The sequence below is a fragment of the Schistocerca nitens genome, chromosome 5 (genome assembly GCF_023898315.1).
Source record: "Schistocerca nitens isolate TAMUIC-IGC-003100 chromosome 5, iqSchNite1.1, whole genome shotgun sequence".
In the NCBI taxonomy this organism is placed as follows: domain Eukaryota; kingdom Metazoa; phylum Arthropoda; class Insecta; order Orthoptera; family Acrididae; genus Schistocerca; species Schistocerca nitens.
The window spans coordinates 563,669,474-563,813,652 of record NC_064618.1 but is presented as its reverse complement, the minus strand read 5'-3'; the positions used below and the strand labels follow the sequence as shown (position 1 = coordinate 563,813,652).

Here is a 144,179-nt window from a genome sequence, read left to right as displayed (position 1 = left end):
TTCAGTTACAGAACTAGAAACATTATGTGTTGTATGGGCTTTTAGGAGATTTCGGCATTTTCTTTATGGGAGACACCACCGTTTACACAGACCATAGAGCTATACAATTCTTACTTTCGGCTAAATTCACACACGATAGATTAAGCAGATGGAAACTGTATTTGCAGGAATTTAATTTTACGATTGTTCACATTCCCGGCACACAAAATGTTATAGCAGACGCACTATCGCGTTCTCTCAACAACAATCAGCAAGACGTAGCAACCAACTTCTGCAAAGCAAATTTCAGCGTTATGTACATTCAGCAAGTAGCATTTGAAAATTTCATTTCATCGTCATTACAGGACATAGCACGAGAGCAAAGCAAAGACAACGTGTGGAAAGAAATTAAACACCTTTGGCAAGATAAGAATAATGTTACGATTAGGAACCACTACACTGTACGCAATGACATTCTGTTTCGCCGCTCTCATCCAGACAGCAACAATTGGTTATTATGCATTCCTGACGAACTGGTTAATAAATTAATTTGGTATACTCATTTAAGCTACGCACATTATGGAGCCAGAAAATGTTTTCTTATATTGAGACAGAACTGTTATTTTACAAACATGGAAAAACGTATACGACGAGTTTTAGCGTCATGTAAAATTTGCCAGAAAGCTAAGTCTGACACCACTTCACATATTCCTCCATTATACCCCATTGTACCTGTTAAATTAAGACATGTGGCCGCAGTAGACATTTTTGGTCCAATTCCGAGAACTAACAGAGGTTTTTGCCACATCTTTGTCGCTGTTGAACTCACTTCAAAATTTGTTACTGTCACTCCGTTACGCAAAGCTACTGCTAAAACTGTTTCGAAAGCATTTGTAAAACATTTTCTATTTCATGTAGGGCATGTGATGAAATTAATTTCAGATAATGGATCACAATTTCGTTCTGCAATATGGACACGCATGTTACGAGCAAGAAACATTTCTCCGATTTATATATCCAAGTACCACGCTTCTTCGAACCCTTGTGAACGTTTAATGAAAGAAATTGGTAAACTGTGTAGAATATACTGCCACAAAAGACATGTTAATTGGGACACACACATACACTCATTCCAAGATGTAATTAATTCCATTCCAAATGAATCCACTATGCTATCTCCGTCTGTTATACTGAAAAATGTTGAACCACCAAACAAAATTAAAGAATTAGTACACTTTCCTACATCTCGTCGATTACGACACCACGAAATAATTGACATTGCGCTGAACAACATCAAACGTGCCGCAGAGCGCCGGAGAAGACAGCAAAAACAGGTTTGTAGGCGCCGAGACTTTCACGTTGGACAGAAGATATTAGTACGTACACACTATTTATCCAGCAAATTAAAAGGTAAGTGCAGTAAATATGAACTTCTATACGCAGGTCCATATCGGATTCGCAGCATTCCTCACCCCAATGTTGTACACGTCGAAACTCTGAGAACCAGAAAATCGAAAGGAAACCACCACTTATCCAACATAAAACCCTTTATTGAGTGAACATACTTTACGATTTATCACGCTGTAATGCTATTTGGTAATTTTTATGATCATTTCTGCAATTATGTTCACATGACTAATTATTGATGATTATCGTATTTTTTCGTGGCAAGTGCCCGGCAAGGTAAGGTTAGCAGGTCGCTCTTCTTGTCGTTACACATCAGACCGTGCATATTTTCCAGATGAACTTACACATTTTTATGACCACTTATGCAATTATATTTATGTGAGTACTTATTGATGATTATCGTATTTTTTCTTGGCAAGTGCCCGGCAAGGTAAGGTTAGCAGGTCGCTCTTCTTGTCGTTACACACTAGACCGTGCATATTTTCCAGATGAACTTACGCATTTTATGAATAATTATGCAATTCTCTGTAGTGAAGCATTAATTTTATCAAATTCTGTCTCCATTAAAGTCTTTAATTATCGCCTCTATTAACTACACTACATACAAGTTGAACACAACGAACGTCACATTTTGACTTTTTTATATATGTACGACTGTTTTCCTGTTTTGTTTGTATGCACTGTGAACTAGTTAAGGTATAGCACACACCAGTTGACTTTGACATTTTTTGCCCTATGATATCTCAACATCGTGACTGTTTTACATTTTCCTTTTTTTTTTTTTTTGCTGCTGCATTGTAATATTTTCTGTACATTTTTGCCTTTGAACACTGTCTATGCTTTTGACATATTACGTTTGCTGTCATGTTATGCTGTATGCTTAATTGTGTCACCATTAACCAATCATTATCTAATGGGTATATGATTTAAATGCAAGACATTAATCTTTGTTCATCAATTTCAGAAAGAAATAACGTGTTAAGGAAATAAATTAAACAGAAATGGAATTTTAACTAGGGAATAAACGAAAGAAGATACAAAACCTTATGAGGACGAGTAGATGGATCAGAATTAACAAGCATTAACAAGAATATACTATACACATCGCAGAATAGCAGTCTTAACTAATTTTTTCTTTCAGAATACAAGGCGATTGATGCAAGCTGTCAGACAGAACTACACATCTTAGTTTTAAGTGATGAAATATGCTAGAGATAAGGAATAGTTGTGTGATGAATAATGAAGTGATTTTTGCAGATGATAATGAATGCTGATGAAGAATAATGATGAAGAATATGCTACTATGAATAATGAAGTTTTTGTTTACAGGTGATGATAATAATGAAGTTATGATAATATGAATAATGAAGTTTTTTCTTTACAGATGAGGATAATGTTGAAGTTATGAATTTATGCTATGTAGTTATTAAAGTATTTGTTGCAGTTTGCTTTGACAGCAGGTGTTATATTGCGTAGTAGGATGACTGAAGGTTTTGGAAAGGACAGCTATGGAACACATTTTTATACACATTTCACTACCTGTTAATTCGAAGTTCACTACTTTTCAGCATAGTCTACGTTTCTTCTTTCAGCTCAACAATCCATTTTGTATTTTTTCAGGGAGAAGCTTTTCATGATACTTACTAAACTTGTTACTTATTATACCTGTTCTAATACTTGCAATTTTTTACCCATTTGTGTCTAACCTTGCTACAGCTGACTCATGACGAATGACGTTACACATTTTTCATTTATAGGAACAACCTAGAAGCAATTTTTTCTCTTATTTCTTCTTGCTTTCCCTTATAATTACCCAAAGCAATGCATTGCTAGCACACAAAAACAAAATGTATTACCAGTCCCACATAATGTCACTAGTTTATGATAATTCTGAATAATACTGATCAGCTCTGAATAGTATGTCACTTGAATAATGACTTCTTCATGATACAATATATATATATATATATATATATATATATATATATATATATATATATATATATATATATATATATAAAACTGCCACTGTTTATTGTAATGAGACTACTTATTATGCCCATGATTATTAATGCTATGATTGTAATTTTGTAACTGGCTAATAACTGCCACTGTTTATTGTAATGAGACTACTTATTATGCCCATGATTATTAATGCTATGATTGTAATTTTGTAACCGGCTAATAACTGCCACTGTTTATTGTAATGAGACTACTTATTATGCCCATGATTATTAATGCTATGATTGTAATTAACTGATTTTTTAATAATGACTTCTTAATTATCTGAATAATAATACTTTGTAACCAGCTAATAACTGCCACTGTTTATTGTAATGAGACTACTTATAATGCCCATGATTATTAATGCTATGATTGTAATTAACTGATTTTTTAATAATGACTTCTTAATGATCTGAATAATACTGAATGATGAACAATGTTTTATACTATTCGATACTTGACGGCCACTGAGTGCCCATAATTAATGTAACTATATAAATTATGTTATTAATTATGCCATTAATTAGCTCTTGTTTTCAATAATGATTTTAGTAAATGGCCACTGAGTGCCAATAATTAATGTAATTAAGACTTCTGATGAACATTATTCTGTCATACTAAACATGGTTTGTAACTGGACAAAGACTGCCGCTGTTTATTGTAATACGACTACTCATGATGGCAATAATTTAATTTTATGAACATTATTCTGTAATACTAAAATACATGGTACAGAAATGTTCAATAACTAGGCTATGGATGCCGCAAACTACTTATGTAATCACTAATCAAGACTTGTGTGTTAGTTAATGTCCTTCACCTTCTGACCTAACTACCTGAAATTATTGTAACATCCATTTGTCTTGTCCATCCTCATTATCATGGAGCACTATATTTGGTTTTTGCACTAATTCTACGTTGGTGTGCCTCTTAAGAGCGTGGTGTTGACACGACATGCTGTCCACCACCGTAAGCGATGAAGACGTTATTATGGTCCCACTGTTTGGTGTACCTGATGTACTGCCAAATGATAGCATGGAATATTACTACGACGTTTCAGTGTCTTGATACGCTGATAAATACTTCTGGGAATGGAACTGCAGTTTGTATCACTTAGTGTTGTGATTCTGTGGAAAGATATGGACTTTCAGTGCAGCTGTGTGCAAAGAAGTGCTACAACCATGATGCAATCCTTTCCTTTCCTATCCTAATAGTGAAAATCATTTTAGCTAACATCATTTATGTTCATGGCCTATACATTTCTTTTCGATTTGTTGAACTCCAGTGCAAGTACACTTATGTCACCTGTCGACATGATTTTCTTGCCATTATGTTTATTTATTGTGAAAATGCTAAAGACATTTTTTCGATATGTTCTGAAGTGCAGTATATGTGCACTCTTGTCATCTATATTGTATATACTTTTTGTGATTTGATGATTTTTTTACCCTTGCGTTTATTTGTTATGAAAATGTTCAAAAGTTTCCAGTGCATATGCACTTATGTGTTAATATGTTTCCTACTGAACTTCAGTGCCTGTGCACTTTTCTCATTTTTCAATATGATTTGTGCTCATTCTGTATACCTTTTATGATTTCGTGATATGTTTTACTCATTGTATATACATTTCGCCATATGCTGATATGTTCTGAACTGCAGTGCATGTACAATCATGTCACTTGTCAACATGCTATTTTGCCATTCTATTTATTTGTTCAGAAAATGCTACAGAATCTTACAGTGCGTGTGCACTTTGTTATCTGTCAAATAATTTGTATATACATTTTTCTGATTTACTAATATGTTTTGTACTTATATTTTGTGTTGTCTGAAATGTTTTGTACTCGATGCATGTGCACAACATTTAATTCATGTACTATATCTCAATATTTTGTAAATTGTAAAAGTTAATTAATTAAAGAAAAAATTTGCCGCGATTGGCAAGTCCAAATGACTCACCATCGCTGCCAAATTTTTGCCCCCCCAGTGGAGGGTTATGAAACACGTATGTTGTGCGGCAGCGATGGCGAGGCATTGTAGAATCTTTGACCAGAGCAGTTGCGCTCCACTCGCAGTTGCGAGCAGCAGTCTGTCGGCAGTAGTAGTCGAGTGTAGTTGCGAAGAGGAGTCTGTCAGTAGTGGTAGCCCAGAGCAGTCGGCGAGCGTCGGCACCGCAATGGTCGAGATTCAGGACAAGGTATATTATTAAGCAGCATTGCGCTCAACTAATGATGTAAATTAACTGTAACTATTTTGTGTAAGAATCGCCCCCAATAATAATTTTGATTTCAAAGCAATTTTTAACAAAAGAATCATTCTATTTGCTTCCATTTCCTTTAAACAAAATTCTCAGTTAACTTCAAAAAAAAATATAATTATTGCGATGCATTTCCTCCAAGCTTTGGCGCAGAATAAGAGCAGATATTTTACATGCAGTTATACTAAGGTAAGAAATTAATTCTGATTTTTGCACAGGGCCAAAGACCGACAGTTCGGTTTAATTGAGTTTTGATTATCACTGTACTTTCATTGTCATGGGATTATCTTACATTTTTTGTGGAGAACTTATACTTGGGTCAGATAGCTAATTTTATTTAATTGTCATTGTCTTTAAATTTAATTGCTGGGAGCTTACACTTCGCTCCATTTCTGTTAAATATTGTCATTTAAAATTTCCGTGGGGAGGTTACAATGCAAATTTAATATATGTTGACTTTTCTGATTTCACTAGCACTAGTATCCTATTCTTCAGCTGACCTATGTAGGTCAACTGAAGAATAGGATACAAGTGCTAGCGAAGGCGAAAAATAGCGAGATACATAAGATTTGTATCCCGTACTGCAGTTGACCTGTATGTGTCAAATGAAGAACAGGATACTACCTTAGTAGTTCACTTGTGTTACAGGATGCCAGTGTTAATTTATGTCGCCTTTTTCGTCTTTGCTAATGCTAATATCTTACTCTTCTGATGACCGATAGTGGTCAATGGGAGTACAGGATACAAATTTTTCTTATTTCGATCTTTTCGCTTTCCACAATACTAGTATTGACAGAAAAATTTCGTAGTAATACTAGTGCTAGCGAAGGTGACAAAAAGTGGCAGATGTAAAATTTGTATTCATACTGCAGTTGACGAACATTGCTGTTTCATATTCATAGGAATAGATAAATCAGCTCAATTGAAGAATAGGATACTAGGACTCAAAGAAGTGATATGCTTAACATCATGTTCGAAATATGGATGTATATGCTATATGTCTGCCACGTGTTTTCTCTGTCCTACATTCCTTTGTTTCCCAATACGCATCTTCGCTGTTAACTTGGTGTAATGCATCATTTTTGGTAAGTGTGAGATCGCTGGGTATGAGGTCCTGAGTTCGATTCCACATGACATCGAACATTTTAATTCTCCATAAGTGTTCCAAATTTCGTTTTCTTTCACACTTCTACTACGAAAGGGCGTTTTTTTCTAGAAGGTAATATATTTTTAAAGCTTTATTCAACATACCATATACATTTATCAAGGGCTGTCCCTATAGCTTTCTGTAAAAAACTGTCAAGCTGACGTCTACACAGTGTCCCATCTTCATATAAATTTGCCACTTGTTTTGTGAAATCAATTTGAAGTTGGGGAACACAGACGCAGAAGGAGTTCTCTATGAAGAAAGTCGAACTCTACATCACAACATTAAAACTTAAACTATCACTTTCCAAGCTAGTTTGCACCTACTGTTATGTTGCTGATTAATCTGTCCACAGCAGTGATTCCAGAAACTGTATATAAGCGGGAAAAAAGGGAGTGTTGTTAGTGTTCTGTTTCCTCATCGTTTCTTGTCGCTCTGCTTGTACTAAAATTCGCGTCATGTAAGAAGGCGGCCCAATTTTCAGCCGTTCTGCGCATCCCCCTCCACTAGCCACTGGCAGCCAATAATATTCATTCTCTTTCCGGGCAGCTAGCAGTGAGTTATAGCTACATGCTACATGCTGCACTCTTGCTGTACTTTGTGACAAACGAATTTTTCATTCAATTTTAAATTTTTTTCGTTTCCTTTTTTTCTTGAAGCAGTACAGCTGTGAATGTGTATCTGTCAATGTTTAAGTACAATTAAAAAAAGTCAGGTGATGGCAATAAATGTGAAGTGCTTCACAAGCAGATGAGGCAGAAAATTTTACCCCATGTATGACTTTTTCAAAAGTGAATTTGAAAGCAGGTCTCCTACTGTTGACATCTGGAAACACAAGAACAGACTACAGAACCATGTGGTGTCGGCAAGAGAACTGCAAAAAGAATTGTAAACCAAAGTGTTAGAGCTGTAGGAACTGTGGAAACAGTTGGTTTCGTATCGCCTAGAAAGCATCGAAATTGCGAGGAAACTGTCACACAAATGGATGGTTTTAACAACGGTCTCTTAAAGTGCTTCATGTGAAAGATGAGTGCCCGACATCATAAAAGCGTGTTACAGTTATGCAGCTTCGTCAATGTAAAGAATTTTAAAAGCGTTGGGTCCAGATACGCTAAGAAGAGAGTTTTCAGCTCAGAGAAGTGACATAATTACAAACGAACTATATCCCATACAAAGATTCACGACACGAGAGAAGGAGGTAGTTCATCAGTGTATTATCTTGATGAAACATGGGTCAATTAGAATCATTCAAAGAAGATCTGCTGGAAAATGAGTGATGGTAATGGCACTTTTAAAGTCCTCATAGGAATAGGTCCTCAGATAATTATCCTGCATGCTGACTCTTCTTCTGGTTTTATTTCCATTTGGAAATGAACGCTGTCGTTTTCATGATGTAATTCACAATTCTTGTCATACCTTGCTTTGAAGTCGGTCATTGCCAATTATAATTCAACTGTTATAGAGAAAACATCAAGTACAAACACAAGAATAGCGGATTTTTTCCCCAGCTTAAAAATAAAAGTATTAAGCGGCGTATAAACCAGACTCGTGCCAAACTCCTGTAACTCGTTAATTTATAGAAGTCACGTGGCAGAACTTGACACAGTTTTGCGTTGACTCCCATGTCACTGTCAGTGTCGCCCCATAGAATTAATTTGGGCAAAGGATTTTAAGGATATGTGGGAGAAAAAAACAAAACATTCAAGATAACATACAGTGAATCACTTGTGCGTGAGACAATAGAGAATGAGGCAATAGACAGCATTCCATCTGCAGTGTGAGCACTATCTGTGTGGCATGCTGAAATGCTTCAGAAAGAAGAATCTGACAGGGGAGTGATGATGGATATAAGCCTTGAACCTATCATCGTAAGTTTACTATCAGATTGTTGAGAAACAGACTCAAATAGAAGTGACGATCGTATTACGATATAGACTTTGGAACAAAGTAATAAATTTTTTTAGTTTTAAAGACTTGTGGTTTAAAAATGTGTTTGTCAGCTTGTCAGTTACATACATAATAATGAGAACTTCCTAGCGTAGATTAGGGCTTTGTATTCTTTTAGTTAAGCAGACTATAACGTTCAAACTATTGCGCAAGAAGAAGTTGCGCTTCTTCCACCATGTCATTTTGTATGCTTTAATAACACGCAAGAATGCAGCGGAATAAATTCGTCAGAAGTCCGATATTTCCACATGTACACCTCTATCATTTTCAAGGCATGAACTGGTAAGGCCCTAATATAACAGTAACTGTTACTTGCGATATATCGGTGGTTTTCGATGTTATCAGTGAGCAATCCCTGGAGTTATTCCAGATGATGATTAATTGTTTGCTTGTTCAACGGATTATAAATGCAGTCTCCCATTGTAATATCAAATGTGTTAGTTTACACGCATAATGCTTGTTAACAGCGAAAAGTCTGACAGCTTACTGACAGTTTTTACGGTAGTCTTTTCTACCACTAATTCATTTCTACAAGGAGCGATTACACTTACCTATCATCAAACACAACCACACACACACACACACACACACACACACACACACACACACAGACACACACATCCATATTTTTAAAAATTCTATTAAGTAGAAGCAGTTGTCAAGCAGATATAATGATTTCGGTTTGTGCTTGAAATAATTTTGTTGTGAATTAAATTTTTACTTATAATGCAGTTCAAATGGTAATTATTGTAAGCAGTTTCAATGACCTTACCGTTTGACTACTGTCATTTTGAGAAAAATTTTACTTCATGTCTTCACAAAGCTGTGTCAGCTGTTCTCGCCTCCCGATGTCACTCAGTGTAAATTCGTGCAGCAGTGGATGCAGCATCATCAAGATGTGAATTAATATTTCTCTCATGACAACTGATCGAAATTAGCTTGAATATTTATTATTCCCCACATAGATTTGAACGTTTAATACGATGTACTGTAAGCAAACGACCCTGGTTGTTGTCCGCAGCAATGCAGTTCGGCAACATGGACATTGTTTGGTCACTCTTTGCTGCGGCGCATGCAGAGTTCTCATTCCACCAAGCTTCCTTTCCACTCTGCCTCTATGCACGGAAGCGCCGTTCTAGGTGACGTGATCTATAGTTACATCGAACAGTTTCTAAAGAAACCATTGCAGCCACCCCTACATGTAATTTTTGTCTTTTCCTCTATCCAGACTTATCTATCATTATCAAGAAGTGAAGAGTAGAGTGATGGGAGACAGCAAGGGAAATTGAGAACAAAGAAGAAAGGCCAATATATTTTGTGCATAACAAGAAAAAATAATTTTATTATATATAGCAGTAACATTCAACATTCCATTAGAGCTACTGACGGCCTTGGGAGAGCCAGTCCTGACAAAACTCTACCATCTGGTGTGCAAGATGTACGAGACAGGCGAAATACCCTCAGACTTCAAGAAGAATGTAATTATTCCAATCCCAAAGAAAGCAGGTATTGACAGATGTGAAAATTACCGAACTATCAGTTTAATAAGTCACAGCTGCAAAATACTAACACGAATTCTTTACAGACGAATGGAAAAACTGGTAGCAGCCGACCTCGGGGAAGATCAGTTTATTTTCCATATGAATGTTGGAACACGTGATACAATACTGACCCTACGACTTATCTTAGAAAATAGATTAAGGAAAGGCAAACCTAAGTTTCTAGCATTTGTAGACTTAGAGAAAGCATTTGACAATGTTGACTGGAATACTCTCTTTCAAATTCTGAAGGCGGCAGGGGTAAAATACAGGGAGCGAAAGGCTATTTACAATTTGTACAGAAACCAGATGGCAGTTATAAGAGTCAAGGGACATGAAAGGGAAGCAGTGGTTGGGAAGGGAGTGAGACAGGGTTGTAGCCTCTCCCCGATGTTATTCAATCTGTATATTGAGCATGCAGTAAAGGAAACAAAAGAAAAATTCCGAGTAGGAATTAAAAACCAGTGAGAAGAAATAAAAACTTTGAGGTTCGCCGATGACATTGTAATTCTGTCAGAGACAGGAAAGGACTTGGAAGAGCAGTTGAACGGAATGGACAGTGCCTTGAAAGGAGGATATATGATGAACATCAACAAAAGCAAAATGAGGAAAATGGAATGTAGTTGAATTAATAGTTGAATTAAGTTTGGTGATGCTGGGGGAATTAGATTAGGAAATGAGACACTTACAGTAGTAAAGGAGTTTTGCTATTTGGGGAGCAAAATAACTGATGATGGTCGAAGTAGAGAGGATATAAAATGTAGACTGACTATGGCAAGGAAAGCGTTTCTGAAGAAGAGAAATTTGTTAAAATCGAGTATAGATTTAAGTGTCGGGAAGTCGTTTCTGAAAGTATTTGTATGGAGTGTAGCCATGTACAGAAATGAAACATGGAAGATAAATAGTTTGGACAAGAAGAGAATAGAAGCTTTCGAAATATGGTGCTACGGAAGAATGCTGGCGATTAGATGGGTAGATCACGTAACTAATGAGGAGGTATTGAACAGGATTGGGGAGAAGAGAAGTTTGTGGCACAACTTGACTAGAAGAAGGGATCGGTTGGTAGGACATGTCTTGAGGCATAAAGGGATCACAAATTTAGCATTGGAGGGCAGTGTGGAGGGTAAAAATCGTAAAGGGAGACCAAGAGATGAATACACTAACCAGATTCAGAAGGATGTAGGTTGCAGTAGGTACTGGGAGATGAAGGAGCTTGCACAGGATAGATTAGCATGGAGAGCTGCGTCAAACCAGTCTCAGGACTGAAGACCACAACAACAACAGCAGTAACTACATTAAATAATAATGTTTAATTGATTAAACTCTAAATAAGTTATAAATACTCCTTTTTCCACTCAGAGAAATAAATTTTCTGGCTGTTTCTGGGTGAAATGAATTGTCAGAAATAATTTATCCAGCTTTTGAAAATATTCTTTCGGCTGGCACAGATGTTGCTGGAATGCTCAAGTAGCACTTGACAACATCACTTAACCCTGTCTTAAGATTTTCCGGGCACCAGTATTCCACAGGTTTTGTCATCTGAGGCATACATGAATTCTCAACATACTGATGCACACATATTGTGGCATCGACTGCAGCTGATGATGGCCACTGGGTCTTTACTTTCTCTGCCATAAATCTAGTAATCCTGCACTCCAGGAACTACAACTAGCAACTGGTTGCACTGTTTGCAGAACTTTTATCTTCCTGCTTCTTCAGGAAGCACTGTATTTCTGACGCCATAGTTCTCGCTTCTTCAGCACGCAGGGAAGATTAAAACGCTAACTTCTTAAAGTGTGGAGCAAAGAAAGTGGCTAACTTTGTGACAGTGCGTGTTTCGTAGGGGAACAGGCGTTTTTCACTAGACGTAATCGTTGTTTCCCTGAGATATCTTGCACATTTGATGATTCTGCGTTAGCAATATTGTTTTGCCTGAAACGAATTTTAAAAGTTAATGTTACCCAGACATCTTACATGTGTTAGTGACTGAAATAAAAGATCTGACTTACCTGAAATAATGTCAGCACAATGATCTAACAGCACAGCCAGTGTGGGAGGGTTTTTTATACCGTCCGACAAAACTAAATTTATTGTGTGTGCCACACATGAATATGGCAGATGGACAGGTGTTTTACGGCTGCAACCATATTTTTGCCATTATCTGTGACAATAGCAGTTACTCTGCCCGAAGTACACCACGTCTCCATTATTTCTTTAAGTTTATCAGCGATCTGACATGTGGTCTTGTTTAAAAACGCAGCAATCAAGACATGCCAAAGTCAGTGTTGCATCTTTTATTAAATGAGCCATCACTGCTATGTAGCTATCTTGCCTATTGGAAGTCCATGAGTCAGTGGTCAGCGCCACTGTTTTAACCTGGGATAAATCTATGAGTACTGCATGTTTTATGGTCATATATTTTTCTTATAAAATATCCTGTGGATGTAATTAGTAATTGCAAGTTAATGTCACGAACGGTACTATGCTTCTTACATAAATAGTTACATTACAAAGGGAATTATGTTTTAGAATTGTATGTTAGCTGATATAATTAGCGCCTCTTAAGTTTCTCGCAGTACAGCTACAGAAGTCCATTATTTATCATAAACTTACATTCGAAAGTGCATGCCTTCCAGGTAGTGCATAGCGAGTGTTCAGAGCCTCCACATATTTTTGAAATCCACTGTCGTCCACAATTATGAATGGCTGCATTATGGAAATAATGAAATGTGTCAAGGCACTGTCTATTTTCTTTTTTTCGACACATTCATTTCGATAGTTTACGGTTTCATTTTGTTTTGCACTTCATTATTATATCTTTTTAAATGGTCGGAAAGATTAGGCGTTCCTCCCCTGTGGCATATAGTCGTCCACACAATCTACACGTAACCTTTTGGCATCGTTCATCCCCTGTCTCAAAGAACTGCAACACAACCGATCTACGGTTTGACATAACTAGAAACGAATTATTTTACGATTAAAAATATAATGGTTACTCAGATAAAGTCTAGTCATACAAGAAATTTTGCGAACGTCAGTTAACTTCAAAATACCAACTACTATGTGGGATACAAATATACGACAAATACACGTTTCCATCGGTTCAAAACAACCGCCTCATTTGTTTCGCCGCCTGCGCAAGTTCCAGAAAGGCCCGGGTGGAGCGCACTCGTCGGAAACTCCATCCGCTCCCTCCGGCCAGCCTTCAATTAGCTTGGCGTAGGATGTGGCGCACTAGTCGCACCTTCGAGTTACCCGCCATTAACCGCATCCACAGACCACCACTAGTTGTATCCCATTCTTCAAAAATTGGTTTGCATCTTGCAGGGATAGCTTGTATATTACAGAGGGGTGTAACGGTACCGTACTGTGGAAATTTGGGAGTAGCCAGTAACGCGTGCTTTATTTACTCTATGCAAGTGCAGCGAACGTTAGATTTAAGTCTTTACTCTTTGACGGTTAGTTCAGTTAGATTTTCTTTTCCAAGTCGGAAAAATAAAGTATTTTTGATCAAAGTTGTTTGTGGGTTTAATTTGTTGCCTACATAATTGGTGACTCCAGGAAAAATAAGAATATCTCTCGCAATTTAATATTGTGCGGCAGCTGCGCCAAAGATGGAAGAAGATAACAAAATTCTGCAAGCAACAAAGTGGCTAAAGCAAGAGATTGGACCTTTGTAGCTTGCAACGCCGAAGAATGATAGCAAAACGGAATCCATGAATTTGCAGACTCCAGTAGTAGCAGCCACACCATGAGCATACTCACATGCCGAAGATTTTTCAAGCGCGAATGCGCCGTTATCAACCGCGCCACGGTTGCAGTTCCGAGCGCCTCAATTCACGCCTACGCAACCAGACGTATGGTTTGCGATAGTAGAGAATATCTTCGAGTAACAATGCATAACCGAAGACCGCGAAAAATTCACTCTCGCAATTAGCAACCTGGATCAGAGGACAACAGCGGTAGTCTCTGATATGATCATACATCCGCCGCTCCAAAAATCATACACCACACTTAAAACGGTGTTGATCGCTAGCTGCATGAAATTACGTGAACAGTGTCTTTCCCGGGTTATGTATCAGGAGAAACGCGGGGACAGAAGTCCATCTGAATTTTGGAGACATTTACGCACTATAGTCGACACAACCCAGCTAGCACTCAAGCTTATTTCAAGGTGGATATTGAGTTTAGGTTCAGTTGAAAATTCAAGATTGAAAAATCAACCTGTTACACAGCTTATTTCAAGGTGGATATTGAGTTTAGGTTCAGTTGAAAATTCAAGATTGAAAAATCAACCTGTTATGCAGTTCACATCAAGCTGTAAAAATTTAGCTTGAATTAAAATAATTTTCCCAAGCTTGAAATAACCTGTAATTTCCCTGGAAGGCTGTACAGCAGATGCGCATGCAGCATAGCTTCCATAGACGTCCACAGGAAGCGCCACAAGCGTTTATAAGCCTTGCACTGACTTTGCTAGGTTTACGGCCATTTTACCTTTGTGACGCGCGTTAATGATAGTTGACTGTTGTGGAGTTTGTTTTATACTGGAAAATAGTTCGGTAAGTGTATGGCGTCTCCTGCCTTACTGCTACACCGGGTCTGAAGAGGATATTAGTGTATTAAAGGTACGTTGGTGCATTTTTCTCTAGTGGTACGCTAATATTACAAATGTTAAATATTATTACGTAACGTAAAGGAATATCATATTCTTTTACATAGAAAAATTGAACCTGGATGAAAGTGAAATGGATTACCAGCTAAGAATACATATTACAAGTTGTTCAGCAAAAAATGGTCATTTTAAACTAGCTCTCTAATACATGGCACCAATAAATTAAAACTTAATGTTATTTTACCTTTTTAAAATTTCGCCTTTTTTTGTTCTTTTACATTTCAGTTCCACTGAACTGGTAATTTCTTAAATTCATTTCGATTTCATCTTTTATTTCATTTTGATTCAGGTTTACTCACCAAAAAATAATTGTGCATAGAATAAAACGTCTACATTTTTCTAAACAGTAGTTTCTTTATAATTCAGATTAAATGGCCCTGAAACTGTTAGAAATAGTGATAGGTGGCTTCTTCATGAAGTCATCGCAAAATTACCCAAATGTCATCTTTACTTTAAAAATTTCAAGCAAATATTTATTTCAAATTACTTTTAAACTCTTTGGAATGAAGTCACCAGAAGCAGCTGCTTACTCAGTGACATTTATGCTAGTTAATGAATCTTACTACATCAGTGAGTTTGAAGTTATTTTGCTAATCTGGGGCATAAATTATATTTAGGTTGATCAGTTTCAACTTTTTCATTTTTTATGTTTAGGTATGGCTAACATTTTCTTTTACCTGTTACAGGATCATTATACCGGCAGAAGTCAGCGATATTTGATCCTGCTATGGTCTGTGTGCTGGGGCCGGAGGGGCTTCACAATAATTAAATTTTAAAATAAAACAATTTTAAACACTTTGAAAATAGAAAAATTTAAACATACATGTCTTGATAATTTTTTTCTCACACCATTTCCATTCTGATATTTATTTAATTAATTAGGTTCAATAAAATCAGATTGATAATTATGTAGCTTAAAACAAGCTGTAAATACCAGGCTGTATTCCAAATGTGTAGATACAGCTGGAGCCAAGCTCGATAAGTCAAGCTTGAAATATAGCTTGAACTCTGCCAACTTTGATGTTTGTTTCAAGCTTGAATCCAACTAACAGGCTAAATATTCCAGCTTTGATCAAGCTTATATACTTGAACTTTACATCTGGAAACAAGTTTGAAACCGGCTTACTGTGCTATCTGGGAAGCATGATATTCAATGAATTGTTACTGCACGTCTGGCGACAACAGCTTCCTCATCAAGTTCAACTGACGTTGATAGCATACGAAGGACAGTCTTTCGACAAGCAACTGCAAATAGCTGACAGAGCTTTCGCTACACTACAGTCGACGCTCGTAGCGTCTGTAGCAACGTCATCTGCCACCTCTGCAACGGAAGCCAATGATGACTCATCAGAATGTCATTGTAGTATATTCCTAGTCATCATTTAAGGCCAATTCCTGAAACGTTGTTAATAGGATTTCTCAGAATAGTTTATGTCTATCTTCAACAGTCTTCTAGATCAGTTCCTTCACTATCTCTGTGACACTCTCCCACAGATTAAACCAACTTGTGGCCATACGTGCTGCCCTTCTCTGTATAAGTTCAATATCCCCTGGTACAGATTTCACACACTTCAGCGATGTTCTAAGATGGGTCGCACAAGTGATTTGTAAGCAATATCCTTTGTAGTCTCATAGCACTTCCCCAGTACTTCACCAATGAACTGAAGTCTACCATCTGCTTTACCCATGACTGAACCTATGTAATCATTCCATTTCAGATCCTTACAAAGTGTTACACTCAAGTATTTGTATTCGTTGGGCAATTCCAATAGTGATTCATTTATATTACAGTCATAGGACACTAACTTTTTTCGTTTTGTGAAGTGCACAATTTTACATTTCTGAACATTTAAAGCAGATTGCCAATCTTTGCACCACTTTAAAATCTTATCAACATCTGACTGAATATTTATGCAGCCTTTACTTCACTGCATCATCTGCAAAAATCCTGATGTTATTATTACTATTGTCTGCAAGGTCATTAATATATAGCAAGAACAGCAAGGGTCCCAACACATTTGCCTGGGGTAGATCCGTAGTTACTTCTGCATCTGACAATGACTTTCCATCCCCCTATCAAAAAGTACTCATTCCAGTCACAAATTTTCCTTGATAGCCCATATAATCGTACTTTTGATAATAAGCGTAGGTGTGGTACTGAGTCAAATACTTTTCGGAAATCAAGAAATACAGCAGCTACCTGATTGCCTTGATCCGAAGCTTTGGGTATGTCATGTGGGAAATGTGCGAGTTGGGGGTTTCACATGATCTATGTTATCAGAATCCATGCTGGTTGTCATGGAGGAGGTCATTCTGTTCAAGATACCTCATTATGTTTGAGCTCAGAATATGTAATAAGATTCTACAACAAATTGACATCAAGGGTGTTGGACGGTAGTTTTGTTGATCACTTCTACTAGCCTTCTTGTAGACAAGTGTGATCTATGATTTTTTCCAAGAACTGGGCACATTTTTTGTTCGAGGGGTCTATGATAGAGTATAGAAAAGGGGCTAATTCAGCTGCAAATTCAATATAGAATCTGACAGATATCCTACTAGGCCCTGGAACTTCATTCAGTTTTAACGATCTCAGCTGTTTCACGACACCACTGACACTAATATTTATTTCATTCATGTTTTCAGCGGTAAGGGGATTAAATTACGAGGATTCTCCTGGGTTTTCCTTTGTAACGGAACATTTGCAAACGGAGTTAAGCATTTCAGCTTTTGCTTTACTACACTCTATTTCAGTTCCTGCCTCATTCGCTAGGGACTGGGCACTAACTTTGGTGCCACTAACAGTCTTTACATACGACCAGAATTTCTTTGGGTTCTGTGAAAAATCACTTGACAATATTCTGCTATGGTAGTCATTGAAAGCATTACACATTGCTCTCTTGACAGCCAAACGTGTTTCTATATATTGTCCCATGATTTATTCTTCACCTATTGTGTAGTAATCTCTGTTTCTTTAGAAGTTTCGTTACAGTGACTGTATACCTTGGAGTTTATGGACTGTTATAGTATATTGGGTACATATTTACCCAGTGAATGGGTAACGTTCTTTTAAACTTGAACAATTTTTTTCTTCTTCATGCTCCTGTCCTGTACTTAAAGTTTGAAGTACCTTATTGAGATATGACACTACTGATTTTTTATCTACTGAACTGAACATATATATCTTTAAACTTGTTTTAGTTATCCTTTGCACTTTGGTAATCATTGTTACCACAACTGTGTCATGGTCACTGACACCACTTTCGATTTAAACATCAGCTATATTTGTTGCCATTAGAGCCTACATGAGTGGGATTCCTAGGTGCCTGTTGTATATACAATTAACTTTGTTATAACAAAATCCATCGATATTGCAAAACACTGTACTGAACTGATAAGTAAGATCTGTAATATTGTCAAATATATTAAAGAGAGCGTCAATGCAAGTGACTAGATACTCAAGAGACAGGTAGAGAGAGAGAACTGAAAGAGGCCAACATCGGGGTAAGGATGTAATTTTCTGCTGGGTTCCAGGGCACATAGGAATTCCTGGAAATGAACTTGCAGACGCGGCTGCCAAGGAGGCTTGCTCCATCCCACCTCTTGCTCGCTGTTCCGTCCCCCTGCAGGCAATAACATCATTCGTGACTCGGAAGGTCATGCGGGCTCAGTGGCTGGAAGTGAGGGATAATAAGTTGCGAGCGGTGAAGGATTCTGTCCGACCGTGGCTTACCTCCTTCCGACAACGACGAGCTGAGGAAGTAGCCCTTACATGGCTTCGAATAGAACATTGTCCAATTACACTCGGTTTTCTGTTACGTCGTGAGGAGCCACCAACGTGTCAGACATTTGGGACACAGCTGTCTATACGACATATTTTAACTGAGTGTGTTTTATATGCGGGTTTGAGGGAAGATTTAAGTTTCCCACCAGACCTGCCCTCTATTTTAACTAATAATGAGGCGAGTGTGGCTAGAGTTTTACGTTTTTGTGTGATATCTGGACTTCTTCCCAAAATATTAGGATTGAGAGCTTAATGTGCTGTAAAGTGGTTTGGTCACCCATTATTTGTAAGTGGTCACCCAGCCACAGTTAATTATTTCTACCCGTTTTGTACTGGTATTTTAATTTTAGTTTTATCTGCCTGTTTTGATGTGCTGTGTCCAATCTTGAAATCTGAGCATTTACAATTCTCACAAAGATCGGGTCTGAATTGATCCTTGTTTAACAGATCTTGGCTGCACTCGTCAACATTTATTTTGGGAACGGGCGCTGATAACCTCGTTGTTGTGCGCCCTAAAACATTAATCATCATCATCATCATCATCCAGACGGAAAAAGAGACTAGCGGAGAAACAACATTGCTTCGAATGTCATTTAATTTTTAAGAGAATGAAATAATATTCGGCAAAACTCCAGGATTACCGCACGCTTCTTAGGTGGCCAGACGAAAGGCATAAAATGCTCTCGTTCTCACCTGGCATAGTATCGTAATTATAAACTAGATGATGAAAATTCATAACTTTTTCACGGGGTAATTTTGCTGGGCGAGCTATGTGTGATGCAAAAGCATACTGCCGGGATTTCAACGTGTTGTTGAATACTGGAGCCCACTACAGGTATTAATTACAGTTAGTCGTCTGGTACTCTCTTACATCCTTCCTTATCTGAATCAGATATTTCAGTTCTGGAACTATCAACTGCTACGTTGATAATGAGTCGATCAACAACAGAATCCACCACGAAGCTACCCAGACGCCGCATTTTCTCCTCCTCTTTCATGACATGCCGTTCTATATCCCGCCAGCGTTCGGCACTGACTTGTGACACAGCTTCTTCCGTTAGTTCCAGTACGTCTGGCAGTTTAATAGTCTCGTCATTTCTCGCGACAAATCCCTTAACTTGGCTCCAGTTCAATTCTGTTGGGTTCATATTGTAATGATACAGTGACAAATGTGAAAATGCGGCATTTGTACGGTGTATTAGATGATTGTTTTTCATGTTTCTGTGACATTTATCACTCTGGTTCGTGTGAGACTACGTCAGTGGTATAAAATGATGGACGTAGTCCAAATAAAAGACTATTTACCTTTTCATTTTGGTCCTAAAAATTAAGTAATGTTTTCTTAATTTAAGCAACCTTTATTAACAATCTTTCATAAAATATCGATAGTTAAGAATTTATATTTGATATGAAAACAGAAATTTCGCTGGCAATATGTAAGTAGGAACAAGAAGACGTGTTTTATTCATAAAAAATGACGACGAATTTCGCTATTACGAGATGCAGGTATTTCAAATTGAGCGAAAAAAGAAAAGGGCGACCAAGACGAGACTTGAACGTGCAATCCATGAACTGCACCAGATTATCAATTCACTACGCTGCCGATTCCGCTAAACATGCGGGATGTATTTGTATCTCGACTGTACCAAATACAATCCTTCGGATAACTTCAAGGCCGATTTTTTCTTATATTTATGAAAAACTTTAAGTGCAACATATTTCTCGTCACTTTTTAACCGTGTGTCCACAGGAATGATTCACTACGGAACAGGACGCAGACTCACTGTCAGCCATTTTCATACTGCGTATTAACGGCGCGACGCTCAGAGCACAACAGTACTGTGTCCGTACATGAGTTTTGAAATAAGAACTACATAAGTAAAGCGTGATCTAGAAAAACGTTGATGCCTTTAATATATTAGAATATCTTTCAGTTTCGTCTTACGTAACTTAATCTAATACCTACTTCTGAGAGCGTAACAATGCGTGTGTACGTGTGCTACGGCTTCTGACCAATCATCGCGTTTGTGTTTGTCTACACCAGGTTTATTTCTTTGATTAAGGGAGTATAGCAGAGAATTAGAGTGTGTCAAAGAAATGACTGTATAGCTACGACCATTTGAACAATTAAAAAAAGAAATTTCAAGGGGAGCTTGCATCACTGTAAGCAAAGTGATCCCATTAGTCTGCCATGTTCGGGACGCGATCGAAAACACAAAACCTAGAAATGAAATTCTTATTCAATTAATAAATAATTCAATAGCCAAGATCGCTTAAACACTATTTACTGGATGACCGGTTTCAACACACTAAAGGTGCCATCATCAGATCTGTGAAGATATAACATGACAGGTTTGAGCGAGGGCTTACATGAGTACAGCACCACATTCCTGAATATAGCTTATGTGGTGCTGTACTAATGGGAATTTGGGAGGACACGAAGCTGCTTTTCCAAAAGTTGCAAAATTGTGTCTTCTCGTCATCATATCTGCGCCTGATTACTGCTGTTTTCTTCACAAAATCCATTTTATTTAGTTTCGTAATAAGATTTGTACGAAGATAGATAATCACCGCGTCGCTCAGTAGCATTGTGCCTAATTTAAGTTAATATTAGGGAAGCTAGGTAGATGTAGGTTGGTATAAAAAAAGGTTGGTGACTATTTTCAGTTCCTCAGTTCTTTAAAATATCTCTGACAGCACAGCTTAAATTCTTTTATTATAGGCTACTATTAGTACTTGTAAATAAAATCATTTCGAAGTGCTTTTTCCAATACTTCGAAAATGTTTAGAAACACTGCAAAAACATCGAAGTATTGGTTTTATGAGCGATGTCTTAACTTCGGCGCTTCGCCGTTTCAACATTGATGTCTCAACATCGATGTTTTTAAGAGTGATGTTGCAACCCTAGTCAAGGAGTATTTGTTTACACTAGAGAGCCAATAATAATGAAATTACTTAAGTCTGAATAAGGACCTATGACAATATATCAAAATATTTCACTAGAAAAATGCTATATTTACACGTAACCTAAATATTGATTTAGACATTATTTCAGGTTTTGTTACACTTTTACCATTTGTACTGTGCACTATATAAACACCTTGCTGTGCTTTTTTATTGACAGCTACAAAACAATATTCAGGGTTATTACAAATGACTGAAGCGATTTCACAGCTCTACAATAACTTTATTATTTGAAATATTTTCACAATGCTTTGCACACACATACAAAACCTCAAAAAGTTTTTTAGGCATTCACAAATGTTCGATATGTGCCACTTTAGTGATTCGGCAGACATCAAGCCGATAATAAAGTTCCTCCCACACTCGGCGCAGCATGTCCCCATCAATGAGTTCGAAAGCATCGTTGATGCGAGCTCGCAGTTGTGGCACGTTTCTTGGTAGAGGAGGTTTAAACACTGAATCTTTCACATAACCCCACCGAAAGAAATCACATGGGGTTAAGTCGGGAGAGCGTGGAGGTCATGACATGAATTGCTGATCATGATCTCCACCACGACCGATCCATCGGTTTTCCAATCTCCTGTTTAAGTAATGCCGAACATCATGATGGAAGTGCGGTGGAGCACCATCCTGTTGAAAGCTGAAGTCGGCGCTGTCGGTCTCCAGTTGTGGCATGAGCCAATTTTCCAGCATGTCCAGATACACGTGTCCTGTAACGTTTTTTTCGCAGAAGAAAAAGGGGCCGTAAACTTTAAACCGTGAGATTGCACAAAACACGTTAACTTTTGGTGAATTGCGAATTTGCTGCACGAATGCGTGAGGATTCTCTACTGCCCAGATTCACACATTGTGTCTGTTCACTTCACCATTAAGAAAAAATGTTGCTTCATCACTGAAAACAAGTTTTGCACTGAACGCATCCTCTTCCATGAGCTGTTGCAACCGCGCCGAAAATTCAAAGCGTTTGACTTTGTCATCGGGTGTCAGGGCTTGTAGCAATTGTAAACGGTAAGGTTTCTGCTTTAGCCTTTTCCGTAAGACTTTCCAAACCATCGGCTGTGGTACGTTTAGCTCCCTGCTTGCTTTATTCGTCGACTTCCGCGGGCTACGCGTGAAACGTGCCCGCACGCGTTCAACCGTTTCTTCGCTACTTGCAGGCCGACCCGTTGATTTCCCCTTACAGAGGCATCCAGAAGCTTTAAACTGCGCATACCACCGCCGAATGGAGTTAGCAGTTGGTGGATCTTTGTTGAACTTCGTCCTGAAGTGTCGTTGCACTGTTATGACTGACTGATGTGAGTGCATTTCAAGCACAATGTACGCTTTCTCGGCTCCTGTCGCCATTTTGTCTCACTGCGCTCTCGAGCGCTCTGGCGGCAGAAAACTTTATGAGTTTTTCTACGTATCTGTAGTGTGTCGTGACCATATGTCAATGAATGGAGCTACAGTGAATTTATGAAATCGCTTCAATCCTTTGTAATAGCCCTGTAGTGTACTGATGTATGGTCTCTTGGTAGTATGAAGCCGTAAGACCTCTCATTTAAGGTGCATCCACACGATGCCTTATTTTCTGTTGAACTTTGCACATGAGTATAAATTTCCAAGCTATGCATGCGCATTGGTGTATGCATAATTTCCTGGAAATGGTGGTCGTGCGTAAAGCGCATTGCTTCCCGCCTTTCGGTAGGAATGTTTTCGTCTTTTAGCAGATGACAGGCAGCTGCGGCTCGTGTATTTTATTATGTAGTGTGTCTAGGTTATGCTGTGAAGCGATTTAAGATCAATAATGTCTGTTGGCTTCAAAGACAGTACACTTAAATTCATAGCTCGTCACAGACAAAGAAAAGTCGTGTGGAATGTCGCTTCTAAAGATTATTTGAGATGTGATGTCCTGAGCATCAAGTAAAAGATAAAAAGTCTCCGGTCATATTACTTTATAGAATAAGACACTGTCAGATTCAAAGTAGAAAATGTTGCTCCTCCTCCTTTTTATAGTCTTTCATGGGTACTAAATTTTAGTTGATTAAGTTAGCAGGTGACGATGTCTTCGATCTCCAGGGTTGTGCTTAGTTTACTTTTATTTAAAGCTGCGAGGACGAGTCTCAAACTTCATTAAAATCTCTTGAGAGAGTAATAGCAGACGTAACGCAGCTTGACATCAGTATTGGGGCAAGGGAGACGCCACACCAAAGTACCGTTATCCAAGATGACAGCGATGACATCATCCAATATGGCGGCCGTGACATCATCCAAGATGTCCGATTTTGGCGGGAAGATATGTCAATTGGACTACCTTCATGAACCTAACTCCCCTCCCCTCCCCCAGAAAAATTTCAACAGGATAATGCATCACACCACGGTTATCTGTACCAACCCAAGAAAATTGCGGGAAGATAGGTCACTTGGGTTATCTCCATTAACCTGAGTCACCTGACCACCACCTCACCTAGGGATTGCTGGGAAATTTGAATTTTGGTGGTCAAGAAAGGTCAATTGGACTATCTCTACTAACCTAAGAAAATGGCAGGAAAGAAAGGTCACCTCCATTAACCTAAGTCACCCAACCGCCACAATCACCCAGTAGGGATTCGTCAGACTCGACCAGTGCTGGACATATGTCTTTATTATTTTGCATGCACTATTTTATTTAAACAATTAGAGGCACTACCGCCATCCAGTGTGGTCGCCAAGGGGTCTGGACTCCAACTGACCTAGTACACAGTACCACTGCCAGAGGATGCTCTCATCCCTCCTGTGACATAATTCAAGATGGTGGAGGGGGATGGCGGGAAACAGTGTGGTCGCCATGGGGACCGGACTTCAACTGACTCAGTACAAAGTACCACCACTAGACGTCGCTCCCATCTATTACATAATCCAAGATGGCCGCCATGATGCAAGTACTGTTATCCAAGATGGCGGGAAACAGTGTTTTTGCCACGAGCTCTGGGTCTAGTCCACAGTACCACAAGCAGAGGGCATTATCATCCCTCATGTGATATAATCCAAGACGGTGGTCTGGAGGGGGAAAATGGTGCGAAAATGACTCTGCCTGTGCTGGGCTGCTGAAGAGCAATTTATTTAGGGATGGAGTGTATTTATCACACTGATACAAAACATATGCTCTGACATGCTTGGAGTCACGCCATACAGCCCACAGATCTATAAACTACTCCTAAATTTTGCTCTGCAGACACGCAAACAACTCCTAACTTACCAAAACAATTTTAGTACAGGCATGCAAACTGCCCCTAAATTATGCAGTACACAGATGTGTAAACACGAAAACTATCCAAATAACGCAAAGCGTAGCACACAGAGCCGCTCACAAAATAATGCAACAGATACGCAAACAACGTAAGCAGACAACGCCCGCCACCCCCCTGTCCACTAGCCCGCACAAGAGGCTACCGATAGACCCACGAAGTGACGCAGCCATCAGCTGTCAACCACACGCAGGTGCCCTTTTGGGTCCCGCACACATGAGGCAGCGACATCCCTTTCATACTTGGTACGTGAGAAATTCCACTCAAAATACGTGTTCACCTAGGCACTGTTGCTGACGTGACCGGATGGGAGCGAAGAACTATTTACAGAGCGCAGATGCTCCAAGGTGGGCCACGCGTGCATGTGTTCACTGCTGCTGGCGTGAACCCACCCTCTACTTGCAGTCCGGCGAAGAGCTTATTGCCAAACGACACTGCAGAAATCCGTTCCAGAATAGTACAAGCTGCTTTCTCACTAATTCTAACGGACCATGCATGATGTGTGGCTGATGCCTCGCCGCGCGTAGCTACATACCATCACAAGCACATCTAGCAACGTTCTCAATGTTATACTGAAGCCACATGGCTATATAAAATAATAACCAAGTCGAACTCTAGTAAATTGCATAGTGGCCCAGAAATACTTAATGTGCGCTGTTGTAAGAGTTTGTGTGATGTCTCAGCTTGTATGCACGGGAATTCTTGCCCTAACAGAACCTCTTTACGAAAATAGCGCAGAATAACATCGAATGCACTCTTCCCAGCGGCCCTAATGTGAAACCTCGTCCATCACATGTTACCCTCCCTGCTTTCAACACACTCAAACGTTCTCACCGCTATGTAGAGACTCCTATACCCCAGCACAAAGGATGTCTTGTGAATGAATTGAGCATGATGATTGTCTCCTGTTGAATTTACCCGCTGAATTACTGATGCCGCCGATATCGAAGCACCATCCACCTTTTCTTTCTTCCTGCAGACGAGAATTTCAGTGGTAAAATTATTATGCACAGATCGCTAAATTTCATTGACAAGTAAATCCATAAAGTTGTCTACAGATCATCAGATATATACGAGACTCACAAGAATATTGGAAGCCAGGAACAAATTTACCAGTGAAACTACAATTAAATATTATGATTGCTGCTACTGTTTGACACTGATCTATGCACAGGTAAAGTCTCCTCGTGACAGCTATGCTTTGGGAATGAATCTCATTATCTGTAGCACACATAATTTTCCGCATAAGAAACCTCTCCCATTCCCTAACGGTTATCGATGTGCTGAATCTACACTCCTGGAAATTGAAATAAGAACACCGTGAATTCATTGTCCCAGGAAGGGGAAACTTTATTGACACATTCCTGGGGTCAGATACATCACATGATCACACTGACAGAACCACAGGCACATAGACACAGGCAACAGAGCATGCACAATGTCGGCACTAGTACAGTGTATATCCACCTTTCGCAGCAATGCAGGCTGCTATTCTCCCATGGAGACGATCGTAGAGATGCTGGATGTAGTCCTGTGGAACGGCTTGCCATGCCATTTCCACCTGGCGCCTCAGTTGGACCAGCGTTCATGCTGGACGTGCAGACCGCGTGAGACGACGCTTCATCCAGTCCCAAACATGCTCAATGGGGGACAGATCCGGAGATCTTGCTGGCCAGGGTAGTTGACTTACACCTTCTAGAGCACGTTGGGTGGCACGGGATACATGCGGACGTGCATTGTCCTGTTGGAACAGCAAGTTCCCTTGCTGGTCTAGGAATGGTAGAACGATGGGTTCGATGACGGTTTGGATGTACCGTGCACTATTCAGTATCCCCTCGACGATCACCAGTGGTGTACGGCCAGTGTAGGAGATCGCTCCCCACACCATGATGCCGGGTGTTGGCCCTGTGTGCCTCGGTCGTATGCAGTCCTGATTGTGGCGCTCACCTGCACGGCGCCAAACACGCATACGACCATCATTGGCACCAAGGCAGAAGCGACTCTCATCGCTGAAGACGACACGTCTCCATTCGTCCCTCCATTCACGCCTGTCGCGACACCACTGGAGGCGGGCTGCACGATGTTGGGGCGTGAGCGGAAGACGGCCTAACGGTGTGTGGGACCGTAGCCCAGCTTCATGGAGACGGTTGCGAATGGTCCTCGCCGATACCCCAGGAGCAACAGTGTCCCTAATTTGCTGGGAAGTGGCGGTGCGGTCCCCTACGGCACTGCGTAGGATCCTACGGTCTTGGCGTGCATCCGTGCGTCGCTGCGGTCCGGTCCCAGGTCGACGGGCACGTGCACCTTCCGCCGACCACTGGCGACAACATCGATGTACTGTGGAGACCTCACGCCCCACGTGTTGAGCAATTCGGCGGTACGTCCACCCGGCCTCCCGCATGCCCACTATACGCCCTCGCTCAAAGTCCGTCAACTGCACATACGGTTCACGTCCACGCTGTCGCGGCATGCTACCAGTGTTAAAGACTGCGATGGAGCTCCGTATGCCACGGCAAACTGGCTGACACTGACGGCGGCGGTGCACAAATGCTGCGCAGCTAGCGCCATTCGACGGCCAACACCGCGGTTCCTGGTGTGTCCGCTGTGCCGTGCGTGTGATCATTGCTTGTACAGCCCTCTCGCAGTGTCCGGAGCAAGTATGGTGGGTCTGACACACCGGTGTCAATGTGTTCTTTTTTCCATTTCCAGGAGTGTATATGTCCCTCATGATAGGACACACAGTCATATTCTCTAGTCATGCCACAACATAAACCTCAGTAACTTTACAATGCAATACATACACATTTTACAGAATATAAGCCACTTTAACGTTAAAATGAAATATATACAAATTTTACACAAACAGTACTGTATCTTTTATATCTGTACAGCACCCGAAAAAATTATGGAATGCCTACAATCACACTGGCTATATGGGATGGAAAAGCGAAAGTTTAGGTTGAGGTGTATATCAGCAATGAGGTATATAGTCTGGTGACAGATTTACCATTGGAGTCAGATAGTAAGGTACGACCGGAGCCATTGATGGCATCAGCAATGTGGTTGTAGCATCAAACTTAGTGTCGACATTGCACAACAGATCTGTGAGTGAAACAGCAGTGTCGAATAATAATGATCACAGTGTGGTAGGTGTTGAAGACACAGTTGGCATGCTGTCCACTACAGGAACACGGATTATAATTAAAACTTGATGGAGTGGGTTCAGAGTGCACATTCATCAATAATGGCTGTGTTTGTGGCAGTTGTTGTGTCACACTCATGCAACTCACAGACCAACCTTTGCACTAGCAGTCTGGTTGATTTTGCACACTGTCTGCTGCTAAGGACAATGGGAACACTGAGTGGCAGCAGGTCCTGATGAAATCAGAGCAGTAAGGCCATATGTGACGGCCAATGAAACAGGTTTCATGTCTACTGGCTGCATTGTTAATATATAATAAGGTGACAGGGGACACTATTTCGTGGTTATCATGGTGTCCACAGTCAGCGTCACCAATGTAGGTAGTTACCCTCATATAGGATCGGGGAACTTACTGGCAGCCCACATATAAAGCTTTTATTCACACCAGACATAACACAATGCATACATCTCATAACATATACTAGAGCGAACTGCCTCTCACAATTGCAAACATTCCACTCTTCCAAGCAAGAATACTAGTCTGTGATTATATCTGTGGTGGTGTCTCCAAGCTCCTCAACAATCTACTAGAAATAGAAATGAGCAACGCAAATCATACAAAAAATACAAAACTGAAAAACACAACATGTATTTCAGTGAATTCAGGCAACTGTGAAATTCCCAGTTTTGTTCAGTCCAAGGATGTTACTGTATGTACAATATTTGAAGATTAGAGTTATGTAAACAACTTTTTTTATAAAATAAAATACAAATTACATGTTGAAAGTTAGTTAACCCTCACATAACAACTAAGATTCTCCCTTAAGTATTTTTCAGTTTCAGGAGTAATCACTGTCATGCCTTATTTTGTAATGTGAAATAAATTGTTCAAACTGGTATAAAGTCAATTATTGCCAGGCTTATTGCTGTAGTTTCCCAAGTAGAAAACCTAAAATTTAACTGAAATTTGCAAACAAAACATTGTCATCACTTTGTGTTTCTCATGCATATGTTGTTTAAGTACTTCTTTGTTTACAGTCAATTTTCAGTTTTCTTTTTCTGCCACCATTTCCTAGCAATAAATGTACCACAAGCTCCCAGGCAAAGAAAGGGATCCATACCAGACTGCCTGCACAATGAGGCAACATGTGGACATGAGAACACCCATGTGTACGTGCGTTCTTTCCATAAATCTTTGTGTGTTAGACATTTGATTCTGGTGCATCTGTGACTGCATGTGAGAAAAGAGGCATTGTGTGGACATAGCTTTACAGCACCACTTGATAACAGCCCAGGAGCACTCAGTCAAGACCTCGTGGACATAAATAATCACTAAAAGCTGGAAGCCCAAGAAGATTTTGTTACACAGTATAATGTTGCACAGCATAGCACAAGACATGTGATCTAGTCATCCAGGTGTACTATACTCCAGACTGCAGATTAGTCTGTAACATCAACGTGTTCTTACTTTCACATTGGTAGGCTTTGCTAATTCACAGATTATCCTACACATTGCAGTAAATGATAGGATAGTTACTTCAGTTCCTGTCATCGTAAAATTTTTGTGTTTTTGTATGTTTTGAGATACACATTTTTCATTGCTTTATATATGACAAAGCCTATGTCATTATAAGGTGATACCTGGATGGATAAATAAATACATATGAGGATGTGCTGAAAAGTGATACCACCAAATTTTTTATGCCTTTCTGAATATCAGTTGAGACATTACGTTTTATGCATATTACTCAGTTGACTTTTCCATTTTGCTGACACAAGCTGCAACGCACTGCATGCTAGAGGGTCCAAACTTGTAGTGTGTAACATGGTGATGTGTACCGTAACTACAGGGTGTTTTACTAAGTTTTGACCATTTAGAATTTGAATAACACACAAACTAACTGTGAAAGAAAGCTGATCATTTCACTGAAGGTACAACACAGTGGGGGCTCGTGACCAAAGAAGATGGTGGTGCACTATGCTCACGAAGGAAAACATCAACAAAAGAGAGAAAAATCAGTACACTGCTCATGTTTTTGTAACGCCTGATATAAACAGACCACTCGCTCGTGTAACTCCTGCATCTACTCATAATAAAACCAAAAGATATACACAGAAAAGAGTACTACTTTTGTAGAATAAAAGGAATTAAAATCAAGCAGCTCTATGTAGTCAAAAAGTGGTAGGCATGTCTTATGAACCTTTTTCAGCAGGACTGATGCTAACGCCGCTCGATTTTTATCTCTGAATTTGGATGTGGTGGTGATCATCTGTACAGGAATTCTATTCTTCTTTCCTTCATATTCGCTAATCTTTCAATCACTCTTTGATTGAAGTCTGCAATTCCTAAAACGAGGTCTCGGTCAGTAGAGAGCCTCGCGAGTCCTGGTAGTCTTTCTCGGTCCATAGTATTCCGCAAGAAGGGTTTGATGCGTTTCAGCGAAGAAAAATATCGACCTGCTTCTGACGTGGTCATTGGGATTGTAATTATCGCTTTCAGGAGCTTCACAGATTCGCTCAGTGTATCACAAAGATTATTGTCTGTTATGTAATCCACAAATCTCATAGCTCCACACATGCTTTTGAACTCCTCTCTTCCATAAACAACAGAGAGTTCTGTTCGAAGTTTCTTTGCTTCCAAAAAGGAGCAGCATTCGACAGCAGCTCTGAAAGAAGTTTCTGGAAAACTGGAAGAGTAAGTATCGAATTTCTCTGGTAGAAAGAGAGAGGCTGCAGCTAGGACTCCAATGAACTTGAATCTTTCTGTTGCCTCGTAACTTATGACATCACATACTTCTTTTGCCTCCCACAGTAGATTACACATCGCTGCACCATCTTCAGTTCTCCTTCATTTATAGTACTCGTGTAAACCTGTTGAATTTTCACTCCCTCCTTCCCTAATGATCGCAGTTTCACGCTCAAAAGCTGTTAGCTGATTTTGCGGGTAAGGTGGGTCAATATCCCTTTTTTTGTAGCTGGTTATACAAAATATCCACATGGATCATGATTTTATCAAAAAATAAAATCCAAAAAAACTTTTCATCCTTCAAAATTGTTGCTAAGCCACAGGCTTACAGGATCGTGTTCTCATTACACAGTTTTCCCCTGGCTCATATTATCCATGCACGTGATAATATCTTCCCTATATTCGAAAACGATATTGACGCTCCTTGACTGAAAATTCCAACTGAACGTGGCAGTCGTTTTCGTAATATTTCGTCGAGAACTGCTGTTGTTTGAGGAGATGCTGAAAAGAAGCTGCAAAGTCCCTGAAGTTTAGTGAAGAATATTCTCACATTTTTATTAATGGAAGCGGCTTTAAGCTTAATGAGATTCAACTGTTGGGCATAACAATGAATGTATGAAGCACTGGAAAACTTTTCCTTAACAAAAGCCTGAACGCCACGTGACGAACCACTCATGACTGCTGCACCATCATATGTTTGAGCTATTAGCTTATGTGGACAGTTCCCCAAATGATTATTTATCTGTTCGATGATGGACGTTGCCAAAGACTGGGCATCATGCTTTTCTGGTGCTATGAAGTCCCAAAATCTTTCAACAGCTTTTCCGTTAATGATGTACCTATATACTATAACCATCTGGAATACACAAGCTACGTCACTGCTTTCGTCAGCTATTATGGCCAAAAATTCAGCACCCTTAATTTCCTTTCTAATTTCCTCTTGGTAGACTTGAAGCATGCACTGGAGTAGTTCATTCTGGATGGTTTTTGAGGTTCTTTTGAAAATTGTAGCTTTCTCTAAATGCGATTTTAATACAGTTTAATTCTGTACTAAAATTAATCAAGGAACGAAAAGCACCAGGACTGGAAGATGATTCAGTGTCGTCATGACCTCTAAGGGCAAGTTCCAACACACCACAGAAACGAATACAGTTAATAATTATATTCAATATGTACCTATTATCGGTAAATTTTTTGTTGTGTAATGCTACAGACCTTCTGTGCCCACTGTCTACTTGGGTAGCTATATTTACATTGCCTAGACTTGCCATATTCAAAACGTTATTTACATGGACTGAAGAAAGTTCGTGTTTTCTAATTTTGTCGTGTAGGTGTTGAATGTCACAGACTCCGTGTTTAGACCATAAAAGATCGCCTCCAAATAATAAACAAGGAAAACAAAATAAGGCATTTTTCGTCATGACCACACAGCCATTCATGCTTGTTATACAATTCAGAGTTAAATTTCCTATTGAATTGGCGACTTTTCGTTTTAACGGTTTGCGAAATTGTTAAAGCAGGAGTCAGCCACCGAGCCTCTTGATTTCTAATTTTTCTTCAAACTTCCATGAACTGAAGTGCTCCGAGAGCAATGAAATTACCTCATTCATTACTTCACGTATTCATTTTTCACTTGAGCCTCAAAATTCACTGTAGCACACGCTAAAATAACTAACAGACCGCACAGGAAATAGTTCGCTCGCAGCTACACCTGAACTGGTAAGGTGGCGCGAGAATCTCGCTTTGTTCGAAGATCCGATAGTTCCGTTTTTCTTCGGAAGAGTTCGGGCTCTCTTCCTGCAGCTGGCAGGGTGGCCCGGGTGAGGTGTTTATACACACAAGGCCCGCATAGGAGTACAGCGTTGCCCCCACACTCCGCACCCCCTCTGAGACACACAAGTCCACGTTTGCAGCCACAGTGCAGCCCCCTGTCGCCGGCGGCACATTCCGTCCAATTCCGCTGCATTCGGCGTTTGGAGCCCGGGACTTTCAAAAGAGATAAACGGATTGCTACTTCTCCACTAGTATAGAACGCTCAGAAGGCGAAGACAGTTGAACAAAACTATTCCTTGGGGGTAGCGCAAACCTGCAAATCTATACAGGAGCCGCCCCAGGTGCAATATTTATTCAAATTTACTTTTGAAATACTGCATCGGAAAAATGATGACCAGTGGTGGCTACACAATACTGGAGTCGTTTTACCCAGTTTTTTAACAAATCTTTTATAACTGCTGGAAGAATTATGGAATATCATCATCAATGCAATCTTGAAAGATTCTTGGCCAGTCGGAGTACAGTCTTGTACTATTAAATCAGACAAGTGAGTCACCATTTGACACAAACATATTTGGAAATTATGTGGTTACCAAATGCTTCACAGAGAACTTACAAGTTCTTGTTGGATGTGTGCCATTTTCAGCATTTGCACACACTTTCACAGTGAACGACATGGGCTTGCACGTCAACTGCTACACATACATTTGATATTCTCCGGAGTTCGGATGGTTCACTGAGCCTGTTGAGTTTCTATTTGATGCACTTTCAGTTGCACGGTACTTTCTTATTTCATATTTTTTCATGAGCAGGAATTGGATATTTCAGATGAATCTAGAAATGCTTATGAAAGACACATTGCACATGCATGACAGATTGATCATAGTGAGAGTAGCACTGCTCCAGGAAGCATGATGTTGCTACGACCAGTATGACATGATTACTGACCTGTATATGGGATGGAACGTGAATTCCAATTTGAAATCATCCGAACATTGTGAAAAACAGCCTGTGTGTCTGTGCATGAGAAACTGAAAGCACGAATTTCAAGTGTTCATCTACACATAGACTATCAACTCCTTCAGTATGACAATGCCAGACCACTCTCGCACACACACAATCACTGAGACATTGGCAACAATCTGACACCTGAGTTCACTGTCATCAATTATTCTCCTCCAGTCCCAACACAGCCCCATCTGATTTTCATCTGTTTCCAAACCTTAAAGAAGACCTTTGAAGACTTCGACTGGAATACTCTCTTTCAAATTCTGAAGGTGGCAGGGGTCAAATTCAGGGAGCGAAAGGCTATTTACAATTTCTACAGAAACCAGATGGCAGTTATAAGAGTCGAGGGGCATGAAAGGGAAGCAGTGGTTGGGAAGGGAGTGAGACATGGTCGATGTTTTTCAATCTATACACTGAGCAAACAGTAAAGGAAACAAAAGAAAAATTTGGAGTAGGAATTAAAATTCAGCGAGAAGAAATAAAAACTTAAAGATTTGCCATTGACATCGTAATCCTGTCTGGGACAGCAAAGGACCCGGAAGAGCAATTGAACGGAATGGACAGTGTCTGCAAAGGAGAATGAACATCAACAAAAGCAAAATGAGGATAATGGAATGTAGTCTAATTAAATCAGTTGATGCTGAGGTAATTAGATTAGGAAACGAAACACTTAAAATAGTAGATGAGTTTTGCTATTTAGGGAGCAAAATAACTAATGATGGTCGAATTTGTTAACGTCTGGTATAGATTTATGTGTCAGGAAGTCTTTTCTGAAAATACTTGTATGGAGTGTAGTCATGTATGGATGTGAAACATGGACGATAAATAGTTTAGACAAGAAGAGAATAGAATGTTTTGAAATGTGGGGCTACAGAAGAATGCTGATGATTAGATGGGTAGATCACGTAACTAATGAGGAGGTACTGAAAAGAATAGGGGAGAAGAGGAATTTGTGGCACAACTTGACTAGAAGAAGGGATCGGTTGGTAGGACAAAGGTCACAGCCGTTATAGCATTGTGGACCTCCTTTGCCTCCTACAACTTTTATCTAAAACGTTTTGCTGTATCTCATTTTCATCCCAAGTTATTCCCCATTACGGATTAATATTGTCCACTCTATATAACCCCAGTGAAATTTCTCATCACAAACATCTGCACTGCAGCCATTATTATTATTACTGTCTTTCCTATTGACAGAATATTTATGCACTTCCATTTCTAGAATGAATAAATAAATCAACTTACAAGTCATTAAATCAACATATGTCCTTTGAGGCTAACACCCACACTGTTCTCTTTCACTCTGTGTAACTTTTTTTCCTTTATCATGTTACTATTTGGCAAAATTGTGCAATATTTGTTAACATTTTCCTTGACCTTAGAGGAGGTAACAGAGAGTGAGGGAAATCAGCTCAACCAAAGACAGATTCCAGCAGGAAGGAGAGAAGAGCTGAGAAGCAAATAGCAGTTCCATCATGTAAAGCTGGCAACTTAAGAAATGGTGACTGTGTTTTGCTCTTAAGTTTGGGCAATTATGAATTTGAAACTAACTTGCAGAAATAAAAAACTGCTAAAAAGCAAAATGAAATGACTAATTTTCAGATGCTCAATGAAGGTCTATATATTGCTGCATCAGAAATGTCTATTCTTCATATGAAAATTAAAAATAACAATGTGCAAGCTTGTCATCACAATATGAAGGCAAGAAAATTAACAATAAAAAATAATCATGATCAGTTATCACCACCATTGTCTGTAGGTGATTCTTCATGAGAGGAGGCACTTTTGTGGACAACAGTTTCACAAAGTAATTTATAGCTCCAGTGTTGCTCTTGTAGTCACAGAATTTTTCCTTAGGTAGTCTACCTGTGTTCTGTAGTACCAGCTTGGTTAGAATCAACTGCAGTTTTGTTACTGACTTGTCTCCTGTGTTCCCAAACAAACTGTTGCCCATGCTAATTCCACTGTCATATGGCAACAAATGGACAATTCCACTGCCTTTTTCTGCAAGTGTGCTATTGAGTAGACAGAGTTTCTAAGTTTATTACCTCATATCAACACAAACATGGCCACTTTCCTCATTATGAAGATACCTCTCCTTTGTAACTATTCATTCATCTTTAATTTACTGTACTGTAGAAGCCCCAATAAATGATTTCTCAAACTTTACTACGTTTTTTCGCATATTTGACTGAATGGTGCTGTTTTATGTGTTTGTCAAACTGTGTATTTGAGGTATATTTTGACTGACAGTAAATGTGACAAGATGGCGGACATTGTTTATTTTAAGAGTTTCACCACATATGCAGTGGCAGAATAGTGTGTGTGTGGGGGGGGGGGGGGGAGGAGGGGGGTGTCCCGCCCCATACCTCTGGTCCTGTAGGCCTCAAGGTTTGCAGGCCCTCCAGGACCACGCCATTTTTAATCAAATGGCAAACAACGTCAAAATATGCTCAGTAAACAAGTTTTTAGAGTTTGAGGCCCCTTATATTTGTAAAATATAAACACGAGTACCAACTGACCTATTATCAGGCCATGAACTAGACGATTTCCCCCTACCACCTTTCCTGCGGGTCCACTTTCATGCACCGCTGTGGTCCATACCTCAGCTACAGCTTCGCCTGGATCTATCACAAGGCCCAAAAGGCTCCATTCCACCTGAGTTCCTCCAATGGCAATTTCTCTCTCTTCTCGCCAAGTTCCAGGTCTCACAAATAGTCTACACTGATCGATCAATGGTCGACAATCTTGTTGGCTTCACTTACGCTCATGATGGACATACTGAATAGCTTTCCTTGCAGGATGGCTGCAGTGTTTTCACTGCAGAGTTGGTAGCCATTTATCGTGGCCTTGAGCTTATCTGCTCTTGCACCAGTGAGTCCTTTGTCATCCGTAGTGACTCCTTAAGCAGCCTACAAGCTCTCGACCAGTGCTTCCCTCGGCATCCTTTGATAATGACCATCCATGAGTCTCTTTATGCCCTCAAGAACAGTGGACATTCAGTGACCTTCATCTGGACCCCAGGATATGTCAGGATACCAGGCAATGAACGTGCTGACCACCTGATCAAACAGGCTACCAGTAAACCAACTCTGGAAATAGGCCTGCCAGAGAACGATTTGCGATTGGTCTCCTGCCACAAAGTTTTTGCAATCTGGGATACTGAACGGTGCACCCTCAATGCACCAAATAAACTCTGTGTTATTAAGGAGACAACAAATGTGTGGCAGTCATCCATGCAAGCCACTTTTAGGGAATCTGTTGTCCTTTGTCGGCTCTGTATCGGCCATACGGGGCTAACACATGCTCATCTCCTCCGTCACGAGGATCCACCCTGGTGTTGCTGTGGCTTCCCTATGACTGTCGCCCACATCTTGTTGAACTACCCAATTTTAGCCCCTCTGCGGTGGAATTTTAACTTTCCCAGCACCCTGCCTATGGTGTTGGGCGGCAATGCCTCAACAACAGATTTAGTTTTACATTTTATTCGTGACAGGGGTTTTTATCATACCATCTAAGGGTGGTCATCTGGCCTTCTCTCCAAGGCCTCCACCCTCCCTACGATTTCACTCACTGTCATCATTTCCGTGCATTTTGTTTGTCTTGTTGTTCATCTTTTTCCTATGTGTGTTCATCTCACCTTGTCTTTTTACTGGACATTTTCATGTGTCTCAAAGTGATCAGCAGATGCAGTAAATAGTTTCATTGAGAAAATAAGTACGTCATTAGTCAAGAGAAATAAGGTGGCAGGAATTTTCTGCAACTTCACAAAGGCGTTTGTTTCTGTAAACCATGCATTGCTTGTTTACAATCTTGAAAAGTATGGTATTAGCGTCAGTGCCTTACAATGGCTTAAATCCGACTTATCCAACAGAAAGCAAAGAGTTAGCATTTCTTCAAATGTGGCATATTATTTTTCTGACTGGAAAAAAATAACTCAGGGTGTTCCAAAAGCCTCCATATTAGGCCCAGTCCTGTTTCTCTTTTATGTTAATGACTTGCCATTAAATATCATCTCCCCATCCGTTCTGATCGTAGATGATACTTCTGTCTTAGCTGAAGAGCAGCATTCGGAAAAAATTCCCAAATCTGTGATCAGTGCCCACAGTACCTTAGAAACTTGGTTTCAGCTAAATGGGTTGAATCTAAACATATCTAAGAGTCACATGATGCAGTTCAAAACCAAATAGTCAAAATGTGAGCAGATTAAGATTGTACACAACAACCAAGGTATAGAAGAAGTTGGCTCAGTCAAATTCTTAGGTTTAAATGTAGATAAAAATTTTAGCTTCCGGTCACACATTGAATACCTGGGAAACAAACTGAGCAGCTTTGCATTTCCAATTCAAATATTATCAACTGCAACTGATATAGACACACAAAAAGTGGCATATACAAGCTAATTCAAATCCATTCTTAGGTATGGCATTGTAACTTGACAAACATAGTGCGGATACTAAAAATACAGGGAAAAAATCATTTGAAATATGTGAACTGCAAACCAGAAAGAACCATATCGACCATTATTTAGAAAACTTAAAATATTAACTCTGTCATCCTTATACATACATGAGATTATTATATTTTTGTACACCAGACATGAATTATCTGAGAGAAACCATTTTGTCCATTCATATGATACTAGAAACAATGAAAATTTTATGCTTCCAACCCAGCACCTCAGATTGTATGCCCAGGGACCTCAATACATGGAAATTAAATGTTGTAATAAATTAAAAGGGAACAAGTTGATGCAGATGAATTTAGGCTCACTTAAAAGAAAGCTGTGTGAGGTACTGACACTCAAGTGTTATTACTCAGTGGATGAATTCATGTGAGAAAAACTGGAAATTTTGAGATGGATACAATGTGTTACACATTCCAAGAAATATCCTTATAGTGTTATTATTTAATAATGTGAAAATCATTGTATCTGTTTTATAAATTTTTGGCATGTCTCATGTATACAAACCAAATGGATTGCGAATGTACATCATGAGATGAATAAAACACAATTCATACAATTCACTGATAACCCTGTAGTTTGGTCTCTTTATATCCCAGACCAACCAACCAACCAAGCAATGCCAACTGTTATTGGTTGTGTTCAGGAATTTTAGATTTTTTACAAAATGTTACATGGAACTTAAAAACTGAAGATTGATATCCACTTGTGTGCTAGATGCAATATTCACCTTCTTTAATACCTATGCCATCTATGTTAGTGTACTGTAAGTACACTTTAAAAGAACATACATAAGTCAATGATGAGACCAAGAAATGGGAAATCATTTTACATTGCTTTTCACATATTACAATATTTTTTACCCTGTGATATATTGCTTTGCACAGTAATTTTGAAGACATATCATCAGAAAACAAGAAGAAATTTCTTAGAATTGATGCAGTTGATGGTGAAAGATGACCCAGCATTGAAGGAGCACTGTTTAAAACTTGAAGAGTCTGCTGGCGAGTCAGACTGAGTTCCTTCTTTTTTTATACAATATGAATTTATTATTACTTTGCGTAAACTAATTGAAGAAAAAATTATTACAGTATATAAAAGGCTAAATGTTACAGAATAATTTTTGATGGCACTCCTGATGAAAGCAGACCTGGCCAAATAATTATGTATGCCCTTAGACACGACATCATCACAGAAGTAACAGAATCCTTCTTAGGTTTTTTAACGTTGGGAAAGACTACAGAGGATACGTCAGAAGATTTTTAACAGCAGTTGGAAAAAGATAAGCTGGATATTGTGTTGTGCAGGGCTCAAGGTTATGTCAATGGCATATCAATGTTAAGTGGACAGGGAGGAGTACAAAGAAAAATTCGAGACATCAATCTAAAAGCGAAGTGCAATCGCTGAGCTAAGTATTATTTAAACCTTTGTGTAGTTCATGCATTCTCATGTGTTCCCTCTAGCGTCACATGTTTTGGAACTCTAGAGAAGTTCTTTCCTTCTTCTACATACAGATGGGAATTACTTGTAGAAAAAATAGGAACAAGTATGAAATGATCGGGATGTATAAGCAGACAAGGAAAAAAAGTTCCCAGATTTCCCGGTTAAAAATACACTTTCTCCTGGGTTATAACATACTTTTTCCCTGTTAACTAACAGTATATTTTCTCTCGGGACTGTATAAGTTATCATACCTCTGAATGGTTATGGTTTTATACAAGGACGTAGAATTTCCTGGCTCTTTAGAAAAGACACGTTTTGGAAAGATCTTTGATGTGCAGCACCATGTATGCTGCACATTTTCGTATTACGAAAGTATAAATTCGAATTCCATCAAACACCGCATTTTACTTCCCGAAGCATTGAAATCGAGATTCGATGTGCTTTTGAAAGACAGTCCTAGCTCACGCCACGTGATCTCGCCAGCCGATGACTGCGGATATTCAGAGCTTAGGACACATGATGTAGTCAGCCAATAGCAACATTACTGTTAAGTAGCTCGAACACACAAACAGGAAATGTTAATGGTTTAAATTAATATACATAGTGCTGCTACAAGAAAAGCAAAGCTTTCACACATAATATTGGTTTATAAGGTTAATACGCTGCAAGAGAAGCTGCACTTTCACACATAATGTTGGTATTTTATGCGTGTATTACACTAAGATATATCACACAAATGCGTCAGGAAAATCTCAATAACGACATAAATGTCTGCTCTTCTGGGCCCGAAATTAATGTAAATGGCTAGTCATCAAAGAGTTGATTTTTAAATCAGAGTCAAACGCTCTCTGATTTACGAAATTCATCGTACATTCTCGCTGATAGTTCAACTTGAGTAAAAGGAAATTTGCTTTCAAAGTAACGCTTTTCAAACAATCACCCGCAATATTTTCCCGCGACCAGTTGCAGATACGTTAGTTTCCGCAGTTGCCAAAGAGCGCCAGGTAACAGGCGCCACCGCGCTTGCGCAGCTACGATGACATAGGAGGCCCGTATGTTCGTACGTGTTAAACATTAAAAGATCTTACATTATGTCATAAAAGAAACAAGACATCAGAGGATACTCAAAGAACATCGGAATTTCGTGACCCATACTGAAATGTGTACATTTAAAGTGCACATTCGTATGTCAAGGTTCCCACTGCAGTTGGCCTTGAACTGATATTAAGCTTTTCAGTGAGGTTTTCGGGATGTAAATTTTCTTGGAGTACCAGTACTGTATTGTGATTGATTCTTTATTATGGCATATACAGGATGGTCCATTGATCGTGACGGGGCCAAATATCTCACGAAGTAAGCGTCAAACGAAAAAACTACAAAGAACGAAACTTGTCTAGCTTGAAGGGGGAAACCAGATGGCGCTATGGTTCGCCTGCTACATGGCACTGCCATAGGTCAAACGGATATCAACTGCGTTTTTTTTTTAGATAGGTACCCCCATTTTTATTACATATTGGTGTAGAACGTAAAGAAATATGAATGTTTTAGTTGGACCACTTTTTTCGTTTTGTGATAGATGGCGCTGTAATAGTCACAAACATATGGCTCACAATTTTAGACGAACAGTTGGTAACAGGTAGCTTTTTAAAATTAAAATACAGAACGTAGGTACGTTTAAAGATTTTATTTCGGTTGTTCCAATGTGATACATGTACCTTTGTGAACTTATCATTTCTGAGAACGCATGCTGTTACAGCGTTGTGTTGTTGTTGTGGTCTTCAGTCCTGAGACTGGTTTGATGCAGCTCTCCATGCTACTCTATCCTGTGCAAGCTTCTTCATCTCCCAGTACCTACTGCAACCTACGTCCTTCTGAATCTGCTTAGTGTATTCATCTCTTGGTCTCCCTCTACGATTTTTACCCTCCACACTGCCCTCTAATACTAAATTGGTGATCCCTTGATGCCTCAGAACATGTCCTACCAACCGATCCCTTCTTCTGGTCAAGTTGTGCCACAAACTTCTCTTCTCCCCAATCCTATTCAATACTTCCTCATTAGTTATGTGATCTACCCAGCTAATCTTCAGCATTCTTCTGTAGCACCACATTTCGAAAGCTTCTATTCTCTTCTTGTACAAACAATTTATCGTCCATGTTTCACTTCTATACATGGCTACACTCCATACAAATAATTTCAGAAACTACTTCCTGACACTTAAATCTACACTCGATGTTAACAAATTTCTCTTCTTCAGAAACGCTTTCCTTGCCATTGCCAGTCTACATTTGATATCCTCTCTACTTCGACCATCATCAGTTATTTTGCTACCCAAATAGTAAAACTCATTTACTACTTTAAGTGTCTCATTTCCTAATCTAATTCCCTCAGCATCACCCGACTTAATTCGACTACATTCCATTATCCTCGTTTTGCTTTTGTTGATGTTCATCTTATATCCTCCTTTCAAGACATTGTCCATTCCATTCAACTGCTCTTCCAAGTCCTTTGCTGTCTCTGACAGAATTACAATGTCATCGGCGAACCTCAAAGTTTTTATTTCTTCTCCATGGATTTTAATTCCTACTCCGAATTTTTCTTTTGTTTCCTTTACTGCTTGCTCAATATACAGATTGAATAACATTGGGGAGAGGCTACAGCCCTGTCTTACTCCCTTCTCAACCTCTGCTTCCCTTTCATGTCCCTCAACTCTTATAACTGCCATCTGGTTTCTGTACAAATTGTAAATAGCCTTTCGCTCCCTGTATTTTACCCCTGCCACCTTTAGAATTTGAAAGAGAGTATTCCAGTCAACATTGTCAAAAGCTTTCTCTAAGTCTACAAATGCTAGAAACGTAGGTTTGCCTTTCCTTAATCTTTCTTCTAAGATAAGTGGTAAGATCAGTATTGCCTCACGTGTTCCATTGTTTCTACGGAATCCAAACTGATCTTCACCGAGGTCGGCTTCCACTAGTTTTTCCATTCGTCTGTAAAGAATTCGTGTTAGTATTTTGCAGCTGTGGCTTATTAAACTGATTGTTCGGTAATTTTCACATCTGTCAACACCTGCTTTCTTTGGGATTGGAATTATTATATTCTTCTTGAAGTCTGAGGGTATTTCACCTGTTTTATACATCTTGCTCACCAGATGGTAGAGTTTTGTCAGGACTGGATCTTCCAAGGCCGTCAGTAGTTCCAACGGAATGTTGTCTACTCCGGGGGCCTTGTTTCGACTCAGGTCTTTCAGTGCTCTGTCAAACTCTTCACGCAGTATCGTATCTCCCATTTCATCTTCATCTACATCCTTTTCCATTTCCATAATATTGTCCTCAAGTACATCGCCCTTGTATAGATCCTCTATATACTCCTTCCACCTTTCTGCTTTCCCTTCTTTGCTTAGAACTGGGTTTCCATCTGAGCTCTTGATGTTCATACAAGTGGTTCTCTTATCTCCACAGGTCTCTTTAATTTTCCTGTAGGCAGTATCTATCTTACCCCTAGTGAGATAAGACTCTACATCCTTACATTTGTGTTCTAGGCATCCCTGCTTAGCCATTTTGCACTTCCTGTCGATCTCATTTTTGAGACGTTTGTATTCCTTTTTGCCTGCATCATTTACTGCATTTTTATATTTTCTCCTTTCATCAATTAAATTCAATATTTCTTCTGTTACCCAAGGATTTCTACTAGCCCTCGTCTTTTTACCTACTTGATTCTCTGCTGCCTTCACTACTGCATCTCTCAAAGCTACCCATTCTTCTTCTACTGTATTTCTTTCCCCCATTCCTGTCCATTGTTCCCTAATGCTGTCCCTGAAACTCTGTACAACCTCTGGTTTAGTCAGTTTATCCAGGTCCCATCTCCTTAAATTCCCACCTTTTTGCAGTTTCTTCAGTTTTAATCTACAGGTCATAACCAATAGATTGTGGTCAGAGTCCATATCTGCCCCTGGAAATGTCTTACAATTTAAAACCTGGTTCCTAAATCTCTGTCTTACCATTATATAATCTATCTGATACCTTTTAGTATCTCCAGGCTTCTTCCATGTATACAACCTTCTTTCATGATTCTTAAACCAAGGGTTAGCTATGATTATGTTGTGCTCTGTGCAAAATTCTACCAGGCGGCTACCTCTTTCATTTCTTAGCCCCAATCCATATTCACCTACTACGTTTCCTTCTCTCCCTTTTCCTACACTCGAATTCCAGTCACCCATGACTATTAAATTTTCGTCTCCCTTCACTATCTGAATAATTTCTTTTATTTCATCATACATTCCTTCAATTTCTTCGTCATCTGCAGAGCTAGTTGGCATATAAACTTGTACTACTGTAGTAGGTGTGGGCTTCGTATCTATCTTGGCCACAATAATGCGTTCACTATGCTGTTTGTCGTAGCTTACCCGCATTCCTATTTTCCTATTCATTATTAAACCTACTCCTGCATTACCCCTATTTGATTTTGTGTTTATAACCCTGTAGTCACCTGACCAGAAGTCTTGTTCCTCCTGCCACCGAACTTCACTAATTCCCATTATATCTAACTTTAACCTATCCATTTCCCTTTTTAAATTTTCTAACCTACCTGCCCGATTAAGTGATCTGACATTCCACGCTCCGATCCGTAGAAACCCAGCTTTCTTTCTCCTGATAACGACATCCTCTTGAGTAGTCCCCGCCCGGAGATCCGATTGGGGGACTATTTTGCCTCCGAAATATTTTACCCAAGAGGACGCCATCGTCATTTCACCATACAGTAAAGCTGCATGCCCTCAGGAAAAATTATGGCTGTATTTTCTCCTTGCTTTCAGCCGTTCGCAGTACCAGCACAGCAAGGCCGTTTTGGTTAGTGTTACAAGGCCAGATCAGTCAATCATCCAGACTGTTGCCCCTGCAATTACTGAAAAGGCTGCTGCCCCTCTTCAGGAACCACACGTTTGTCTGGCCTCTCAACAGATACCCCTCCGTTGTGGTTGCACCTACGGTACGGCTATCTGTATTGCTGAGGCACGCAAGCCTCCCCACCAACGGCAAGGTCCATGGTTCATGGGGTGATTACCTGTAAATACCACATTAATGCAATAAATCCTCAAAATGATGTCCGTCAATCTCAATGCATTTCGCAATACGTGTAACGACATTCCTCTCAACAGCATGTTTGCACATGCATTGACAATGCGCTGACGCATGTTGTCAGGCGTTGTCGGTGGATCAAGATAGCAAATATCCTTCAACTTTCCCCACAGAAAGAAATCCGGTGAACATGGCGGCCATAGTGTGGTGCTTCGGCGCCCAATCCGCCTGTCATGAAATATGCTATTCAATACCGGTTCAACCGCACGTGAGCTATGCACTGGACATCCATCACGTTGGAAGTAATCGCTATTCTGTCATGCAGTGAAACATCTTGTAGTAACACTGGTAGAACATTATGGTAGGAAATCAGCATACATTGCACCATTTAGATTGCCATCGATAAAATGGGGGCCAATTGTCCTTCCTCCCATAATGCCGCACCATACATTAACCCGCGAAGGTCGCTGATGTTCCACTTGTTGCAGCCATCGTGGATTTTCCGTTGCCCAATAGTGCATATTATGCCGGTTTATGTTACCGCTGTTGGTTCCAATAGCTCTAAGCACTATGGGACTTAACATCTGAGGTCATCAGTCCCCTAGAACTTAGAACTACTTAAACCTAACTAACCTAAAGACATCACACACATCCACGCCCGAGGCAGGATTCGAACCTGCGACCGTAGCAGTCACGCAGTTCTGGACTGAAGCGCCTAGAACCGTTCGGCCACCGCGGCCGGCCGCTGTTGGTGAATGACGCTTCATCGCTAAATAGAACGCATGCAAAAAATCTGTCATCGTCCCATAATTTCTCTTGTGCCTAGTGGCAGAACAGTAGACGACGTTCAAAGTCGTCGCCATGCAATTCCTGGTGCATAGAAGTATGGTATGGGTGCAATCGATGTTGCATTCTCAACACCGACGTTTTTGAGATTCTCGATTCTCGCGCAATTTGTCTGCTACTGATGTGTGGATTAGCCGCGACAGCAGCTAAAACACCTACTTGGGCATCATCATTTGTTGCAAGTCGTGGTTGACGTTTCACATGTGGCTGAACCCTTCCTGTTTCCTTAAATAACGTAACTATCCGGCGAACGGTCCAGATACTTGGATGATGTCGACCAAGATACCGGGCAGCATACATAGCACACGCCCATTGGGCATTTTGACCACAATAGCCATACAACACGATATCGACCTTTTCCGCAACTGGTAAACGGTCCATTTTAACACGGGTAATGTATCACGAAGCAAATACCGTCGGCACTGGCGGAATGTTACGTGATACCACGTACTTATACGTTTGTGACTATTACAGCGCCATTTATCACAAAGCGAAAAAAGTGGTCCAACTAAAACATTCATATTTCTTTACGTATTACACGAATATGTAATAAAAAATTGGGGTTCCTATTTAAAAAAAACGCAGTTGATATCCATTTGACCTAGCGGGCCAACCATAGCGCCATCTGGTTTCCCCCTTCAATCTAGACGTGTTTCGTTCTTTGTACTTTATTCGTTTGATGCTTATTTCGTGAGATATTTGGCGAGGTCACTATCAATGTACCACCCTGTATATACGTGCTAGAAGATGAAAATGTGCGCTTGAAGTGCAGTGAACAGTTGAAACTAGCCTATAGTGTGGAATTAAACACTTCGTTTCAAATATATTGAATGACTCAGCGGGAAAGATTAATAAAAGAAAATTTCTTTCAAATCGACAAAAATTACTTCACTGTTCTGCAAAGGAAGCCGCGCTTAGGCTTAAATTTTGTAAACGTGTTTGTTTATTGTTTCACGGTAATTTGACTAGTTTCTCGGTAACAAATAAGTAAAATACCGTAAATAGCGTATAACTTCATTGTTTTAATACAGATTTCAGAAAAAACAGCGTAACTTTATATCAGAAACTTGCCTATATACATTTGTTTATAGGCCTAATTCTCGTAACGTTTTTGGAGAATCAAAGTTAAAGTACCTCGTTTAATTGTCCTTTTTTTCATTCAATCGAGTGAAATATATAATAAATAGCGTATACCTTCATTGTTTTAATACAGATCTCAGAAAAACAGCGGAATTTTAAATCAGAAACTTGCTTATATACATTTGTGAATAGGCTTAATTCTTGTAACGTCTTTTTTGATTTTCGGTAATTTAATTGATTTATTCTAGCTAAAGTATTATTTTTGCCATGAGTGAGAAGTGCCTGACTTGCCGTAGAATTGTTAGTTCCGGGGTTTGGTGTGATGGATGTAGTAGTTTTTTTCACTGGGGGGATTGCAGTGGCGTGGGTGTTGGGAAAGTGGATCAGGCTCATCAGTGGTTATGTAGGATTTGCAGCAGAGATAGGAAGATAGTGGAACAGGAGGGGAAAATTGCTGCCCTTCAGGCTGAGCTAGATCAGGCTAGGGAAGATATGGACAGGTTAAGGAGGGAGAAGGGCAAAGAGAGGTGGGAAGTGGCAACAGGTAGCAGAAGGAACAGGCCTAGAACTAAGTCTGACAGTTTTGTGGTGAATGTCAAAAATAAGTTTGACCTGTTGCTTCAGTTAGAAACTGATGAGCCTCAAGCAGAGGTAGGTGTAGACAGGACACAACAAACTTTCAATAGGAAATTGAAAAAGAATGTAGGAAAGTCATCGAAAAGGAAGAAAGTTTTGTTGTTAGGCAGTTCTCATGCCAGAGGTGTAGGCCAACTTCTGCAGGAGGAATTAGGACCAGAATACCAGGTCACAAATTTTTTCAAACCAAGTGCTAGTCTGGATCAGGTGACAGAGGATTTAGGTTCACTCTGTAAAGGATTTACCAGGGAAGACACCGTGGTTATTGTGGGAGGGCCAGGGAACAGCATCGACAGAGATCCTGGGTACAGTATAGAGTGTGACCTGGTAAAGATTGCGTCGGCATCGAGACACACCAATGTTGAATTTGTATCTGTCCTGAGACGCCATGACCGGCCTCATTTGAACTCTTCTGTTGGGAGAGTTAATTTGGAGTTGGAACGGCTGCTTGGGTCGGGTGCGGGGGCTCATATTGGTGTGGTTCCTGTTGATTATCTCAGTAGGTGGGACTATACAAGGCACGGCCTACATCTCAACAGGAAAGGGAAGGGGAAACTGGCTGGGGTAATAGCAGGAAATTTAAGGGGGGGAGGCACTGCCATGAATGGTAAAATACCAGTGGTTACAGGTGTTGGAGCAGCACCTTTTTTAGGATAGGTAAGACAGAAAGATGTCAAGTTCTACGAGAGGTCAGGATTGAAACAAATCTTCAGTTTAGGAAAGAAATTAAACAGCACAATTCTAGCACATTGGATCACCAATCACAGCTATCAATTATAAATTTTCACCAATCACCAGAAATTTTATCTCCACCAAGTTGTATCTCAGTCCTAGGTAACTGCATTGATGAATTAAAGTCACCCAACCCAGTTGACATAATCTGCCTCTCTGAACACTGTGTGACCACTGGTATAGGAACTAGGCCTAAGCACAATGAGAAACTCAGACAGGAGAGTACTGCAAATGTTAGAATAAGGAAAGGTTCTCATAAAAGTATAATTAAAAATAATGTAAGTATATTTCATCAAAATATTGGGAGTTTAAAGAATAAAGTAGATGAGCTTCTGGTTTGTTTAGAAGATTTAGAAGCTGAGAATGAAATAGATATACTATGCCTGTCTGAGCATCACATTGTTACTGATATGGATAAGGTAAATGTAAGTGGATATAAGCTCTCTGCACATGTAATGAGAGAAAATATGGAGAAAGGAGGAGTTGCCATATATGTCAAAAGTTATCATTGTGCAAAAAGTATAGAAACAAAAAAGTTTTGTGTAGAGAAACATATAGAAGCATGTGCCTGTGAGCTTAAATTAAATAAAGGAACATTTATAACTGTAACTGTATATAGGTCCCCATCAGGAAATTTTCATCTATTTCTGAAAAATTTGGACTCCTTGTTGTGCTATCTGTCAGACAGGAGGAAGCAAATTATTATTTGTGGGGACTTCAATGTAGATTCTCTGAAAGAGGGTAATAGGAAAAATGACCTTGAAGTATTACTCGGTTCTTTCAATTTGACACCCGTTATTGATTTTCCTACTCGGGTGGTAAAGGATAGCAGCTCACTGATAGATAACTTCTTTATAGACCAAGATAAGTTTAACCAGATAAATGCTCAGCCTGTTGAGAATGGTTTTTCTGATCATGGTGCACAGCTAGTTACAATATATGACATAGCTCCATTCAGCAATACTAAACAGTCCTCCAAAGTAGTACGTCCAGTCAACGATTTAACAATTGCAAATTTCAGGGAAAGCCTACAGCAGTGAAGACTGGGATGAGGTGTACCGTGAACCTTATGCCAATTTAAAATATAATTTATTTCATGACATTTTTGTAAATGCATTTGAAAACTGCTTCCCCAAGAAAATAGTTAAATATACTCGTAAGAAACCTTGCAACAAACCATGGCTTACTAAGGGTATAAAAATATCTTGTAACCGGAAAAGGGAAATGTATCTGACAGCAAGAAAGAGTAGTGACCCAGAAACTATCAAAAATTATAAAAACTACTGTGTTATATTAAGAAAAGTTATTAAAAAATCCAGGAGTATGTGTATCATGTCTGAAATCAGCAACTCTGATAATAAAATTAAAACAATTTGGAATATTATTAAAAGAGAAACAGGTCAACCAAGAGCAGAGGAAGACAGTATTACCATCAAATTGAATGAAAACTTTACGAACAAAAAGTCAGAAGTTGAAAATATTTTTAATAATCATTTTCTAAATGTTGTGGATATAGTAGGATCCAGGTGTTCGTTAGAAGATGCTAGGCTGTTAATGGAAGAGGCCATACCTATGCAATTTGATACAATTGAAATCTCACCCACTTCTCCCTCTGAAATTAGGAAAATAATAAACTTGCTTAAAAGCAAAAACTCACATGGAATTGATGGCATTTCCAGCAAAATACTAAAAGCTTGTTCTCAACAGACAAGTAAGATTCTCAGCCACCTGTGTAATAGCTCTCTGGAACAGGGCATTTTCCCTGATAGACTGAAATATGCTATTGTTATACCTTTGCATAAAAAGGGGGATAGATTTGATGTCAACAATTACCATCCAATCTCCCTTCTAACAGCTTTATCCAAAATTTTTGGGAAAGTAATGTATTCAAGAGTAGCTTCACATATCTGTAAAAATGAAGTACTAACAAAATGTCAGTTTGGTTTCCAGAAAGGTTTTTCAACAGAAAATGCCATATATGCTTTCACCAGTCAAATTTTGAATGATCTGAATAACCGAACACCACCCCTTGGGATTTTTTGTGATCTCTCAAAGGCTTTTGATTGTGTAAATCATGAAATTCTGCTAGACAAGCTCAAGTATTGTGGCATGAGTGGGACAGTGCACAAATGATTTAATTCGTACCTAACTGGAAGAGTGCAGAAAGTTGAAATAAGTAGTTCTCGTAACATGCAAAGATCAGCACATTCCTCAAACTGGGGAACTATCAAGAATGGGGTTCCACAACGGTCAGTCTTGGGTCCTTTGTTGTTCCTATTATATATTAATGACTTGCCATTCTATATTCATGAAGAGGCAAAGTTAGTTCTCTTTGCTGATGATACAAGTATAGTAATCACATCTGACAAACAAGAATTAACTGATGAAATTGTCAATACTGTCTTTCAGAAAATTACTAAGTGGTTCCTTGTAAACGGACTCTCACTGAATTTTGATAAGACACAGTACATACAGTTCCGTACAGTGAATGGTATGACGCCATTAATAAATATAGACCTTAATCAGAAGCATATAGCTAAGGTAGAATACTGCAAATTTTTAGGTGTGTCCATTGATGAGAGATTAAATTGGAAGAAACACATTGATGATCTGCTGAAACGTTTGAGTTCAGCTACTTATGCAATAAGGGTCATTGCAAATTTTGGTGATAAACATCTTAGTAAATTAGCTTACTACGCCTATTTTCACTCATTGCTTTCATATGGCATCATATTTTGGGGTAATTCATCACTGAGGAATAAAATATTTATTGCACAAAAGCGTGTAATCAGAATAATAGCTGGAGTCCACCCAAGATCATCCTGCAGACATTTATTTAAGGATCTAGGGATATTCACAGTAGCTTCTCAGTATATGTACTCTCTTATGAAATTTGTTATTAACAACCAAACCCAATTCAAAAGTAATAGCAGTGTGCATAACTACAATACTAGGAGAAAGGATGATCTTCACTATTCAAGATTAAATCTAACTTTGGCACAGAAAGGGGTGAATTATACTGGCACTAAAGTCTTTGGTCACTTACCAAATAGTATCAAAAGTCTGACAGATAACCAACAAGTATTTAAGAAGAAATTAAAAGAATTTCTGAATGACAACTCCTTCTACTCCATAGAGGAATTTTTAGATATAAATTAAGAAAAAAAAAATATAAAAAAAATTAAAAAAAAATAAAAATAAAAAATAAAGAAAAAAAACACAATAAAATAAAGTTGTTATATTAACTTAAGTATGTTGTTAAATTAACCTAATTATGTCATGTATTGGAAAATTCGACTCGTTCCACATCATTACGAAATATCGTATTCATGATCCATGGAACTAGTATTAATCTAATCTAATCTAATCTAATCTTGACTGTCAGAAATATGGAAATAATATAAAATCTGAAACTAATATTTTAGCCTTCCGTAATTACGTGAATGTATTTTAATTCACTTGGTAGCTCCCGGCCACAGAAAACCGTTTTGTTTTCATTTGACGTGAGAGCCGTAAACGAAGAGGAAACAATGAAACTACTAAATGTAAACACGGGTCACCTGGAGACTACCCACTTCCCTACCATAAGTCAGACTGGCCTGGACATCAGCCCCAGATTTACGATATTCCGAACCGGGGCAATACTAGATAGTGGCGCCCCCCCCCCCCTCTTCCCACATTTCTCGAGCGTTTGAGATAGGACGTAAAAAAAAAAAAAAAAAAAATTAATTTCAAAAATACGTTGATTTTGTGGCGCACATCTTTCTGAAAAGTCTGTTGCATAAAACATATGTGTTCGAGGAAATGTAAGACATATTGTTTGGTCTTAAGTGTGCCAAAGTGCAGTGCCACACCTCTTAAAACAGCATTCTTCTATCGCACGTCACTGTATTTCGCTTTGTGGAATTGAAACGTGTATATTTTGTAATGGATGCCATTAAACTACACTCCTGGAAATGGAAAAAAGAACACATTGACACCGGTGTGTCAGACCCACCATACTTGCTCCGACCACTGCGAGAGGGCTGTACAAGCAATGATCACACGCACGGCACAGCGGACACACCAGGAACCGCGGTGTTGGCCGTCGAATGGCGCTAGCTGCGCAGCATTTGTGCACCGCCGCCGTCAGTGTCAGCCAGTTTGCCGTGGCATACGGAGCTCCATCGCAGTCTTTAACACTGGTAGCATGCCGCGACAGCGTGGACGTGAACCGTATGTGCAGTTGACGGACTTTGAGCGAGGGCGTATAGTGGGCATGCGGGAGGCCGGGTGGACGTACCGCCGAATTGCTCAACACGTGGGGCGTGAAGTCTCCACAGTACATCGATGTTGTCGCCAGTGGTCGGCGGAAGGTGCACGTGCCCGTCGACCTGGGATCGGACCGCAGTGACGCACGGATGCACGCCAAGACCGTAGGATCCTACGCAGTGCCGTAGGGGACCGCACCGCCACTTCCCAGCAAATTAGGGACACTGTTGCTCCTGGGGTATCGGCGAGGACCATTCGCAACCGTCTCCATGAAGCTGGGCTACGGTCCCGCACACCGTTAGGCCATCTTCCGCTCACGCCCCAACATCGTGCAGCCCGCCTCCAGTGGTGTCGCGACAGGCGTGAATGGAGGGACGAATGGAGACGTGTCGTCTTCAGCGATGAGAGTCGCTTCTGCCTTGGTGCCAATGATGGTCGTATGCGTGTTTGGCGCCGTGCAGGTGAGCGCCACAATCAGGACTGCATACGACCGAGGCACACAGGGCCAACACCCGGCATCATGGTGTGGGGAGCGATCTCCTACACTGGCCGTACACCACTGGTGATCGTCGAGGGGACACTGAATAGTGCACGGTACATCCAAACCGTCATCGAACCCATCGTTCTACCATTCCTAGACCGGCAAGGGAACTTGCTGTTCCAACAGGACAATGCACGTCCGCATGTATCCCGTGCCACCCAACGTGCTCTAGAAGGTGTAAGTCAACTACCCTGGCCAGCAAGATCTCCGGATCTGTCCCCCATTGAGCATGTTTGGGACTGGATGAAGCGTCGTCTCACGCGGTCTGCACGTCCAGCACGAACGCTGGTCCAACTGAGGCGCCAGGTGGAAATGGCATGGCAAGCCGTTCCACAGGACTACATCCAGCATCTCTACGATCGTCTCCATGGGAGAATAGCAGTCTGCATTGCTGCGAAAGGTGGATATACACTGTACTAGTGCCGACATTGTGCATGCTCTGTTGCCTGTGTCTATGTGCCTGTGGTTCTGTCAGTGTGATCATGTGATGTATCTGACCCCAGGAATGTGTCAATAAAGTTTCCCCTTCCTGGGACAATGAATTCACGGTGTTCTTATTTCAATTTCCAGGAGTGTATATTCTGGACAGATGAAATTAAAATGTCCCGTGGTGCCTCTCATGCTCCCAGTCGGCCGGTTTGACAGCCTGCCCCTCTTTCTTTTACAAAAACAACTATTCAGAAAATTTGCACTCTTTATTCCCTATTGGCTAACAGCTTGCTGCTTGGTGTGACAAAATTAAATATAGGATACATAAAACCAGTGAAGACAAGCAAGACAGCCCACATCTCTTCAATACTTAGCTCCTAGAATTCTTTTTTCTGGATTCTTGCTACAGCTTTACATAGCGTGCTTTCCTTTCTGCGAAAGAATCTATTACCTCAAAGTTCGTCAAACACTTTGCTGCATGAAAAATCGAAATGTCGTTGTCTAATACTGAAAAAGCTGTTAATAAAAATAGGAGCCAGGATTGGTGTGGTTTCTCCATCTGATTATGTCTATTTGGTCACTGTCTGCCGTATAAATCAAAATAGGCCTTTCTAATACTGCAGCAATTGTAACACACACCAAATAAACGGGACTGGTTTGGAACAAATGGTCATTTTTTATAACACGACAGAATATAATTCACAAAGTACCAATATCAAATGTCTACTAGGCCAACTACAAGCAAAAAACTTCATGTTAGGAAATAGTTTTACACTTCATACAACTCTCCAGTTTCTCAAGCATGAGATCGAATAGTAGTAGGGCGAAATTTTTACATAAATTTGGAATCGTCATATTCTTGCACAATTTAAGTGATGTCCCCATTTCTTCACCTTCCTCATGCTAACAAACAGTCTTGTCATCACTAATTCTGTTACTATTCCTGCCAATGTCAAAGCTTACTCGCCAGTTAACTTCACTAACTCTGCCAGAATCACCGGTTTAGTTATCCTGTGATTATTCTCCGGTTAGGCGTTGTTACATGTTCGTACAACGCGTTTTCCATGCTACTTCTAGAATGGAACTTAAAGTGGCTGCTAGCCGGGTACTGTACAACTGGCCCTTACTAGTCTGGCCAAAACTTTTCTGTCAAAATTTCATTTCTTGGATACACCGAGAAGATAATGCGTAATCTTTCTTACCTGTTAGTCGTTTATTTCCACTCTGGTGGTCTGAATCTGTGTATTTCGCTAGTAATTACAACGCTGATCATTCGCAAACCCAATCAACCACATAATGAGACAGCGCTTGGCATTAATCCGTTCGGCTTTACTCCGCTCAGCTCATACAGCCCATTTTGAATGCAGGAAAGTTTGTTTCTAGATTCCCCTGACAGAAACATCACGTACAACATGCACGCATCACAAATTAACTTACGATTCATTAAGAAATCAACTTAGAATGTGTTCAAAAATCGACAGGGATGCGTTTCAAAGTCATATGAATAATCTATAGACCAACGTGCAGTGGATGCTAGGCGCTTTGCAAAACATTTTTCCCGGTAGCGTGTAGCTGCTTGCTGCGACTGTTTTCACTGTCAAAAGCCACAATTCTGTAGCCAGAAGCGGGAGGAGGTACTACTAAACTGCGCATGCGCATGATCCCGCCCGTGAAATGAATCTAATGTAAGCAGTTGTGTGGTCACGCACTTCCGAGGCAATTTGTTGTTACGAAGCATTGCATGGTCCTCCTAAAGCCTTGACATATTTTGATGTTGGCAGACGCTTGTATGAGCAATTTTTTGTTGTTGTATATGGCGCAATTCATTTGCAATGTAAGTTTTATTTTCGTTTTTCCTCTCGTTCATGTTTCATTGATGCATTATTATTCTCCAGTAGCGGGATATAGCAATGTCCTTTTACCAGTAAAAATTACAAAAATTAAACTGAAAGCAAAAAAAAAAGAAAAAAATTGCCAGGTTTTTCCCGGTTTTCTCCCGGACGAAAAAATTCCCGTGTTTTTCCCGGATATCCCCGGTTATATACAACCTGAATGATTGATACTGGAGAGCTCATTACAAGTCTATTAACGTCATAAAAGAAAATATGGAAAGAACTGTAAGTACTTTGGAAGATATATATCCACCCAAGGCAAACATGGAAACTAGACATTCCGCGAGCTCCCTCCTTCCAGCCATATATGATTTTACCTTTTTGACCTTGCATCAACTTTTGGCACACAATACTGGAGGAAGTAAATGTAGTTAAGCAATATCTGCTGTCTCGAAAGATGACTTTGGGTAGACGACTCACCAAATTGTCAGAATAAACTAGAATTATAGGCAATGGTGTCACTAAAAAATGCATGATGTGGACATCATCATTGACCAACAAGAAAGGAGCAGCATAAATATAAATAAAACAATGCTGGGTGAACTAGTTCATGATGCTGGATTATCAGTACCAGAAGTAGTTTGTCACTTACAGTTTGAATGTGCAGACTGATTTATACAATAAGTGTCACGATGATAAAATGCCGCAAAGGAAGTCAACTAAATTTACAAACAGTTGAAATGAAATTTATGCTTGAAGCTTCTGATGACACTCTGACCGCAGCACTGAAGAATCTGGTAGAAATTTAAGATGAGTTTGATAAGAAGCAGGTGCTGCAAGTGATAAAAAGGTATCATATGCATCTATGTGCAACTGATGCAATTGTGGACACTGCCACTAGACAGCCCGCGAATACTTCAATTCATAATTAAGTGGGACTTCAGTGAATAATCACCCTGTACTTCACTTATAATCCAATACTTATTGACAACTCGTGTATTAGTTGCAGCATACAAGAGAAGTTCTTCTAAACTGAAACTAATAAAAAGTTATCTTTGCTATGTGATGAATCAAGCCAGTGTCCATTTTGTCAACTGAAAAAAGTTTCAAATGAAACCAATTTGAACAATGTTATTGAGAATTTCAGGAAAATAAAGGCATGAAAACATGCAATCTAATAATATCAATAATAACTACTATCTTGTACTAATGTTATGAAAATAACATATCTTAACATTTACAAGCTTTGTTTTCAAATATATAAAATCAAAGGTAATTTTCTTATTCTGTTCTTCATTACTTTTTTGCACTCTAGCTAATAGTTGCTGTGCCAAATGGTGTTTCATATTCTAAGTTTCTCACTTGGACTACAAATTGTGGAATACACACGTTGGTATTTTGTCAGCCATTACATGTATATTATTCATATTTTGCAAAATGTACACTGCAAATACATGTTTCTAAGCATACTGTGAGTCTCATTTAGTTTCACCATCCTGGGCCTCTGACGGGCTTAGTTCGCCAGTGCACATATATTTAGTGAAAAATGGTTGTATTGCAATTTATCTCACTGTATTGCGAGTTTTCACAACTATGAAAACTATGATCAAGGACAGAAACCAGGCACCACTGGCAATTGCCAAAAATGGTATAGAGGTGTCACATCGTTCCCAGTCATATATTACACAATAAGAGGTTAAGGGGGGGGGGGGGGGGAAATCGGTATTCTACACACAGCATACAAGTGGGTCTCTGGCTCTTCCACAGACAATGTGGGATATATGTGCCCACTTTATTGTATTTTAATGAACTGTCAAAAGAGAGCCAAGCAGAAGAGAATATTTTTTTGCATAGTATCTCTAAACAAATTGTCAAAAGTTTCACTGTCCATTCTAAGAAATTTGGTGTAATCGTCATTCTAATAGTGTAGCATTTCCTTTAACAGGTTTTTATGTGTTTACTTCTTTTACACCATTCCCTGGAACAGCACTGTCTTCCTCAAGCACAGTGCCAGAGTCAACATCAGACTTGTTTTATCTGGAATGAGATTTTCACTCTGCAGCGGAGTGTGCACTGATATGAAACTTCCTGGCAGATTAAAACTGTGTGCCCGACCGAGACTCGAACTCAGGACCTTTGCCTTTCGCGGGCAAGTGCTCTACCATCTGAGCTACCGAAGAACGACTCACGCCCGGTCCTCACAGTTTCGTGTTTTATCTGCATTTATAGCCATTCCCCCTAGTGTCAAAATACAGCATTGCTTTAAGTTTGAGTTTAAATTGGCAGACTTTTTTGGTACCCATACACACTTTTTGACAAATCCGAGGCTAGGTAAGAGCACATTTGACCAACAAGTTTCATCATTTATGAGGGCCTTAATGGTATCCCCCTACTGATGTATACTTTGATACGGAGTATTGTCCATGATAAATTAAGATGGAAGATTCAGCAGCAGAGTTTGTTCAAACCTTCTAAGAATAGTGATTTCATCACCCACAGTAACCACTTTGAGTTGATCTTGCCTGGAACAATACTTGAGATAACACTCCTGAAACCCTCCATTCATGACAAATTTTCACAAGGAATTTCACCACATGGTAGCAAGCAATACAGGCCATCTTTCTGCATTTGATATACTATCTTCCAAGGACATCTGTGGATATCAGTGCCAACTTTTCTGATACTTTCTCCTGCACAACAAAACTTGACAGCTAGTGCGCAATGACCACCTGGTCTAACAATAAAATTTTATATATATGTGATGTCTGTTCTTTTGGATACATCCAAATGCACTACATATATCCAGATGCACTACATTAGAAGTATGCGGATAAGTTTAGAATTTGGGTCTAACAGAAGGCAAGCTAGGGTAGTCCACGCAATTGCAATGAACCACTGTGTTCAGTTGGCTTAGTGATCAGAGCACATGCCTAGTAAGCAGGAGACTCCGGTTCCGTTCCTGGTCCGGCACAAATTTTCAACTTTTCCCATTGATATAAATCAATGCCCAATCACTCACAGCCAATGTCTGTAATTCTTTTGTGTGGTGGTGGTTAGTGTTTAACGTCCCCGTCGACAACGAGGTCATTAGAGACGGAGCGCAAGCTCAGGTTAGGGAAGGATTGGGAAGGAAAGCGGCCGTGCCCTTTCAAAGGGACCATCCCGGCATTTGCCTGAAACGATTTAGGGAAATCACGGAAAACCTAAATCAGAATGGCTGGAGATGGGATTGAACCGTCGTCCTCCCGAATGCGAATCCAGTGTGCTAACCACTGCGCCACCTCGCTTGGTGTAATTCTTTTGTGTAACAAAAGTTTATTGCTTGAGTTTTCATCTCCTCCACCCCCACCCCCTCGAAAGCTATTCTCATTGCTGTTACACCTTCTCTCTCAATGTATGCAGAAGTTCGCACAAACTTGTACAACAACCTGGACCATGTAGGTCGTTCCACAGCATTATCAGTACTGTCTCTTATGATTCACTTTGCAAAACTAGCTTATATTTTTTCTGCATGTTCTCAACCTGTCACTCATTGAGAGAAAGAGAGAGAGAGAGAGAGAGAGAGAGAGAGAGGCTCACAAGAATAAGTTTTGAAAAATTAGTTTACACCCTTTTTACATGAAACATGTTTCAGTGTATGTGTCAACTTGCTTTATCATTCAACAACCTTTGCTATTATTTTCTGTCATCTTGTGAATTGTGGAGTTCATTCTTTGAAGAGGAGTGGTATGTGATGCCTGCTATTGACCAGCATCTTTGTACAAGTATCAACAGTCATTTTTCCCCTCATAATATTCAAACAACACTAAGAAATGATAGACAACCTGAACAAATTCACTAACTTCATTACCGCACCATTAAAATGTTTTAAACAGTGGCAGAGCACATCTATTGGTTGCCCAAAGACTAGATTACTTTTTTCCTAATCTAGTTTCTCAAGTGCTACAGAAAAAGTGAAAAAATAATATTTGTGTCATGATCTTGCAGAAAATATTTTGTAACTGCAATAACTACACAATCTGCACTGGAAATAGCTAGAATCATATTTTTATGAACAATTTGTAATGAAACCGTAGCCACATATAACAGTACCAAGATCCATAAATTTCCATTGAAGGTTTAATACATTAAACATTTACGCATTTCTCTATCTTTTAACTTTACCCTTTACAGATGCTCAACAAGAAACATGAGTAAAGATTATCACTGACTCCCACTGACCTATTAACATGAGTAACTTCTCCAATTCCCATGTTCATTTCTGAAAGTTGCAAAAGAAACAGTATGCACATAATATTTCCTACTTATTTACTTCTGTCACATTACACTGATGAACTCCTGAAACTTGAGCATGCAGTACACACATTACTTACAATAAATAATCTTGTTTGCTCTCATTACAGGTAACTTTAATTACATTCTGTAATACTGCCTCCAACAACAGTGGTGTCGAAATGGTGTGTTTTCTTGTAAAGCAGTTTATTTTAATCTCGTACATGTTTGCTCATATGTTATGTCATGTCGACATTTCTATAAATGCAGCATTTGCTCCTCTGTTATCCCACTGATATTGATCTATGCCTGAGGTGGATGTTTTGCTCAAGAATGCCATAATTTTTTTATTGGTTGAAATTTATATAGATCTTCGTCAATGTATGTTGTACACTATCACTTGCAGTCTATCCACATTTTTCTGAAGTATTACTTGATCATAGGTTTTAATATTCCATCAATGACTAGGTCATTAAAGATTGAGAGTAGCTTAGATTTAGAAAGGATGGCAGAAGGAAACTGACCATGTCCTTTCAAAATAGTCATCCCTGCATTTGCCTTAAGCAAATTAGGGACATTACAGTAAAGCAATATCAGGCCACCCAGACAGTAATTTGAACTCCCTCTCTCCACAGTACAAGTTCAGCAGCTTATCACTGTGCAAGCATGCTCAGTTTGAGCACAGAGTAGTGTGAGTAACTGTAGTTGTCCAAGAGGAAGTCAGGTTCTTGGTAAATAATATGGATGTTAAGTAGTTTGTAAATACCTCCAGTGCCAAATAAGATAATACCAACTGAAAACATGAAAATTCTGGAGGCTTCAAAGTGGCAACCCCACCATGCAGTGTGCACTAGTTAGTTACATGATCCATTGATCAAACACTCAGTAACCATTATGATGTGGAACATGTCAAGTGCATAAGAGATGCACACATGAATCAAGATTCTTTCTTTTTTCTATCCCCATTCCCTTAAACGGCACACAAGAATTCATCTGTGATAAGGAAGGAGTTGTCAATGAGATACGATTTCAATTTATTTTTGAAACTATTACTGCTGCCTGTCAGACATTTTATTTCATTTGGTAATTTATTAAAAAGTTTTACAGCAGCATATTTTACCCCCTTTTGTGCCAGAGATATGTTAAGTAGAGGATAGTGTAAGTCTGTCTTTCTTGTGGTATTATAATCATGAATGTAACTGTTTTTAAACTGGTCCATGTTGTTGAGAACAAATTTCATTACTGACAAGGGAACCTCCCCATCGCACCCCCCTCAGATTTAGTTATAAGTTGGCACAGTGGATAGGCCTTGAAAAACTGAACACAGATCACTCGAGAAAACAGGAAGAAATTGTGTGGAACTATGAAAAATACAAGCAAAATATACAAACTGAATAGTCCATGGGCAACATATGCAACATCAAGGAAACTGTGAGCTCAGGAGTGCTGTGGTCCTGTGGTTAGCTTGAGCAGCTGCAGAACAAGAGGTCCCTGGTTCAAGTCTTCCCTCGAGTGAAAAGTTTGCTTTTTTTATTTTCGCAAAGTTATGATCTGTCCGTTCGTTCGTTGACGTCTCTGTTGACTGTAATAAGTTTAGTGTCTGTGTTTTGCGGCCGAACCGCAAAACCCAATGGGAACCGAAAACATTTGATCCCAAGGTCATAGGTCAACAGATTTCTCCACAGGAAAACACGTCTGATATGTTCTATATGACACTGGTGACGGCGTGTGCATCACATGACAGGAATATGTTGTCGACCCACCTAACTTGTACACTTGGCGAATGGGTAAAAAGATTCTTCTACCTTGCCCGATTTAGGTTTTCTTGTGGATGTGATAATCACTCCCCAAAAAAGTAATGAAAACATAAGAGTTTGTCACATAAACTGCAACAAATGAATGCGACAGTTTCACAGTTTTCCCTGTGCTCTGTCAAAGCTGGCACAGTAGCTCAGCGTGTTCGGTCAGAGGATTCGCTGCCACCTGTAATAGAAAAACTGAGTTAATCAATCAACAACGAACTTAAATGGATGTCTTACGACGTCCGCCCTGAGCAGATTCAGTGAACAAAAGTGAACAAAAATGAAATTAAATTTAAAAAAAAAAAATATGTTTTTAACGTTTTCAAATTTTTCCGTGTGTAGACCGTCAAATCCTGCATATGTCCAAGCAAATCTGAATATGCCCTGGAATATTATGTGTGAGTGCCTGAACTTTGATAATTGTCTGAAAATAAAAAATTAAACTTTTCACTCGTGGGAAGACTTGAACCAGGGTCCTCTCATTCCGTAGCTGCTCACGCTAACCACAGGACCACGGCGCTCATGAGCCCACAGTTTCCTCGATGTTGCATATGTTGCCCATGGACTACTCAGTTTGTATATTTTGCTTATTTTTTTCATAGTTCCATACAACTTCTTCCTGTTTTCTCAATTGATCTGTGTTCAGGTTTTCAAGGCCTATCCACTGTGCCAACTTATAACTAAATCTGAGGGGGGTGCGATGGGGAGGTTCCCTTGTGAGTAAATGTACTGTGAGGCTGTTGTAAGAATTCCTGACCTTTTAACAGATGCCTGCAAGATGTGCGACTATGAGCCCCACGCATTATTCTAACCAAATTCTTTTGAATTGTCAGTACTTTTTGCCTAAGTGCTGAGTTGCCCCAAAATATTATTCTGCTTGACATCAGAGTCTGAAAGTGTGCGAAGTATGTTAGCTTACTAATTTCTATATCCTCAAAATTGGCAATTATTCTGGCAGCAAAAGTTGCTGAGCCTAGTCACACTAGGAGATCCAAAATATGAATTTTTTCCAATTAAGATTCTCATCTACAGGGTGAGGCATAATAAAGAGCGATTTTTAAAAGGCTGTTAAGTAAAAACACTTTATTAAAATTTTTTATTTCGTGATCTTAAAACACACGAAAAAGCATTTTCTGCAATAGTAAAACATCGGTTATTTTTTTAGGATAACTCCAGTAAGATGGCGTCCTTTTTGATGCACACATTCCTCCAGCCGGACCTTGAAGTTACTCCTCATATTGCGCAGCAACGCCAGTGGGATTTGAACAACTTCTTGTTAGATCCATTCTTTCAGAGCTTCAACTGTTCGAGGAGGGGTATCTTGTTAACTTTGCATCACATGTTGTGAGGTACGGTGAACGACAGGGTCATGTAATATCCCCATTTCGGGAGATGATTTGGAAACAAAGAATTGACAATATTCATGCTTATTCGAGCAATGTGGGCAGTTGCTCCCTCCTACTGGAAAAACATCTCATCATTCACTTTGTAGTGTGCAAGTTGTGGAGTAAGAAAGTTATCCAACATGTCTGCATATCTCTGCAAAATCACTGTTACAGCATTTTCAAGGCTATCTTCAAGAAAGTATTGCCCTATGATCCATAATGAAGACTTGGTGCACAACAATTAACTTTTGTTGAGTGCAACAATTGCTGATTCAGTTCTCTAGTATTAACATCACTCCAAAATTGAAAGTTCTGCTTGTTCACATGACTGTAGAGATGGAAGTGAGCTTCATCACTCATCCACAAAAGGTTTACAGTGTCCTCGTCTTGATTAAACATGTCCAAAAATTCTAAGCTGAACTGTCTTTGGCTATCGATCTGTTTCCTTAAGGGCCTGAACCATTTGGATTTTGTAGGGGTGAAAGTACAAATCTTGGTGTAAAATTGTTCTTACCTTTGTTTGAAATCCCAAGTGTAGCACTGTGCTGGGGAGCTGAGCCATAAGGGCTTCTCTCAATGGCAACTCTTACATGTTCAACGTTTTCAGGTGTGTGCACAGTTTTTGCTCTCCCAGTTTTCTTCTTTGTTGTTGACGCCATCTCCTCAAAGTTCTCAACCTACTTTTTAATTGCTCAGGCAGATGGCACCAGCCGATTCAGATTAATGTTGAAGTGGTTGTGGAATGCATGACGTGCTACCTTGTATGAACTACATTTTGATAAAGTGCTGTGGTGTCTGGCACTCCATTACCACTAAATGCTATTTTGCGCCAAACGTAACTGACACTATCCCCTTTACTTCTCCGACGCACCTTGATACGCACACTTTTTAAAATTGCTCAGTATTGTGCCTCACTCTGTATATGTATATCCACAAACTTGATATGTCCTACCCTGGATACTGACTTCTGTTGATGCGTTATATTTATTGAAGGAACTTTACTCCTTACAGCAGACAATTGGATCAGTACACCCCCCCCCCCCCCTCCCTCTTACGGGGGACTTTATACAACATACTTTTATATACAGCCTTAGTTAAAGGGTGCATACTACAGTTAAAGAAAGTAGAAAGGAAATCTGGACCATTATCAATATCATAATCTATAAGCAGCCACAAACAAGAGATCCATGTACGGTGATAATTTACAGTATCTTTCTAAATCTGATATCAATTGACTGCTGTAAAGAGATACAAAATAGAACTGAAAGCAAACTTATATTTCAGAAAGAGTAAGCAAAATATTTTGTGACAGAATTTCATTTGTATACATAGCATAATAGCAAGTAATACATAAATTTAAGGCCACTTACAGTGTTCATCATATACATTAATATTAGATAAAACATTTAAATTTTAGAAATATGACAGTAAAAAAGGAAACATGATTGATTATATTTTTCCCTTTTCTATGAATGGATAACAACAAGTATACAACCCATAATACAACAAGTAAACAATGATTATTATTTCATATTTGAAATAGCACCGTGTTTTCTTCACAAGTTATCAAATTTTATACATATAGGAAGCAAAATTCATTGTAAATCAATATACCACTCAAGCCAGCAAAGTGAAGTAATATGTTTAATTAAAGCTTAATAAATTAGCTTTATCCAGGTCAGCCTGAAAGTTCTGGATAAACATCAATCATTACAACATCATGTGATACTGCTCAGCCAAAATTTCTGCATTAAACATATCTCAAGTGGGCTGATACAGAAATACTGTAGCATATTCTATGTAAGGTGGTGGATTTTTACATCAAATAATGAAAATGCAATTTCACCATACAATACAGTTACTACCCAAAAAAGCTCAACTTGTTAATTACATCACTATCACATAATTTTATGGAACTCAGATTAAAACTGCATGCTGGACTGGTTCATGAACCCAGAATATTTCTTCCAGGAGTGCTAGTCCACGAAAAAAAAAAAAAAAAAAAAAGTGACAAAAGATAATTATTTGTGCCTGCACATGCACTCAAGCACAAGACATGAGTACTGTTATACCTCCTGTGAGAGGACACATTAAATTGAAGACTATAACATTGTTGCAAGGGCAGGAGACTGAGAGGGAGGGGAGGAGGGAATCGAATCCGGGCCCTTAGGTTTGACATTCTGTCACGCTGACCTCTCAGCTACCGAGGGCGGACGGCGCGCGCACACACACACACACACACACACACACACACACACACACACACACAGAGAGAGAGAGAGAGAGAGAGAGAGAGAGAGAGAGAGAGAGAGAGAGAGAGAGAGACAGACACAGACAGGTTGTGTTCTCTGGCAATTAAAGCTGAATTTACAACAATGTAAATAGATTTTTCTGGGGGAAATGTGGCTGATATTCTTCCCTGTGTGAAATTAATACCAAAATAACACCACCTTTTTTACTAAATAAGATTAAATTGTCACTTGTGTCAGAAACACAATTCCAGCATGAATTCAAACCATTTCCACAAATATTAATATAGTAAAATGGTGGCAAACTGTATTGGAAGTGACAGAATTGGATTAAGTGGCCACCTTTCAAGGCACTCATTCTAGTGGCAAAAATTTTCAAAATCTTAAATTCGAACACATACAACTTCCTATACTATCAAGTAAACACTGTGTATAGCTTTGTGGTGGCTTCCATCAACTTTTCCCAAAGGTTATCTATAAATTCATTCCAAAGAGGGAACTGCTCAAAGTGGTTAATAGGAGTGGAAGAGAAAGGTCAAAGTTCTACAACTTATGTGTAGAGGTAGGAAGGTTATGTGGTTATGTGCAGTACTGTGGCAGCACTTGCACCATGTGCTCACATTTGTCAAAATCAGAGCAATTGTGTCACTGCACTGATTAGGGTATAAGAGCTTTGTGGATAGCTGTTGTGATCTACATTGCTACAAAAATTTGTGTTTGTGAGCTTTGACTACTTTTCTCTTTCCCATCTGTTATTAAACAAAGAAAATTATTTGTTTGCACTTTAATTCAGTAATTTTGAAGATAATATTTGTTGCAATATTTGTAATTAAAATTTTCTGTATGTTGCGAATAGCACAGTGGGATTGATTCACCACAAACTTACACAATATATTGAGTTACAAAAAAACTTTCATTTGTAGATATTTACATGTCCTCATGTAAGGCAATTCAGGCAAAATATTCAGGTAAGTATTTTTATAACTAAGTATTGCTTTTGAGACAAATTTAAATTTGGTATTTTCCTCCTCAGAGAGAGAAAAAAAAAAAAAAAAAAAAAAAAAAAAAAAAAAAAAAAACCAAATAGCATCAAGACTGAATACACTGCCAGTGTCTGATCATGATCTATGTAAAACCCCTACCCACCACTCAAATTCAAAAATGCAATCCCAATTGTTTCATAACATGTAAATATTTATCTTGATGAATGTCAAGCAAGTAAAAGCACAAAAAAATTGCAGTATATCTGACACTGTGTGAACTCTTCTTTAAGTACATATTAACGTACAAAATTATTATTTGACATCAACTGCAATGAGAATAGTTTAGCAGAAGTCCCTAAAAAATTCTGTATCAGAATGAAATCCACTATAACAACATTTAGTGAACTATAATGGTCTTACTACAAGCTCACTTTGCTGCATAGGCTGCAGTGTGATGCCTTGTGTACTTATTTCACACAGATTTTTAAGAGAACACAGTTCCATGGGAATGAAATGCCCAAGAAAAAGTCTCAAGCACTTCAAATGAACATAAATGCTATTTCTATTGGAGTGTACAATCTTGGAATGTACAATGTTCCGTGGACACTGAACCCTTTAGGAGAGAGGTGATTAGTTTTGGGTTAAGTACAATTACACACAAAAAAAGGGAGACAGACTACTGGTCTGGCAACAATACATTCATGCAGTGAAAATATGCAAACTATGCAGATACATGAATGGCCAAGTGACTTAAACAGAGAGGTAGAGGGAGGGGGAGCTATGACACTGTGAGAGGACACAAACCCATAATTTAACAGTATACAGTGTTTTCACAACTATAAAAATGGGTTAAACTTACAAGCTGCAGAAAATACAGGACATGAGCAACAATAGTCTAACTTGTAAGTGAATTGGGGAAAAGATGGGGAGGATAGAGGATAAGCTTGAACTTTTAATGAATTTTTCATAAGATGTGAAGGCATACATGAAATATGACAGTATCTTGCTTCATCACATGTGGAGAAATTGAAAAATTAAGATGGGTAGTCTCATGTTAGATGTATTTGAGTGCAGTTAATTACTTAGTGTCATTACTTTCCTTTAGTGGTTACACGGAATAAAAAGGCTTACATTTTACTACAGGATTCACTCTTTCTTTTTTAATTCATGTTATTTGTCAAGATACAGCATAGGAACTGTACATATTCAGCACATTCTGTGAAACATGTACACCAAAAATATTTTGTAAAAGTAATGTGACTAGGGCCTCCCATCGGGTAGACCATTCGCCGTGTGCAAGTCTTTCGATTTGATGCCACTTCGGCAACTTGTGCGTTGATGGGGAAGAAATGATGATTAGGATAACACAACACCCAGTCCCTGAGCGGAGAAAATCTCCGACCCAGCTGGGAATCGAATCCAGGCCCTTAGGTTTGACATTCTGTCACGCTGACCTCTCAGCTACCGAGGGCGGACAGCAAAAATATTATAAACAGTGTGTGATGAGTATTACCTGAATGTGCAAGAATTAGATTTCATTCGTAGAGGACTCAGCTCTTATAGACCTTTATTTTATGCAGCTGATATGTTATCTCAAAATTAAAATCAAAGAAAACTACTCTCAGCATTTCTGAAAAATATGGTATTCACAACAACCTATGAACATGTGTCCCTGCAAAATTTGAGGTATATGAGCACGAGTAGGTATGTTACTGTGTATTTGTGCAGCTCCCACAGTTTGTACAAACATTAAGATATGCCATACAACTTACTGTCTGTTTTACATTAAACATTACTTTCGTAAGGAAGTGACAGCCATTTGAATTTCAAGCTTAAATGGTAAAACTACCGAAAACAACGTATTTCAATAGGATTTTCTGGATAGTTTAACTGTAAGCCAGAGAAAATTAAATTGCTAAAACAATAAATGACAATTTGAGTTAGTCATTAAAACTTACGTCATGCATAAAATACAGAACTTGGAAGCCCATAAAAGCTAAAACACAGTTACAAGAACAATTACCATAATATAAATGAGTAAAACCTAGATATTTACGGGTTAAATAACATGTGTTTCCACCAAGATGTCTCCAGTGCAGTCTTTATGATGAAACAGATGTGTGTGCATTCATTAAGTATTCCATATCTTGCAATTCCAAATCTTTAAAAGACAAAAATGTGGTAAATAGTAAACTTCAATCTCTAAAACAATTTTATTAGCTTTTTTTCAATTGTGCTGCAAAGACTGACAACTGTTAATAAATGCTGCTGAATGAGATTTAATTAAAACTGAACAAGCGTTCTTCATAAATCATTGCACATCACAATGGAAACTACCTAGAACCAACTACTGTTACTATAATTGTGGCCAATAAGCCCTCATTTAATTTTGTGTTATTTATGAAAGAGAATACCAAGTTATAAGGCTATACTAGATACATACAGTATTACTTCTCTTAACAAAATATTCACACTCTGTTGTTTTATTTTAGTATGTTTAAAAATGAGCCATAAACATATGAGCAAAATACTTACACTACCACAAACTATTCTTGCAAAGTAAATACCAAGATGAACACAAAATCTATATAATATATAAAGATAGTTATGAAAAAGCCATACACACATGAGCAGAATCAACTGTTAGCCCAACACTATGTCAACCCCCACATCAAATGACACATGTAAATATGTTATGGAAGGGATAGAGTGCTACACGCCATGCAGAAGAGGCACTGAGTCACAAAGCTGCCAATTTTTTTTTATCTATAAGGGGTGAGATCAAGGACATTTTGAAGATGATCACTGCCCAAAGCCAATGAAAGTAGACCCATGACTAAGAACTATGCAACAGCACAGTTCTTAAACAGAGCTGCTGTTAAAGATATAAAAATACTTTTAATCCCAGTGAATATATGTTCTGTCTCAGAGAACTTGCAAACACTCATTTGACAATGATATTTATAAGCAAAGACACCTAAAAACAGCCAACAGCCTCTACACAAGAACTACTCAATTAGAAACACAGTAAGGAAAAATGGAAACTTCTTATAAAAATATATGACATCCCAAAATGACAGCTCAACATTAAAAATTACATTTACAGCGATTTTTAATCAGCTTTAATTTTGTGCTGAAGCATATACTGCTGAAAAACACCAGCAATAAATCTATTATTTAACAGGTACTATTTTATATATATATGCTTAGTCATTAATGGTTGCAGTGTCTCACTGAAATGACACTGCAATTCAAAAAGTGTAATAAAATAAAACTACTATAATGAGTATTGCATTGGTGAGTATTAGAAATTCAATAAGCTTTGTTTATTCATAACTCATGACCCAGAGTCTAGCATTATCGGCGGTAGCGTCCCAGATATGCCTTGCAGTTAGGGCATGTGTGATGAACGTCCATACATTCATCAATGCAGCAAGGTATGAGACAACAACCAAGCCAACAACTGCAAAAAGAAAAAAAATAATTAGGCAATATACAGCAAGTTTCCTGTAACCATGGTTATTTCATACATACAAAATAAAACTATCTTTATTAATATAAAACCTGATGTACTCAACAATATCCTGGGTGGAATACAAATAATGAAATGAGTACAGATAAACAGTAGAGATGGCAGTGTTTATATGATAGTTATTAAACTGTTTAACAATATTGATTTTTGCCTGACGTTATCAAACTGTGTGCTGTTTGACAAAATAAATGTTCTGGGGAAAAAAAGGTTAAGAATACCTTAGAAAACAAATGTAATTTTAAGGATGCTATAATTGTGCACCAACACTAAGCTCTGAATACCCATTCTCACAACCCATCTTCTTCTTCTTCTTCTTCTTAAATATTCATGAAGAAGAAGGTGTAGAATCTGAATTTTAACCTTCTTTATGAGAACTTAGGGTTTTTAGTTACTATGCCGCAGTAAGACACATGCAGCTTCAGATACAACCAATCTAAATTGTTTTGATCACTTTTGAGCCGCAGTGAGACAGAGGATGAGCCCTTACTTATAAACTGGAACAATAAAAGCAACCACAGTGGGGTAAACTGAAGCACAAAGAGAGAAAACAGATATCCAATACCAAACTTTATGACCTTTAAAACTTATTACTTTATTACTGGTAAAATGAAGACATTAGAAATGGTGAAAAAAGAGACAAAGAGATTGATGGGAAAAGGAAAAGTCCTGGATATGGACTGGAAATAGTTGTACATTGACAACCAACAACTAATACTAACTGCTCATCACTAAACCATCATCCACAGAAAATCAGGTTTGGTTATAACTCAAACCCATGTCAATTATTATATGTGTGTTTTTATCAAGCCACTATTCTCTTTTAAATGAAACATTTTTTGTTCATAGGTGTTGAATGGATTATATTTCCTAGCAACAGCACATATGTTTTTCAGTGAGTGATAGTAAAACTAGCTTATCCAACTTCTTAATTTCTTCAAGTTCTTATAAACAGCCAAGAAACTTCAGGTATGTACTCCACTACCACAGCTTCACCACTTACATTCTGACAATGGCCAGGTCAGAATGCAGTGATTTATCATAAATGCCCATGCAGTTTGTTTTCAAGGGTCTTATTGGTTGAAATTTTTGGAACCACCACAAAATGTTTTCTCAAATTGCTGAAATGTTCCCAGCTCCCAGCATTGCATTTAAGTCACGTTTAAACTTGAAATTGTGCGCAATGGTTCTTATCTGATTCCACATCACTTAGTGGTGGAATACAATGTCTCCCAAAATTCGTGAAATATATATATATATATATTTTTCATGCCCTGACAGTTAACAGCACACCCTCAGTCAGTCTCCTTTGAGCATTAGTGGCAATAGTATTGCTGATTTAGTGCACCTCTGTTTTGAGATCACATCATGGCAGATACTTCTGTACAATGTTGGCAATCAAGTTCAGAACAAAACTCAACAAAAAATCTGCAGAAATTCATAAACTGCTTAAGCAAGCCTACAGGGAATAGGAAAAAGGAGTCTCCTCTCTTTCATATGTGCAAGTTATGTAGTGAATGAAGAAGCTGGGGAGGCAGAGGGGGGGCAGGGGTGAGAAATGGGTGGGCAATGACCACTTGCTCTGGGCTGCCGACGACAGCCCAAACTAATGAAAATATGACTTGTGTGCAAGGGCTGTTTAATACTTATCGTCAAGTGAGCGTTCCACAGCCAGCTAGCACTCTGAACATTCTGAAAACCATCATCTGTGAGTTAAAAAGACATCACTGCTATCTGGCTGCTGTATCACGACAATGCGTACAGCCACAAATCTCTTCGCATCCATGATTTCCTGGCAAAGCACAACGTGGCAATGCTGCTGCAGCCACCCTACAGTCCCAGCCTCACCCTGGATGACTTTGTTCTCCAAGGTCAAAAACATACCCAAAGGACATTGTTTTGACAGCACTGAAGATATCAAAGCAACTGTGACAACATCTTTACAGGAGATTCCCATTGAGAGCTTTGAGGGGCACACCAGGAGTGGGAGAGTTGGAGGTAAAAATGTGTAAATGCTCGTGGTGAGTACTTTGAACAACATGAACCTGTTATACAGAAATTGTAAATAAATCTTTTTTAAACAGTATATATTTCATGAATTTTGGGACACAGCTTGTATACTTATGACTTTCTACTACTCTAATAAAGGCTGGTGGTATCTAGAAATAGTCGTTATAAACTGCTTACAACGTATTTTCAAAAAATTTTCCTCATAATTTGCATAGTTGGTATTTTTTGATTGGAAAATATCTTTCTCAATACTCTAGAGCACAGGAAACTGCTAAATACAGCCACCTGTGTAAGGAAAGTGAAAGTAAACCTGCATTCACAATGAAGTTCATTAGAGTGCACTGTGTCTCCAGTTGTGAATGGGACAATATGACTTATTTCCACTATTCAGCACATCAACAAACCTCAAAAGCTCATTTCAAGCTTAGACTGTGTGTGTACTGTCACTTTACTGCAAGAAGGGTTGTCAGCAAGAGAAGCTGTCCACTAAACTGGCGCACACGCATGCACACGCGCACACACACAGTACTGACATATGAACATCCAATTGCCAGTTTGTGAAAAAAAAACTGAAGATCTAACTCTCCCTTGTCACCCATGGTTCACAACACCAACTGATTGCTTACTTAAAGATTAAGGATCATAGGTGCCCTGAGGAGAATGCAAATGAAATGCATGTTGCCTTTCTGAAGGCAACAAGAAAGGCCTTGTCAATCCAGAGAGCATGCAACCATCTCCACATGATTGATTTTGGCTGTAGGTACAGACTGTAAAAACAGTTCACACTAGCACTGTGCTACATGAATTAGGAGGGCAACAGAATACTTGAAATGCAGCGTGGATCATAGCAGCGAGTTCTCTTCACAAATGTGTGCAGGATTTGTCTGATTCACAACAACCATCGTAGAAGTGTGCACGTAGGTGGGTCAGTCACTATTCTGATGGGGTATCGTATACAGATGCCAACCACCTCTCATCACAATCAAGGGTAATTTTTGGGCTGCGCACTACTGGAACAGGATTCTCAGATCTGCCCCTTTCACTGTAATGTCCATATTTCAAGATGACCTCATCTATCAAGGAGATAAAGCAGAAGCACATTGTTCCCATGTCCTAACACACAGTAAGATATGCTGATGATCCCTATTATTTGTTTCACAGCGAAACATGGAAGAATGGGGATGGACAGAATGAATCTGTTGATACCTTTTTAGAAAATAAAGTTTTCAATACCTGTATCACATAATTTATTTATTCACAGGGAACAACTTTCAACTTTGATTACAAACATATGAATTAACGAAAGAAATTTGTATGCTTGAGAAACTGTAACTATTTTGTGGTTAAACTGCTACAATATTCATGAGAGTATCCAACTGCAAAACAATTCATCGTTGTCAGAACATTAACACTCTCCAGGATCTAGATTTCACAGCCTTCACCCTTAAAAACTATTAGCTCAGTAAAAAGTACTTGGTGAAAAATTGCTGAAGACATCTTAGTGATCTTTTCACTATAATGTCACGGTAATTTGTTTTACTATACTTTCATTGTTATTGTAATTAACTTTACGTAACCACACTTTGTAATGTTAATGGATTTGTAAAATTCTTGTGATACGTTATTGTTTATTGCACTACTGAATTCATTAAACTGACAAAAGTCTACTTGTAATGTGACAAATTACAAGTATTTAACAATACTATTAATATGTTAATTGTTAATGTGCATTTATCCAGCAGTTGCTGTGCCAGTAGGGCAGTGTGGAGTAGGGCGAGTTTGCTGTCTGTCGAAGCAATGTCATACTCTGTTTTGTTCATAGTTGTATGTAGCCTCATTTTCTTCACCAGGGACAGAACACCAATATAATAAAATGCCACTTAATAAAACAGTCAAATTATATGAGATGGGAGTTGACAGTATATGCAGTATCTTGCCAACTGATGATGTCAACATCAAATTCCTTGGTATCTGCCTAGACAAAAACCTGGGCACTGGTTTTTACCTGCTCTACCAGCTATCAAAATCAGCTACCAACAAAACATTAAAATGGTGTATTATTGCACAATTTACCCGCACCTGAACTATGGTGTGGAACTGGGGCACTGTGCTGCAGGCACACATCTCAACAGGATATTGAGATTCCACAGAATAGTAACTAGGTTGATGTGACTGTCTTGTCATAAATCATACGTAAAACAGAAACATCTAATAATAAATTCTGTAACTGGATAGATTAAAAAAAAAATCTTCTCATCAAGCAGCAGCAGGAGAAGACACACATAATGGAATTTAATCTGCACACTTCTGGAGCCAGAGGCTTCTCCTCCTGGCAGAAGGGTTCAAGGAGAAGGAAGAGGGGTGAAGGCAAAGGCCTGGTGAGAGATAGGAAATGGTTACAGTTCAGGAAAGTCACCCATAACCCGAGGTCGGGGAGACTTACTGGACAGGATGAGAAGGAAAGACTGTCATCTCGTCTGGTAAATCTCCCTTGAGCTAGTGTTATGGGCAGTTCTTCTGAACTCTACCCCTTTTCCTAAACCTCACTAGCCCTTTTCCTTGTTCCCCTATTCCTTCCCCTTCTGCCAGGAGGAGGAGGAGGCACTGGCTCTGAAAACTTGCAAACTTAAATTTCTTTATATGTGTGTTCTCCTGCTGCCACATGCTGAGTGGATTTCTCTACCCAATTACATTATATTTTCAAAACCTGATTATTTTTATTACTGCAATAATATATTCTTGTGTTTATACAAATTGATCACATTTTTGTATAAAATCTAAAGGGAATAAATAAATGCACTGATGTTCATGACTGACACATTAGAAGTATGGCGAATTACTTTAGACATAGAACAAAATTAAGAAAACCAAATATAATCCACATATAAACAGTGACATGGTTTAACAAGTTCACATTCACTATAAGAAAGCATTATACAAAATTATTCAAACTAAAATTAAAATTATTTCTGTTAAAGTTAATATCACTTGTTGACTTTTAAATGTCAAGATTGTTAATTCACTCCTCAGGGTATGTAACTATTTCTATCTCGGTATGGAGTTAGTTTCTAGATATTAATTTGGGTAGCATTATTATTATTATTATTATTATTATTATACTACTACTACTACTACTACTACTACTACTACTATCATTAGCAATATTATGTTCAATATACTATTGAAACACTGTTAATCCTAAGCAATTCAATTCACCACCACCACATTCTTATTAATAAGTACTGTAAGATCATTGGATATGTAGCATGACATTTGCAAAAGCTATCAGCAAAAATATTGTTTTCAAATTTGTCATCCAACAAAACTGCATCATTCTTAGAGTCCTCATAAAAGAGATCAGCAGATTAGTGATATAACTTATGGTAAACATCACATTATTTGAATTATTTAAACTTCTACCTCCAAACATTTTTTATTCATCTTAGCATTTCTTAAAGATTCTGGCACATTCATTAATTTAATATTCAATGTTATGTGTGTGTAAGAGCGAGCTCTCTTACAAGTGAGTGTGTTCGATTTTGTGAACATGCCATGGAATATCGACCATGAATTGCAAGAACGGTCCTCTGAGCTGCATCCACGTAAACTGCGGAGATAACGTGATAATGAATGTTATAAATGATGTTCTGATACAAGTAGTTTCACACATTCACTAACAAATATAGAGGAAGTACTGGAGTTCTGTGACAACTTTCATTTCTTAATCTGACTGAAATACAGACATTGCAACAAATTGTCTAGTTTATCTGCAAAAGCAATTACACATGTTTTTGGGTTCTACATGCACTGTTGTGGAGTAAGTGTCTAATATTGTTGTTATAATTCAGGTGATAAGGGCACATAAAATATTGTAGATATAACTGGAAGATATATGTGAAATGGCTATTGTACCATGGATGAATCAACAGACACTGTATAATTAATTCAAGTATGATGACAGAAGACTATAATTTATCCATGAGTTTAACTACACGTTTTTATTTCTCATTGTTAATACAGCAAGTATAATAATCACAAGCATCTGCATATTGTATCACACAAAACTATTGCTGCTGGTAGAGAGACAGCAAGGACCCCATCTATGCCAATTCCACATAAAACAATGTAAAGTCCAGGTTGGGATATCAACAATATTAGGAAAAGGATACACTGCTACCCACCATAAAGATGATGCACTGAGTTGCAGACAGGCACAACAAAATGACTGTTCAACATGTACCTTTTTGCCAGGCATAGCTTTGCCATGCCATGGGGGTGGGAGGAGGCTGGGTAAGATGGGGGGGGAGAGGGAACAGAAGTGGGAAAGGAGATTAGCATGAAAGTAGGCGTGTGTGATTAATACAGTATTATTGTACAAAAGTACCATGCAAACAAATGGTGCAGCATTTTGCTAATGTCATCAGCACTTAACTTTGAGAGTAGAGCAGTATCTGGTAATGTGAAAACAAGGTGAAACAGATAGGGTGGCCTACTTCATTGAATAATATTGGGACTTATTCCAAGCTCAACTGTGACAGTGGGTCACTGCCAGGTTACAAGCAGATCAAACTTAGAAATGGCCCATCATCCTGTTGCTCATAGACAGTGGCAATACTTCAGGGGTAAGTGAATCACAACAGCAGACACAGTCATATCATTCACACACATCATTAAATGCAACATATTTAATTTTCTAAAAAACAAAGATTCCATGACTTACCAAACGGGAAGGGCTGGTAGATAGGCACAATAAATAAAAAAAAAAACACACACACACAAAATACACACAAAATTTCAAGCTTTCGCAACCAACGGTTGCTTCGTCAGGGAAGAGGGAAGGAGTGGGAAAGATGAAAGGATGTGGGTTTTAACAGAGAGGGTAAGGAGTCATTCCAATCCCGAGAGCGGAAAGACTTACCTTAGGGGGAAAAAAGGACAGGAAAGGACAGGTATACACTCGCGCGCGCGAGTGTATACCTGTCCTTTCCTGTCCTTTTTTCCCCCTAAGGTAAGTCTTTCCGCTCTCGGGATTGGAATGACTCCTTACCCTCTCTGTTAAAACCCACTCGCGCGCGCGAGTGTATACCTGTCCTTTCCTGTCCTTTTTTCCCCCTAAGGTAAGTCTTTCCGCTCTCGGGATTGGAATGACTCCTTACCCTCTCTGTTAAAACCCACATCCTTTCATCTTTCTGTCCTTACCCTCTCCCTTAAAACCCACATCCTTTCATCTTTTCCTCTCCTTCCCTCTTTCCTGACGAAGCAACCGTTGGTTGCGAAAGCTTGAAATTTTGTGTGTGTGTTTGTGTAGTTTTTTTTTTACTGTGCCTATCTACCAGCGCTTTCCCGTTTGGTAAGTCATGGAATCTTTGTTTTTTAATATATTTTTCCCATGTGGAATGTTTCTTTCTATTTTATTTATATTGAATTTTCTTTTTTATATAATTATTATCATCATCATCGTTATTCTCCTCCTCCTCCTCCGCCTCCTAGTCACGCAACTTTAAGTAATATTATAGAAATGGAAGAAGACATAGATCGAGGGAGGTGGGAGTTACAATTCTGCGAGAAGAATTGGACAGAGAACTGAAAGACCTGATTCAAAACGAGACTGCAGTAGTAGATGATATTCTGTCAGAACCACTGATAGCCCTGGGACAGCCAGCCATGATGAAACTCTTCCCTCTGGTGAGAAGATGTAGCAGACAGATGAAATACCCTCACACTTTAAGAAGAATATAAGATCCCAATTCCAAAGAAAGCAGGCACTGATATGTGAGAATATTACCAAACTATCAGTTTTGTAACACATAGTCGCAAAATGCACAAATTCTTTACAGAAGAAAGGAAAAGATGGCAAAAGCCAACCTCAGGGAAGAGCAGTTTGGACTCCGGAGAAATGTAGGAACACACGAGGCAGCACTGGTCCCAGAAGATGGGTTAAGGAAAGGCAAAACTACTTCATAGCATTTTTAGACTTAGAGAAAACTTGTGACAATGTTGCCTCTAATACAATCTTTCAATTCTGAAGCTAGCAGGGGTTAAAATACAGGAAATGAAAGGCTATTTACAACTTGTGCATAAACCAGGCAGCAGTTCTAGGGTCAAGGGACATGAAAGTGAAGCAGTGGTTGACAGGGGAGTGAGACAAGGTTGTAGGATATCCATCATGTTGTTCAGTTTGTACATTGAGCAAGCAGTAAAGGAAACCAAAGAAAAATTTAGAGTAAGAATGTAAGTCCCACGAGAAGAGAGGCAACCTTTGAGCTATGACATTGTAATTCTGTTGGTTGGTTGATTGGATTAAAAGAGGGGTAAAGGACCAAACTAAGAGGTCATCAGTCCCTCGTTCCGAATAAAACAATGCCACAAGTGTGAGAGTAAAACAAACGAGACTGATAACACAAAATGGAATTAAAGGAAAAATCACAAAAACGATGAAGGCAACAAACATGTAAATGGATGAAAGGGGGACAAGAAAACTACAGACACGCAAGAAACGGGATGAAGAGAGTAAAACAACAAAGCAGGTGACCATGGCTGGCTGACTATGAGAATAAAAAGGAGAAGCCAGCCACTCAGCAACATGTTAAAACCTCCACCCTAAAAGCACTAGGGTGGAGCATACAGACAGCCAAAGGAAATGTGCTAGAACTTAGATCAAATGATAAAAATCACCTTCACAAATAAAAGTAAATCAGCCAATGAGGCGTTGTCCCAGGGTGTATAAGCGGACAAGGAAAGAAAATTCCTTGATTTCTCCCGGATTTTCCACTTAAAAATAGATTTCTCCCCACTTTTTCCCTGTTAACTGACAGTATATTTCCTCTCTGTACTGTATAACTTATCATTTCCGGCACTTTAGAAAAAGAAACCGGGAAAAAAAAACACATTTTGGAAAGATCTTTGATGTGCAGCAACATGTACGCTGCATATTTTCGTATTACAAAATATAAATTCGAATTCCACCGAACACCGCATGTTACTTCTCGAAGCATTGAAATCTAGACTGCAATGCACTTTTGTAAGCCAGTCATAGGTCATGTCATATGATCTCGCCAGCCGATGATAGCGGATATTCAGAGCTTAGGACACATGACAGTCAGCCAATAGCAACATCACTGTTAAGTAGTGCAAACACACAAACAGCAACAGTTAAAGGTTTAAATTAATATACATAGTGCTGCTACAAGAAAAGCAAAGCTTTCACACAATATTGGTGTCTAAGTTTAATATGCTGCAAGAGAAGCTAAGCTTTGACTTTGTAATAATGACACAGTCTCATCTTCTGGGCTCGAAATTCTTCTAAATGGCTCGTCATCAAAGGATTGAGTTTTAAATGAGAGTCAAACGCTTTGTCATTTAAGAAAATCATCATACATTCTCGCTCATAGTTCAACTTGTGTGAAAGGAAATTTACTTTGAAATTAATGCTTTTCAAACCATCATTCGCAGTATTTTCCTGCGACCTTTTAGAAATAGGTTCATTTCAGCAGTTGCCAGAGAGCGTCAGATAACTTGCACAACTGCGCTTGCATAGGTATGATGACTTAGGAGGCCTGTACGTTTGTACGTGTAAAACATTAAAAGATCTTACATTATGTCATAAAAGAAATAAGACATCAGAGGATACTCTAAGAGCATCAGAATTTCGTGACCCATACTAAACTGTGCACATTTAAAGTGCACATTCGTATGTCCAGATTCCCAAAGAAGTAGGCCTTGACCTGATATTAAGCTTTTCAATGTGGTTTTCGGGATGTACATTTTCTTGGAGTACCAGTACAGTGTTATCTCATGTTTGATTATTATGGCATAACACCATACGTGCTACAAGATGAAAACGTGCACTTGAAATGCAGCGAACAGTTGAAACTAGCCAATAGTGTGGAATTATAAACTTCGTTTCAAATATATTGACTAACTCAGTGGAAAAGATTAATAAAAGGAAATTTCTTTAGCAAACCGACAAAAGCAACTTCATTGTTCTGCAAGGCGATTAATGCTTGACCGTCAGAAAAGTGGAAATAAAATAAAATCTGAAATTAATAACATATTTTTGCCTGCTGTAATTATGTGAGTGTATTTTAATTCACTTGATAGCTCCCTGCCACAGAAATCCGTTTTGTTTTCATTTGACGTGAGAGCAGTAAACGAAGAGGAAACAGCAAAATCACTAAATGTAAACACGGGTAACGTGGAGACTACCCACTTCCCCACTATTACACGGACTGTTCTGCGCATCAGCCCTAGATCTACCATGTTTCCGAACCAGGGCAATACTAGATAGTGCCCTCCGCCGAATCCCCCCCCCCCCCCCCCACCTCCTTCCTCCCTCGAGCATTGGAGATAGGACATCAAAAATTTTTAAAAAATTTGAAAGTGTGCTTATGACCTCAACGTTGAGTGCCCATAAGCCCCAAAAACACACACACACACACACACACACACACACACACACACATTTTCAAAAATACGTTCATTTTGTAGCGCACATCTTTCTGAAGAGTTTGATGCATAAAACATGTGTGTTCGATGAAATGTAAGGCATGTTATTAGGTCTTAAGTGTGCTGAAGTGCAGTGCCACGCCTCTTCAACAACATTCTTCTATCGCAAGTCACTGTATTTTGCTCGTGTAGAATTTAAACTTGTATATTTTGCAATTGGTGGCATCAAACTATATTCAGGACAGTGGAAAGTAAAATGTCCTGTGGTGCCTCTCATGCTTCTGGTCAGCTTGTTTGACATGTATTCCCTATTAGGTAACATTTATTCCATATTAGGTAACAACTTGCTGCTTTGTGTGACATAAAATTAAATATAGGATACATAAAACCAGTAAAGACAAGCAAGACAGCCCACATCTCTTCAATACTTAGCTCCTAGAATTCTTTTTTCTGGATTCTTGCTACAGCTTTACATGGCGTGCTTTCCTTTCTGCGAAAGAATCTATTACCTCATAGTTCGTCAAACATTTTGCTACATGAAAAATTGACATGTCGTTGTGTAATACTGAAAAAGCTTTTAATACAAATAGGAGCCAAGATTGGTGTGGTTTCTCCATCTGATTATGTCTATTTGGTCACTGTCTGCTGTATAAAACAAAATAGGCCTTTCTAATACTGCAGCAATTGTAACACACACCAAATAAACGGGACTGGTTTGGCACAAATGGTCATTTTTATAACACGACAGAATATAATCCACAAAGTAACAGTATCAAATGCCCATTAGGCCTGCTACAAGCAAAAAACTTCATGTTAGGAAATAGTTTTACTCTTCATACATACACTCCAGTTTCTCAAGCATGAGATCGAAAAGTAGTAGTGCGAAATTTTTATATAAATTTGCTATCTTCATATTCTTCCATAATTTAAGTGATGTCCCCATTCCTTCTCCTTCCCCATGCCAACAAACAGTCTTGTCATCACTAATTCTGTTACTATTCCTGCCAATGTCAAAGCTTATTCGCCGATTAACTTCACTAACTCTGCCAGAATCATCGGTTTAGTTATCCCGTGATTATTCTCTGGTTAGGCGTTGTTATGTGTTCGTATATCGCGTTTTCCATGCTACTTCTAGAATAGAACTTAAAGTGGCTGCTAGCCGAGGATTGTACAACTGGCCCTTACTAGTCTGGCCAAAACTTTTCTGTCAAAATTTCATTTTCTTGGATACACCGAGAAGATAATGCATAATCTTTCTTACCTGTTATTCCTGTTAGTCATTTATTTCCACTCTGGTAGTCTGAATCTATGACTTTCACTAGAAATTATAACAATTCTCATCATTAATAAATCCAATCAACCACATAATCAGACAGCGGTTGGCATTAATCCGTTCGGTTTTACTCCGCTCAGCTCATATAGCCCCTTTTGTCTGCAAGAAAGTTTATTTCTAGATGTGACGAGGATTCCCTTGACAGACATCACGTACACACTGCACGCGTTCAGAAATGAACTTAGAATGTGTTCAAAAATGTCCACAAACCGACAAGGATGCATTTCAAAATCATATGAATAATCAATAGACCAATGTGCACTGCATGCTAGGCGCTTTGTGAAAGAAGGTTTTTTTCCCTCAAGAATATGAATTTACGCCACCAAGAGGCTGACATGCTGCGCATGCATGAATCTGGCAACTTAGGGGTGCCAGTAAAATTTTCCCTGATAGCATCTAGCTGCTTGCTGCGACTGCTTACACAGCCAACACCCACATTTCTGTAGCCAGAAGCGGGAGAAGGCTCTACTAAACTGCGCATGCGCACAATCCTGCTCATAACTGCTAAAACGAATGTAATGTAAACAACTGTGATGGCACCTGTCTGAGGCAATTTGTTGTTACAAAGCATTGCGCAGTCTTTATCTCGTTCATGTTTTATTTTGCAGTATTATTCTGCAGCAGCAGGATACAGTAATATCCTTTGTAAGAGTATTGGTTCTTATCAATCAAAATTACAAAAATGTAACTGAAAAGAAAAACAATGAAAAATTCCTGGAATTCTAAAAAATTCCCGGGTTTTTCCCAGTTTTCTCCTGGACGAAAAAATTCCCTGGTTTTTCCCAGATCTCCCGATTGTCCCACGTCGTATACACCCTGTGTCAGATAAAATTAGTGGCAATGAGCCTGATAACCCAAGATTCTGTTGCGGGGCAGTCAAAGTGGGACAGTGCACCAGAAGATGGGCCACTGTCAACCAGGTGCCGCACTGACAGTGAGGCAGGTCTTCACGGCATAGGAGGTAACCATGGGTCGCCCAAGTGTGGCCGATACGGAGCCAGCAGAGGACAACTGATTCCCTGCAAGAGGCCCGCATGGAAGACTTCCACACATTTGTAGTCTCCTTAATGACATGCAGTTAGTTCAGTTAGTTGTGCGTACTGTTATGCCATTCCATCTCCCAAAGCCGAAAAACCCTGCGGAGTAAGTCAGAACGCAGGTCAGGTTCAGAGATGCCCATCTTCAGAGATGGTTAACACGTAGCCTGTTTGGTCAACCTGTCGGCAAGTTCATTGCCTGGGATTCCATGACCTGGGGTCCAGACAAACACCACTGAATGACTGGACTGTACCAGGGCATAGATGGACTACTGGATGGTCGCTACCAAAGGATGACGAGGGTAGCACTGGTCGACAGCTTGTAGGCTGCTCAAGGAGTCAGCACACAGGAGAAATGACTCGCCTGGGCATGATCTGATGTGTTCAAGAGCACGAAATATGGCCATCAGCTCTGCAGTGAAAACACTGCAGCCATCGGGCAAGGAGTGCTGCTCTATATGTCATCCATGAACACAGGCAAAGTCAACGTGACCATCGGCCATTGAACCATCAGTGTAAAAACACTTCATGTCCCCGGCACATGTCGAGAATCGAGAGGAAGTGACAGCGGAGAGGAGTCACAGGGTTAACAGAGTCCTTAGGGCCATGTGAAAGGTCCAGGCGAAGCTGCGCCCCAGGTGTACATCATGGAGGTGTATGTGAATGAACTTCAAGTACAGGTGGTAAAGGGAAGGACTCCAGTTCAGACAGAAAGGATCGCATGCAAACCGCGATTGTTGGCCCTGATCTGGGCCGCCAATACGGGAGACGGGCTGCCGTGGGTGGGAAAAGGAGACTGTAATTGAGATGCGAAGGAGAACTACGAATGTGTGCAACTTAAATGGTAAGCAGTTGTGCACACCTAACCTTCAATGGAGAGACTCCAGCCTCCACCAGACACTGGTCACCGGACTCATTCTAAAAGAACCTGTCACTAGGTGAACGTCACAGTGGGGCACTGGGTCGAGGAAACCCAACACCGAGGGCCTCGCCGAACCATAAACCACGCTCCCATGGTCAAGGCAGGATTGAACGAGGGCTCTGTATAGCTGCAGCAGCGTAGAGTGATCTGCATGCTAGTTGGTGTTGCTCGGGCAGCGGAGGGCATTGTGGTGCTACCAGCAATTCCGCTTGAGCTGACAAAGGTGAGATAGCCAAGTCAATCAGGCTTCGAAAACCAGTCCTAAGAATCGATATGCCTCCACTACAGTGGGTGGATCGTCAGTAAGATAAAGTTCTGGTTCCGGATGAACAGTATGACGCCGACAGAAGTGCTTAACACACGACTTCATGGCTGGAAACTGGAAGCTGTGGGCTAGAGCCCATGACTGCACCTTGTGGATGGCTCCCTGCAGGCACCGCTCAGCAACACCAGTACTAGAGCAGCAGTAAGAAATGCAGAAGTCGTCTGCATACAGAGAAGGTGAGACTGATGGCCTTACAGCTGCCGCTAGACCGTTCATGGCCACTAAAAATAGAGAGATACTCAATACAGAGCCCTGCGGGACCCCATTCTCCCGGATATGGATGGAACTATGGGAGGCACCAATTTGGACGTGAGAAGTACGAAGCGACAGGAAATTTTGGATAAAAATCGGAAACGGGCCTCAGAGACACCACTTGTATAATGTGGCAAGTATGGTGTCGTCAGATCGTGTCATACACTTTTCTTAAATCAAAAAAGATGACAAATAGGTGTTTGTGTCTGGAAACAGCTGTGCAGATGGCAGACTTGAGGGGGACAAGATTATCAGTGGTAGAGTGACTCTGGTGGAAGCCGCCCTGACTTGGAGCCAGTAGGCCATGTGACTCCAGAACCCAACCACTGCTGACACACCATATGTTCCAGTAGCTTACAAAGAACATTGGTGAGGCTGATGAGCTGATAGCTATCCACATCAAGCAGGTTTTTACTGGGTTTGAGCACCGGATTGATGGTGCTCTCCCGCCATTGCGATGGAATGACGCCATCGCACCAGATCCGGTTGAAGATGATGCAGAGATGTCGCTAGTAGTCAGATGAGAGATGTTTAATCACCTGACTGTGGATCCGATCTGGCCCGGGAGTTGTGTCGGGGCAATGTGCCAGGGCACTGAGGAGCTCCCACTCTGTAAATGGGGTATTATAGGATTCAATGTGGCTTGTAGTGAACAAAATCATTTTTCCTTCCAACCGTTGTTTGACAGTGCGAAAGGCTGGAGGATAATTCTCCGACGCAGATGCTCGGCAAAGTGCTCGGCAAAGTGCTCGGCAAAGTGCTCGGCAAAGTGCTCGGCAAAGTGCTCGGCAAAGTGCTCGGCAAAGTGCTCGGCAAAGTGCTCGGCAAAGTGCTCGGCAAAGTGCTCGGCAATCGCATTATCGTTGGTTGATAACACGCCATTTATGTTAACACGGGAACACCTGTTGGGGTCTGGTACCCGAAAACACGTTTCACCTTTGCCAGACTTGGGAAGGTGTTGTATGACACCGAATGGTCGAGACTTCTCTCTCCCCCAACACTCCTGCTTCCGGCATATGATAAGATGGCGATTTAACACAGATGGAAGGCGGGGAACATTGAGTATTGGGATGTGATGGACGTCCACAATCTTGACATGTGGTGCTGGAAGTACAGCAGGAAGATATATGGCCGAACTTCCAGCATTTAAAGCACCACATAGGGCTTGACATCACAGGGGTAGACCATCACCTTGACCTTCTCAGGCAATGTGTCACCCTCGAAGGCCAAGATGAAGGCACCAGTGGCATCCTGATTATCCCTTGGACCCCGATGGATGCACCGGACAAAATGAACACCTCGCCACTCTAAGTTGGCGCGCACCTCGTCGTCAGACTGCAAAAGAAGGTCCCTGTAGAATATAATACCCTGGACCATATTTATGCTCTTATGGAACGATATGGTAAAGGAAACATCCCCCAGCTCGTCGCAAGCGAGTAATGCCCGTGACTGGGCGGAGGATACTGTTTTTATCATGACTGACCCTCACCGCATTTTGGACAAGCCCTCCACTTCCCCAAACTTGTCCTCTAAATGTTCTACAAAAAACTGTGGCTTCATCAAAATAAAGGAGTCCCCATCAGTTCTTGTACATACGAGGTACCGGGGTGAATAAGGTTCACTGCCATCCTTAGCCTGGCGTTCTCCCATGTTGTGGCCAGTGATGGGAATGATTTTGGGTCATACTTCCTTGCATTGTACTGGGACTTACAACACTTCGAGACTGCTGGTGTTTGATCACCAGCAAGTGATGACGTGGTACTCTTCATCGCATGTCATCCACCCTGATGCCACCCACTCTGACCAGGGGCCCTCCCTATGGGCGCCCCCCAGCTGCAGCAAAGGCCAACTGGCACAATGGCCATTGCCGGGAGTCCTGATACCCCATGGTGACAGGCATCTACTCCTTGGCATACGTGGGGAGTTAACAGCGCAGGCATCAGCAGAGCTATCACTGTGTTGTCACCACAACGGACTGGCTACTGTGCTGGATATCAGGTGCAAACAAGTCCATGGTCACCAACGGCGCAGAAAGCAACACTGCATAGTGCATGGTGGAAACCGCACCCAGGAAGGTGTCCTCGCCCAAGAGATTAAGAATGAGCAGGACTGCAATGTGATGAGAAAGTGGGCTAAAGATCTCAAGGCACGATGCACCATGTAAGGCTCCCTTCCCCATTTGGCTCTCTCTTCGGCAAAATTTTGAAGAATGGAGATCAAATCCTACAGGGGACCATCACATAAAAGCCGAAACGTGTGAGACTCATTTTAGTCACCTCTTACGACAGGCAGGAATACTTCAGACCTATTCTTACCTTCGGACTTGCAGGGGTATGTAATTCTGTCAGAGACAGTAAAGGACTTGGGAGAGCAGTTGAACAGAATGGACAGAATCTTGAAAGGAGGATAAAAGATGAAAATCAACAAACACAAAACAAGGTTAATGGAATGTAACTGAATTAAATCAGGCAGGGCTGAGGTAATTAGATTAGGGAACATTAAACTAGAGCCATAGCTGAGTTTTTCTATTTGGGCAGCAAAATAACTGATGATGGACAAAGTAGAGATGATGTAGACTGGCAATGGTGAATAAAGTATTGTTGAAGAAGAGAAATTTGCTATCGAATGTAGATCAAGTGTTAGGAATGGGCAGTGTCTTGAAAGGAGGAAATAAGATGAACATCAACAAATGCAAAACAAGGATAATGGAATGTAGTAGAATTAAATCAGGGGATGCTGAGGGAATTAGATTAGGAAACGAGACACTTAAAGTAGTAGATGAGTTTTGCTATTTGGGGATCAAAATAACTGATCATGGTCAAAGTAGAGAGGATATAAAATGTAGACTGGCAATGACAAGGAAAACATTTCAAAAGAAGAGAAATCTGTTAACATCGAGTATAGATTTAAGTGTTAGGAAGTCGTTTCTGAAAGTATTTGTATGGAGTGTAGCCATGTATGGAAGTGAAACATGGACGGTAAATAGTTTAGACAAGAAGAGAATAGAAGCTTTTGAAAAGTGGTGCTACAGAAGAATGCTGAAGATTAGATGGGTAGATCACATAACTAATGAGGGGGTATTGAATAGAATTGGGGAGAAGAGGAGTTTGTAGCACAACTTGACTAGAAGAAGGGATCGGCTGGTAGGACATGTTCTGAGGCATCAAGGAATCACCAATTTAGTATTGGAGGGCAGTGCGGAGGGTAAAAATCATGGAGGGAGGCCAAGAGATGAATACACTAAGCAGATTCAGAAGGATGTAGGTTGCAGTAGGTACTGGGAGATGAAGAAGCTTGCATAGGATAGAGTAGCATGGAGAGCTGCATCAAACCAGTCTCAGGACTGAAGACCACAACAACAAAGTTATTTTTTCCATGTATACCGCCACAGCGTAGTTTGGTAATTTGCTGATAGTCAGCACTAGTCGCAAACATGGCGAGTTCAGGTGCGGAGCGAGCTTTCTGTGTGCTGGCGTTTGACAAAAACAAGTGTGCTATAGCTGTTCAACGGATGTTTAGAACCAAGTGTGGTAAGAAGCTACCAAAAAGGAAGGCCATTTACCACTGGCACAACAACTTCATTACACGGGCCATTCTTTTTTGCCATGAGCACTGTCACTTGATATTCGTACTTGGACATTTTGCAGCAATAGCTGATGTCACAAATGCAGTTGGACTCTTCGTTGATCTTTCAGCAGGATTGGGCTCCACCCCATTTTCATCATGAAGTTTTGGGCACCTGAACGCGGAGCTGCCACCTTGATGGATCAGCTGTGCTACAGAAGAGGACAGCTGTTTCATGAAATGGTCTCCCCGATCACCAGATCTCACTCCGTGTGACTTTTTTCTGTGGGGTCACATTAAAGATCTTGTGTATGTACCACCTCTGCCATGTGATGTAGCAGAGATCCGGGAGAGAATACAGGAAGTGACTGCCACAGTCGATTATACTATGCTGGGACAGATATGGCAATATCTGACATCTGCGTCACTCGTGGTTCGCATATCGCATGTTTGTAAAAAAAAAACCTTCAGAGTTTCTCTTCAAAATGCAATATTTATATCTGTACAATGTTTGGTTCTTGTGCAATAAATAATTGAAAGTGTTCCTGCACTTTATGCACACCCTGTATATAGGACTATTAGCAGGTACTGAATGTATACAAAGAAGGGCAGCACAAATAGTCACAGATCTGTCTGAGTCATGGGACAGTATCATAGAAATGCTAATTAAATTGAAATGGCAGATGCACAAAGACAGATGTCATCTACACCTCAAAAGACTACTTACAAAGTTTCAATATCCAGTATTAAAGTGAAGGTTAGGAATATACTACAGCCCCCTATGTATCACTCCTGTAGACATCAAAAACAAAAGATTAAACTAATTTTAGCATGCACAAAGGCATTTTATCAGTCATTTTTTGTCACACCCCATAAGCAAATGTAACAAGAAGAAACCCAAATATGTAGTACAATGGAAAGTACCCTCTGTCATGAACTTCACAGTGGTTTCCAGAGTATGAATATCAATGTGCATGTATGGTGCCTGAGAAGCTGCAAAAACTTGCAGTCCAATAAACAATATAAAACGAAGCAGGTTCCAGACAACCTAACATGCTATTAACAACCATCAACTTTTTTTGTTTTTTAGAACTGCAAAATCTAAAAGTCAAAATTAGTCATCAGAACCAATCATGTAGCCAGTTTTCTAGCTGATTTTGATGAGTCCAAGAAACCAATTTGTTCCTTTCAAGATTCTGTATTTTAGAAGATTTTTAGTTAAATAATATCCAAATACAAAAAACCACTGGAGCTTATACCATGCCATATTTCCAGAATCTGTTTCAATAATATAGCACCCCAAGCTTTCCACGCACTGTGGTATTTTTAGATTTCCCTTATCTAGCATTTTAAAGAAGATATTTCGAATTTTAACTTCTGTTAAATATTTTATATATGGCGGCTGTACTAAACTTCAGTGAAACATGTTTGCAGATGAACTACCAACTTTAGGAAAGATCTTCCTTTTTTATAGCAGAATAAAAGAACAAATAACTTTATAGATAGACTTATTAGTCTTAAAATCCAGTTTTAGTGTCATTCAAAATCCCATTTACCAGTAATTAAAAAAAACCATGAAGCTATTATTCCAGCCAAAGGCTGCAACTATAACACACCACAGTCAAAAGCCGATGTGGGAGATGGAAAACATTCTTGGCTGGGTACACCTACATCACACATATTAGAGAAGCACTATTGAACAGTATAACATGTGGTGCATTTGAAGGGTGAAGAACTATGAGAACAGCAGTTTTACTAAGATAAGAGGAGGCACTCCTATTGTTATGTATGTGTGTGAGTTTTGGCTTTTATAAGTATCTGGCATCATCAGAATGTGTTAACATCTTGTCTGAAGAGCACTTGCTGTCCACGACAGTTTACTAGGTTTTATTACTTAAAAAGTCTTTGAACTGCTTACACATCCGGGACCTATTCTGTAAGGCTGCCCTTTGTGTGAACCATCTACAGTGTGGCACTGTGTCACATGCTTTCGAAAAATCGAAAAATATCGAATCTTTCTGTTGCCCTTCAGCTGTGGTTCGCAGAATATCTTGAGAGAAAAGGGTGCAAGGAAGCACTGAAGCCCCACTCATATAGTGTCAACAGGATATGGTGGCATCAGGTAGTGTCATATGCTTTTTGCAGTTCAAAAAACTGCCTATAAATGACAAATACAATAGGATGCATTTAAGTAAAGCTGGCTTGTTATTAATCTTCTGATTTTTTTAAAAAGATTACATCCCTGGCTCTTTTAATTCTTTGTCGAATGGGATTTTACAGTATCTGACAAGTATGCACTTAACACAGGTTTGTTCCATTTGTGGCTACTAGCTTTTGGAATGTGGTATATGACTTACTACTGAATAATCTCTAACGTCAGAGGATGTGTTTGTACCCTGAGAAATTTTCTTCTGGCCCTATTTGTTCAAAGCGCTTGTTGGACACCTGTTAACCTCTCAACCTACAACTGTTTATCAGACTCGTGGTTCAGTATTTGGGCCACATGATTATTATGAGCCTCACCTGTAGTACATTGACTGGGCTACAGGTAAACTTCACAGGCCTGGCCCACAGTACAACAATTTGACTCATGATAATTCTTATTCTTACTATCTCTTTGTATCACCCTCAATTACATGTTATTCTTGGTTGTGTTGCCATGTCAAAACATATGTTCTCAAATATTAGGAATGTGTCCCCATAAAATGTTTTCAAAACCTAAGTGTTTTGATGACAACAGTGAGCATTATGTCGATACTTCAGCTATGGACAGTAATACTAGTGATGTCATACATCCTGTATGACAAAAATGCAGGCAATTACGTAGTTACTGAATATGATACCGCCAACAAAGATCAACTACCAGAGCCCTGGATTTGGAAAGAAATATGAACTCCACTGAATTGGTCGAAGAAGGGTGTTACAGAAACACCTATTTTTAGAACAACAATGGCCACAAATTACAAAATGTTTGCTCTTTGCAAATGATGATCTGGCCACCAATACGGACAAATTTAGCAAAATAAGATCTGTGATCAAGTATATGATTCAAACATTTAAATAACTGAATACAATGAGAAGGGACGCCATTATCGATGAATCGCTCACACAATTTAAGGGATGCATACCTTACAAACAATCCAGTACATAAAAATGGGCATGATTCAATATTAAATTTTACAAATTATGAGAGTCACATTCAGGTTATTGCTACGACTCTAAAATACATGCAGGCCACAATATGATAAAATGTGATGATAGCATCTCATCTCAAACTGTTGCCAAAAAGCTATCATTGCCAGTATTAACTGAGGACACAATTTATACCTTTGGTACTCTTGACCACAGTTATTTATCGAAATATTGCACAGTTATAAAACAAATGTCATTGGCACACGAATAGAAAGAATTTGCGGAAAGATTTTTTTGTAAAGTAAGGTTAAAGAGGAAGGGAATACCGAATTATAAGAGGAAATTGAATATTCGCTGTAAAATGGAAAGGTAAGCAAGATGTTCATATTATGATGACAAAACACAAAACAGTAGAAATGAACACACAAGGATCCAGTCATACTTCAAAACTGAGTTGTGTTATTGGGTACAACAAGGAAATGATTGGAACTGATCAGGAAGACCAATCATGAGAAAATTTATGAAAGGACATAAAAAAATTTTCTTTTATCAATTTGCGACACTGGTCTTTTCGATTTGTACTTTTTGTGCAACAAAATAAATAATTGGAAAAAGCAGAGTTACAGTGATTATAGGATTGAAATGACTCGTCCATTACTGAAGAATGTACCAAAAAGAAATTATAAATGATGAGGATGAGTTTCATACAGAGATTTATGAGAGAGACTGCACATGAAACACTGGGCCCATTTTCATTTTTCCCCCCGAGGGCATGAAGCTTTACTGTATGGTTAAATGATGATGGTGTCCTCTTCGGTAAAATATTCCGGAGGTAAAATAGTCCCCCCATTCGTATCTCCGGGCGGGGACTGCTCAGGAGTACGTTGTTATCAGGAGAAAGAAAACTAGCATTCTACGGATCGGAGCATGGAATGTCAGATCCCTTAATTGGGCAGGTAGGTTAGAAAATTTAAAAAGGGAAATGCCTGTGTTCATGGATGACATATAGAGCAGCACTCCTTGCCCGATGGCTGCAGTGTTTTCACTGCAGAGCTGATGGCCATATTTCGTGCTCTTGAACACATCAGATCATGCCCGGGCGAGTCATTTCTCCTGTGTGCTGACTCCTTTAGCAGCCTACAAGCTGTCGACCAGTGCTACCCTCGTCATCCTTTGGTAGCGACCATCCAGTAGTTCATCTATGCCCTGGTACAGTCCAGTCATTCAGTGGTGTTTGTCTGGACCCCAGGTCATGGAATCCCAGGCAATGAACTTGCCGACAGGTTGACCAAACAGGCTACGTGTTAACCATCTCTGAAGATGGGCATCTCTGAACCTGACCTGCGTTCTGACTTACTCCGCAGGGTTTTTCGGCTTTGGGAGATGGAATGGCATAACAGTACGCACAACTAACTGAACTAACTGCATGTCATTAAGGAGACTACAAATGTGTGGAAGTCTTCCATGCGGGCCTCTTGCAGGGAATCAGTTGTCCTCTGCTGGCTCCGTATTGGCCACGCTTGGGGGACCCATGGTTACCTCCTATGCCGTGAAGACCTGCCTCACTGTCAGTGCGGCACCTGGTTGACAGTGGCCCATCTTCTGGTGCACTGTCCCACTTTGACTGCCCCGCAACAGAATCTTGGGTTATCAGGCTCGTTGCCGCTAGTTTTATCTGACACAGGGTGTATACGACCTGGGACAATCGGAGGGCTATGCCGGCGGTGGTGTAACTACCAGCAGGGCCTCTCAAGCCGGACAGGTCTCTATAGAGGATCCAGACAAAGTGTGTCCTGTCCTGTCCTGTCCTGTCCTGTCCTATACACTCCCTTCCTTTCCTTTTCCTCCTTGTGATTGTGTGGCAGCAGACACAGTCCCCTAATGTGGACAGCAGAAGATCCTTGGAAACCAGGACAACATTGATGCACATAGGCCTTACTGCGAAGGGATGGATAGCATTCTGTAGTCGTGGTGAAGACAAGCTATCTAAGGGGTAAGGTCCTGAAATAAAACCTTGGCATGTGTCCAGGCCATGAGGTGGCAGCCACACCAGGACACTTGGGGGCTGTGTACTGATAACCCGCACCACCAAACAACACATATCACAGAAACTATAAGGAGAAGCAGCCAGATTGATCTTAAGGATCTGACCTTTGGCCTGAAAAGGAAAACCCGTATCGGTTTTTGGAATGTAAGGACGTTGAGAGAGGCAGGGAGACTAAGATAGGTTGAAAAAGAGATGGAGAACTATCGACTAGATATATTAGGACTAAGTGAAGTAAGGTGGCCAGAATCTGGGGAATTCCAAACACAAAATGGTGGAGTGTTGCTGTATGTGGGTCAAACAGGTGAGGACGCAATGCATAGGAATGGTGTAGGGCTCTTACTATCTAAAAGCAGCAAGAAGAGCTTACTGGAGTGGAAACCAGTCTCAGAACGGATAATAACCGCACGCTTTAAAACAAATGTGCGATATGTCACTGTAATTCAATGCTATGCACTTACTGAAATAGCTAAAGGAGAATTAAAAGATGCATTTTATACAGAGCTTAATGGAGTCCTTAGACAAACAAAGTCTAGGGACATAAAAATTTTAATGGGCGACTTGAACACAAAATTTGGTTCAGAAAATGAAGGGCTTGAACATATCATGGGCGTGCATGGATTGGGGATCAGGAATGTAAATAGTGAAATGTTGATAGATACATGCGCTGAACATGACCTAGTTATTGGAGGCACATTGTTTCCACATCGTAACTGCCATAAGGTAACGTGGGTTTCTCCAGACCACATTACCGAAAATCAAATAGACCACATAGTCATAAGCCACAAGTTCTGACACTCTCCGTTAGATGTCAGAAATAGAAGAGGGGCAGATGTTGGAAGTGACCACCACCTAGTTTTGGCGGAATTCAGACTGAAGATAGTGGCAAATAGAACCAAGCTCAATCACAGGTGCAAGAAAATAGATGTGGCAAGATTAAAATACCAACAGATCAAAGAAACATTTGCCCTTGAACTACAAAACAGATTCCAGGTCCTCTCCGAAGAAAACTTTATGGAAGAGGGAATTGAAACATGCTGGCAAAAAATCAAAGACAGTTATTTAGATGTGGGAGAAAAAAATCTTAGGATTTAAGGCACATCAAAGGAAGGAATGGCTCTCAGATGCTACGTGGAATGAAATCAGCCACAGGAAAGAACTAAAACTTAAGTTAAATTTTTGTAAGACAAGAGCGCAGAAGGGCGAAGTGCATAAAGAATACATGGAGGCAAACAAAAAAGTGAAAACATTGCTACGTCGAGATAAAAGGAAATGGATAGATGAGCAAGCAAAATTAGCAGTAGAGGCAGCAAGACAAGGAAATATGAAAGAGCTCTACAATATTACCAAACGGTTGTCAATGAAGAACTTCAGACATGAAGGACCAGTTAAGAACAAGGATGGGGTGATGCTTACAACTCAACAGGCACAGCTACAGAAATGGGAGGAGCACTTCAAGGAACTGTTAAATTGTGAAGAAAACCAAGAGGAACAAGTAAGAGATGCTCCAGAGGAAGTCGAAGAAGATCAAGATATAAATTTGCAGTGCCCCACAATGGACGAAATTAGGATTGCCTTGAAAACACTAAAAAATACAAAGGCTCCAGGCCTAGACAACATAGCACCGGAGCTCTTAAAAGCTGATATTGAAAATACTGTTAAAATCCTCCATCCTTTGCTGAAGCATATTTAGCTTGAAGAGAAATCTCCAAAGGAGTGGAAAAATGGTTTGGTGGTAAAGCTCCCAAAAAGGGAAATTTGCCAGACTGTAAAAATTGGCGTGGTATTACATCGTTGTCAGTGCCCAGTAAGGTCCTCACCAGAATTATTTTAAACAGAATTAAAGAATCCCTTGAAAAGCGACTGCGTAAAGAACAGGCCGGTTTTAGGGCACAACGCAGTTGTGTTGATCTTATTAACACTCTTAGGATCATTTTAGAGCAAAGCAAAGAATTCCAAGCAACTATGTACCTGGCATTCATTGATTCTCAAAAGGCCTTCGTTTCCGTGAAACATAAAGTGCTCTGGCAGGTATTGCAGAAGTATGACATACCACAGAAGATCTTAAACATCATAAAAGATCTTAATCATAGCTAATACTTGCTTCAAGAATCATGAAAGAAGGTTGTATAAATGGAAGAAGCCTGAAGATACTAGAAGGTATCAGATAGCTTATATAATGGTACGACAGAGACTTAAGAAACAGATTTTAAATTGTAAGATATTTCCAGGGGCAGATGAGGACTCTGACCACAATCTATTGGTTATGAACTGTAGATTAAAACTGAAGAAACTGCAAAAAGGTGGGAATTTAAGGAGATGGTACATGGATAAACTGACTAAACCAGAGGTTGTACAGAGTTTTTCAGGGAGAGCACAAGGGAACAATTGACAGGAAATGGGGAATGAAATACAGTAGAAGAAGAATGGGTAGCTTTGAGGGGTGAAGTAGTGAAGGCAGCAGAGGATCAAGTAGGTAAAAAGATAAGGGCTAGTAGAAACCTTTGGTAACAGAAGAAATATTGAATTTAGTTGATGAAAGGAGAAAATATAAAAATGCAGTAATGAAGCAGGCAAAAAGGAATACAAATGTCTCAAAAATGAGATTGACAGGAACTGTAAAATGGCTAAGCAGGGATGGCTAGAGGACAAATGTGAGGATGTAGAGGCTTATCTCACTAGGAGTAAGATAGATACTGCCTACAGGAAAATTAAAGAGATCTTTGGAGAAAAGAGAACCACTTGCATGAATATCAAAATCTCATATGGAAACCCAGTTCTAAGCAAAGAAGGGAACGCAGAACGGTGGAAGGGCTTGTCTTGATGACAATATTATGGAAATGGAAGAGGATGTAGATGAAGATGAAATGGGAGATATGATATTGCGTGAAGAGTTTGACAGAGCACTTTAAGACCTGAGTCGAAACAAGGCCCCGGGAGTAGATAACATTCCATTACAACTACTGACAGCCTTGGGAGAGCCAGGCCTAACAAAACTCTACCATCTGGTAAGCAAGATGTATGAGACAGCGAAATACCCTCAGACTTCAAGAACATAATAAATCCAATCCCAAAGAAAGCAGGCGATGACAGATGTGAAAATTACTGAACTATCAGTTTAATGAGTCACAGCTGGAAAATAGTAATGCGAATTCTTTACGGATGAATGGAAAAACTGGTAGAAGCCGAACTCTGGGAAGATCAGTTTGGATTCTGTAGAAATGTTGGAACACGTGAGGCAATACTGACCCTACGACTTATCTTAGAAAATAGATTAAGGAAAGGCAAACCTAAGTTTCTAGCATTTGTAGACTTAGAGAAAGCTTTTGACAATGTTGACTGGAATACTCTCTTTCAAATTCTGAAGGTGGCAGGGGTAAAATACAGGGAGCGAAAGGCTATTTACAATTTGTACAGAAACCAGATGGCAGTTGTAAGAGTCGAGGGACATGAAAGAGAAGCAGTGGTTGGGAAGAGAGTTAGACAGGGTTGTAGCCTCTCCCCGATGTTATTCAATCTGTATATTGAGCAAGCAATAAAGGAAACAAAAGTAAAGTTCGGAGTAGGTATCAAAATCCATGGAGAAGAAATAAAAACTTTGAGGTTCGCCAATGACATTGCGATTCTGTCAGAGACAGCAAAGGACCTGGAAGAGCAGCTGAACGGGATGGACAGTGTCTTGAAAAGGGGATATAAGATGAACATCAACAAAAGCAAAACGAGAATAATGGAATGTAGTCAAATTAAATTGGGTGATGCTGAGGGAATTAGGTTAGGAAATGAGACACTCAAAGTAGTAAAGGAGTTTTGCTATTTGGGGAGCGATGGTCGAAGTAGAGACGATATAAAATGTAGACTGGCAACGGCAAGGAAAGCATTTCTGAAGAAGTATAGATTTAAGTGTGAGGAAGTTGTATCTGAAAGTATTTGTATGGAGTGTAGCCATGTATGGAAGTGAAATGTGGACAATAAATAGATTAGACAAGAAGAGAATAGAAGCTTTTGAAAAGTGGTGCTACAGAAGAATGCTGAAGATTAGATGGGTAGATCACATAACTAATGAGGGGGTATTGAATAGAATTGGGGAGAAGAGGAGTTTGTAGCACAACTTGACTAGAAGAAGGGATCGGCTGGTAGGACATGTTCTGAGGCATCAAGGAATCACCAATTTAGTATTGGAGGGCAGCGCGGAGGGTAAAAATCATGGAGGGAGGCCAAGAAGTGTGTGAAATCTTATGGGACTTAACTGCTAAGGTTATCAGTCCCTAAGCTTACACACTACTTAACCTAAATTATCCTAAGGACAAACACACACACCCATGCCCGAGGGAGGACTCGAACCTCCGCCGGGCCAACCGCACAGTCCACGACTGCAGAGCCTTAGACCGCTCGGCTAACCCCGAGCGGCGGAGGCCAAGAGATGAATACACTAAGCAGATTCAGAAGGATGTAGGTTGCAGTAGGTACTGGGAGATGAAGAAGCTTGCATATGATAGAGTAACATGGAGAGCTGCATCAAACCAGTCTCTGGACTGAAGACCACAACAACATTGACCCAACAGCATCAAAATCAAGACTATGTAGAGTTTGCATGGAAAATAAAAAACAGATGTGAAGTTTTAATGCAAGTACCTGTATGTTTCAAATGATATCACATCCTTCAAGATTACTAACTTGTGTTGTACCTTTTTGGAAGAGCACTAATTATGTGAATTGTTAATGTACTCAAGAATTGGAGATAAATGGTACTGATTTATATTATACTGTATAGATAGATGATAAATCTTTTGAAGTATTTCTAACAATTATTACATGAGGTTGTAAGTGAGTTGGCTCTTAGGCGTGTACTAATATTCTGTAAGTCATGCACGATTGGCACATCGGACAGATATGCCAAACCATGGAATGGCCCAAAAGCCTGGCAATCTTTTTTTACATTTTGGGTCCAGGCTGCTTACCTTAAATCTTAGGTTAACGGGTAATAAGATAAACTGTGGTGGAGACTGCTTCTCCCCAAAATTTCATAGGTAATTTCGCATCCAACATCATTATCTCACTTTTTCCATGACTGATCTATTGAGTCTCCACTACATCAGTTTGTTCCAGAGTGTGGAGAATCATGGTTTGATGTTTAATTCTTTCGTACTTTAAGAATTTCTTTAAGTCTCTTGTTTACATATTTCTTTCATTATCATTTCATAAGAAATAACATCTTTCACTTGTCTGATTCTCTACAAACCTTTAAAAATTGTGAATAATCTTGAATACTTGGTATTTACTGCTGACAATGCAAAACAAAACAAAAGAAAAAACTTTGTCAGAAAATCATTAGTGCTAGAAAATATTTAGCTCCTCAATTGATAAGGTTTGCGTTTAACCGCACAAATAAAAAAGTACTAACCCCAAAATCCATTTAGATTTAGAAGTGGACTGTGTGAAGGAAAACCTAGTTTGCAGTCAAAGATATAATGCACACTATCAATGGATCTACATATCTGAGGCCACTTGCCAAACTTTTTCATAATTCTTCCATCACATCTGATTGTAAAGGGACTAATCTTCTATGCCATAGGTTTCACTGTTAGACGAGGATGCACACTTTGGTTCAACATAGTGATGACTTTGTTGATCCAGTTTCCACATTCCACTGATTAATGATGTTCTATCAATTTCTTCTCTGTATCACAAATGTGACAGTATCTACAATCAATATTTTCCAACTGTCTTGTTTTTACTGTGTTAATTCTTCGCTATGAGCACATATTTGTTGAGTTGTAACAGCTAGGACTTCTGGGAATGTAGTGTGGGTCATTGCAACTGTGCTTTTCATTTGCTTGAACAGCTGAGCCATTAAGACTTGAATTGCTACACACCTCATTCTTTACTTCCTGTAGTACTTTGTTTTTAATGGAATTTCCCATTATTGGCATGTTGGAGATTCTAAACCCCTTATCACTGGTGATTACTCATTAGGCTGGCATGCTTATAATATACACTACTGGCCATTAAAAGTGCTACACCACGAAGATGACAAACTACAAACGCAAAATTTGACTGAAAGGAAGAAGATGCTGTGATATGCAAATGATTAGCTTTTCAGAGCATTCACCCAAGGCTGGCGCCGGGGGCGACACCTACAACGTGCTGACATGAGGAAAGTTTACAACCAATTTCTCATACACAAACAGCAGTTGACTGGCGTTGCCTGGTGAAACATTGTTGTGATGCCTCGTGTAAGGAGGAGAAATGCATACCGTCACGTTTCCAACTTTGATAAAGGTCGGATTTTAGCCTATCGCAATTGCAGTTTATCATATCACGACATTGCTGCTCGCGTTGTTCGAGATCCAATGACTGTTAGTAGACTATGGAATCGGTGGGTTCAGGAGGGTAATACGGAACACCGTGCTGGGTCCCAACAGCCTTGTATCACTAACAGTTGAGATGACAGGCATCTTATCCGCATGGCTGTAATGGATTGTGCAGCCACATCTCGATCCCTGAATCAACAGATGGGGACATTTGCAAGACAACAACCATCTGCACGAACAGTTCTACGACGTTTGCAGCAGCATGGACTATCAGCTCTGAGACCATGGCTGCAGTTACCCTTGACGCTGCATCACAGACAGGAGTGCCTGCGATGGTGTACTCAACGATGAAGCTGGGTGCACGAATGGCAAAACGTCATGTTTTCGGATGAATCCAGGTTCTGTTCACAGCATCATGATGGTCACATCCGTGTTTGGCGACATCGCGGTGAACGCACATTGGAAGCGTGTATTCGTCATCGCCATATTGGCGTATCACCCGGTGTGATGGTATGGAGTGCCATTGGTTACACGTCTGTCACCTCTTGTTAACATTGACGGCACTTTGAACAGTGGACATTACATTTCAGATGTGTTACGACCCATCGCACTACCCTTCATTCGATCCCTGCGAAACCCTACATTTCAGCAGAATAATGCACGACCGCATGTTGCAGGTCCTCTACGGCCTTTCTGGACACACAAAATGTTCGACTGCTGTCCTGGCCAGCACATTCTCCAGATCTCTCACCAACTGAAAACGTCTGGTCAATGGTGGCCGAGCAACTGGCTCATGACAATACACCAGTCACTACTCTTGATGAACTGTGGTATCGTTTTGAAGCTGCATGGGCAGCTGTACCTGTACACGCCATCGAAGCTCTGTTTGACTCAATGCCCAGGCGTATCAAGGCCATTATTTACGGCCAGAGGTGGTTGTTCTGGGTACTGATTTCTCAGGATCTATGCACCCAAATTGCATGAAAATGTAATCACATGTAAGTTCTAGTATAATATATGTGTCCAATAAATACCCATTTATCATCTGCATTTCTTCTTGGTGCAGCAATTTTAATGGCCAGTAGTGTACATACTACCCACTTGGCCTTTCACTTTCAAGCTAAGATCATTCAATTTGTTTAAAATGATTCTTGACACACATTCTTACACAGAGGAACAGTTCTCCAATCTAGATGTTAAGATTGTTCTCAGGAGACTATTCACTAAAGTTCTTAGTCATCCTAGTTTGTTTTAATTTCTCCTATGTTTCTTTCACAGTCATAGCGTTCTGTAGACACACATAAATAGAAGGATCAACTGACAAGATTATTTCAGCCCTTGCAGTACATATTTTAATCTCAACTGTGATCTTGCCCAGTATTCATTGCTGCAGATAACTCAAGCCAACTGCGGCGTTTTGTAATTTTCTTTTGCTTTTAGTTTTTGGAGCTCATGTTTGGGTTCAGTAAATGTGTATTGTATTGAGATGGACTTTTTTGATTTAATGGATACATTCTTAATTTTCCTTGTTTCAAATAAACAGCAGTTTTGTGTAATACTGGTTCAGTGGGTGGACTGGGTCCATAACCTGTTGTTTTTGAATCTTTATTTGAACACCTGCCTTTCTTTGAAACCAAAGGAGAAAAATTTACTCTCACATAGAACTAACAGCACACAAAAACTATTACTAAATATGAAAGCACAGAAAAAAGAATGAAAAGGTCCATACCAACAGCCTGAGCAATGGTTTGAAGGTGGTTCTCTAGTAGAGGTGTGAATTCCAATTCATTATTTCCAACAGTGTCTAAACTACAACAAAATCCTAATTATGATTAATTAGTAAGACCTACAAACAAAGTGTCAGATTTTGCAATAAGTACATTCTCTGCTGAGAAAAGTTTATATACAGATGATCTGCTAATGGTAATGAATAACCACATTTTAACTGCATTGAAGCAAGATTGTAAATAACATTTTTAATGTTTATACTCACCCAAGAAGAGCAATAACAACACCAGAAATATATGCAATTAATCCTGGTTCTGTCTTTGTGGCAGTGTCAACCTCAGCATGGCAATATGGACAAATCATGTGAGTTGGCTGTGGGCCCACAGGAACCACTGTTGTGACAATTGTTGGCCCTCCTGATACTACAGGCATGCAATAAAATAGATTTATCAGCTTTGCATAAACTATCACAAAATGTAACTTGAAAACAGGAAATGACTATTGTATTGTACACATAATATGTTGATAAAATATGAATCAATGGAAGTGGCAAGTAGAAATATCAACAAGGATTGCTGCTTACCATACAGAAGACACGTCGAGTTGCAGACAGGCACAATTTACGGCCCGAGATGCTGGAGTTGGCAGTCGTGTGCACATGAGGTGTACAAATGTTGTTTGTGTCTCTCTTTCACTGGTGAAGGCTGTGGCCAAAACCTGTATGTGAGTGTCTTTTAAACGTGCCTATCTACAACTTGACGTGTCTTCTTTACAGTAAGTAGCAATGTGTCTTTTCCTACATCATCAGTAAAATAGGACCAATTCTAGTAAGCACAAAGAAATGAAAAACAATTTATCAGAGCTACACATTTCTTATGGACTGAAATAAAATGATTTACCAGATCAGTAATTCAGAAAGTAAATATTAAATTTAAATGTGTATATCTGTTCCCACATCAATTATTACCTATAATGTTTGGCTGGACATTTGATATTAACATCAGTTCACTCATTAGTCACCGACAGTATAAGATATTCTTGCAAGTTGTGGTGGAAGTACAAGCAGTATTTTTGTTGAGAGAGCAATAAAAATCTGTCTTCATTAATTACAAACCACAACCTGGACTAGTATACACTTTGAGGGACATGCTAAATCCACTACAGTTGTACTTTATGAATCTTTTATTTGGTTAAAATTGTACACACTGCCTGGGCTTCAGGATGTAGGGCAGGAGGAAAAGCAAAGAAATTGTATTCTTAATGTGAAGTACTTTGTACACTGACATCTTCCATCATTAAGTTTAATATGAGGTACGATGATTTGGCCTCTTTTATATTTTATACTATTGTTTTATAATTTTTATTTCTTGAAAATTTTATTATCCATTTGTATTACTTTAATTTCATGACAATTGCATTTTACATTGCTTGTTTTCCTTTTCTTGTTTGCTCTGTATCAGGCCTGTCTTAATTAATGCCATTCATGCAGTAATATGGTTTTAGCGCTATTAGTTGTGGATAGTTTTGAGAGAAATTGTGGTGGTGTAGGCATGTTTTTAGCTACGATTTTTTCGTTTGTCCTGCCCGCCAAACCTCGGTATTAATTCTGGCAGTAGCCACTTCAAGACATGTGTTTACTGAGGCATCTCATTGTGATTTGTGCAGCTGTCTGCTGACTGATCTTGCTGGGTGTCCACGGCATGCTGCAGGGCTGGGCATTTGTATGGTATGCTACTTTTAAGATTAATAAAATGGCATTCTATAGCATTTATGCCTCCACTTTACTTTCTTAAATCTGTGCCACACGTCCAGCCAGTCACTATTGGTTCATAGGTTACATTAGGCTGGCAATGAGAGTTTATTTGTTGATACATCTATGGCTTCTTCTGTCAGGTCCCATTTACCCAGAGTTGTACTGGTCCACTCAAAGAACCTTCTCAAGCCTCACCTGCATAGGATCTTGATAAATTCTTGTATGCAATCAAGTTATGGCCTCATGTTCACATTTATATTGACCGTTTCATGTTAATTCTATGTAGTATCCCTCTTACTTTTCCTCTAGTGTCTTAGATGGAATTTACATCGCAAAATGCATGCAATGTGTGTGAATTATATATATATATATATATATATATATATATATATAAAGATTTGTCAAGTACAGCTAGAGCAGATTTATTCGTCATGAAAAACAACCTGGACCTCTAACGTAAGTATTATTCTCTCTATGGTTATTTCACACACAGTATTCTTTTGTCCAGTCAAAAAAGAAAAAATAAGACTATTGTTAAAACTGTTTATGATGTCAGCATTAGTCTCTCTCTGATCTAAATAGGAACAGTTTCAAATCTTCTAAGGCTTCCAGCCAAATCAAGTGGCTTTAGATAGTACTGGTACTACAGCTACATAAGGATGAGGCCAGCAAAAACACGGCAACAGCCAAGGAGCATTTGGCTAAAAGCTCATTGGTGTTTACCTGTTTGACAAGGCTGGATCTCATTCAGCCGAATCGACACAAGACCATGCATCTGTGCAAGTAACAGTACAGTATACGGGCATCTGGCACATGGAATAAATTTTATATGGTTGCTGCATGGAGGTGAATTAATACCCAGTGTCAAAAAGTAACTCACTAGTCAACGTTTTCAAAGTGTCTAGTTGTCTGAAAGAAATGGGCCTTTAAAGTGTTTGCGATGAGCATAATATTCATTTCCAAGGATGAATGCTTATTTGTTGATGTTTAATTGTAAAACTTCTACTGCTTCAAATGGTTCTTGTCCATATGTCCATATAGCCTAGTGATACATCTCTTATTTGATGCTCAATCTCTATATGAGAAATACCAGCTATCTTCAACATTTTCAAAATAGTGTAATATCGCAAACCAGGAAACACTACAATGAAGGGATTGATGCTGGGACTGATGTACACTCCAATCCATAAGTTGCAAATCAGACAAATATTTATTATTATTACTACATTAAATTGCTTTTGTAGAACATTCTGGTAAATTGACATAACACTGGCTCTCATTAACAGCGTTTTCAGACTGTACATTTCAAAACAATTGTAAAATATTAATCATCTAAAGAATAATCTATGAAAATGTTAGTATTAAAAATGAAAATATAATTAAAAAGTATTTTACAATTTTCTGTCTCAATTGTTTCAAAAAGATACTTTGATGATTTTGTAATAAAAACTTAATTCTACTGAGGTTTTGTTTATATAAAACAGTCAATACACTTTGAAAAGCAAAACTGTGAATCTGGACTCTTGCAGAATTGTAAATTTTCTTAATCATGTTAATAAGACATACAAAAATTTAATTACTGTAATGTACAAATAACCCCCTACTTGAACCAAGTTTAGTATGTGACAGTGTCAGAGACAGAATACTTAATTTTGGAATGAATAATTCTCAGTTTTTGTCAAAACTGATGACATACTGTGAGAACTTATGTTTCAGTAGTGTCAAAATGAATATAAACCTGTCTTTGTTATTTATCAGAATATGTGAATGAGATCCTACATGCACGAATATCCAGTTTTTATTATTTGTGGTGAAGCAATGACAATCACATGATGATAAATGAATCAGAAGTTAAATAATAACATCATAGCTACCCACTACAATTTACACCAGCAACTGTAACAAGCTTTAAGAGTTATTTTGAAGCAAATTCACATTAGTTTTAACATTAATTTATTGTACCATTTGTAATGGGTTGTCACAACAGAGCAAAGTAAGTGGCATAGTCTGAGTTCTAGAAAAATATGAGGAGCTGCTAAGTATATGATGCTGACAGTTACTGTCAATAAAAATGGTCAAGGCTGAAGATTTTTCTTTCTCACAGATCCTACAACACCTTTACATGTGCAGCTAGTGAAGATGTCATGTTACATACCTACAAAACAGAATCTCTGTTTGGTAACGAGTATAGTCAATGGCAGACTGGGACTGTCTAAAAGCAAGAGAGATTTTTATTGTCTTACCAACAGCCAATGCATGTTTAGGTACATACATGCATCAGCCTCTTTACATGAGGGAAAATATTAGACGTACCAAGAAAGATATTACTTTATGACATGAAATACACTGCTGAAATTCTGAAAGTTTTAAAAGATGTTCTCTGTTAAACATTGATAATGGATTATAAAAATATATATTTTATTTGATCGTCACTTTAAATTTCATATATTCAATTATGTAAAGCTAACAGTCTACACAAAAATCACTGGCATTTTTTCTAAATTAATTACACTATCTTTTGGCACGTGAGGTAACACCTTTCTTATGTAAAAATATGCATTCAACGTTAGTTCTTTTGTGTGTTGCATTTACTACTTCAGTATAATATGGAAGACTGACCGCCTTTATTTTTGTTGAACAGTAGCTCAAATTTTCCATGGTGATTTGATATGTCATATCATTACAAAACAAGTACGGTAAAACTTACATGAATGCCCAGGAGTGAAGGGGCTAGATGGTGGTACTCCACCCACAGCCTGGGAGTAGCTTGGAGGTGCAGCTGGAGGTGGCCCATATTGTGGAGGTACAGGTCCTGCTTTGTTCATTTTGTTCTCTGCAAATGACAAAAATGCAAATAGACACATACAGCTTTGAATTAAAATCAAATTATCGGGACTGTACATAAATAAGATTTCTAAGGTGGTCATCTAGCTCGTAATAAGTGAATATTTCTTGTGTGACATTAGCACCAGGGGGGGGGGGGGGAGGGGGGGGAATTGAACCCACTTTGGAACTACTGTATGACTGCTTGTTACTTGAAGTTTCCTGTGATTAATGACATTTCACGAACTTCAACACAAAGGATACCAAATAAGTCAATCACACAATGTACACAATATACAACCATTAGACTTTACTGCACACCAACGTGATTCAAAAGTGAAAAAACTTCAAGAGACTTTTTAGAATAGTAATTAATACTATGTTTTGTTTGAATCTCATTGTGCTTCAAAAGGTATGATCCAATTGGTTATGCCCTTGCCTTCATCCAACAAAATCAGCTGTGGACACTTATGAAAACAGTGTTTTTCACTTACATCTACACCTCCATCCATACTCTGCAACCCACCGTATGGTGCATGGCAGAGGGTACCCTATACCACTACATTCATTTTCTTTCCTGTTCTTTGCAAATAGAGCACGGTAAAAATGACTATCTATATTCCACCATACGAGTCCCAATTTCTCCTATCCTATCTTTGTGGTTCTTGTGCAAAATGTATGACGATGGCAGTAGAATCGTTCTGCAGTCAGCCTTAAATGCTGGTCCTCTAAATTTTCTCAATAGAGCTCCTTGAAAAGACCACCACCTTCCTTCCAGGGACTCCTATTTTAGTTCCTGAATTATCTCTGTAACACTTGAATGTTGATCAAATCTATCAGTAACAAATCTAGCAGCCAACCTCTGAATTCCTTTGATATCTCTCTAATCCAACCTGTTGCAGATCCTGAACACTAAGAGTACTCAAGAACAGGTCACAATAGTGGCCTATATGCAGTCTCCTTTACAGATGAACAACGCTTTCCCAAAATTCGCCCAATAAACCAAAGCTGACCATTCACTTTCCCAGCCACAATCATCACAAGCTCATTCCATTTCATACCACTTTGTGATGTTGACTGACATACTATTAAAGCCGTATTCAAACATTACAGAATTATGTTTTTTATTCATCTGTATTAACCTACATTTTTTCCACATGCTTGTAACTCAGTTAACAGTCTGCAGTGGAGCAACCTGCAGTGGAGCAACATATCAAATGTTAGGGAATCTAACAATGGCAAATCCAGGATGGAATGTAACAATACAAGAGAAGGAAAGTTGCTACTCACCATATAGCAGAGATGCTGAGCCGCGATAGGCACAATAAAAAGATTCACACAATCATAGCTTTCGACCATTACGGCCTTTGTCAGCAGTAGGTGCGCACGCGCACACACTCACGTAAGCGCAACTTGCACACACATCTGCAGTCTCTGAGAGCTCTCTGCAGATGTGCGTGCAAGTTGTGCTTGCGTGAGAGTGTGTGTGTGTGTGTGTGTGTGTGTGTGTGTGTGTGTGTGTGTGTGTGTGTGTGTTCTGCTGACAAAGGCCTTAATGACCAAAATCTATGATTGTGTGAATCTTTTTATTGTACCTATCACGGCTCAGCATCTCTGCTATATGGTGAGTAGCAACTTTCCTTCCCTCGTATTGTTTTGGGAATCTAGTAATGTGGAATCTTATTGCTGTCCTTAGCCCATGGTTCACAACATATCATGTGAGAAATGAGCAAGCTGAGTTTTGCATAAGTGATGCTTTCTAAATCCATACTGATTTGTGGACAGAAGCCTTTTGGCATCAAGGAAATTTAGGATATTCAAACTGACACTATATATTCAAGAACTCTGCAGCAAACCAATGTTAAGGGTATTGATCTATAATTTTGCAGGTACATTCTTTTACCCTTCTTAAATACAATACTATTCTAAGGTATTGCATGCCCTTGATTGCATTGATGTTCTTTTGTTAGTTACATATCTTCATGTAGAAATGTAAATGTATTTTTTGGGGGGGAGGGGGGGAGGGGGGGGTGCATGGCAACAATGTGATCTCGTACTGCCAATTATTGCCAAATTGCTCTGCATTAACTGAGGTTTGGCATTCACTAGCTCTAATCTGAAAGCGTTGCTGGATTTTTTAGACTTTTCTTCCTATTATGCTTGTTTGCATTTAGCATCATGGTGTCCGAGCTCAAGCTCAGCTGCGAGTCAAAATCTGCAGAAGTTGATGGTCGAAGCAAATATGGAAAATTTACCACGAAGAAGGTGCCCATGCATTTCTTCACCCTAGGGGGACAGAATACTCTGACAAATAAGCCTGAGGAACAGGAGTGCTACTTCACTTGAACTGGCAAACCATAGCAAGAGGCAACGGGAGCTGATTCCAGCTCATCAGTCATAAGGAAAAGACTGTGCAATGGGAATAAGAACTAGAGATGCAAAGACAAAGCCATTTTTAACTGCTGCAATGAGGAAAATGAGGCTGGCATGGGCCAGACTGCATGTACACTGGACTAAAGAGCAGTGGAGAATTTAGGTGTTTTCAGATGAAAACTGATTTGATTTTTTTGGGGCACAAAAATAACTAGGGTCATACGTGTCCCTGTTAGAACCATACAACATAAAGAAAAAAAAGGAGTTTAAAATGACTACACACGAAGCCCAATCAACGGAAGGAAAGACAGCTCAAAACAGGAACTTTAAGTAAGTCCATAAAATACGCCATAGAGAAACAGAGGTCCTGAACTAATGATTAAATGTCCTTTGCCTTATTGCCATGACAGATAAAAAGCAAAATGTGTTTGACAGCCCATGCACCATTCACTCAAAAGGCCAATAACTCAGACAGCAAACATAAATGAGAACTTAAGTGGTTTAAAAAAGGGCATTCCATCAAGAAATGGCAAACCAACAAAGGTTGAGGGCAATGAGCACAAAGTGGTGTGGGAGCACCACTTAAAGGTGATGGCTAAAAAGACAGTGACCAATATGCAACCAAGTTAAAATGATCTCACAGCAAGAGGGCCGAGAGGAGGTTTTCCAAGCTGCTGAGAGGGGCTTAATTCACCGGAGCTTGTTCCCATGAAGCAAAGACCAATGGTGATGCCAAAGTGATAACACCTGCTGACAGACAACACAGAGATCATTGGAGGGAATAGAAGAACTAGCGGGCCAAGGTATGAGGACTACAGCCTTCACAGCAGCATCAGAGGCCTCATTTCCCGTCAGACTGATGTGACCAGGAAACCACATAAACATCACAGTGACACCATCAAGAGTGAGCAAGTGACAGCTTTCCTGGATCCATTGCACTAACGGACGAATGGTGTAGAGTACACAGAGGCTCTGATGTGCACTGGGAAAGTCAGAACAGATGACGCAATTGAATAGGCTGTGTCTCCAGATATACCACGTAACCTGAAACAGGTTGAAGAGCTCTGCTGTACATACCGAGCAGTGTTCTGGAAGCAGATACCGAAAAATGTCAGTGCCAATGACGAAGGCACTCAATATCGTGGTCAGTCCAAGAGCCACCAGTGTACACAATGGTACTACCATGAAGTTCCATGCGAAGGTCGTGAAACTTACAGTGATAGAGCAAAGATGGAGACGTGTCCTTAGGAAGTGAATGAAGGCCAAGGTGAACAAGGGCCGCCACATAAAGCCAAAGTGGTGAAGGGTTCACACCTACCAGAAAAGAGACAGGTAGCACAAAGTTAAACTGCCAGAGCAATGGCCAGAAGTGAACTCCAGGAGATAACAGAAGAGGGATGTGTCCCATTCTGGCAATCAAAAACTCACTACTACAGGGGGCAGAGGCTGGAGGATCCTGCTCCATGAGATCTACAGAGGTGTTAGCATTCTCCTTTTGTCAGTCTGCAGAGTCCATGGCAGAAAAATGGTTGGAGATGCACACCGGTGATACGGTGGTCGACCGGGCGAAGGTATCACATGGCAACACTGCCAAAGAGAATCTCAGAATCGGTGAAGGAAATGAACATTTGCGGTTGTTTGATCTCTCTGAGCCTTTCCAGTTGGCAGAGGAAGACACAGGTGTTTGTTGGCTGGAGGAAGATAAGAAGTCTTCGTGGGAGTATTCCTTCTGTCCTTTCTGGCCTCCCAGTTGTTTAGCAGGTGACTTCGCTTTGCTTTAGGGCACAAAAACAACTGGGGTCATATGCACCCAAATCAAAACTATAGAACACGAAGACAGAGACGAGTTAAAAAACGACTATACCTCAGTCCCAATTGACGTAAAAGAAGATATCTAAAAACTGGGACGTGGAGAAAAGGCTAAAAAGACACCCTACAGAAACAGAGGTCCAAAACTAAAAATTAAATGGCCTTCGCCTTATTGCTTTGGCAGATAAAAAGTAAAATGCAGTCAAAAGTCTGCATGTCATTTGCTAAAGGAGTTGATAACTCAGACGGCAAACCCAAGTGGGAACGTAAACGGTTAAAAAAAGGGCATTCCTTCAAGAAGTGGCGGGCAGTTAAAACTTTGGTGCAATGAGTAAAAAGTGGTGGGGTAGCGCCACTTATTGAATGATGATGGCTAAAAAGGCAGTGCCCAATATACAGCCTAGTTAAAATGACCACCTCCTCCTGGCAGGAGGGCAATGAGGAAGTCGTCCAAGCCGCTGGGAGAGGCTCAATAAGCCGGAGCTTATTCCCGTGAAGGGAGGACCATTGGCAATGCCAAAGGGACACCACCTCCTGACAGATGGCAACACAGAGATCATCGGAGGAAATATAGGAACTAGTGGGCTGACGTACAAAGACTGCAGCCTTGGCAGCAGCGTCAGCAACCTTGTTTCCTGGCAGACTGAATGACCAGGAACCCACACAAACATCATGGTGGCTCCACCAAAGAGTGACCAAGTGACAGTTTTCCTGGGCCCACTGCACTAAGGGGTGGGAGGTTTACAGCACACATAGACTTTGAAGGGTGCTGAGTGAGTCTGAGGAGGGGACACAATTGAAAAGTCTATATCACCGGATGTACTCCGTGGCCTGATACAGGGTGAAGAGCTCGGCTGTAAATACTGACCAGTGTGCTCGAAGCCTATATTGAAAGACACAGGCGCCAATAACAAAGGCACACCCGACCCCATGGTCAGTCCAAGCGCCATCAGTGTACCCAAAGGTACTAGTGCGAAGTTCTATGCAAAGGTCTTGAAACTGAAGGTGATCAAGCAAGGCTGGAGTAGTGTCCTTAGGAAGTGAATGAAGGCCAAGTTTAACATGGGCCCCTTCACAAAGCCAAGGTCATGAATGGTTCACACCCGCCGGGAAAGTTGCAGGTAGAGTGAAGTTAATCCGCCATAGCAAGTGCTGAAAGCAGACTCCTGGAGGCGACAGAGAAGAGGGACGCGCCCCATACTGGCGGTCAAAGGAATCATCGAAGAAGGAGGCATAGGATGGGTGCCCATGCATGGCAGTTTAACGGCATGCATACAGGCCCAAGATGTAAAGATGGTGGAAGAAACCATTTGCACTGCCAGAAAGTCATACAGACAGTTTTGCCAGCAGAAAAACGAAACCCATTGTCAATGCTCCAGTAGTTAAGACAGTCATGACATCACTGAAGATGCCGCTCAGTGAGACAGGTCTGTGGAGAACTGCAATGTATGGCAAAATTGTCAACAAAAAGGGAGCCGGAGACGCCCGGCGGGAGACAGGCCGTTATAGGGTTAATGGCAATAGCAAAGAGGATGACGCTCAGGACAAAACCCTGAGGCACACCATTTTCCTGGATAAAGGTGTCTGACAAGACAGAACCCACATGCACCTTGAAAACTCAGTCTTTTTAAAACTCCTGACAGAAACAGGGCAGGCAGCCACGGAAGCCCCATGTGTAGAGTATGGAGGATACCAGTTCACCAGCAGGTGTCATAGGACTTCTCCAAATCAAAAAACACGGCCACAGTCTGGGATTTCCACAGAAAATCATTCATGACATGAGTGGACAAAATAACGCAATGGTCAACTACAGAATGCCGTGCTTGAAATCCACACTGCGCAGTCGTTAGAAAATTGTGAAACTCAAGCTACCATACCAGCCGGGCATGAATCATACGTTCCATCACCTTGCAAACTCAGCTGTTGAGAGAGAGAGGGTGGTAGCTAGAAGGAAGGCTTTTGTCCTTAGTGGGCTTCGGTATGGGTATGGTGGTGGCTTCATGCCAAAGTCCAGGTAATGTGCCCTCTGCCCAGACGTGGTTTTACATGTTAAGCAGAAAGTACTTGCCCGCAAGAGAAATATGCTGCAACATCCGAATGTGGACAACGGATAGCCCTGGGACAGAGGATCAGGATGAACTGAGAGCATGATCAAGCTCCCTCATAGTGAAGGCGGCATTGTAGCACTCACATTTCTGAGAAGAGAAGGGTATCACCCGTGCCTCCCCCGCTTGTTTCTGATGCAGGAAGGCAGTCCGAAAAATGGCAGCCCAAGGTGTTGGAGATAGCAATAGGGTCCACGATAACATAGTCTTCTACTGTCAGGCCGGAAATTGACGAATGGATCCTGGTCCCAGAGAGCTGTCAGAAGTTGGCCCACATGACAGAGGAAGGTGTGGAACTGTTAAGGATACAGGGTACTTTTTACGACTAATAAATTCTATAGTCTCTGCTGATTACATTGATACATACATTACAAGGTTTCACATGAAAAATGACCTATATATACCAAATTTTAAAATTTGGGGCATGTATGCCACCATGTCCCCTATATTTCTGTTACAGAAACCAATATTACTCTGAAAAGAACTGAACTTTTTGTTTCCAGCAATTATACACACGATATATTGTATATGTTGGTAACAGTGCAGGTTTCTAGTGTTTGTAAATGATAATCTTTGTTAGTATTTACTTTTGTTTCACTGAAGCAGTTTGTTCACGTGTTACTGAATGTTTGTTGCCCAAGTGCTACATATATTTGTGGAAGTACATATCCTTTAGTGTGCAATAAATACGAACTATGCCAAGCATCGAGAAATCCAATAAAAGGCAATTCCGTGGTAACCACTTCACAAACAAAGCAAGCCACACTGTTGAAAGTAACCTGTGTATCAGTTCTTCAGGGAAGAAACTCCCACATGACACGCCTCCTGGTGATTCAAATTTTTGTTTTAACAATGACGCTGTTTGTAGTGGATTTTTTGTTGTTGATGTGGGCATCTTATCTTCTTTGACAAAGGAAGTGGTGAAATGTAAACAATGCGATGGTGTAGGCTGTCTGGAAATAGCTGAACAACAAAGTAGCAGGAAGGGTTCACTGTCAAAATTAGTTCTGTGTATATCCTGCAATAAATCTACCTCGAAAATGACTTCGAACATTGTGCGTAATTCATATGATGTGACATATGATGTGAATTTGAAGTTAGTGTATGCAATGCGTGCAATGGTTAAAGGAAAAAAAAGACTGCTCAAACGTTTTGTGGATTGATAGACCTTCCTCCTCCTCCCAGTAGGTTCAGCAAGTACATAAAAATACTTTTAGGTGCCTTGACAGTTGTGTCTAAAGCATCTATGAAACATGCAGTAGAAGAAGCTGTAAATATTAGTGGAACCAGGGACACTGCTGTTGCACTTGATGGGACATGGCAACGTTGAGGACATCATTCCTTGAATGGTGTTGTAAGCTCTATTTCTCCGGAGAATGGAAAAGTAGTTGATATTGAGTGCTTATCTAAGTACTGCCACACCTGTCATAGTAACACTGAATGACATATTGAACATCAGTGACCTAAGAACTATGATGGTTACAGTGGAGGTATGGAGTGTGATGGAACTCTAAAAATATTTCAGAGGTCAGTGCCTGTTTACAACATTAGATATACAAAGGTCCTAGGCGATGAGGACACTAAAGCTTTCAATAAAATTAACGAGTTCAATTTTATGGTGATATCTTGGTAACAAAACTGGAGTGTTGTGAACATGTGCAAAAGAGGATGGGTGCTAGACTTAGGAAGCTATGAAGATAAATGAAAGGAAAGTTGCTATCTGATGGAAAATCTGTCTGGACGAGGCAGATGACAGAAACTGAAATAGACCTTCTTCAGAGTTATTATGGACTGGCCATTAGACGAACTGTACCTCTGAATGATGTTACAGCAATGAGAAAAGCTGTATGGACCACCTACTTTCATAAGTTGTCTGCAGGTGACCACCCTGTTCACACACTTTGTCCCAAAGGAGCAGATTCTTGGTGTGGTTACAAAAAGCAAAAGAAAGTGGTCAAATATACCATCATAAGCATTCTGTTCCTGAGCCTGTTATGAATTAAATAAAACCAATTTTTCAGAGCTGATTGACCCAGTGTTGTGCTTAGTAAATGTATTCATGGGAGCACTCAAAATACAAATGAAAGTTTCAACCATTGCATATGGGAAAGATTACCCAAGAATGTTTTTATAGGACTAAATACATTAAAAGTTGGTGTACTAGATGCAGTGATGTGTTCCAATGATGGAGTGATAGGAAGGTTGGAAGTCCTGAGAAATTTAGGCTTAAAATGTGGCTCTAATATTGAAGATCAATTGCTTGCATGTGGAAGACAATGGGAGCATGAAGCTGAAAGATTTGCTCTTTAGGTTATCAAAGAAGCAAGCAGTGCTGAAAGAAATGCCAACAGGAAGCTTGAAGATGAAGAAATACTGCAGGATGAAGACTGTGCTTCAGGAATTTTCTGAGGCACAGTTTAATTGGAGTCATATCTTCATTTGCAATTTCCCACAAGTTGTATTTTTCAGAATTCAGGTACAAATATTTCCTGAAGTTTATAAAGCATTGCTCTATTTTTTTTTTCTGTAACTTCGATAGTCTATACTTATGTAGAGACCTAAGCTTTATTGCATAATCAACGAAATTATGAAAAAAATAACATTTTTATTAGGAAAAACATTATAAAAATTAAAATGTAAGATATGATATTTTTTATCCTTGCAATATACAAAATAGGTAGAATTAAATAGATCTAGTATCTCAGCCATCACATCATGCATATCTGGTAAATATTTGGTCTCCTTACAATGTATAAAATTGGATTAAATGATACCTCAATTTGAGGAAGTAATTTGGGAAAAAAGTGCATCAATTTCTTTATAATTTTTTTAATAAGCCTAAGAACATTAAAAAATATTCAAAATACTTTTAATTTGTTTAGACAGTGTGCTGCATTACCCGATATCAACAAAAAAAATCTGTAAAACATATACATTATAAACAGTGCCTGAAAGAAATAGGTGTTGATTTTTACATAATATTGAGCCAGAAACGTACCCTGTATCTTTAAAAGAACTAGTGAATGAAATCCAGCTAGCTGTTTTGCTATCCCGAAGAACGCGACATCACTTTGCATGCATCTGTTTATAATGAATGCAGTTTGCCATTGAAGGATGATGGTTCAAAATGCAGAAAGCATGTCTCCTTGCACGAATTGCATTGCAGCATGCCTCAGTCCACCAAGGGACTGGGAAGTAGCATGGTAAAGAGCAAGTGCAAGGAATGGAATGTTCTGCAGCAGTAAGGTGGGGTAGGACTCAGCAAACAGATAGCACATGGGAAATGGCCGCTCAAGTAGGCGTCAGAAAGAATGGGCAAGCTGGGCAGTGCAGAAGGATAGGTGCAAATGGGAATAGGTGTGCGAGGAGTCGGGAAGGAAAGTGGCTGCTCCAGTGTTAAGGCAGAAGAGGCTGGGTTGATTAAGAAGATCAGCCAAGAGGGCACCTCTCAGACAGGTTCTGGGAGAACCCCAAAGGGGATGATGCACACTAAAGTCACCAAGTAACAGAAATGGGGGAGGTAGCTGCCTAATAACCTGAAGGAAGTCTGCCCTGGTGACATCGAAAGACAGAGGGACATAAATGGTACAGATTGAAAAAGGCAGGTGGGGAAGGAAATAGTGAACTGCAACATCTTGAAGATGTTTAATCGGGGAGATGAGTTGTCTATGAACGTCATCTTGTTTGAGCAGCATGACGCACCAATGAGATGGAATGCCAACCTCAGGGGGGAAGGTCAAAACAAACCGGCAAGAAATGTGAAGGCTCAAAGAGGTCGTGAGGGTGCAATTCATTTCCTGAAGGTACAATACAAAGGGACACCGCAATGCTAAAAGCAGCTGTAAATCCTCTTTGTGGGAGTGAAAGCTGCGAATGTTCCATTGGAGGAGAGTCACGATGATGAAGAGATGAAGAGGAGTCACCTCGGCAGATGCCGAGTGACAGCCTGTGGAGAGTCGCTGCTACAGGGAACAGACGCAGGAGGATCCTGCTCCATGGGGTCCACAGAAATATCTGATCACCTATGCTGTCGGTCTGTGGGTACATTGCTGAGAAACGGTTCGGGGTGCGCACGGAGGCCAGCCGGGTAAAGGTATCATGTGGCAACACCATCAAAGAGGATCTTCGAGTCGGTGAAGGAAAAGACGGTTTTCCTTTTGTGGACTTCAAGCCTTTCCGGTTAGAGGAAGACTCTGGTGTTGTTTGGCTGGAGGGATGTACGAAGTCTTCATGGGAGTGCTCCTTCTGTCCTTTCCAGCCAACCAGTTGTGTAGCTGGTTGGTTGGTTTGTGGGATTGAAGGGACCAGACTACTAGGGCCATTGGTCCCTTTTTCCACGAACTTGAAACACTCACGAAGAATAACAACAAACAATGGAGATGACAAGAGATGACACAGGACAAGACAGACACAGATAGAGACCAGAAGAAAGGAATTAAAATCACACTGAGTGTGTCAGTGGTTGGCCGACCATAGAAACAAAAAAGGAAAGCCAACCACCAAGAAACGCACTAAAAACCCCAATCTATAATCGTAGGCCAAAGGGCAGACTCAGTTAAAAAAAAGGACAAACAGTTAGATCAAGCGATAAAAACCTCCTGCACGAATAAAACTCAAACCTAAATCTGGCATCACAACGTTATCTGATAAAAGTGCAGGAAGCGTATCAGGCAGCGCAAACATCAGCCTGAGTGGAGTTAAAATTGGGCAGCCCAAAAGATGTGAACCACCATCAAAGCTGACCCACAGCGACATAAAGGTGGGTCCTCACAGCGCAGTAAATAGCTGTGTGTTATCCAGGAGTGGCCAATGCACAGCCGGCAGAGGACAACAGAGTCCTTGCGAGAGACCCGTAAGAAGGAGTGCCACGCACCAGTAACCTCCTTGATGGCCCAAAGTTTGTTGGGTGATGGGATGCCTACATGACCGGGGTCCACACAAAGACCACAGAGTGGCCACAATGGGCCAGAGTATGGAGGAACCACTAGATAGCCATCACCAGACAAAAGCAAGGGAAGCACTGGTCGATAGTTCGTAAACCGCTCAGGGTGTCACTACAGATAACGAAGGACTCACCTGAGCAGGAGTGTATATACTCTAGGGCGCGAGATATGGCGACCAGCTCAGCAGTGAAAACACTGCAGCCAGTCGGCAATGAGTGTTGTTCATAATGATCCCCTAGAGTAAGAGCATAACTGACATGACCAGCAACCATCGAACCGTCAGTATAGACAATGTCAGAGCCTTGAAACGCGGCAAGGATTGAAAGAAAGCAGCAGCGGAGGGCCTCAGGAGGGACTGAGTCCTTCGGGCCCTGTGCAAAATCGAGCCGAAGGCATGGGCAGGGCACACACCACAGGGTTATACGCAGAGGGCCTCAGGAAAGAGGTGGAAGAGCTCTGATGCGAACCACGATCGTACACCCTGACCGGGACCGCCGTTCTGGAAGATAGACGACCGACTGAGGGAACACGAGACGATAATTGGGATTTTTTTTTTTGGTGGGGTTTAAGGGCGCTCAACTACTGAGGTCATTAGCGCCCAGTCACTGTTGTTAGAGCACAGGGAATCTAGTAAAACTCAAGGGGAGGGGGGGACACCAGAAAGACCTAACAAAGATGTAGATAAAATAAGTAAAAAGGTTCGATGTCTTTGGACAAGCCAGTCAAAGTTATAAAATGCAGAACACGAGCAGCTGCTCAAGCGTCATCAGCTAAAATATCCAGTAAAGTAGATGGCAGGGACAGGACAACACGAGATTGACTAAAGCGGGGACACGACAATAAAACATGGCGCACTGTTAATGCCTGACCACAAGGGCACTGCGGGGCTGGGTCACCAGAGAGCAGGTAGCGGTGGCTAAACCGGCAATGCCCAATCCGCAACCTGGTCAGAAGGACCTCCTCTCGCCGAGATGGTCGGGAGGAGGTTGTCCAAGCAGTTGGGAGCAGTTTTACTGCCCGGAGCTTGTTTCCTTGGAGGGATGACCAAGCATCCCACCGCAACGACACAAGCCTCTTACAAACATCCCCACGAACGTCAGATGACGGGACACAATGTGAGGCTGGCCGAGGCAGGAGGACTGCAGCCTTGGCTGCAGCATCCGCAGCTTCATTCCCAGGCACTCCTACATGTCCGGGAACCCACAGAAAGCTGACAGGAGAACCATTATCAGCGAAAGAATGGAGGGACTGCTGTATCCGTTGAACCAAGGGATGGACCGGATAGGGAGCTCCAAGGCTCTGAAGGGCACTGAGAGAGTCAGTGCAGAGTACATACGATGAATGGCGGTGGCGGCGGGCATACTGAACTGCCTGATGGAGAGCAAAAAGCTCGGCCGTAAAGCTTGAACACTGGTCGAGGAGCCAGTATTTAAAGGTGGCGGCCCCAACGACAAAGGCACAGCCGACACCATCGTCAGTTTTGGAGCCATCGGTGTAAATAAAGGTGTGACCGGCAAGTCGAGCACGAAGTTCGACAAACCATGAGCAATACACTGCGGCCGGAGTACCCTCCTTCGGGAGTGAGCTGAGGTCGAGACAAATATGAACCGGAGCCTGGAGCCAAGGTGGTGTCGGGCTCTCACCCTCTCTGAAGGTGGTAGGGAGGGCAAAATCCAATTGTCGAAGCAGGCGACGGAAGCGGACTCCGGGGGGCAGCGGGGCAGACACACACAACCCGTACTGACGGTCGAGAGAATCGGCGAAGAAGGACTGGTAAGAGGGGTGGTCGGGCATAGACAACAGCCGGCAGGCATACCGACACAGCAGTACGTCTCGCCGGTAGGTCAATGGTAATTCGGCAGCTTCAGCATAAAGACTCTCGACAGGACTAGTGTAGAAGGCTCCGGTCGCAAGACGTAACCCCCGATGGTGGATGGAGTTGAGACGGCGTAAGAGGGATGGCCGAGCAGACGAGTAGACGAAGCTCCCATAATCCAGCTTCGATCGGACTATGGTCCGATACAAGTGAAGCAGGACAGTGCGATCCGCTCCCCAAGATGAACCACTAAGAACTCTGAGGACATTAAGGGAACGTGTACAACGGGTCACCAAATAAGAGACATGCGGAGACCAACACAGTTTCCTGTCCAACGTGAGCCCTAGAAACTTAGTTGTTTCCACGAATGGGAGAACAACGGGACCGAGATGTAAGGATGGCGGAAGGAACGCTTTATATCGCCAAAAGTTGATACAAACCGTCTTCTCTTCAGAGAACCGGAAGCCATTTGCCACGCTCCACAAGTATAGGCTGTCTAGACAAAGCTGAAGGCAGCGCTCCAGGAGGCATGTTCTCTGGGCACTGCAGTAGATCGCGAAGTCATCGACAAAGAGAGAGCCTGAGACATTAGGTGGAATGCAATCCACAATTGGATTGATCGCGATGGCAAAAAGGGCTACGCTCAAGATGGAGCCCTGAGGCACTCCGTTCTCCTGGAGGAAGACGTCGGACAATACAGAACCCACTCGTACCCTAAACTTTCGATCCGTTAAAAAGGTTGGTTGGTTGTTTGAGGTTTAAGGGACCAAACAGCGAGGTCATCAGTCCCTTGTTTCAAATATACTCCATTCTGCTAACGGGACATCTCAGAAAAGTCAGAACAATAAAACGGAAAAAGGGAAAAACGTAAAAGGGCAGTCACATTGTCATTGGTAAAAACAAATGAGGGAAGTCAGCAAGAGAACGAACCCAACACTATGCTGAAGCAGCATAGGCAAGACCACCTGTGACTTAAAAGGTATAACTGCTATAATGCAGAAAATACGTATGGGAATAAAAAGACTAACCAAGCCTGAAAAAAGGGTAAAAAAGAGTAAAAGGGGAAGAAAAGAGGAGTCCGGTCAGGGAGGTGAATCGGGAATCTCTAAACACTGCCTACAGTGGGAGACACCCAAACACTCACCGCCCTGCCCCAACACCAGAGAGATTAAAAACCTTAAAACTGAGAATAAAAACCACTCTCCCGGAGGAAACCGAGAACCAGAGAGACCATCCGGGAATCGTCAGCCAACATCAAAGGTAAAGTGTGGGGGAGTCTGTACTTAGTACGCAGAGCCAAAAGAAGGGGGCATTCAACCAAAATGTGGGCCACTGACTGGAAGGCTCCACAACCACATAGCGGGGGTGGCTCATCACGCAAAAGAAAACTATGGGTCAGCCTGGTATGACCAATGCGGAGACGACACAGTGTGGTCGAGTCCTTTCGGGAGAGGCGAAAGGAAGAACGCCATGGGCCTGGTGTCACCTTAATTGCACGAAGTTTATTAGACAGTGGAGTAGCCTCCCAAGAATTGGCCCATGACTGCGCGAAGTGGGATTTGATGTGAAGCCGTAAATCCGCTGCAGGAGGGGTTACAGGAAACGGGGGGTAAGTAACTGCTCCCCCAGCCAAACGATCAGCGAGCTCATTTCCCGGGATACCCACATGGCCAGGGACCCATAGGAATTCAATGGAACAAGCAGCACGGTGAATATCAGCGAGATGGTCATGGATGGCAGAGACCAAGGGATGGCGCGAAAAACACCGGTCAATAGCAAGAAGGCCACTCATCGAGTCCGTACATAACAAAACGCGGTTGTGTTGGGATTGTTTAATAAAGGTAAGGGCCCGGGAAATTGCCATCAATTCCGCAGTAAACACCCCACATGTAGGTGGCAGCAGATGATTTTCCGTTCCAACAGAGGACGTGAAGGCATACCCAACATGATCAACAGATTTAGAGCCATCAGTATAAAAAACAACAGCATCCCGAAACTCCCATAAAATTTTGCGGAAAAAGGAACGAAACACCACCGGGGGGATGGAATCTTTCGGACCGCGGCGGAGATCCATCCGAATTCGAGGCCGAGGAACTAACCAAGGAGGGGTGGAGGGGAGGGAGCGAGGAAGACAGGACAAAGAAGGAAGCTGAAAATCACGGTAAAGAGACGCAAGGCGCAGCCCAACCGGTAAACCCGCCCGAGGGCGGGAGTCGGGTGGGCGACGTCCATGGTCTGGGAACAGGATAGAATAGGAAGGATGAGAGGGAGAAGAACGGATAGTGAGGGCATAAGACACCAGAAGCTGGGACCGCCGAACAGAAAGGGGTGGGATCCCAGCTTCAACCAGGAGACTATCAACAGGGCTAGTAGGGAAGGCACCGGTGGCCAAACGGATACCACGATGGTGGACTGGATCCAGCACGTGCAGTGTGGAAGGAGCAGCTGAACCATAAACTTGACAACCATAGTCCAAACGAGACAGAACTAGAGCACGATAAAGACGGAGGAGGAGGGAACGGTCCGCACCCCAAGAGGAGTGGGCAAGGAAGCGAAGGACATTGAGTTTACGGAAACATCCTACCTTCAGGAGTCTGATATGGGGCAACCAAGTGAGCTTGTTGTCGAAAAGAAGACCCAGGAAACGAAACTGTGAAACCACAGGCAATCGTTGTGCAGCGAGATAGAGCTCTGGATCGGGGTGGACCGTAGTACGGCGACAGAAGTGGACCACCCGCGATTTTAAAGGAGAGAATTGAAACCCGTGTGAGAGGGTCCATGCAGAGGCACGCCGTATAGCCACCTGGAGCTGCCGTTCTGCAGATGCCATCGAGGAGGAACTAACCCAAATGCAGAAATCGTCCACATACAGGGCAGGGGCGACCAAGGGACCGACAGAGGCCACAAGTCCATTGATAGCAATGAGGAAAAGAAGGACACTCAAGACAGAACCCTGTGGGATGCCCGTCTCCTGGGTCCGTGGAGAACTAAAAGCAGTACCAACTCGAACTCTGAATGACCGATGGATCATGAACTGGCGGATAAAATTCGGAAGTGGGCCCCGAAGACCCCACTGATGAAGGGTTAGTAAGATGTGATAGCGCCAGGCCGTGTCATAGGCCTTGCGAAGGTCAAAAAACACTGCAACCAAATGGCGGCGCTGGGAAAAAGCCTGCCGAACTGCGGATTCCAAGCGAAGTAAATGATCGATTGGAGATCGTCCCTCTCGAAAGCCACACTGGTAAGGGGACAATAGATCCCGAGATTCGAGGACCCAAGTGAGCCGACGGGCTACCATCCGTTCAAGTAACTTACAAACAACATTGGTCAAACTAATTGGCCGATAGCTGTCAACAGATAGGGGGTTCTTACCAGGCTTAAGGACAGGAACCACAATGCTATCCCTCCAATGAGAAGGGAAGTCACCCTGGAGCCAGATACGGTTAAACACCCGAAGAAGATGTTGCCGTTGTGGAGCACTGAGATGTTGAAGCAGTTGGTTATGAATGGAATCTGGGCCAGGGGCCGTATCATGAGAAGAAGATAGAGCAGAAAGAAATTCCCATTCAGTAAAAGGTTCGTTATAAGATTCTGACTCACAAGTGGTGAAACATAAGGTGAGAGCTTCAGCCTGCTGTTTTTGATGAAGGAAAGCAGCGGGATAGGAAGCTGACGCCGATGCCACTGCAAAATGGGTCGCAAGATGTTCGGCGATAACTAATGGGTCCGTACAAATGCCATCTGGGAGGTGAAGGCCTGGTAGGGTGGACTGCCGATGGCAACCTTGGAGAGAACGAAGTGTAGCCCATACCCGTGACAGAGGGACAGTGGAACCAAGGGAAGAAACGAATCGTTCCCAACATATCCGCTTGCTCCGTTTGATTAAATAACGGGCTTTAGCGCGAAGGCGTTTAAAAGAAGTAAGGCTGGCTACGGATGGGTGCCTCTTGAAGTGTTGCAAAGCTCGACGGCGATCACGGATGGCAATGGCAATGGCAATGGCCGGACTCCACCACGGGACTTGCCGGTGACAAAATAGTCCAGATGAGCGCGGGACAGCAACGTTAGCAGCGCGAACAATCGCGTCAGACACGTCACGTAGGACGTCATCAATACAACCCGACAAAGAGGGAGAAAACTCGACCTGTGCAGTGTATAGAGGCCAATCGGCGCGGTGGAAAGACCAACGAGGTAACCTGTCCATCGGGGAGCGCGAAGGGAGCGTGATAATCAATGGGAAATGGTCACTATCACAAAGGTCGTCGTGTGGCGACCAGTGTAATGAAGGGAGGAGAGAGGGAGAAGAAAGAGAAAGATCAATGGCAGAAAAGGTACCATGACCAGCACTGAAATGAGTAGGGGAGCCATCATTAAGAAGGCACAGGTCGTGGTCTGCAATAAATTGGTCTATAAGAAGACCTCGTCTAGATGGAAAGGCACTGCCCCACAAAGGATGATGAGCATTAAAATCCCCGAGGAGGAGGAAGGGAGGAGGAAGTTGCTGAAGAAGGGTGGTTAAGGCAGCAGGTGTAAGAGCCCTGTCAGGAGGGAGATAAAGATTGCAAACGGTGACTGCAGAGTCTAAGTGGACCCTAACAGCAACCGCTTCCAATGTAGTTTGGAGAGGAATCCACGTGCAAGCAATGTCTGTACGGACCAACGTACAAACGCCACCAGAAGCCCGCAAGGGTCCGACCCGATTTCGACAGAAAACACGGAACCCACGGAGGGTCGGTGAGTGAGCATCAGTAAAATGAGATTCCTGGAGAACCACACAAGCTGCAGAGTAGGACGAAAGAAGGGATTTCAATTCCGGAAGGTGTCGATAGTAGCCATTACAATTCCATTGGAGAACCACAGAACGATGGTTTAAATGAGGGCTGAACACGCTAAATCCAGTCATACTGCCGGGTCCCCACCCGTCACAGACAAGGAGGGGGCGACATCCATAAACGACAGGTCAGAATCCAGTTGTGAAGTCGGGGAAGGGACCTCCGGTGACACCAGAGGCTCTTTGTCCCGGGACTTATGTTTCTTCTTCTTTTCAGGCTGAGATCGAGGAGGGCTGTGTGGCATAAAGGAGCCAGCTGCAGCAAGATCAGGAACAGAAAGAGACCGGGCGACCTGGGGGCCGACAGACCGCGGCTCTCGCGGTCGCCGCGCGGCAGCAGACCTTTGACCTGGAAGGTGCCGGGAAGGGGCATCCCGGGAGAGGCGCCCTTGACCGGCAGACGCCGAAGGAGCGGGACACTTCTCCGGCTGGGGAGGGGGAGCAGCACCCAGAGGAGAATGTGTGGGAGCCGCAGGGAGGGGGGGAGGAGTGGGGTCCGGGATAGGGGTAAGGAAGGGGGGGGAAGGGGGGAAGATGTAACCAAGGCGTAACTTGATGTCATGGACACAGGGTGCAGTCGTGCATATTTCTTACGGGCCTCTGTGTAGCTTAAACGATCGAGGGACTTATACTCTTGTATCTTTTTTTCTTTCTTATATACTGGGCAATCTGGTGAACGTGGAGAATGACTACCACGACAATTTACACATACAGGAGGGGGAACACAGGGACTCCCCTCATGGAGTGGACGTCCACAGTCACCACAGAGAGGGTCCTGGGAACAGCGAGAAGACATGTGGCCAAAACGCAAGCACTTAAAACACCGCATCGGAGGTGGGATGTACGGCTTCACATCACAGCGATAGACCATAATCTTAACTTTCTCAGGAAGGGTATCCCCTTCAAAGGCCAGGATAAAGGCACCAGTATCAATACGGTTATCTTTAGGACCCTTCTGAACACGCCGAACAAAGTGAACACCCCACCGTGCGAGATTGTCCCGAAGTTCCTCATCAGTTTGAAGGATGAGGTCCCTGTGGAAAATCACACCTTGTACCATATTTAGAGACTGGTGAGGGGTAATAGACACAGGAATCGTGCCAAGATGGGTACAGGCACGAAGGGCCGCAGATTGGGCAGCTGAAGTAGTTTTAATCAGCAACGAACCCGACCGCATCTTGCTCAGGGAGTCCACTTCGCCAAACTTGTCTTCAATGTGTTCCACAAAGAATAAAGGCTTGACACTGGTGAAAGTATCGCCATCAGTCCTGGTGCAAACTAGATAACGGGGGAAAGGTTTTGCCCCTAGACGACGGGCCTGACCCTCTTCCCAGGGGGTAGCCATGGAAGGGAAGGCCGAAGGGGCAAGAGAAGCAGCACTTGAGGAATCAGTACCACGCAGAGAGACGGCCGCAGAACGGCCATAGTTTTGGACCCTTATGCGTTTCATCTGCATAGCGTCCGCCCTGATACCACCCACTCCAATCAGGGGCTCTCCTCACGGGCGCCACCCAGCCACAGCAAGGGCCGTCTGGCACGGCGGCCATTGCCGGGAGTTCCGATGCTCCAGGATGACGAACAACCACTCCAAGGCATGCATGAGGAGGTCACAGCTCAGGTATCAGAAGTGTGATCCCTGTGTGTTCAGGGGGCTCAACCAAAAGGGTACATAGCGACCCCACCACACGGGCTGGCTACCGTGCTGGCTATGCACCCTAGCATCAGACCACGACGTGAAAGAAAAGGTGGAATGTACTAGGAGGGCGCACGTCGGAGACACTAGGTAAGGTGCTCTTCCCCAAATGGCTCACACTACGGAAGAGAAATTTTGGAATGGAGGTCAAACCCCAGAGGGGGACCAAGGAATGCCAAAAAGAGGAGATAAGTACGCAACAAAGCCGGAGAGTAAAACCAACAGAACGAGGAGGATAGCGGGGCCAACATAAGCAAGGACACCAATAGAGAGAGAGGAGAGGGCGAGGGGAAAGGAGTATGGAGGGGAAAGGAGGGGAAGGGAAAGGAAATGCAGCCCGGGAGAGAAAGAAGGCTGCAATGGCTCGGGGCCCCGTGCTCGCCACGCACGTATCCACAAAAGAGTTGTGGACCCCCTGGGGGCCCGTTAAAAAGGAATCAATAAAAAGGGGCAGGCGATCGCGTAGGCCCCACCTGTGCATAGTGCGGAGGATACCTCCTCTCCAACAGGTATCATAAGCCTTCTCCACATCAAAGAACACGGCTACCGTTTGGCGCCTTCGCAAAAAGTTGTTCATGATGAATGTCGACAAGGTCACAAGGTGGTCAACAGCGGAGCGGCGGCGACGAAAGCCGCATTGGACATTGGTAAGTAGCCGTCGAGATTCAAGAATCCAGACTAACCGAGCATTAACCATGCGCTCCATCACCTTACAGACACAGCTTGTAAGAGAAATGGGGCGGTAACTAGAAGGAAGGTGTCTATCCTTCCCGGGTTTGGGTATAGGAACAACGATGGCGTCACGCCAACACATGGGGACCTGACCTTCGGTCCAGATGCGATTGTAGGTACGAAGAAGGAAGCTTTTGCCCACCGGAGAAAGGTGTGCCAGCATCTGAACGTGAATGGCATCTGGCCCCGGAGCAGAGGACCGGGACAGTGCAAGCGCACGTTCGAGTTCCCGCATAGTAAAGGGGGCATTATAAGTTTCCAGATTCAGCGAGTGGAAGGAAGGTCGCCGAGCCTCTTCTGCCTCTTTCCTGGGAAGGAAGGCAGGGTGGTAATGGGCGGAGCTTGAAACCTCCGCGAAAAACCGGCCGAAGGCGTTGGAGACAGCCACAGGATCAACGAGGACCTCATTACCTGAGGTCAGGCCAGGTACCGAGGAGTGGGCCTTAATGCCCGACAGCCGGCGCAGGCCACCCCAGACGACAGAAGAGGGAGTAAAACTGTTAAAGGAGCTGGTGAAAGAGGCCCAACAAGCTTTTTTGCTGTCTTTGATGACTCTACGGCATTGTGCTCGGAGTCGTTTGTATCCAATACAATTCGCCAACGTAGGATGGCGGCGAAAGGTGCGTAAAGCACGTTGTCGAGCACGGATAGCGTCTCTACAAGCCTCGTTCCACCAGGGGACGGAAACGCGACGTGAAGAAGAGGTAGTACGAGGAATGGAACGTTCGGCAGCATTGATGATAACAGCCGTGAGGTATTCGACCTGACTGTCACAACTGAGAAAATCGTGGTCCGGAAAGGTCGCCAGGGAGGAGTAAAGTCCCCAGTCAGCTTTCGGTATGTTCCAGCTCGAAGGGCGTGGGGATGGGGTGTGGTGCAGGAGACGAACGACACAGGGGAAGTGGTCGCTCGAATAGGTGTCAGAAAGGACATACCACTCGAACCGACGGGCAAGAGTGGTAGAACAGATCGAGAGGTCCAAGTGGGAGTAGGTATGAGTAGAGTCCGAGAGGAAAGTCGGGGCGCCAGTATTGAGGCAGACAAGATTGAGATGGTTGAAGACATCCGCCAAGAGTGAGCCTCTTTGACAGGAGGCAGGAGAGCCCCAAAGGGGATGATGGGCGATGAAGTCGCCAAACAATAAAAATGGCGGGGGAAGCTGAACAATCAGGTGCATCATGTCAGCCCGACTAACAGCGGATGACGATTGGAGTGTAGATGGTACAAACAGAAAAAGTAAAGGCAGAAAGAGTAATACGAACAGCTATTGTTTGGAGTGGGGTGGTCAATGGGATGGGATGGTAATAGACATCGTCCCGAACGAGCAACATGACCCCACCATGAGCTGGGATACCGTCCACAGGGGTGAGGTCATACCGCTCCGAAGTATAGTGGGTAAAGGCAATACGGTCAGTCGGGCGCAACTTGGTTTCCTGGAGACCAAGGACGAGCGGACAGTGCAGGCGGAGGAGCAGTTGTTATTCCTCCCGATTAGATCAAATACCTCTTATGTTCCAATGTAACAAGGCCATCGCTAGTCAAAAAAGAGGGGGAACAAGACGGGGGAAGAGCTGGTCACCTCGGCGGCTGCGGAGGGCCAGGTTTCGAGGGAACAACGCTACAACCGGCGGGAGGCGGATCCTGTTCCATCGAGTCGTCGCCAGCTGCGGCCGCTGTCCCTGGTGGTGTAGGAGGGGCAGCATCATTTGCCGACGAGAGGCCAGCTGAGCGCCTGGCAGCAGAGCGTCCCGGCGAAACTGAGGACGGCCGGGAGCAGCGACTCACGGATGGAGCGTCAGACGAAACGCGCCGGGGTGGAGAAGGGGATAGAGACTTCTTCTTGGGGGCCTTCTTGGAAGTCCAAGGAGGCACAGGGGTGGTGGGCTGGACCCGAAGAAGGTCCTCACGCGCAGGGTCCGTTTTGGAACACCGGACCTCGGAAGCTGGGGTCCGGAACGTTTCCCCGATGGATGCCTGAGAAGAGGATTGCTTCTCAGGCGGCGGGGGGAGGGGGGGGGAGGAGGAGGAGGAGGAGGAGGAGGAGAAGGAGGAGGAGGAGGAGGAGGAGGAGGAAGGGTGGCCCCTGGGGCAGAGGGGGCGGGGGCCACGGGGGAGGAGGATTTGGAAGGGAGGGATTTGGAAGGGAGGGATTTGGAAGGCAGAGGCAGAGACCCCGGATGGGGGGAGGAGGCGGAGGGGGGACAGGATAGGGGTGAGGATACCGCGGAAGGAGGGGACACAACTGAGGCAAACGAAGTGGTCAACGGCACGGGATGGAGGCGGTCATACTTCTTCCTGGCCTCAGAATAAGAGAGACGATCCAATGTTTTGAGTTCTTGTATCTTCTTCTCCTTCTGATATGCGGGGCAGTCTGAGGATCTAGGCGAGTGGATGCCAGGACAATTAACACACCGAGGTGGTGGGGTGCATGTATGTTCCTCACGAAGAGGACGTCCACAATCGCCACAAAGGGGCTCAGCCTCACACCGTGACGACATGTGCCCAAAGCGCAAACACCGAAAACAGTGCATAGGAGGCGGGACGTAAGGTCGCACGTCGCACCGGTAGCACATCACCTTTACCTTCTCCGGGAGAACGTCCCCCTCGAAGGCGAGGATAAACGCCCCGGTGTCGATGCGATGGTCTTTGGGGCCGCGCTGGACCCGCCGGACGAAATGCACGCCTCGGCGCTCCAGGTTGGCCCTGAGCTCCTCATCAGATTGCAGCAGGAGGTCCCGATGAAAAATAACCCCCTGCGTCCTATTCAGTGCCAGATGCGGGACAATGGACACTGAGATATCCCCTAGTTGGTCGCACGCCTGGAGCGCCGCCGACTGTGTGGCGGAGGTGGTCTTTATAAGAACGGACCCCGAACGCATCTTACTGAGAGCCTCGATTTCCCCGAAGATGTCCTCAATGTGCTGAACAAAGAACATGGGCTTGGAGGTGGCGAACGTCCCCCCATCGGTTCGAGAACAGACCAAATAGCGGGGGAAGTACTTCGCCCCAAGCCGGCGGGCCTGTCCCTCCTCCCAAGGAGTGGCCAAGGGGGAAAGGGCAGGAGAACCAGAAATAGAGACAGTACCTTTCCGTTTGAAAGACTCAGCTGCAGAGTGACCTGATACGTGTTGACGTTTCATCTGCGAAACGTCCGCCCCGATACCACCCACTCCGACCAGGGGCTCTCCCCACGGGCGCCACCCAGCCACAGCAAGAGCCACCTGGCAGGATGACCGTTGCTGGGAGTCCTGATGCCCCAAGGAGACTGGCATCTACTCCTTGGCCGACGTGGGGAGGGTGCAGCTCAGGTATCGGCAGTACGATCCCTGTGTTGTCAGGGGGCTACAACCTAGAGGGTACATGACGACTCCACCACAACGGGCTGGCTACCGTGCTGGATTTCTGGTGCCATGGAAAGTCCATCATGATCGTAGGTGCAGATGGGGATGCACTATGGGCGTAACTTGTACAACCCATCAGGCGTTGAGGTCCAATTTGAGGAATAGTGGGTATGGTTACAACGCCGGTATAATGCTGAGTGCCAAGGTCTTAGTGCACTGAGGACCAGTGGTACACCACGTAAGGCGTCCTTCCCCAAAAGGCTCGTACTTCTGTAGAATTTTGAAAAATGGAGGTCAAACCCAGGGGGGACCATCACATGGAAGGCCGAAACGGTTGAAACTCCTTTTAGTCGCCTCTTACGACAGGCAGGAATACCTCAGGCCTATTCTTACCCCGGACCCGCAGGGGGTACGATAATTGGGATGCCCGGGCAAGCTACAAACATGTGTAGCATAAGCGGCCAGTAATAGTTGATGCCGGAACCACAATGGTGGGACACCTGCCTCCACAAGTATCTTGTTGACAGGGCTTGTCCGGAAAGCTCCAGTGGCGAGTCGGATACCACTGAAGAATGGGGTCCAGCAACTGCAATGCGGAAGGGGATGCTGAACTGTAAGCCAGGCTCTGATAATCTAGACGGGACTGAATTAACGCCTGGTACAGCCGTAGAAGGGTACACCGATCGGCACCCCAGCTCGTGTGACTCAAGCAATGAAGAGCGTTAAGATGCCGCCAGCATGTCTGTTTATGCTGCCGAATATGAGGGAGCCAAGTCAACTGGGTATCGAAAAACCAATCCAAAAACCGATGTGTCTCCACCACAGCAAGAGGTTCACCGTCAAGATAAAGCCATGGCTCAGGGTGAACAGTGCGTCGCTGGCAGAAATGCATAACGCAGGTCTTGGCAGCCGCAAACTGGAAGCCACGCGCTACAGCCCAAGACTGCACCTTTCGGATAGCGCCCTGCAGCTGCCGTTCAGCAGCTGCAATGCCAGTGGAGCTGCAGTATAGGCAGAAGTCGTCAGCATACAAGGAAGCTGAGACAGACGTTCCCACCGCCGCAGCGAGCCCATTAATTGCAATCAAAAAGAGGCAGACACTTAAGACAGATCCTTGCGGTACATCATTCTCTTGAACTTAGGAGGAACTATGGGAGGCCGCAACTTGCACACGGAAGGAACAAAGTGACAGAAAATTTTGTATGAAAATCGGGAGCGGACCCCGAAGACCCCCCCCCCCCCCCCACCATGAAGCGTAGAAAGGATGTGATGTCGCCATGTCTTATCGTATGCCTTCTGCATGTCAAAAAAAGACAGCAACCAGATGCTGATGGCGGGCAAAGGCCGTACGGATGGCAGACTCCACCCACAGCAGATTATCAGCGGAAGAGCGGCCCTTATGGAACCCACCCTGAGACGGAGCCAGAAGGCCCCGAGACTCAAGTAGCCAACTCAACCTCCGGCTCACCATGCATTCAAGCAACTTGCAAAGAACATTGGTGAGGCTAATGGGGCGGTTGCTGTCCACCTACAGTGGGTTCTTGCCAGGTTTCAACACGGGGATTACGACGATTTCCCGCCATTGTGACGGGAACTCACCCTCAAATCTGGATACGGTTGAAAAGGTCTAAGAGGCGTCGGTGGCAGTCCACGGAGAGGTGTTTGAGCATCTGACAGTGGATGCGATCTAGCCCGGGAGTCTTATCAGGGCAAGCGGCTAGGGCACTTTGGAATTCCCACCCACTGAACAGAGCATTGTATGATTCAGGGTGGCGCGTTTGAAATGAAAGGCTCCGACGTTTCAACTGCTCTTTCAGGGAGCAGAAGGCCAGTGGGTAATTTGCAGAAGTGGAAATCTGAGCAAAATACTTCGCTAAGCGGTTTGCAATTGTGTCCGAGTCAGTACAGACTGCTCCATTCAGTGAAAGTGCAGGTACACTGACGGGGTCAGATAGCCATAGAGTTCCTAATCTTGGCCCAAACCTACGAGAGAGGTACGGAGGCCAATGGTGGAGACATACCTTTCCCAGTACTCCTGCTTGCATTGGCGAATGAGGCGGTGGGCTCGTGCACGGAGCCGTTTAAAGGCGATGAGGTGTTCCAATGAGGGATGCCGCTTGTGATTCTGGAGTGCCCGCCTGCAATCTTTAATCACCTCAGCAATCTCGGGTGACCACCAAGGCACATTCCTCCACCGAGAGGACCCAGAAGAACAGGGAATGGCAGATTCTGCAGCAGTAATGATGCCGGTGGTGACGGAGTCAACCACCGCATCAATGGCGTCACTGGAAAGAGGCTCAATAGTGGCAATGGAGGTTAGCAAGTCCCAGTCAGCTTTATTCATAGCCCATCTGCAGTGGCAGCCAGAAGAGTGACGCTGCAGCAATGACAGAAAGATCAGAGAGTGGTCACTACCGCACAAGTCATCATGCACACTCCATTGGACAGATGGTAATAGGCTACGGCTGCAGAGCAAAAGGTCGATGGCTGAGTACGTGCCATGCGCCACACTGAAATGTGTGAAAGCACCATTATTTAAAAGAGAAAGGTCGAGCTGTGCCAATACTTGTTCAACGACGCTGCCTCGGCCTGTTGTCACTGATCCACCCCACAGAGGGTTATGGGCATTGAAGTCGCCCAGTAACAGAAAAGGTGGCGGCAATTGGGCTGTCAGCACGGGCAGGACATGCTGTAGGACATCACCATCTAGTGGAAGATAGAGACTGCAGACAGTAACAGCCTGAGGCGTCCACACCCAAACCCTCTGAAGGTGTTTTTAGAGGGACAGACTCACTGTAAAGGGAGTGAAGGACATAAATGCAGACGCCACCAGATACCCTCTCATAAGCTGCCCGGTTCTTATAATAACCCCGATAGCCATGGAGGGCGGGGGTTCGCATCGCCGGAAACCAAGTTTCCTGAAGAGCAATGCAGAGGAAAGGGTGAAGGCTGAGAAGTTGTCAGAGCTCAGCAAGATGGTGGAAAAAACCGCTCCAGTTCCATTGGAGGATGACATTGTCCATGGCCGAGAAAGGCGTGAAGAGGCCGAGGAGGCAGATTACACCACTGGGTCACCTGCTACCACCGATTGAGTACCTGTGCGAGTGACATCCATTGTGTCTGAAGAGTCGGACGAGATCTAGGTCCTCAGCAGACGTCAGAATCTCTACCTCGCCCTCGGACGCAGCGCTTGTAGGTTGCGGTGGGGTGGGTGCCACCACAAGTTCCTTCGTCTTAGAGGTCTTATTTTTAGACTTGTCTCACTGCCCCTTGGGTTTCACTGGCTGAGAGGGCTTCAGTGATTCAGTCTCCGGGACGGAGGAGGATTGCGAAGCCTTACGACCAGCTTCTTGTGGGCACTTATGCCACTGCCAGGCGTCATCCTTCCCACTTGTGGAAACCTGGGAAGGGAGGGACCCCTCACTAGTGAGAGGAACCGAAGAAGTTGGACACTTCTCTGGCTTAGAAGTGGGGACAGACATCCCCGATGGGTGGGGGGATGTTGCCCCCAAGGTAGGTGGCGCAGGAGCAACAGGGTGGGTAGTGCCCCCCATTGGCAAGAGGGCATGTGGAGTTGTATGGCTCGGTGAGCCCACTGGAATTCGCTGAACTGATGGGGCTATCACGGTTGTCGTAGCGGAGACATATGAGGAAGTCATTTGCACAGGATGGAGTCGTTCATATTTCCTCTTAGCCTCAGTATAGGTCAGTCGGTCCAGGGTCTTATTCCATGATTTTCCGCTCTTTCTGTAAGATCCTGCAGTCTGGTGAGCAAGCTGAATGAAGCTCTCCGCAGTTGACACAGATGGGAGGTGGGGCACATGAAGTATTGGGATGTGATGGGCGTCCACAATCCCGACATGTGAGGCTGGAAGTACAGTGGGAAGACATATGACCGAACTTGCAGCATTTACAGCACTGCATCAGGGGAGGGATATAGGACTTGACATCACAGCGGTAGACCATCACCTTGACCTTCTCCGGTAGTGTATCACCCTCAAAGGGCAAGATGAAGGCACCGGTAGCAATCTTATTATCCTTCGGACCCCAATGAATGCGCCAGATGAAATGAACATCTAACGCTCTAAATTGGCACACAGCTCGTCATCATCAGACTGCAAAAGAAGGTCCCTATGAAAAATAATACCCTGGACCATATTTAAACTCTTATGGGGTGTGATGGTAACTGAAACATCCCCAACTTGTTACAACCAAGTAACCTTTGTGACTGGGCAGAGGATGCCACTTTTATCAATACTTCCCCAGAGCGCATTTTGGACAAGCCCTCCACCTCCCCAAACTTGTCCTCTAAATGCTCTATGAAGAATTGAGGCTTCATTGACACTAAAGACTCCCCATCAGCTTTCGTACAAACTAGGAACCGGGGCGAATAAGTGTCACTACCATCCTGAGCCTTACGCCCCTCCCATGATGTGGCCAGGGAGGGGAACGATTTGGGACAGTATTTCTAAGTGTTGAATTGAGCCCGAGAATGCTTAGAGACTGCTTGCAGCTAGCCACCAGCAAGAGATGATGTATCACACTTCATTGCGGGTCAACCGCCCTGATGCCACCCACTCCGACCAAGGGCCCTCCCCACAGGCGCCACCCAGCCTCATCAAGGGCCTCCTGGCAGGATGGCCATTGCCGGGAGTCCCGATGCCCCAGGGAGATAGGCATCTACTCCTTGGCATACGTGGGGAGTTAACAGCACAGGCATCAGCTGAGCGATCCGTGTGTTGCCAGGGGGGTACAACCAACAGGGTACATGGTGGCCCCGCCACAACGGACTGGCTACCGTGCTGCATATTAGGTGCAAGAAAGTCCATGGTCTTCGTCTCCGCAAAAAGCAACACTGCAAAGTGCATGGTGGAAATCACACCCAGGAATGTATCCTCATCCAAGAGATGGAAAACGAGCGGGATGGCAATGCGACAACGAGAAACCTGGCTATAGGTCTCAATGCACGATGGACACAATGCACGATGTAAGGCGCACTTCCCCAATTGACTCGCTCTTCAGAAGAATTTCGAAATATGGAGGTCAAATCCGAGAGGGGACCATCACATATAGGCTGAAATGTTTGAGACTCCTTTTAGTCACCTCTTAAGACAGGCAGGAATACCACGGGCCTACTCTAACCCTCGAATCCGCAGGAGGCTGTGTAGCTTCACCCTTTGAGGTGAGAGTTTGATGGTTTGTTGGACTGCTGGACAGGGGGATGGCGATGCTACCTTAACACTGGATGACTTTACAACCTCAGAGCTGAATTTGAGGTCACATGTCTGCGTGGCCATGTCTGTTATGGAGTGAGGTTTAACAAGAACAGAACAATAGGTGCCAGATGGGAGAATGCATGGTTTGAGACTAGCCAATAACTTGTAAGTGACTTTTTTCCTTTACCCAGATCCCCTGGACAGCCCGCTCATCAAGATACATGGGACAATCCCAAGAGAAGGTAGCACGGCCACCATGCAGTTGATACAGTGGGGAGGAGGAGGTGCACAATCGCCCTCATGCGCATCCCTACCACAGGTTACACATTTGGCTGGGTATCAACAACACATTCTAGTGGGGTTGAAACAATGACGCTGGTAGCACCACATCGAGTTCGGAATGTACGGCCAGACTGTGATAATTTCATAGCCTGCTTTGTTCTTGGACAGACCACTCTAACACGAGAAAAAGAGTGCGGTTGGGCACTAAGGAGGAATCTACCTTTCCCATCACCTGATGGATGGCAATGACACCCTGATCTGAGAGGTAAGATTGGATTTCGGACACGTTTAGACCATCAGCCTAATGTAAATAACACCACAGGAAGAATTCAAAGTTCTATGGGCCTCAACATGAACAGGGTAGCTGTGGAGAAGTGAGGCAGCAAGCAGTCGTCGTGCTTGAGAATCAGAAGTAGTCACCAAAAACAAAGTGCCATTCCATAAACGAGAGCAAGATTTCACAGGGCCAGCAAATGAATCAACAGCTTTCTAAATAATAAATGGATTTTATCGTGGCAAAGGACTGACCGTCTTCAGTACGTGAGACCACGAGCAACCGTGGTGCAGCAGAAAAAGTCTTTGAATCATTAGCCTCATTACGTTTACATTTCATAGACATTGATTGTGAAGATGATTAGCTCATTGCAAGAAAAATGATTGCCAGAATGTATAATGATTGAATGGCACGCTCCTTCCAACTGGGGCCTCCCTTCACTAGGGGGTGCACTCGCTTTAGGCGACTGTTCACACCTCAGGCCGCACCTCCCGAACACCTGACAGAGGAACCAACCAGCAAGGTGGGAAGGTTGCAGCTCACGTAAGCACCCCCGCCCTGGGCCTGGCCTGTACCAGGGGGGTACGTGCGAACCCTACCTGTCGACCCGTGGCTGGGAATTACATGTTGCCCAGTCACCAGTTATGCGTCAGACGCATGGGCTGGCCTTCAGGAGTGCACAGCGAGGAAGAAGTAAGAGAGAAACCTCAAACGCTGAAGCGGAGTAATGATACGAGAAGGGAAACAAAAGAAAGGAAAAGGGAGCGAAAAACAGTGGTGAGACTGTTCTTACAACAGCAACAGACAATGCACAACACTCTCAACAACATCCCAGATTTGTTCCCCAAGGGACTGGAAAAAGAATAGCAAGAGGATAGATATGCATCATGGAAGGGAAAAGATGCTGCAAAAATTGGGGTCCCATGGTAGCCAAGCACAAACCTGTCAAAGAGCATTGGGCCCCCTGGGGGAAGATGAAAGCTGATGATGAGTGACAAACCACAGCTCACATCAAGTGTGAACCCAATGAAAGGATGGATCCTGACTGCCTTTTACAAATCATGAAATACACATTATTAATAATGGTGTGGGGAGCAATGACATACCAAGATGTTGGATGGCTGTACTTTGCTCAGAGAGCAATTAACAGTGATCAATACAAAGTTATGATTTGGCACCCTCTGCTGTTCATTGCAAGTGATACTTTCCGGATGCACAGTGGATTTTCCAAGAGTATGTGGCTCCATGCCACACATAAACAAGTTGAGTTTTGGTTTTTTTTTTTTTTTTGTTTGTAATATAATTTCCAAGGTTACCACTGTTACATATCATACAAATCTATAATTTCAGATTCGTTCTCTCATGACTGAATTGGGTATCAAAGAACTTATGTGGGTGAGAAATTTGCCAGAACTTAATCCAATAGAGAATTTGTGGTGGCTGGTTGGGAAAGGAACTCAGAACAAGAAACCTGGGAAAAAGAAGAAGAGGAAGATTTTAGAGGTGACTGTGAAAGTGTAGCATCATGAAATTTACATCAGTACCATTAGAAAATTGATCTACTCCAAGCCTGGGAGTGAAAGCTGTTTTAAGCGCTAACCAGTGGGACCAACAACATACTAAGATATGTACGTACTGTTGACATATTCCCTTGCATTAAAACACAAGAAATCTTCTTCATTATAACTTTCCTTCTCACTTACAGAATATCTTTCTTTAATAAATATTTGAAATTTCAAAGACAAATGGATTTTTAGAAGTTCTGTACCAAAACTCTCAAAATTCTATATGGATGTGTAATACGTTAGAACAGTAGTGTAAAGGAGTCTTGCACTTTTTTTCAGTTGCTTGGGACTTTGCGCTGGGTGAGAAATTCACGATAAATGCCAAGAACAAGGCCACTGCCACAGGCTACTCTTCATTAAACTGAACTGACATTCTATCTGGACTTGGCGACTTATTTGTTTTCCGCTCTTTCAGCTGTTCCTCTGTGCCAGGGAAGCCTGTTAGTATGTCGTCCACATTAGGGTCTGTGTGATGGCATGTTTGTACAATTCTCCTGTGTGAAAAATTTCTTCAACAGAAATTTAAAACTTTCGATTTCCTTTTGCCATCTTCAACCTCCACTCCAGACTGGTCAACAAGTGACTGGATATAAGCCTTAGAACTGGTTTACAATTTTACATAGGACCAGAATCTTCTTGACCAAATCTTACGCTAGGGTATTATGGTTGTGGTGGTTGTATGCTTCGCACATAGATCTTTTTACAGATGCACGAATCTCAGCTAACTTTTGCCTGTTGTCAGTTGCACATTTTCTTTTGAACTGAGAGTGCAACAGCCTTTGCTTCCTCAGCATTTTCCAAATTCCTTTGTTAAATATGGTGGGTCTTTTTGCTCCTTAATCCACTTACTCAGCAAATACTTCTCCAGAGCACAATTTACATTCTGTTCAAACACTGCCTGTAATTCCCCTGTGTCAATCATATTGGGAACTAAATGTCAATTCATTATCTAAGTGAGATGCTAACAACTGCTAATCTGCTCTTTCTAGTGGAAAAACACAAAATGTCCGCAGGCGAAAGTACTGTTGCATTTCAAGTACTGGTAGATGTAGCTGGTCACTGACAGTCAATTACATGTAAGACAATTTCTGACAGCCACTTCCATTTGTTAATTTATACATAGACTTGTCCACCATTAAATTAGAAACAAGAAAAGGACACTATAGATACCATCGCAGTACTGTTGGCTGAAATATTTACCTGAAGATACAAACAATACAGTTTGAAGCACAGAAACAGAAAGTGGGTAAAAGCCTCACAGTACTGGATTTTCTAATGAAAACTTCAGTAGAAAATTTGGGAAAATGATGAGAAGTGGAGTTACAGGATCTGACTGCAAAACTAAACTTCACTTTCTATATATTAAATATGAAACTAAATTCTATAAGTAACGATTTCATTGTGATGTCAGAATGTGATAACTGCAGCAGCTTATCAAATAAAGATAACATAAAATGCAATGACTGGGAAGCATCAAATTTTGTAGCAGAAACAACTGTAGTAAAACATTTTACTTCACACCCACATAGTACATTTAAATCACTAAAGACTTGGAAAATATTAGTGACCACTCTTGACAGTTTTCCCTTCTACTTTCATGACAGTAAAGTCCCCTTCTTCGATGTTTTAATGTTTTCAACACTACTTGTTAACAAGTCAGTATCAGAGAAATCAATGCAGTGGACACCACCACCACCACCACCACCACCACCTTGAGAGTTGCTGTCGCTCTCTTCCATTTGAATGAAGAATTTTATTGAATGTGTGCTTTTTTGGTAACTGCTTTGATCTTCTGTCTTTTGCTACTGCATCTAACTGTTGTTTGACGGGTGTACTGGTAAGGTCAGTTTATTTTCGTTTCTTTCTACCTCTTGCTGTTTTCCTTGCACCTGTCTTTACCAGTACTCCAGACAAACAACAGTTAGGTGCAGTACCAAAAGACAGAATATCAAAGCAGTTAAAGCATACATTCAATGAAATAAACCCTTCAGTCAAATGCCAAATACTGGAAGAGATCAACAACTCTCAAGATGCTGATAATGTCCACTACATTGGTTTCCTCCGATACTGACTTGTGCAAAGTGGTGATGAAAATGTTGAAACAGTGAAGAAGGGGAATATAGTCAGACTTACACAAGATGTGTTTTTGTTTGCAGATCTCATCTGATGCCTAATATTCTCCACACTGCCATCTGCAGGTTTGTTAGTATCTGCTGCCAGTGAGTCATTGGCTGTTTCTTACTGAAATGATAGAGGTGTGTCCATTGCATATGATAAAAAATCTTTTTCAGTAAGTATGTTTTAACTGAAGGGTTCAATACCACTAATGCTAAAGCCTTTCAAGATACTGGACACAGTAGAAGCCAAAGAATATGCTACCCATACAAGACTGCAATGTCATACAGTAATTCTGGGGGCATTAGGAGGTGTTCCTATGAACATCATATTCTTTCATCAGCAGCTTGCTGGTGTTAACTGAACTGGTCCATTTTAACCCAAATTTTTTGGTCCAGTCAACCCCACCTTCACTTTATCAAATACCTTCAAAATAATGGGAAAATAGTTCCTTGTACAGCTTATATTTCACAGAGTATAATAAAGCAATAAACATTCAATTTAACTCACAAAAACAAAATGGTGTACTGTTGGTAATTAAATTTTTAATGTCATTTCTTATATATGGGGAAAAATTAGACATTTTAATGTATATCTCCGAATGAAGCTAACTTACAGCAGCCATGAAAATTCAAATAGTACTTCCAACCTAAGCAAACAACTTTATAGTAAGAAAACAATTTTCCCTCTTGAAATGTTAATTTTGTGATAGTCCAATTAACACCGCGGTTTATTTAACCACAACCTACCCTACATCTCAACTGCACTGAAAATTAGATGCTGTGTACATTTGATGGCAAGTATTCTGTAAGGATGCATCTCAATGATTTTACCACAAGTCGTCGTGTTATTCGCCCAAAAAGCAACAGCTGTGGAATCATTAAGTCTCGTTTAATTTACTATCAGTTTTACACAGTTATTTGTGCTTACAAGATTTTCGTTAACACAGGCATAAACATAAAAACCTAAAGGTATGTACACAGTGTTCCTAAATAAGCTTCAGTTACAAATTATTCGTAGCATGTAACAGCATACCGTTGTTTACAAGTCTCCGTCAAGTTACGCCCCAAAAACACTTTGCACCCCTCTCCACTGTTATTAATGTGCCCTGTCCTCAATTATTCCTGCTCAGAGATAGAGTAACACGTGTACATTACAATAAGGTCTTTGCTCATTTGCTGTCGTCATACTTCATGTTTTATATTATTTTGTAAGGCCAATTTACACTGGCTGTCACGTCATGTCAAAGCATTCCACAATGCATTTCAAACATGATTTCAAATGACGGCATTCACACACGCAATGAAGGGACCATCAAGTCATGTCACGTTACGTCAAGTCAAAGGCTTCTCGGGATGACAGTTTTGACGCTGTCATCGTTCGCTAACAAAGAAAGTTAACCTGTTTTCGCCGCGCTCACACGTAATCCCTAGGTGTGGATTTTGTGCTTTTCTTTCTAATTAATATTTATTTTATTAATATGCTTTGTTTTCGTATCAAACTGCAGTTGTTCCTAGGCGACTTCTGTCGGTTCTACCAAAACTGAGATCAGATAGGTGAAATCGAAAAATTATTTAAGTATTATAATAAAAGAACAGAGCTGATACCACACTGTATAGAAATAAGAACATAAGCTGGTGAAGCAGTAATCATTAATTAACATTTTAAGTGAAAAAGCCAGCTCTAATGAAGGAGAAAAAGTAGTCATTTATGACGTTATTAGTTACGTAAAAAAAGTATATAACAGCCCATGCATGACAATTGTTAAATATGGCTGGGAATTGGATATATGTCCTAATCTCCTTCTGTCCCTCTTTCTGCCCATCTCTTCCTCACCCTTCTCTTTGTCTATCTCCTCCTATTCCCCCCCGCCCCTCTGTCGATAACCTCCTTCCCCTACCTCCCGCCATTCCCTCCTCCTTTTCTCTCTTTCCGTTTCCTCGTTCCCCTCTGCCTATCTCCTCTTCCACCCTTTCTCTGACATTGAGCTCTGTTTATTGTTATTCCACCAAAACTCTGGTTGGGAGTTCAGTTCCCTTATGATGGAAAGGGGAAATGGGTGGTATAATTGAGATGTGAAATCCAGTTGCTAGATCTGTGAGGATAGTATCATCAATGATAGTATTTTGCCTAGTTTTAATCTCTGAATACCTAGGATTACAATGATTTGATGATCCAGGTTCCATAGTAGTAATCTAATCATAAGCCAATAAGCCATAGAAACTACTTTCCTATTTTCTGTTAAAACTAACTACAAGGAAGAAAACAAAACAGCACGATGTTGCATATAGAATTTTTGTTTCAAATTATATTCAAGGATAAAGAATATATTTGACGCAAACCATTTTGTAATAGTTTAAATGTCCTGCTGTCATACTCAAAACAGACTGTGAAAATGTTAACAAAACTGCACATTTCGACATACAGCTTTTCTCCCTTACAGTTAGTTTTAACAGAAAAGCTGGAAATTGTTGTTTAAAACATATTTAGCCTGTTTCAATATGAATATTTATTAGAGCAATGTGTAAAAATTCGAAGTAAATTGGTCAAGCACTTTTCGAGATTTTTGCTAATATCGTTTCGACTTTATGTAAAAATATGGTGTAAATTAATACAGAACATTTCAGGATTTGTAATATATTTACTCCTTATATTTTGTGTAGTTTTCTATTCAAATATAAAAATATGTTGCCTAGTCCATCCAAGTGTTTATTAGAGTATCATGTTTGGAATACACAATTCACAAACATTTTGAGATTTTTCTAGTAAAGTGTACCTTTATACAGGGTGTTACAAAAAGGTACAGCCAAACTTTCAGGAAACATTCCTCACACACAAAGCAATAAAATATGTTATGTGGACACGTGTCCGGAAACGCTTACTTTCCATGTTAGATCTCATTTTATTACTTCTCTTCAAATCACATTAATCATGGAATGGAAACACACAGCAACAGAATGTACCAGCGTGACTTCAAACACTTTGTTACAGGAAATGTTCAAAATGTCCTCCGTTAGCAAGGATACATGCATCCACCCTCCATCGCATGGAATCCCTGATGCGCTGATGCAGCCCTGGAGAATGGCGTATTGTATCACAGCCGTCCACAATACGAGCACGAAGAGTCTCTACATTTGGTACCGGGGTTGTGTAGACGAGAGCTTTCAAATGCACCCATAAATGGAGGCCATGGAATTGGTCCGTCTCTACCAATCCATCGGTCACCGAATCTGTTGTTGAGAAGTGTACGAACACTTCGACTGAAATGTGCAGGAGCTCCATCGTGCATGAACCACATGTTGTGTCGTACTTGTAAATGCACATGTTCTAGCAGAACAGGTAGAGTATCCCGTATGAAATCATGATAACGTGCTCCATTGAGCGTAGGTGGAAGAACATGGGGCCCAATCAAGACATCACCAACAATGCCTGCCCAAACATTCACAGAAAATCTGTGTTGATGACGTGATTGCACAACTGCGTGCGGATTCTCGTCAACCCACACATGTTGATTGTGAAAATTTACAATTTTATCACGTTGGAATGAAGCCTCATCCGTAAAGAGAACATTTGCACTGAAATGAGGATTGACACATTGTTGGATGAACCATTCGCAGAAGTGTACCCGTGGAGGCCAATCAGCTGCTGATAGTGCCTGCACACGCTGTACATGGTACGGAAACAACTGGTTCTCCCGTAGCACTCTCCATACAGTGACGTGGTTAACGTTACCTTGTACAGCAGCAACTTCTCTGACGCTGACATTAGAGTTATCGTCAACTGCACGAAGAATTTCGTCGTCCATTGCAGGTGTCCTCGTCGTTCTAGGTCTTCCCCAGTCGCGAGTCATAGGCTGGAATGTTCCGTGCTCCCTAAGACGCCGATCAATTGCTTCGAACGTCTTCCTGTCGGGACACCTTTGTTCTGGAAATCTGTCTCGATATAAACGTACCGCGCCACGGCTATTGCCCCGTGCTAATCCGTACATCAAATGGGCATCTGCCAACTCCGCATTTGTAAACATTGCACTGACTGCAAAACCACGTTCGTGATGAACACTAACCTGTTGATGCTACGTACTGATGTGCTTGATGCTAGTACTGTAGAGCAATGAGTCGCATGTCAACACAAGCACCGAAGTCAACATTACCTTCCTTCAATTGGGCCAACCGGCGGTGAATCGAGGAAGTACAGTACATACTGACGAAACTAAAATGAGCTCTAACATGGAAATTAAGCGTTCCCGGACACATAACATCTTTTCTTTATTTGTGTGTGAGGAATGTTTCCTGAAAGTTTGGCCGTACCTTTTTGTAACACCCTGTATATTGCGTGTATGTATTTATAAATTATATATAATAAAAAATGCAACCTATGTCTGTCCAAATTTTTGTTATTTTAATATATGTACAAGATGTACAACTTTGCTTCCGCTGTTTTCCGATAGGTGGCGACAACGGTAAGTAGTGGTCGAAAGAAACAGATCGCAGTCGTCAGGCAGTTAGCTTGGAACTCGATCAACATAACCTCATTCAAACATTAGTCGATTTTTGTTTGTGTCATAAAGTTGTTCTTGATCGAAAATGTCAGTTTACGAGCCTAATTCTCGTCATTTGCGGGAAGTGTTACTGTTTTACAAAATTGTTGAGGCTTTCGTGGCCACTTGTTGACAAGCTGCCTATTGGCTTCTGTCTCGGGTTCTTCGGCCGACGTTCATCTAATGATTTTTCTGACGTTTCGCCAGCACGAGTGGCTGGCATTGTCAAAGCTTCACCCTCCATTGCCAGTTCACCACCGGCAATGGAGGGTGAAGCTTTGACAATGCCAGCCACTCGTGCTGGCGAAACGTCAGAAAAATCATTAGATGAACGTCGGCCGAAGAACCCGAGACAGAAGCCAATAGGCAGCTTGTTACTGTTTTGTTTCAATATGAAGGAAACAGCAGCTGCGTCTCATCGAATGCTCTGAAGTACGTATGGTAAGGACGCTATTAGTGAAAGAACGTGTCGTGAGTGGTTTCAACGCTTCAAGAAGGGTGATTTTAACGTCGCAGACCGGCGTAGTGGGGGAAGAGATAATGTTTTCAAAGACGCAGAATTGTAGACGTTGCTGAGTGAAGACTCGCGTCAAACTCAAGAAGAATTGACACAATTAGTGGAAGTGACACAGTAAGCAATTTCAAAACGTCTCAAGGCTATGGGTATGATTTAGAAAGAAGGAACATGAGTCCTGGGTGAGCTGAAACCAAGAGACGTTGAACGGCGTTTGTGTGTTAGTGAACAGTTGCTTCAGAGCAAAAACGAATTGGATTTCTGCATTGTGACTGGGGGCGAAAAATGGGTTCATTACGATAACCCTAAACGCAAAAAATCATGGGGATATCCTGGCCATGCTTCCACGTCGATGGGCCAACCGAATATTCACGGCTCCAACATCATACTCTGCATTTGGTGGGACCAGTTCGGCGTCGTGTACTATGAGGTGTTAAAACCAAGTGAAACAATCACAGGTGCTCGTTATCTAACGCAATTAATGCGTTTGAGCAGAACCTTAAAAGACAAACGGCCACAATACAGTGAGGGGCACAATAAAGTGATTTTGCAGCATGACAACGCTCGACCCCACATTGCAAAAGAGGTCAAATCGTACTTGGAAACGTATTCTCCAGACAATCCTCCCTCTGACTATCACCTTTTTAGAGCAATGGCACATGGCCTGGCTGATGAACACTTCCGATCTCGTGAAGAAGTCGCAAATTGGATCGATATATATATATATATATATATATATATATATATATATATATATATGTGTGTGTGTGTGTGTGTGTGTGTGTGTGTGTGTGTATGTGACTTATGTATCTCTTTAAGTTTATTAGACTATCATGTAAAAATCTGAAGTAAATTGGATGAGAACTTTTTGAGATTTTTGCTAGCAATGTTCCCTGTTATATATTACACATACATCTATGTACCATATATATTAAAAACGTGTACAGCTTTTATATGTGGGTGCCCCACCTAAAATTTTCACTGCCAATATCTTTGGAAACAGAACAGATTTGGCAAATGGTTTTGATGGGTATGAATGTATCGCAGGAGCTCATAAAAGTAAATACAATAAGACATTCTAAACCATGTGCAAATATTGGTTTCAACACAAACTTATATTTTTTTAAATGGATAACCCATATTATTCTATATGCAATCAATAACATGAGAACAGCATT

The 144,179-nt window shown here is 41.5% G+C and overlaps 1 protein-coding gene across 1 annotated transcript; it reads right to left on the bottom strand.

Moving 5' to 3' along the window:
- Positions 1-67,841: 67,841 nt before the first annotated feature.
- LOC126259301 (LITAF domain-containing protein) lies at positions 67,842-139,161 on the bottom strand. The gene is made up of 4 exons (XM_049955968.1): positions 138,986-139,161; positions 104,740-104,865; positions 100,545-100,701; positions 67,842-69,110 (listed from the first exon to the last, which is right to left on the bottom strand). The coding sequence occupies exons 2-4, from the start codon at positions 104,855-104,857 to the stop codon at positions 69,005-69,007; spliced, it is 381 nt and encodes a 126-aa protein (XP_049811925.1). The 5' UTR covers positions 104,858-104,865; positions 138,986-139,161; the 3' UTR covers positions 67,842-69,004.
- Positions 139,162-144,179: the final 5,018 nt, after the last annotated feature.

Excerpts from the sequence above, each read along its gene's own strand:
- LOC126259301 (XM_049955968.1), bottom strand. The coding sequence starts at position 104,857 with ATGAACAAAGCAGGACCTGTACCTCCACAATATGGGCCACCTCCAGCT. Across the intron at positions 100,702-104,739 it reads CTTCACTCCTGGGCATTCAT|TATCAGGAGGGCCAACAATT; the intron begins GTAAGTTTTACC and ends GCATGCCTGTAG. Across the intron at positions 69,111-100,544 it reads GTTGTTATTGCTCTTCTTGG|TTGTTGGCTTGGTTGTTGTC; the intron begins GTGAGTATAAAC and ends TTCTTTTTGCAG.